The sequence below is a fragment of the Dendrobates tinctorius genome, unplaced genomic scaffold (assembly GCF_039654945.1).
Source record: "Dendrobates tinctorius isolate UK_male_01 unplaced genomic scaffold, ASM3965494v1 ptg000196l, whole genome shotgun sequence".
NCBI lineage: Eukaryota > Metazoa > Chordata > Amphibia > Anura > Dendrobatidae > Dendrobates > Dendrobates tinctorius.
The window spans coordinates 11,308,638-11,430,533 of NW_027361863.1; the positions used below are offsets into that span (position 1 = coordinate 11,308,638).

General features: G+C 43.5%; 1 protein-coding gene across 2 annotated transcripts; it reads left to right on the top strand.

Moving 5' to 3' along the window:
• Nucleotides 1-21,538: 21,538 nt before the first annotated feature.
• Nucleotides 21,539-120,076, top strand: LOC141056181 (prominin-1-A-like). 2 transcript variants are annotated; one of them, XM_073552885.1, is made up of 25 exons: nucleotides 21,539-21,745; nucleotides 38,936-39,483; nucleotides 47,177-47,232; nucleotides 53,055-53,260; nucleotides 54,385-54,505; nucleotides 55,422-55,485; nucleotides 56,668-56,757; nucleotides 68,650-68,843; nucleotides 88,574-88,648; nucleotides 96,773-96,836; nucleotides 99,853-100,012; nucleotides 101,095-101,247; nucleotides 103,054-103,177; nucleotides 109,603-109,679; nucleotides 111,306-111,390; nucleotides 112,140-112,286; nucleotides 113,376-113,447; nucleotides 114,160-114,249; nucleotides 114,415-114,468; nucleotides 115,455-115,535; nucleotides 116,084-116,152; nucleotides 116,330-116,419; nucleotides 116,627-116,739; nucleotides 117,393-117,416; nucleotides 119,577-120,076. In XM_073552885.1, exons 2-25 carry the CDS (start codon nucleotides 39,354-39,356, stop codon nucleotides 119,626-119,628), a joined length of 2,391 nt encoding a protein of 796 aa, XP_073408986.1. In that variant the 5' UTR covers nucleotides 21,539-21,745; nucleotides 38,936-39,353; the 3' UTR covers nucleotides 119,629-120,076. The 2 variants fall into 2 exon arrangements, with proteins under 2 accessions (XP_073408986.1, XP_073408987.1); XM_073552886.1 differs by lacking the exon at nucleotides 21,539-21,745 and adding an exon at nucleotides 22,143-22,498.
• The last annotated feature ends 1,820 nt before the right edge of the window (nucleotides 120,077-121,896 follow it).

The following is a 121,896-nucleotide window of genomic DNA, read 5'->3' on the forward strand; positions in this document are numbered from 1 at the left end:
GTTCACGGGTGGGCAACTCTGCTGAGTAGCAGACAGTGCTTACATAAACAGGCGAAATAGCTAGGTTTACGGGTGGGCTCCTCTGCTGAGCAGTAGACACAGGTACTAGGCCAAAAGTATTGACTGGGCTAAATGGAGTTAAAAAATGGTTCTTACATAAACAGGCGGCACAGCTTGGTTCATGGGTGGGCTCCTCTGCTGAGTAGCAGACACAGTTACTAGGCCCAAAGTATTAACTGGGCTAAATGCAGTCAAAAACTGGTTCTTTCATAAACAGGCGGCATAGCTAGGTTCACGGGTGGGCTCCTCTACTGAGTAGCAGACAGTGCTACAAGGTCCAAAAGGATTTTCTGGACAAGATGCAGTAAAAACTTACCGTCGGACTTCCCACCATAAATTATGCCAACTGCCGATCAGGCGGTGTTATTCCCACGACCCTCCGAACAGCGTCCATGAAGGCAAAGTGTTTCATTTACAGGGGCAGTATGGTTGCAAAGCTGAACCTTAAAGGAATGTCCAGAAGGGCACCACCACAAGGAGTGGAGCCTGCGGCTTAATTGGACTCCACATGGGCAGCCTCAACCATGCTAGCCACGGAAAGGATGGACAGATTGCAAGCTTTCTCGATTCTGTGGGTGGTGTTGCATGGCCGTTTTTTAGTTGTGCAAGCGATTTGTCAGCTTAATTCCGTTAACGAATGAGACTCCGGCATGCCCCCGTTGTCCGCGTCCAGCTTACTAGAGGGACACGCGAGGCTCTGGCACGCGAGATCGAGCAATAACAGGTCTGTCATGCACTTACATGTCCGGGGCTGCACGCGCGCTACACTGAAAGGACCAGCGTGTGTCGCTTACAGGTGCAGATAACCCGCTGAACCCCGTTAGTGATGGGGATCTGGGATTACAATTCTTCCCCGCGAACGAAGATTTCCCAGTAAGTGCAGGTCAACCGGAATTAGGCCTAACCGGCATTCCAGAAAGAATGTGCAAAAATTAAGTGTCCAAACCACAGGTGCTGTAGTTTGCTTAACAGATGGGCTCCTCTGCTGAGTAGCACACAGTTCTTACATAAACATGCGGCATAGCTTGGTTCACGGGTGGGCAACTCTGCTGAGTAGCAGACAGTGCTTACAAAAACAGGTGGCACAGCTTGGTTCACGGGTGGGCTCCTCTGCTGAGTAGCAGACACAGTTACTAGGCCCAAAGTATTAACTGGGCTAAATGCAGTCAAAAACTGGTTCTTTCATAAACAGGCGGCATAGTTATATATATAGCGGTATAAAAATATTAGAAACACACACGGTGCAGCTCCTTGACAGGTGTACTACACTGCTGGCTACCAGACACCGCTACTATGCCATGAAACTGTCTATTAACATTGAAAACCATTATTAATGTGAAAATAAAGTTACGCTTTTGGTGAACGAACCGTTCTTGAACGAAACCTCGAACAGCCGAATTTTAAGCAAAGTGTTCGAGTTCGACGAACGGCTCGAACACCGCCCAAAACAGCTCGAATTTGAACTTGGCGAACAGTTCGACTTGAACACCGCTCATCTCTAATCAGGAGGCAGACTCAGATGGTCTCAGGCCCAGTATGGATTCAACAAGATTGTAGAAAGTTGAGAAAGGGTACAGTATCACCGGATAACAGGTATATAGCATAGCTTAAACATTAAAAATCTCTGTGTATATTTCCGGAGTCCAACAAAGACACTCACAGCCTCAGTCTGGATTAGACAAGAATCTAAAAAGTAGAAAAAGGGTAATGTATTCGAAGTATACGCCATTCATATATATTCATATATATTCAAGTATACGTATTCACCAGTATACACTGTTGGGGTATTTTTAAATCTTCATATATATTTCAGTCTCAGTAAGACAGTCCAGACTCTCCGTAAGAGGAAACGAGATGGATACAAGTACAGACGGCAAGTCGAGTGATTGCAGAAATTTTGGAATTACTAATCACGGGAAAAACTCCTGGGAAAATTCTCAGAGGCGATGCTGACCCTCAATTACTTTGTCTGTGGAGACAGCGAAAACAGTTCTTTGTGAAGAAAGGGTTGCTGTATCGCAGTACCGTGGATCCCATCACCGTTACTCATCTCCATCAAATTGTGATCACAGGGAGAGATGTAGACATGGTCCTCACTGCCTATCATGATCTGTCAGGTAACTTTGGAGTGCAAAAGACACAAGCCACAGGCCGTAGGCGATTGTATTGGATTGGCATGAGAGGACACATTTAAAAATGTGGGCAGGAATGTCACACGTCTGTTAGTAGGAAAACTGTGAAAGCTGATGATAAACCACCACTGCATCTCATTGTGAGTCGACGTCCATAACAAATGGAAGCCATTGATCATCTGAAGATAGAGCCCAGCAGGACAGGGCATAGCTACGTCTTAACCATCATCTATCAGTTCACCAAATTTGTAGTGGCAGTCCCAGTGAAGGATTTAACAGCCCAGACTATACAGCGGTGGAGCAGGGAGAGGTAAGTTATTGCAAGTGCTGGGGCCCTGAGCAAGCAGGGGGCGCCCACTCATGGGCGGCGGTACTGGCACATGACCCCTCATAGTACGCCGGTGTGTCTGACGGTGGGTGTACACCCCCACCGTCAGAGACACTTGATTGTACTATGAGGGAACCTGTGCCAGTGCCGTCGCCCAAGAGTGGGCCCACCCACCTGACCAGGGCAACGGCACTCGCTCGGGTGCATGCGCCAGGTGGTGACCCCGGCCCTGGGGGAGGAGGCAGCCCAGTTTGGGAGGTTGAAAAAATGGCATATGTTGATGTTGGACATTCAGCAGCTGCAAATGGAGGAATTGGAGAAGTCCGAGGAAGAGGAGGACAAAAGCGAGCCATTTTTCTGGCAACCTATGTGTCAGCAGGGGAAGGTGGGACAAAATCCTTTGAAACCCATGCATGGTTGATTTTAATGAAGGTTAGATCATCAACATTTTGGGTCGACATTTTGGGTCCTTTTTACTTTTTTGATCCAGCAGCACTGAAGACTCTTTCGGATAGCACACTAGCAGCAGGGCAAGCGAGCTCCTGTAAGGCATATTGTGCCAATTCAGGCCAGGTGTCCAGTTTACAGGCCCAATAGTCAAGGCAATGACCTGTGAGGGAGAACATTGATATGGGAGGAGAAGTAGTTTGTAACCATAGTTGACAACTGCTGTCTCCTGTCACTTTCAACCGATACAGTATTACCAGTCGTGTGAGCGGTACTTGAAAAATCAGTCCACAACATGGTCATGAAACCCCTGTCTCCAACGCCACTTCGGATGTGTGCACCAAGAACACCTCTTCCATGTTGCCCCCTACGGCTCGTGTGAGAACCATCACCGCTGCTGTGTGCTGGGAATGCCTCAAACAAACGGTTTACCAGAGTTGATTCTTTGTTAGCCAATATTAGCTCTAGGTTCTCCTGTGGCATGATATTTTGGAATTTGCCTTTATAGCGTGGATCCAGGATGCTGGCCAACCAGTAGTCGTCATCGTTCATCATTTTGGCAATGCGGGGGTCCCTTTTTAGGATGTGCAAGGCATAATCACACATGTGGGCCAATGTTCCAGGTGTCAATGATGCTCTGCGAGTGCTGGGTGGAGGAGCACTTTCTGGCAAATCCACATCCCTCCAGTCACGCACAAACCCTGTACCTGACCTTGCCACACCAACATTTTCTCTTGCCCCTTGAGAAGCATTCTCCTTCCCTAAATGATCATCCCCATCATCCTCCTCCTCCTCTTCCTCTTCTTCCTCCACCTCGTCCAGGAGAGTTCCCTGAGCAGACAATGGCTGACTGTCATCAAGGCTTCCCTCCTCCTCTTCCTCTTCCTCCTCGGCTGCAGACGCCTGCTCCTTAATGTGCGTCAAAGTTTGCATGAGCAGACGCATAAGTGGGATGTTCATGCTTATGATGGCGTCGTCTGCGCTTACCAGCCGTGTGCATTCCTCAAAACACTGATGGACTTTACAGAGGTCTTTCAGCTTCGACCACTGCACACCTCACAACTCCATGTCTGCCCTCAAACTGCCTGCCCGTGTATACTCCCACAAATGCATTATAGCCTGCCTCTGTTAGCACAGCCTCTCAACCATGTGCAGGGTGGAGTTCCACCTTGTTGCAATGTCAATAATTAGGCGGTGCTTGGAAAGGGAGAGCAATCGCTGCAGCTTCTGCATAAGACTGGAGTGTACAGGCGACCGGCGGATGTGCGAGCACAGTCTTCGCACCTTATGGACCAGGGCTGTTAACTCCGGATAATTATTGAGGAAGCACTGCACCACCAGGTTCAAGGTGTGAGCCAGGCAAGGTTTGTGTCAGAGTTTTGAAAGGGCTATGGCTGCCACAAAATTGCGGCCGTTATCACTAACTACCTTGCCTGCCTCAAGATGTAGACTGCCCAACCATGACTCAGTTTGTCGCTGCAAGTAGTCAGCCAGTACCTCCGCAGTGTATCTGCTGTCGCCCAAACACATCATCTTCAACACAGCCTGCTGACGTTTACCACTAGCTGTTCGATAGTGGGACACCTTGTGTGCAACACTGGCAGCTGCGGATGGAGTGCTCGTGCGACTGCGCTCTGTGGACGAGCTTTCGCTTCTGGAGGAGGAGGGTCGAACGCCTACAGCCAACTGTTTCCTATACCATGGGCTAGGCAGCACTGTCCCACCGCCGCTGTCCCCTGTGGACCCTGCATCCACCACATTAACCCAATGCTCAGTAATGGACACGTAACGGCCCTGGCCATGCCTACTGGACCATGCATCTGTTGTGAGGTGCACCTTTCCACTCACTGATTGCTTGAGTGCAAGGCAATGCGGTCTTTCACATGCAGGTGGAGGGCTGGGATGGCTTTTCGAGAAAAGTAGTGCCGACTGGGTAGGTCATAGCGTGGTACTGCATAGGCCATGAGCTCGCGGAAAGCTTCGCTTTCAACCAACCGGTAGGGCATCATCTCTAACGAGATTAGTTTGGTAATGTGGGCGTTCAAACACAGTGTACGCGGATGAGAGGATGAGTACTTTCTTGTCCTACTCAGAGTCTCTGGTAGGGTGAGCTGGACTTGAGAGCTGCATATGGTGGAACTAGCAGTGGACATGGCGGACTGAGAGAGGGTTGGTGATGGTGTTAGTGGTGTTGCTGATTACCTAGATTCAGTCTTTCGTAGCAATAACATTGTGATTCCATGTTGGCCTTGCGACGACACCTCAACATTTGCTGCTGGTGGTGTGCTAACCGTTGGGGGAAGCGATGTAGCGTTGCTGACTACCTTCATTCAGAGCAGGTGCACATGTGGTACGTGAGGTTTGGTAGTCCGTCCACGCTTGCAAGTGCATGGTGGTTATATGTCTAAGCATGCAACTGGTATTCAAATTTCTCAGATTTTTCCCTTAGCTAAAGGTCTTTGCGCACTTCTTACAGATAACCTTTGCGTGATCATTAGGATTTTGTTCAAAGAAGTGCCACACTGCACTCTTCCTGCTATGGAAGACATATTGAGGCCTTGCATGCTGTGCTAATTTGACCGTCTGGCCAAGCTGTCTTGCAACTCTTTAGGTTTTTGTAACCCGTTTTTGGACTGCTTCGGGCCTGCCAGATATCAGCTGTTGCGATGTTGATGCCTGCTGCGGATCCTCCTCCCCCTCTTCTGAGCTATTAGCAGTGGCACCCTCTTCCCCCAATGGATGCCAATCTGGGTCAACAACTGGGTCATCCATCACCTCCTCTTCAATTTCATGTGCACCTTCCTCTTTGTCACCGTGTAAGGTGGTATAGTATGCGGGAAGGGGCACCTGAGTTTCATCAGGGTCAGATTCTGGCTCAGTACACTGCGAGGACAATGTAGTGCTCTGAGTGAATGTACCAGCAGAAAAATCTAGCAGTGGCTGTGCATCAGTGCACTCCATGTCAGATTCATCTTGGACTGGGGAATTCACGATTTGACTTGATAACCCAGGCATGGTATGTGAAAAGAGCTCCATGGAGTAATCTGTAGTGTGGCCTGCCGCATCCTTCACTTTTGGTAGGGGTGAAGGACACAAGGAAAGGTGTTGTTCCTGACCAGAAGCCTCAACTGACGACTCAGTGCTTTTATTTTATGAAACTTCAGAAGAGGAGGCGATAGAGCTGGAGGCTGTGTCAGCAATGTAAGCCAAAACTTGTTCCTGAAGCTCCGGCTTTAAAAGCGGTTTATCTACTCCCAGAAAAGGGAGCCTTCGAGGCCTTGTGGAGCCAGATGATGACGCAGGCTCAACACCTCCTGCCTTAGGTGCTATTGTGCTTTTGCCGCTAACAACAGATGCACCACCACGACCACCACCATCAGTACCAGCTGGCAATCCCCGCCTACGTTCACGGCCTCTTCCACCATACTTCCTTATTTTTGGGAAAATGTACCCAAAATACTACCAGCTATATGGTACTGTAAAACAAGGTACAAGGTGTATATAGTATTGGGGAGAATTTGAATCTCCCTAGAGATTTTAGGAGGCTGAACTATTATCTCAGGCCCAATATAGATTACACCTCAATTTAACAGGCTGAAATTGGCTGGTGTATGACAAAGTACAAGGTGTATATAGTATTGGGGAGAATTTGAATCTCCATAGAGATTTTAGGAGGCTGACAATGATGCTCTCAGTCCAAGTATAGCAGCAGGCAGCCTTATAAGCAGGACTGCTGCACACAAAAGTGTGGAAAAATGAACGTTTGGTAACTGTGCAGAAAAGAGGAAGAAAAGTATTTTTGCTTTTAAAAAAGCAGTTTGCACAGCAGTGTGCAAACAGCAATGCAGCTATCAGGGAGCCTTATAAGGCAGCCTAATAACCAACAGAGCTGATGCACAAAAATAGAGCCTCCCCTGTCACTGCACACAAACTGTACAGTGAAAATCGCTACCAGCAGAAGCAGTTTTTTGGTTCTTCTTCCCTGCCTAACGCTCTCCCTACAGAATCATCAGCAGCAGCTGTCCCTATGCTAAGATCGGCATAAGTAAGATGGCGGTCGGTGTGCACGCCCTTTTATAGCCCCTGTGACGCCACACAAAGCAAGCCAATCACTTGCATGTGTGGCGCCCCTGAGGCTCAGTCGCCACAGAGGTACTGCACCTCTTCCTGAGGTGTAGTATCCTACCATCCAGGTAAGTTGGGGGCTCCTGACCACGCTCCAACACTCGCATCCCACACAACACAGTAGTTCAGCAAAGCCACATTGCGGCTCCCTGCTTGGAGTGTAGCAGAGCACCTTTGGTGGCTCCCTGCTTGGAACACGAAATGTGCTAGGAGGCGGGTGGAGTTAGAATACATAAAAGAGCGGGAGGGTTTAGGATTAGAGGTCAGTCAGTCAGTCAGCAGTCAGTCAGTCGGAGAGTGAGGAGTGAAGATTGTTGTGAGTTCATTTTCCCCTCCACCACTGAGGCCCGATGAACTCCCTCTTCTGGTAAAGAAAGGTAGTGAGCCTGATTATCAAGCACCTGAGACTAATGTGGAGTTACTGACTGGATATAAGGCCGCCGACGCCCTTCTGCCCTGCGGGTGATTTCGCTGAGGGATCCTTGGAGACCAGTCTGAATTCCTGCTCTTCTAAAGCGAAGTTTTCTGCTCAGCTTTTTGCATTTGTGCTTTGACTTTGTTTTTGCTTTGTTTTTCTGGATTTCTGCCATTCCCTGCTGGGGTGAGCTGAATTCCTTTAGCTCTGTCTTCAGAAAATACCTGAGTGCTGATATAGTTTTTGAAGCCTAGCTGCTTCAGGGTCTTTTTCCATTTCAGCCTGTTGGCTTATGTCTTTGATAGGGTTTTGGCAGATTGCAGACAGCAACCTTCCTTTCCTGTCCTGTTTAGTTAGCTTGGGCCCCATTGTTTGCTCAGCCTATCTTTCTATCTTTGTGAGTGTTTTTTCATCTTGCTTCACCGTCATTATATGTTGGGGGGCTGCCTTTTACTTTGGGGTCTGCTCTGGGGCAGTTTAGATTTCCTTTTCTGTCTTTAGGCTATTTATCTCTCCGGCTGTGATCGAGGGGTCTAGGGCTCCGTAGGAACCCCCCACGGCTACTGCTAGTTGTGTTGATAGGTTCAGGGGTCTGCAATCTGATAGTTGCCAACTTCTCTGGTTTTCTGGACGTAGCTTCTATTTTTGTGTCTGCCTCCTACGGTGACTCTATCATAACAGAAGATCCCTGGGAGAGGGATGGAGGAAAGAGGTGCTGCAGCAGATCTCAGTGACCTGGGTCTGCTGGCATGAGAAAGGAAAGAAGGAGAAAGACATTGAACCGAAACCTGATCTTCCATAAGAAGGAGAGACTAGTACGGAACATAGGAGTAAAAGGGAACAGAGGACGTGGATTAGCAGAGAACCCTGCCTAGAAGTTCTAAGCGCAAGGCCGGGGCCCGGTCCCAGAGGTTGTATGGATACTGAAGGTCCTGCAGAAGACACAGGAGGAGTAGTGGGCTGTAAATGCACTACTCCCATCTAAGACTTGGGGGCACAACAGCAACATTGATAGTGAGCCGGGACTCAGGAGTAAGGAGTCCCCAAAGCAGGCTACAGCTGTCTGTCGTACAAGTAAGAGTTCTTGGGAACATCTGTCAGGAGGCACTCCAGTGTAACTCAGTACTGGGAGTACTTCACACTTAAAGGCGCTATAAGAGGAGACGTTCAGAAAGGCACATGTTGGCGGAGTGTTGGAAGGGAGCATTCCATCTGGCCTGGAGGTTGATTGAGTCCCTGACCCGGAGGACACAGCACAGAGGCAGGCACCTGTGTGTACTACAGACTGTGAGTAAAGCTTTGGAACTACAAGCCCTGGTGTCCTCCATTCATTCTTGCGCCAACGCACCCAGCACCGCTACATCTGGGTACCAGCTTCTACACCACTTGTGCCTCTCCTCTCCCCCTACATCTACACTGCCCATGGGCTACAGCTCCACCTGTGGGGAGCTTCACCATCTTGGCTGCAACACACCACCAGCCCCAGAGGATCTGCATGCAGCGTCAGCCTAACATCTCACTTGCCGAACACCACAGGTGGCGTCACGAACTATTCATTTACATTCCATCATTTCCAATCCCCCCTTTTTACATTGGACGCCCAGGGCCACGGACCGGGTCACCGCTGCTGTGACACATCCCGCTGACACCGGCCCGGTACCGAGTACCCCACAGCCCTGGGAGGGCGACCCACATGCCCTTCTCAAAGATGGTGGTGACCGCTGCCCATGTCATCGCGTTGCCCACAGTGTGCGTCCTCCATCATTGGCTGAAAAATGGCGCTGGAAGCATCATTTGAGACAAGAAAGAAAAGACACCACTGCATGAAAGCGCACACTGAACCCATATAGTAATACTTAGAAAATATTTATTGATGAAAAAAAGAGTTACACATTAAAATCATGATAAAAACATGACAGGCATCCCATAATTACATGACAATAGAATATGACACATTAAAAACACATAGAATATAATTGTCAATAATGGTCTGATCCAACTATAACAATATATCAATAAACCTCCCTATTGCTAGGCTCATGAGGACCATAAGGCCCTAACACTGTACAATGATTAAATAGAGTATGTAGCCCTCCATGTTAACTGGTAAGAGTATATAGGCCATGATAAGCCACAGAGACAACTCGCCAAAATGAATACAACACCCTATAATAATGGGCAGTACCAAGGTTATACCAAAAACCAGACCACATCCACGTCACACCAGGAGGTTGAAAGCTGTAATAAGGAGCAGACAAATGGGTGCCCAGCCCAGGACCATTACCCCATGCGTATCGCCGCAACCCGTGCGGCTTCGTCAGGGGAAGTGAACTGACCACGGTCAAGGGTGCTTTAAATACCTTGCTGGAGTCCAAGTGGGTGTAAATGCGCACCGGAAAAAATCCCCTCCATTCGAAAACCACAGTGACAACACAAAGATCGGCGTCCCGGTTACATGACAAAAACATGGCCACCACGCATGCACCGTATAATCCATATTAGCCGTAAAAGGTGGCTCCACTGCACCTGCGTCCAGTGGAATGCAAAAACATGGCCACCATGCATGCGCCGTATATTCATATTAGCCAGAAAGGCTGGCTCCAATGTGCCAGCGTCCAGTGGAACGCATAAGGCCATGCTTATGAAACGCTAGACCAACATGCATGCGTCCGATGGGACGCAAGCCAATCTATATGGGGCGCATTAAAGCAATCTGTTTCTTAGTGTTTGCATATATATCAAACAATCGAGTAAAGCACGCGCCGCTCCCGGGAGCACAATACATATATAACGGACAAACATGAACACAATACAAACATACATATATACAAGAAGGAGGGAACACCAGACATAACACTAAATAGAGATGAAATAGTCATGATATGTTTAATAATTAGAACAGGGGCTATTGATAACCCTAATAGCATATAGTGATCTGTCTTAATTACTGATAACCGATAATCAAAAATCTATAAATGGATATCAAAACTTCAGAAGGCTGGGCACCCATTTGTCTGCTCCTTATTACAGCTTTCAACCTCCTGGTGTGACGTGGATGTGGTCTGGTTTTTGGTATAACCTTGGTACTGCCCATTATTATAGGGTGTTGTATTCATTTTGGCGAGTTGTCTCTGTGGCTTATCATGGCCTATATACTCTTACCAGTTAACATGGAGGGCTACATACTCTATTTAGTCATTGTACAGTGTTAGGGCCTTATGGTCCTCATGAGCCTAGCAATAGGGAGGTTTATTGATATATTGTTATAGTTGGATCAGACCATTATTGACAATTATATTCTATGTGTTTTTCATGTGTCATATTCTATTGTCATGTAATTATGGGATGCCTGTCATGTTTTTATCATGATTTTAATGTGTAACTCTTTTGTATCAATAAATATTTTCTAAGTATTACTATATGGGTTCAGTGTGCGCTTTCATGCAGTGGTGTCGTTTCTTTCTTGTCTTGATCATTATATCCACTTCTGCGGCACCTGACCTTATATATAAAATGTTATTTGGCACAGTCAGTGCGCCCTATCTTGTTAATTGGAAGCATCATTTGAAACGAGACTTTGGCTCTCTGGTCGCCGACCTCATGGCCGACCTCACGCTATGGTCGGGTTTCGTTTCATGAAACCCGACTTTAGCGAAAGTTGGCGACTTAGGAATTTGACCGACCAGTTTTGCTCAACTCTACACAGCGCGCATTTTTCAAAAATACTTCTGACCAATGACATGTTAGTGATTAATATTTCTGGCCCCTCTGCCATAGGGAGGGCACCGGCGCAACAAGTATCCTCTGTTGCTAGCTTCCGGTTTCTGCTAATGTTGTGCCTGTGCTTCTGCAGTGTTCTGTCAGTGCTCCGCTTACACTGTTTGTCTCCGCAGACTGTCAGCTACCAGTTAATCAGCTATCCAGGACGATGTCCGTACTGTCTATGCCAGTTCCATCTCGTCCCTCTACTCAGCCATCCATACCACTGGACAACGCCAGTACCACCTGTGCCAGCTCCTACCCGTACACCCGGAATCCGCCGGTCAGCACCTCGACATCTGGTGCTTATCTGTCTGTCCCACTGGGACAGCTGCCACGTGTCCGGGGTCTAACTGGAGGTAGCACGCGTGTTCTCTGGGCATCCCATTCTGACCCTGTTCGAGTGGACTTACTACGGGTGTCTGGAGCTCACGTAGTCACGCCCCCTTCGGAGCCCCCCCCCGGACTGTGGTTCCGAGGTTCCACAAAAACATCAATAAGAGACTAATGTGAGCTTCACCACCTGTGCCTCTGCTTCCATTCGTTACATAGCATTCACCAAGAAAAGATTTTCCACCATCAGGAGCAAAACATGCAGTGAGATGAAAAGAATCTGTATAATTAATCATATGCTAAATAGCTGAAAGTCAGATTTATGTACGAGATAACCAAGATGATTGTCTATAAAATGATGGTAGTCTCATGTTCCAAGAAGTAGTGAACAGTGAGATATAGAGCCTGAAAGTCAAAGGTTCAAGACATTGTTACCCTTTTGCTTGTCAGGGTATGTATGTATAAAGGCCAGTGGGGGACCAGGCCAAGGAGCATAGGAGATGGTGGTAATTGCTTCTTTTTTTGAAACCCACCCTAAGGCCTGTTTCACACTTGCTTTTTTTTGCAGCGCGTTTTTCCCGCAAAAAAACGCATTGAAAAACGCATACAAAAGCATACAACTGCTGCGTTTTTTTCAAGCATTTTTATGAGCATGCATGAAAAAAACGCAGCGTTTTTAGGCGTTTGTATGCGTTTTTAGTGCGTTTTTACCGCGTTTGCGTTTTTTTCCAACATTAGGTGGCCCCTCACACTAACCCAAACCATGACTTTACTAACCCTAACCCTGACCCTAACCCTGACCCTAACCCTAACCCTAACCCTAACCCTAACCCTTAACCAAACCATACTTAACCCTAACCCAAACCCTAACTAACCTTAACCCTAACCCTAACCCTGACCCTAACCCTAACCCTAACCCTAACCCTGACCCTAACCCTTAACCAAACCATACTTAACCCTAACCCTGACCCTAACCCTTAACCAAACCATACTTAACCCTAACCCTGACCCTAACCCTGACCCTAACCCTAACCCTGACCCTAACCCTAACCCTTAACCAAACCATACTTAACCCTAACCCTGACCCTAACCCTTATCCAAACCATACTTAACCTTAACCCTAACCCTAACCCTGACCCTAACCCTAACCCTGACCCTAACCCTTAACCAAACCATACTTAACCCTGACCCTGACCCTAACCCTTAACCAAACCATACTTAACCCTAACCCAAACCCTAACTAACCTTAACCCTAACCCTGACCCTAACCCTAACCCTAACCCTGACCCTAACCCTTAACCAAACCATACTTAACCCTAACCCTGACCCTAACCCTTACCCTAACCCTTAACCAAACCATACTTAACCCTAACCCTGACCCTAACCCTGACCCTAACCCTAACCCTGACCCTAACCCTAACCCTAACCCTGACCCTAACCCTTAACCAAACCATACTTAACCCTAACCCTGACCCTAACCCTGACCCTAACCCTAACCCTAACCCTGACCCTAACCCTTAACCAAACCATACTTAACCCTAACCCTGACCCTAACCCTAACCTAACCCTAACCCTGACCCTAACCCTAACCCTAAACCCCCTTAACTAACCCTAACTTTACCCAAACCCCTAAATTCCATTGTCTAAACTAATGGTAAAAAAAAAAACGCATGTGCAAAAAAACGCATACATAAGCATGCCAATGCGCACATATGCTCACCATAGACTTATAATGGGTGTCTTGCTGTAAAAAAACGCATTGCGCGCATGCGTTTTTTTGAGGCAAATCGGACGCACAAAAAATGCAACAAGTTGCATTTTGTGCGCCCGAGCGCATACCGCAAAAAAACGCATGCGCGGTAAAACGCGTACAAACGCATGTGTATGCGCACATAAGCGCATCCCATGCAAAGTATAGGAAAAAAAACGCATGCGCTATTTAGCGCTAAATTACCGCGAAAAAAACGCAAATGTGAAACCAGCCTAAGCCTTTTGTAAAAAAAAAAAAAAAAAACATATATAATGTTAGGTGTCAAGTTTCACTCACTGCACATGGGGAATTTCAAGCCATGTCCTCTGCGGTCTCCCATTCCTCTCCCGCCAGAGAGGAGGCTGCTCAGCAGAGACGTCAGTCCCAGCGCCTTCCCCAGCCTAAAGCTAGGCGTCTGGTTGCTTCTCCTGGCTCTGCTATTGTAACATGCGTGAGTCAACAGCAAGTAGACTCTCCTGGGACTAAGTCCTGCTTTTTCCCTACTGAGCATGCTCGTGGGGCGACCTCTCATTGGAGGTCGGAGGTCACATGCGCAGGTCCCGTTCCTGCTTGGATTGGTCCTCTACTGGGAAGGTCCCGAAAGAACGCCACTATAAAAGAGCCGCATGGCCGCTTGGCCATGCCCTAGTATAGACTCTTATGCTAAAGGTGTGTATGATGACGGATGCATGTATCTGGTGACTGACTCATTGGAAACCCCTACCCTTGGCTGTGCCTGCTGTTAGGGTCTAGTGGTTACAGTCAGCGCCTGTCAGTGGCTAGACTTTAGGCCAGAGTGCTCCAGGTCAGCACCTCACGTAGCGCCATATTGCGCCATCCAGTGCAAGGCACATAAGTGCCGCATCTATGGCGGCGCCGAGTGCTGGTGAGTCTAGAGGGACTCCGACCCTGTGTCTTGGGGAAGAGTCCTGTGACTTTACACCAGCGCTCACTTTGCCGAGCTCTGTGAGCTTAACAGGCTTCGGTGATTATATTCGGCGGTAGTGCGGCTCTGTGAGGCAACAGAGTCCGCCTCGTACACACCGGGTGACGTTAACCCGCATGTGTTCGCTTATTACACCGCCATATAGTATCTGCCATTACCTAGCTGCAGTTTACCATCTCTGCACGGAGAACCCCGGGCTGTGAACGCACCTTATAACATCTTTTATTTGGTGCGTTCCGCAAGCCCCTAACATATTATTTGATAGACAATACTTTTACATTTTATCCTCTTTAAATCTTATTCCATTTAATAAAAATAGAGTGATACCTATTCACAGAATGCGGCTCAGTGTGATACGGTGAGGCGCGCAGCGGCTTATGGCCATTATTAGCGCTTTGTCCCCTTACTGTGTGACTGTTGGATACGTATCATTATTGGGGTGACATTGCTGGACGCCTTTTGTATACGGTGTAATATATCTCGTGTGTCTATAATTACCGCTGCGTACATGACATGCAGGAACTCGGTGGAACAATGGAAGGTGCTTTGCCTTGTTTTCGGACATGTGTGGACTGAGTTTCATGAGACCGTCGTAAATTGATGATGAAGAAAAATGGGTTTCATCTAATGGAATGGTCCGACCTGTAACTCAGTACTGGGCCAACACTGGGAAGTGGTGCCGAAGTGGTGACGTGTTTCTATTATATGTTTCCTCTGATTGTTCCACTCCTGATTTTGGCTTATAAATACTGATGTGAAATACTGAACGTGTGAACGTGGCCTTAAAGCGACTCTCCATCTCTTATTATCATGCGCTTTTAGATACATTTTCTATGGGTTATTCTCTTAAATCCTTGATTTTGCATTAAGTTTTTCTTCCAAGAGCCATTACTTCTTTATTTATTTGAGGGCTTGTATTTTGTGCATTGATTTGCAGATTTTGGTCCTACTTCAGGTTACATACAATGTTTTGTTCTTTTTGTTTTGCATTTGTTGTGATAAGTGCACTGACTGAAAAATGGTAATTTTGCTTCAATTCCATTCTCTGTACCATATGATTGATATATATTGATTGATTTGATTTTTCCTGATGTGACAATACCAACTATGCTTCTTTTATTGCATTTCCTTATGTTTACTTTCAAGCATTTGTTTTTTTCTTATATTTTTAAAACTTTAACTTTTTTACTTGTTAGTTTAATCTCCGCCAGGTGATTTAAAAAAAAAAAAAAAAAAAGTTTTAAAACTTTTTAACATTCCTTTCTTAATCACCCAGGTGGCTTTTTTTTTAGAAAACAAAAACTTTTTTTTTTTACATTTTAATTATTTTAATCGTCTTATGGGACTTTTTAAAAAATATTTTCAAAAAAACTGCTGTTAACATTCTATTTTTTTAATCCACTCTTTTTAAATATTTTTTAAAACTTTTTTTATTGTACTTATTATTTTAATCCCTTTATGGGATGTTTTTGAAAAAATAAAAAAATGTCCCCAGGGGGATTAAAATAAAAAGTAATAAGGAAGTGGAGCAATCAGAGAGAAGTATAAGGGTGTGTGCAGACGCTGCGGAATCCGCTGCGGATTAATCCACACGGATTTTGCAAAAACCGCAGATAAACCGCAGGTCAAAAGACCTGCGGATTATCTGCGGTTTGGTCCTGCGGATTCACCATCTCCACAATGGTGGAGATAGGATTCCGCAGAAAGAATTGACATGTCACTTCTTTCTGCGGTTTCAAAACCGCAGCAAATCCGCGCGGATTTTTCCGCAACGTCTACACAGCGTTTTTTTTTTACCATTCATTTGAATGGTACTGTACACCGCAGCTAAAACTGCTGCGGGTCCGCAGCGGCCAAAAACGCTGCGGAAACGCAGCGGAATCCGCAGCGTGTGCACATACCCTAATAGAAACACGTCACAACTTCTGGATTTATCACCCACTCCTGGTTTTGGCTTACAAATACTGATGTAAAATACTGAGCAAATACTGAACGTGTGACTGTGGCCAAAAGAGCAGAAGGGGCTAACGCATCTGGGCCCGCATTCGACTTATCTATACTGTAAGAAAAATCATATAAAAGTAAGAAAATACAACCAGAAACTAAGCAACAAATATCACCAAGGTGAGAACTGCATAAACCTGAAGCCTGGAAAGTAATTTGACTTTATGGAGCTAAAGTACACATCCTTGGATAATTATATACAGGGGTGAAGCGCAAAACACGCGAGATGAAAAGAAAGCATAAAAAGCAGAAACTTCCGGCAGATGCAAGAAAAGTGACGTACAACAAAGCCTAAAGGAATATTACTCATCTCCATCTTGTAATAAAAAGTTCTATAATTTCCTGATATACTTTCTATAGCAATTTCTCAGTTGTTAGGATCCCTGCTTGCTGTCGTTGTACCGTCCTGATCATGTGCTGGATTACACAGGTGCGTTGCAAGCTGGGAACGGACGAGCCGTGCAGCGACATCTCGTCACCTGGACACTTTTTAGAAGTAAAATAATGAAGGTTCCTGTTCAGGTGACAGCAAGCAGAGATCTTGAAAATGTGAGCAACGAATGCAAGAAAGTTTACTGGAAAACTTTAGAACATTAAATAAGCATCATTTGCTGAAACTGGAATACCCTTTTAATCATCATAAAATTAACTTTTTTGCAACCTTGGGGTCAGTGAACCCCTGTTGTGCCTCCTTGAAATAAATAACATTATCATTTGCATTGTCAATAGGGTGTAAGTCCAAACAGTAACATGAGATCTGATTGGACAGAGTGGCCGGATTTGTTGTTTTTCGTTCTCCTCTTTACGATATATTTACGTAAATTGACCTTCGTGAAGTATTTCCCATTGTCATTTTTTGCCTTCCTACACAATGGCGTGAATCCATAGTCACACACCTCAGAGTGTTTGCTGTGTCTGCCATGTGATGATCCTGGACCATTGCTGACTCCATGTTTCCAGCTGTACAACTCTCCCGACCCATTGATATGTTTACAGTGAATGTTTCCCCAACGCAGAGTAATCGGCAAGAATCCCATAAAGGTGAGTTCTAGTTAAACAACTCCCTTCCATATGTGCGGTAAACTGTACCCTAATCCTAAATCCGTACAAATTATAATCCAATTTATTTATATTCTAATCCTGATCTATATTGCAGCACCTCTCCTCCCCCAAACTAGGGTAAAGATATGGTCTCAGTGCCTTCATCTTCTTTAGTGCAAAAAACAACCTAATATGTCTACGAATTTCACAGATTCCCCTTCTCTGTAACTTGCCATCCACGCCTTTTCAGTAGGTGGCTCCTCTTCATTACATTACATTCCACCAGCACTATAGGTGTTGTAACTACTTTTCCTCTCACTTTTCATCATGCATTGCTCCTACTATTGTCCAATGGCTTGCCTGCCTTGCCGCACATTTATTATGCCTTTATGCTGTTTCACAGGAAGAGCAGGAACAGAGAGACAAAGACCTGCCCCACTTCCTGTACAGAAGCAAAGACCTGCCCCACTTCCTGTACAGAAGCAAAGACCTGCCCCACTTCCTGTACAGAAGCAAAGACCTGCCCCACTTCCTGTACAGAAGCAAAGACCTGCCCCACTTCCTGTAGAGAGACAGAGACCCGCCCCCACTTCCTGTAGAGAGAGAGAGACCCGCCCCCACTTCCTGTAGAGAGACTGAGACCCGCCCCCACTGCCTGTAGAGAGAGAGAGACATGCCCCACTTCCTGTAGAGAGACTGAGACCTGCCCCCACTTCCTGTAGAGAGACAGAGACCTGCTGTTATGATTGAGTGACCATAGGAGGCAGACACAAAAATAGAAGCTACGTCCAGAAAACCAGAGGAGCTGGCAACTATCCGATTGCAGACCCCTGAACCTATCAACACAACTAGCAGTAGCCATGGGGGGTTCCTATGGTGCCCTAGACCCCTCGAACACAGCCGGAGAATTACATAGCCTAAAGATAGAAAGGGAAATCTAAACTGCCCCAGAGCAGACCCCAAAGCAAAAGGCAGCCCCCAACATATAATGACGGTGAAGCAAGATGAAAAAACACTGACACAGATAGAAAGATAGGCTGAGCAAACGTTGGGGCCCAATCTAATCTAAACAGGAAAGGAAAGGAAAGCTGCTGTCTGCAATCGGCAAAAAACCCTATCAAAAACATAGGCCAGCAAGCTGAAATGGAAAAAGACCCTGAAGCAACTAAGCTTCAAAACTAAATCAGCACTCTGGTATTTTCAGGAGACAGAGCTAAGGAGTTCAGCTCACCCCAGCAGGGGATGGCTGAAATCCAGAAAAAACAAAGCAAGGCAAAAATGCAAAGAGCAAGGAAGAAAACTTAGCTTTAGCAGAGCAGGAATTCAGACTGGACTCCAAGGATACCACAGAGAAATCACCCACAGGGAGAATGGGCGTATGCAGCCTTATATCCAGTCTGTGACTCCACTCAGCCAGTCATCATCATTAACTCAGGTGTCTGATAATCAGACTCACTACCTCTCGTTACAAGAAGAGGGAGTTCCTCGGGCCTCAGTGATGCAGGGGAAAATGAACTCACAACAACCCGCCCCCACTTCCTGTAGAGAGAGAGAGACATGCCCCACTTCCTGTAGAGAGACTGAGACCCGCCCCCACTTCCTGTAGAGAGAGAGAGACATGCCCCACTTCCTGTAGAGAGACAGAGACCCGCCCCCACTTCCTGTAGAGAGAGAGAGACATGCCCCACTTCCTGTAGAGAGACTGAGACCCGCCCCCACTTCCTGTAGAGAGAGAGAGACATGCCCCACTTCCTGTAGAGAGACAGAGACCCGCCCCCACTTCCTGTAGAGAGACAAAGACCCACCCCCACTTCCTGTAGAGAGACAAAGACCCGCCCCCACTTCCTGTAGAGACAGAGACCCGCCCCCACTTTCTGTAGAGAGACAAAGACCCACCCCCACTTTCTGTAGAGAGAAATAGACCCATCCCCACATCCTGTAGAGAGACAGAGACCCGCCCCCACTTCCTGTAGAGAGACAGAGACCCGCCCACATTTACTGTAGTTCCTCTCGGATATTACACATGACAACAGATACCAGAAAGGAGGCTAGATAGAAGGGAGAATTTGTGGACAGCACTTTGGAGTGATCCTTGTGATGAAACATTTTACGTATGTAAAATAATTTGGAGTTAATTCGCTTTTGCATTGGACGTCAGATGACAATTTAAAGTAAATATATCAAGTCTAGTAAATCCTTATGTAGGTTCCTGTAATGGTGGTTGTAGACAGCCTGAAAGGATCAGTAAAACATGATTTTCTTCCAGAAACAGCGCCACATGTATACATGGGTTGTCCTTGGTATTGCAGCTCAGCTTCAATGAAGTCAACGGCTGTTGAGTCGCAGTAGCGGACACAACTTGTAGACAAGTGTGGCGCTTATTTTGGAAGAAAGCAACCATGTTCCAAAATGTCACACAACCGCTTTACTTCTATGACTGAGAAGCAAATAGAAATGGTTGATTATTAACAGTATTCTGTAGTCCATTGTACAGGCCATTAAGTCTAGGAATGTCGAGACCCTCTCTCCGATCAGGAGGTGACGGATCATTCTGGTGATGGATCACTATCAGAATACAGTAGGAGGCGCATGGATGACATTTTTCTAATCTCGTCTACAAGGGACTTTTACTTTCAGGCTGGAAATTTTCCTTTTTTTGCAGATTTCATGTACATTTTTCCTGCGTAGAAGAGAAAAGAAGTAAGAAAACTAAGATATGATTAAGAAGCTTATTCATAGAGGATTTGAAGCGATTTTTCATGTGTATTTTGGAGCAGAATTTGTTCCAAAATCAATGTAAAAAAAACTCCATGTGAACATACCGTAAAGCCATGTGCAGACAGATTTTTTTGATGAGGTTTTTTTTTAGCGGATTCTCTCTAAAAAAAGCCACTACAAATAAGCAAAAGAAAATAAAGCCGAAAGGTTTTTCCAATTCATTTCAAACGTTACTTTACCTTTCTGTTCAAATGAGAAGTTTTTGGGCAATTTTTTTTATACACTTCACACTCAACTAAAACTTTTTACCGGAGCAGCCCTGGGCTGTTATGTGGTTTTTGTGTTTTACTGTATCCCTGCGCAATCAATTTATCTTGCAGAGAAACAGCTGTCTCATCTGCAAAATCAAATTACTGATCATAATGGAAACAGCTGTTTCCCTGCAAGATGATCCGACAGACTGCGGCGAGACCGGATTGCTGCGATTACAAGCCATAGCATGACTGCTGCGTGTGAATTCAGTGTTCAGGTTTTGAAAAATACCCTGTGTTGGAAAGAAAAAAAAAAAATAAAATAAATCTGGCACTGTCAAATCGAAAGGATGCAAAAACTTTTTTCAAAACAATTCAAAAACTTTTCAAAAGCCACTTCAGGAAATTAAAAACTCCTCCAAAAATTTCCAGGCGGGAAAACTAATTGGACCCGATCCGTCAAGACCTAGGGCTTTTCACTGCGGTCTTGATAAGGGGGCGTGCTGGAGTCAGACGCCCCTAATTTTTGAAGAGTTGAACTCCTCTTTCTGAATCGGGAGTGTCTGGCGAGTGGAACATATTTTTCCGAGCACGCCGAAGACACTCGGTTAGCACCTAAGCATGCTCGGTAACACCTTATCACCCCCGCACATTCGCTCAACACTAGTGGACTGGAGTGAGATTTCTGGCATATGGAACTCTCCAGCTCGCCATGAAGTGGACGAACGGTGGCGTCACGTACTTGCTTGTCATGAAAACGGCAAAAGTCGCGACTCCAAGTTGCGCCTAACTTTTGCAACTTTTCAAAGTTTTTACGCCAGAATTAGGCCATGAAAGCTTTGCTCAATCAGGTTCATTGTTTTTGACATAATCAAAAAAAACCTCTGTGAGGACACAGCCCAATGCTGCACCATGCCTGCCCGCATTTTGGGCTCTCTAGCACCAGTGCTACCATTGCCTTCCCTGTAAGTATATCACAATCTGCAGCTGGTGAGCAGCGAAGCTTTATCACACAGGCACAATACACAGTGCCCTATTATTTGCTATGCCGCCACTTCACATAGAAAAACCACATATGGAAATCCTGACTCAAAACAAAAGGCTGAGGAAACCATCCAAGCTGCTAAGCTGCCAGCGCTCATTAACCGCCTGCGAGCTGGAATGGTCACATTATAACAAAGGTGGTAGTGGAGGGGACTTGGCCAAAGTTTTACTACACTCTGGAATTGGAAATTAAGTTCTGTCACATCCCAAAAAGTCAAGTCCTGCCCAGCATGGGAGGGGGCTGCAGCAGGGCAGATACACTAATGAGGGAGCAGAGAGGCTTCCTCCTCACTAGACCTGTGCAGCTGAGTCACATTACACCCTGTTTACTTCTGCCCAAGGCACAACCTTCTCACCATGTATAACCCACGTTCCCACACCCGAAAAGCAAGGTAGGAGCCCAGTGCACAGCCCTGGATTGTCTTCCATTGTTCTTCTCTTTTGTGTGTTTTTTTTTTTGTTGCTTTATCTTCATTGTGTTGTTGTTTGTTCCTTTTTTTTAATGTTTTTTTTACTTCTTAAAAATCTCCAGACAATAGAGCCGGGAAGCGCTGCGGAGCCTCTAGTCAACTCCTTGGAGTTTCCGTAGCTTAGGGATGTAAAATGCACGCTGCTCCTTTTTCCTTCTACTACTTGCGGAATAATAAATCCTAGATAGATAATGAAACATCAAGCTGGGAAATTTAAAAAAAATCAGTTTAAAAAAATTATTTTTAGAATTTAAAAAAGGCCTTTTATCGTTTGCCATCTGTTGCAGCCATGCGCCGTATGCCGAAAACGGACAAAAAAAATATTTCTCTTTCAGAAAGATGATTAAATTATTTTATATGGGTGGATATAAGTTCTACACAGCTTCTCATACCCATAAAACGTCGGCCGTATGTGTCGCGTACATGGTCTCCTAAATGAGGCATCCTCCTGCATTGTTGCATCTGACACTTGGCTTAGGCCTACGTTCACACAATCAGTTTTTGATGTGGCAGATTTTCTACAGCCATTAAGGAAAATGCGCAGCGTTTAAAAAAAAAAAAAAAAAAAAGTGGGAACGTGGCTTAAGAGAAAAATATCTTTACCATTTCCAGTATAATGTTATATTATTGTACATCTCTGGATACTTCTTTGCTTGGAAACATCGTATCGTACAGGTGAGATCTGAGATTGTTGTTGTGCAATGATATGAGACTTTTTGATCAGACCCTTAAGGCCATGTTCACACAGTCAGTATTTGTAACTCAAAGCCGGGAGTGGGTGATAAATACAGAAGTGACGTTTTTCTATTATACGTTTCCTCTGATTGTTCCTCTCTTGATTCTTAATACTGATGTGACATACTGACCGTGTTCAGGCCTCATTCACACGTCTGATTTTCACGCACACCTGCTTTGTGTGTTTTTCATGGATAGTGCTAGTAGCTATTATAGTCTATGGGGTCATTCTTATGTCTGTGCCTTACCTTGGACCGAGTGGTCCATGCAGAATCACAGTCGTAAAAAAAAAACGGACACAAGTGTCACATCAGAATCAGTAATGCAAGTCTACGGGTGCGTGAAAAAAAAAGATAAAAAAATCGATCCGCACTCGGATATCATCTGAATGTGGTCCGATTTTCAGAGACTGTCGCATAGGAGAAGGTTTTAACCTCGACGCCCGAGAACCTGACAAGTTCTGTACAAACACTGATCAAAATAATTGGTCCGTTTTTCTCGTACCCGAAAGAAGGTGCCGTCTGAATGAGGCCTTACATCCAGATTTTGGTGTAGATTTGCCGCACACTACACCCCATGCGTTGAAATTGGGGTGAAACTTACAATGACTAAACGTCAAGTTGCGGATTTTCACCGTTCCCAGGAATGACCGCTCCCCGATCATTGGCTTCTTTACGTGGGCCATTGTGCAGCGGATTTTCGGCACACAACTCCGAGCAGAACACAAACTGTTGCTGCGCTGTTTTCTTCCCTGTTGGGTTCACGTGACCATTTTCGATCTGAGTCCTGTCCATAAAGAAAACTGACCGCACCCTGACCAATGTTATTCAATAGGGTGGATCAGATGCCGTCCCATTGTTTCTTTTTCTTTTTATTCCATGGACCAAATGTCCACACGAATAAAATTGGAGCAAGCGCTACTCTCGCCGATTCAAGTCTATGGGTGCGCCCAAAAAATAGGATGCCTTAGGGTGTGTGCAGACGCTGCGGAATCCGCTGCGGATTAATCTGCACAGATTTTGCAAAAACCGCAGATAAACCGCAGGTCAAAAGACCTGCGGATTATCTGCGGTTTTGCCTGCGGTTTGGTCCTGCGGATTCACCATCTCCACAATGGTGGAGATAGGAACCCGCTGCGGATTCCGCAGAAAGAATTGACATGTCACTTCTTTCTGCAGTTTCAAAACCGCAGCAAATCCGCGTGGATTTTTCCGCAACGTCTACACAGCGTGTTTTTTTTTTCCATTCATTTGGATGGTACTGTACACCGCAGCTAAAACTGCTGCGGGTCCGCAGCGGCCAAAAACGCTGCGGAAACGCAGCGGAATCCGCATCGTGTGCACATACCCTTACAGATCGACCATATAGCATCCCGACTTACTTTTTTGCGGATACGTTGTAATTCTTTAACATGCAAAACTGTATTTGGTCTTGTAAGTTTCAATAGCTGCTGATCACTGATGAGCGAGCGTGCTCAGATAAGATGTTTTCGAGGACGCCAAAAAATACTCGATTAGGACACGAGCGTGCTCGCTCATCACTACTGCAGGTGTATAAAAAGAGATGGCACACTGATGAGGATTCAGATTACAAATGGCTTTCTTTTTCTAGATGAAATATTTTTTATTTTTTTCATATGATCTTAGCCTTAGGGCGCAGTCAGACGGCCATTTAGATTGGACCAAGATCGGCACGGACTGGCCGGCAGCTTTCCCAACTCGTGTGACCGCTGCATAGAAATGCCAGACGCTGCCACTCTCGGGTTGGTAGAGCCGCCAGTCTGACTGCACCATTAACCTTGGCGATTTTTCTCATTTGGTCAGTGTTTAATTATTTTGCCGGCGTCGTCAGTTTGGTCAGCGTCAGTTTTTACTATCGGTTTGGTCAAAGTTTCATCAAGTTTTTCTTAGATACAAAGACCAAAAGCAACCCACTGATGGAGGTTTCTCCTATCAAGCAGTCCATGAAATTGGACAGCACATGGATGACATGAGTGCTATTTTTTTTCTTTTTTCCTTGGATCGCTATTTTGTGTAGTCCAAGATGTGTGAACAGCTGCACAAACTAGACTAAGTACGAGTTTTTTTTGTAAAAAAGATCAGCGTTCTGACATCTGAATGAGCCCTCCTACGAAGACTGATGGTCTGACTGTTTACACAAGCCTTCAATCGCCCCACAAAAGAGCAAAATATTTGCTTAAAAATAATTGTTCTCAGAAGCACAATGTCGTCGATAAACAGGTGATGTGCTGCCGAGAAATGTGACCATCTGCCTGTCTGACCACATCTCGGCTTATGTGTAGCCAATCGCGGTCTTTTAATAGCTGTGGTCAGTGTGCCGAAATTTGACCTAAGGGCTCATGCGGACATACTGTACGTGGATCTTGGGATCTTGGTCTGGTAAAGGACCGCAATGCTCTGACTGGTCCTTGCAGTCCTTTACCTGACAGATATACATATGTCTGTGTTTTGTTTCTTTAAATTGGGGCAAAATAAAGTAAAACTTTAAACTTTTTTTTTTTTTCTCCAAGAAACAGAATGGATGAAGTTATATTGTGACCATGAACTTTAGATTATTATTTGTTACGATGTTACTTCCTCTTTATATTGTACAGTCACAGTTTTGGGATGAGGGAAAGGCGGAGTAGAGTAACTCCTTGAAGTTAGGCCATCCATATCTGATGGGGGGGGGGGGACACATGGTGCTGCTGGCGATCATATTGGTGGGTAACTGGAAGTTCTCAGATGCGGTTGGAACACATGAGCGCCATCATTTCTATAGCGGCCGTGGCTGGGTATTGCAGATCAAATGCAAATAAGGGGTGAACATGCTGTTTTCCGGCAGCATCTAAGAACTACCCATAATAGAGGGGGTAACAAGTGTCATAGCCCCTCCGATCAGAAATGATGACCCATCCAAAAGTAGGAGTTGGGAGTTTATTGGTCCCTAGGCATTTTGTATGCATTCGTTCACATGGGTGTATTAAAAATTGTTCAGAGTTTCATCTATAAAGCTTGAACGATTTTTTTTTTTTTACCTTTTTGTTATCTGTGTACAATCCATATTTTTTTTTTTTTTATTGCAGCCGCTATTTACCATTTACAGTTTCCTATGTTACAGAATGGCAATGTATCTGTAAAATGCGGATATTATACTGTGTCTCTGCTGATGGCATCCGGTTTTTTTCTTCTTTTTTCCTAGATATGTAGATTTGGTCAGTGTGTGTGTGTTTAAAAAAAAACAAAAACCTGCTAATCTGCACTTCCACATTGAATAACATTGGTCCGTTTATTCCACAGACCGAACTCGGTCTGAAAATACGGTCATTTGAATGAGCCCTAAATTTGTGTTACGTGGCATTAAAAATATATATAAAATTAAAAAACAAACAAACAAAGAAACACCATGATTACATTCCCTGCAGTAAATAAATGGCATAGTGCATGAAAATATAGGGTACTTGTTTTTTGTTAAGAAAAAATGCGAAGTCCATGCCACCTCGTCACGGTGACCATAACTGGGCCAGTCCTAACTCTAATGATTAAAAATAAATAGTATAGTCGACAGTATACACGACTTGTTAAATTATTATTTTTATTTTTTTTTTAAATTTTCAGAATTTGTGCAATATTTCTCTTTTTGTGCATAGGAACACATCTATTCTGATCTGTTATGTTCTCTCCATCCCAACATGGATTCTTCTAGGAGAAGACTTGTCACCACCCCAACTAGGTTATTTCTGGAGTTGATTACTTCTTGATTTATTGCCCGCCGACCCATGTCATGTGGGGGCCTCACTATTTCCTGCTTGCATACCCTGGGATCTGCTCCATGAGAAGTTCTTATTTTTTGCTTTCAGTGGCTAAAAATGTGTCCCGGTTATGTGATGGACGCACAGCCGCGCGGCTCATTACACAGCAACAAACCGTGCAGTTCAAATTGATTGACAGCGAGCGGAGATATTGAGAAGTGCGAGCGACGTATACAATTATTCGAGAGAATTTCTATATAGTGTTTCATCCAAACAATAAACTTTCTTTGCTGAAACCGAAGTACTTGTACTACTTGTCCACCCATCCCGGGTCTATAGTTTCCCTGTGTTGTTTGGCCCTTTGTTCTGGTAACTGATGTCTGAAGTTTCTGTGGTTTCACGTCATTGCCCTGCAGCTTTCTGTAGGAAATAACAGGATGGAGAACAAGCCGAGGGGGACTGTAAGGTGAAAGCGAGTGAGAAATGTACAATCCCTGTGTGTAATAGTGTTTGTTCACACGACATGTATTTTTATTTTTTTACCATTGCATTTTGCCTTAATTTTGAGAAAAAATTGATGTAAATGACATCTTAAAATCATTGACGGGTGGTCCCACTCGTCTTTACGTCATTGCTGAGGTTCACTGGTGATTGTGGACATTTCCTTATACACTGCTCACTTTAAGGGGTTTTTCCTCTTTGGCATCACTGTCTTGTTGCATGGCCCAGTTTTGGACAATCTTTATCTCTTGGATAAATGGCCTCATACTTGACTCTAGAATACTATGCTATACAGAGAAGTTCATGGTCAGCTCGATGACTGCAGGATGCCCAAACTTCACCCCCTTCGCCACCGTGCTTGCCAATTGGTGTGGAGAATTTGTGTTGATATGTGCAGGGCATTATGGCCAAACATCTCCTCTTTGGCATTGCCAAAGGACTATATTCCAGAAGACTTGTGGCTTGTTCAAATACAACTTTGTAAACTTTAGCCCTGCTGCCATGTTCTTTTTAAACTGAGGCTTTCTTCTGGCAACCTTTCCAAACATCTCATATTTTTTAGTCATTTTACAATTGTACTGAGGCCTTTAGCATCTGAGCTGTAGCTCTTGGGTTTTATTTTCATTTTCTGAACCTTAGGTTGAAATGGCTGCAAAGCTAACTGTCCTGAGTATAGCCACTTGTGAGTAATCTTTTTCACTGTAGGATAATGGACTTCATAATGTTTGGAAAAGGCCTTATATTTAGAGATAAGCTAATCGATTTGCAGGGTCCAGGTCCAGCTGCCACATCAGTATTCCATGACCACCGGAGAGGAGCCCTGCTATCCTCTCTTGATTAGGCGGTCTGGCAAGATGACGTGTGCATCTTGCTGTAACGATGACATTACAAATAGTACCTTCTTAAAACTGATGTGATGGAAGCAGTAAAAATGGTAACTTTAGGGTTGCTCAGATCAAATAGTAATGGCTAAATGACTGGGCTAGAGTGCCTCCAAAATGGGCGGTCTTGTCAAGTGTCCCAGTATGTATTTGTGGTGCCCCTAAGGCTCAGTCGCCACAGAGGTACTGCACCTTCTCCTAAGGTGTAGTGCCCCACCATCTGGGTAAGGAGGGGAGCTCCTTTCCACACTCCAACACTTGCACCCCACACAACAGGGTAGTTCTGCACAACCACATTGCGGCTCCTTGCTCAGAGGGTAGCGGAGCACCTTTGGTGGTTCCCTGCTTGGAACACTGGACGTGCTGGGAGGTGGGTGGAGTTAAGATACATAAAAGAGTGGGACAGTGTAGGATGACAGTCAGTCTGACAGAAGGTCAGTCGGGTAGGAAGTCACTCAGACAGGAGTGAGGATCCCTGGAAGAAGGGATGGAGGATTGAGTGCTGCAGCTGCCTCAGTGATCTGAGCCAGTTGGCACGGGAAAGGAAAAGGAGAAAGACGTAGAACTGAAATCTAAGCTTCCATAGGAAAGAAAGACAAGTACGGAATGAAAGAGTAGAGAGAACAGAGAGGACGTGGGTTAGAAGAGGAACCCTGCCTATAGGTTCTCAGCGCACGGCCAGGGCCCGTCCCCGAAGTTGTATGGACACTTATGGTTCTGCAGCAGACACCGGTGTGGTAGTTGGCTGTAAATGCACTACTCCCATCTAAGATTTGGGGCACAACAGCAATTGGATAGAGAGCCGGGATTCAGGAGAAGGGAGTCCCCGAAGCAGGCAACAGCTGTCTGCCGTACAAGTAGAGTTCTTGGGAACATCAGTCAGGAGGCACTCCAGTGTAACTCAGTACTAGGAGATCTTCACACTTTAAGGCGCTATAGAGGAGTCGTTCAGAAAGGTACATGTTGGCGGAGTGATGGAGGGGAGAATCCTAACTTGCCCGGAGGTTGATTGAGTCTCTGACCCGGAGGGCACGCCCCGGAGGCAGGCACCTGTGTGTGTACAACGGACTGTGAGTAAAGCTTTGGAACTACAAGCCCCGGTGTCCTCCATTCATTTGTGCGCTAACACATTCAGCACTGCTACAGCTGGGTACCATTCTCCACACCGCCTGCACCTCTCCTCTTCCATTGCATCCACGCTGACCTGGGGCTACAGCTTCACCTGTGGGAAGCTACACCACCAGCCCAGAGGATCTGCATGCAGCGTCGGCCTAAAATCCTACTTGCCGAACACCACAGGTGGCGTCACGAACTATTCCATTAACTTTATTCCACCATTTACATTCCCCCATTGATTTGGGCGCCCAGGGCCACGGACCAGGTCACCGCTGCTGTGACACATCCCGCTGACACCGGCCCGGTACCAAGTGCCCCACAGCCCTGGGAGGGCGACCCATATTAATACCTTCTAAAAGAGGTCCATGGAAGTCAAACTGGTGAACCAGCAACAGGGTCACTGGCACCCAAGACTTTATTAATGAACGTCTGATCCTTGGAGAGCCCACCTTCCATCTAACATTTTGGTTCCAGATAGCACAACACTGCCTTAGATGTAGGAAAGTCTGTCTCAACAGGTCAGAGATGTTTTGATAGGGACAAGTGATGGGAGAATGTGCTCAGATGACCTCTCAGCCAAGCATGCTTGGGTGTTATCAAGCAGCTGGCCGTGATCGTACATTATGTTCGAGTCCCGGCAGCTGCATGATTTGCGGCTGTTAGACAGCCTGAACACGAGGGGATTGCCTGTTTGCAAATCATGCAGCTGCAGAGACTCGAACATAATGTACAAGCACGCCCAGGTGCTCGGATAACATAGGAGCATGCTCGGATAAAACGTTATCCCTGCATGTTCGCTCATCAGTAATAGGGACCTATACAACATTAGGCTTTTTTTTATCATGATCAAGTAAGTATCAATCTAATTTATCGTAATTATTTCATTAGAATTATTTTGTACATCAGGGACTTTTGTGTTGCTTTTTTTTCTATTACCTGGTGAATCTTCCTTATTCCTCAAGTGTTGTTTAGTTGCTTAGCAAAATGTGTTGCCTTATCTTTTGAATTCTGCTTACCACTTCTAATTTACTGCTGTTAACTAATTTGTAAAATCTTGCGGAAACATTAGGTGCAGTTTTCTTAGGTCCAGCTGAGGTTAGAGAATCCACCATTGAACTGACTGGTAAGTCCCGGATAAACATTACTTACATGTGAGCTCTTTTATGTCTCCGTTCACAATGGAGGTGTGCTTAACCACCTGAGCCTAAAACTACATGAGATGTCCAGTCGTGCAAGAATTCCTGCACAGTTCTCAAATTAAGGGGTTATACTCACATGCGAGAAACTGGGACGAGTCTCGCATGTGGAGCGCCCGCTAGGGCTGTGGGGGTACTCGGCACCGGGCCCGTTGCTCTCAATGGGAGTTGTCACAGTCTGTAGTACACACAGGTGCCTGCCTCCATGCCGTGTCCTCCGGGTCAGGAACTCGGTCGACCTCCAGACAAGATAGGATGCCCCCTTCCAACACTCCACCAACATGTGTCTTTCTGAACATCACCTCTATAGCGCCCTTAAGTGTGAAGTACTCCTAGTACTGAGTTACACTGGAGTGCCTCCTGACAGATGTTCCCAAGAACTCTACTTGTACGGCAGACAGCTGTAGCCTGCTTCGGGGACTCCTTACTCCTGACTCAGTCCCGGCTCACTATCCAAATTGCTGTTGTGTCCCCAAGTCTTAGATGGGAGTAGTGCATTTACAGCCCACTACTCCACCGGTGTCTGCTGTAGAACCATTAGTGTCAATACAACCTCGGGGACCGGGCCCCGGCCTTGCGCTTAGAACTTCTAGGCAGGGTTCTTCCTCTATCCCACATCCTCTGTTCCCTTTTACTCCTACGTTCCGTACTAGTCTTTCCTTCTTATGGAAGATCAGGTTTCTGTTCAATATCTTTCGCCTTCTTTCCTTTCCCGTGCCAGCAGACCCAGGTCACTGAGATCTGCTGCTGCAGCACCTCCTTCCTCCATCCCTCTCCCAGGGATCTTCTCTCCTCACTCACTGACCTCAAACTCACTGACTGACTAAAATTCTAAACCTTCCCACTCTTTTATGTATTCTAACTCCACCCGCCTCCCAGCACGTTTAGTGTTCCAAGCAGGGAGCCACCAAAGGTACTCTGCTACACTCCAAGCAGGGAGCCGCAATGTGGCTTTGCTAAACTACTGTGTTGTGTGGGATACGAGTGTTGGAGCGTGATTAGGAGCCTCCACTTACCTGGATGGTGAGGCACCACACCTCAGGAGGGGGTGCAGTACCTCTGTGGCAACTGAGCCCACAGGGGCGCCACACAGGTCAATACCCGGCACTGCCGCTGGCACTTACATCGGAGCGTTCGGCTGCATGTAATTCTATGCAGCTGAACACACCGATACTAGTGCCGGCAGAAGTGCCGGGTATTGACGTGTGAGACTCGTCCGAGTTTCTTGCATGTGAGTATGAGCCCTAAGGCTGGATCCAGACTAGTGTATGGCATCTGATGCGAGATGCTAATGGAAACGTGTAACACTTTGCTTTGGTTGACCCTTTTGGTTTTGATATCGTGGTGCACCAGGTGTCCTCTCGCGTTCCTCTTGTTGTTCTTGGCCATCTATTTTGGTTGTGTTCGGGATGAACTTAAGAAACAGTACAAAGTTTCTGCAGTCTTGTAGGTGCTGTTGGTGGATCATCTCTGCCCTCTTACTAGTTCCTCTCCCGCTGGTCTCTAGCAGGAAGCTCTGCCGCTCTCCAACTCAAGCAGCCACACACCGGCACGCTGGAGGAGCAGAAACTGCACTGTCTTGGACTTTTTTGTTCCTTTCTAGAACTGTTTCCTCAAACACTGCTTTATCTGTAGGCTATATATAAATTCCAAACAAGATTTCTGGACCGATCTGACTTTGACTTCATCTCTTGGTGATCTGCCATGAAAAGGTACAAAGTTTCTAGAAGGTCAGTGCAAAATAATATGCTCATGAGGCAGGTATGGACACACCATGGTGCAGCCACACGGGTCCATTTGTACCTCCAAAGCAGGTTGAATTGTGCATTATCAGGAGCTATTGGATTGCAGATGGCCCATGTAGTCATCTAAGTTTTGACACCTAGGACAGAACAGTTCAATGTCTTTTTCTTTCTCCTTCATGACTGTTAGGGCTCATACCCATATGTGAGGAAAAAAAAAAAAAGGTCCAATTTCCAGACCATAAAAACGGACGAGTGTCATGCGATTTCTAAACGGAACATCCGTATGCCATGCGATTTTTAACATGAGCTTTTACATACAGCAGTTCTCTATCCTTTATACATCGTTTTAAAACAAAATATTCTACAACACACACACATACATACGTACATACATAATATTTCAGGGAGATAGAGAGAGAGAGAGAGATATATTTATATATATATATATCCGGTAATTCATCTTCTGTAAAATCACTGCAGGAGCCAACAGGATAGAAGACCTAGATTACATACAGTAAATAGATGCAGAATAGTTATATAGATGTCAGTGACCTTGCTCTTCACACTTGCCCTGTAGCGGTGGCAAGTGGGGTAATTGTTTTGGGGGTTGATGTCTTTGTGACATCATGCCCCGAGGTTATTAATGGAGAAGCGTCAATAAAACGCCCCTATTACTAACCCCATATAGTAAAAATGTAAATAAAACAGACACCCATTAAAAAATCCTTTATTTGAAATAAACACAGACTCCTTTTATTATTATTAATTAAACCATACATACAAACACACCTAATCCATGCAACACCCTCTATCTGTAATAAAAATAACAAACCAACAATATACCATACCTGTCCGTCGGTGTACCCCACGCAGTAATCCATATTTGGGGGAATATACAGTTTGCAACCAGGACTGTGCTAGGATGTGACCGCCTCAGCTGCAAACTACTGGTGAATGAATGAGATGCTGCCAGCGTAGACTCAGTGATTAGCGATGAAATCAATGAGTCTGCGCTCCCTCACAGCCTGAACTGCGATGACCTCTTGAGCATGGGAAAATGCCAGTTGATTTTCCCACGCTCCAGAGTTCAGGGCGGGTCAGGCTGTGAGGGAGTGCAGCATCAGTGACATCACCGCTATTCATTGAAGCTGTTCTCCCAGCCTGGCTAAACTGCTGTGACCTCAGGACCGTGTTAAAATGCCATGTGCTTTTTTTTAATGTGATGATAAAATAAACGTCAAGTTTTAAGAATCCTATTTTCTGTGGTCACTGGAGACAACTTTTCTCGTACGTTGAATGTTATTCTATGGGGCCGCGCACATGTCGAATTATTTTCCCAGACCCAGTCTGTCCGAGGGAAAAAAAACCGGCTGCGTGCACAGGTTTGATCCGATATTCAGATTGCACTTGTTAATGAGTCCGTGGGAAAAATCGGACTGCACTCGGATGACATTGGACCGAACAAAATTAAGTACATGAAGTTTTTTTTTTTTTTTTTTTTTTTTTTTCTTTTTAGTCTCCCCATCTTCTCATCTGAGAGATTCAGGTCAGTGTGATTGGCATAATTGAACCGATCTCTCTGGGATGAGAGATTTTACGCACGTGTGACCCAAGCCTTAATGTGCCCAACTGAACGGACATTTGGCCAACAGCTCACCTCGACCACCTTTTTTGTTTTTGAGAAAGCTTGGGTCAAAAAGCGACCAAGATGGTCCGTCCTATAGGCATCAGATTATCCAAGTAGACACGTGTGAAAAACAGGATGCGGGGCTAATAAAAAATTCTATAAGTTGTCGGACACGTACGCTGTAAGGAGGACGGATCGGTGATCAAGCGTTTGGGCAGCAGCTAGCGTGATCTGTGCGGCCCCCTTTGTGTTCGCCATTTATATTGTGAAATCTGGTCACGGATCCTCTGCAGATTTGGTAACAGGTAATACTATGAATAATGGAGGTACCGCCCCCATTTACCGCCCAGCGGATGATTTATTATAAGCAATTTATAAATAAGTGAAAGTGATCTGTAAAACATGAGTCTCATTGAAACGATCAAGGAAGTAAAACACAACCGAGCACAAATGTCGCATTGTGCGGCCCTACAGCCATCCGCACATGTGTTATATTCTGTCTGCTGTTCCCATTCTCTCCTGTGTCAGGTGCTCGGGGCACTGGTAGGGGGCCGAAGGTGGCGGGTAGTTAGAGATACTTTGGTTTAGGTGACCAAAGACGACACTTCCTTCAGAGCAGGAAACTAACACCGTGGAGTTTTTCTTTGTTTACTCTGATTTTTTTTTTTATTGTGAATATTTTTAGAGGAATTTCCCCTTTTTTCTATTATGTAAATTCAGTAGAAAAGTTTCCTTGTATAATAAGAAGCCATATAGATGAGCAAACCCGGACTAATAAAAGCTGTTTAATGGACGGTCTAGACCAGAACTTTATGCACAGAGAAAGATTTCCTGCTGGCCATGGGGCAGTGCGCTCCGGATGATTGACAGGTCAGGCCTGTAGCCTGGCAACAGAGGTTGGCCCCAACTGTCTGCACTCTGATGCAGCTAGCAAAGGCCGCTTTGCCTCTGCAGCACGGACTGGTGCGCGGAGTCTGGCTTTCGGCAGGTGCGCGGAGTCTGGCTTTCGGCAGGTGCGCGGAGTCTGGCTTTCGGCAGGTGCGCGGAGTCTGGCTTTCGGCAGGTGCGCGGAGACTGGGATTGGAAGCAAATACAGTGCTTTAGAGCTGCACTGGCAAGCTCTATAGCAGAGTTTGTAAGGGCTGCGCTCCTTACATAGGAGACCCGTCACTACTCATACACTTCAGAACCACAACAAAGTAATTGAGGGCGGAGAGTATTTTTAATAGCCAGTAAATTACAGAATTGCTACTCTTACAAGCAATTTGACTCACTGAATAAGATGAGAAAACCGCCCCTTTAAGGTCACGTGGAGCGGCTGATAGTCCAATTAGCAGTTGCTGCGGGTTTTGAGCAGGATTTTTTTTGGGGGAGAACCACCTGTCTCGCAAACAATACCCAGCATGCATTGAGCTTTAGTTACATTTTGAGGGTCAGAGTAGAGTAGCACAACACTTAGGGCTCATACTCACTTGCGAGAGACTCGCACAATCCTCGCACGAGTCTCTCGCATGTAAATCTGACACTGCAGCCGGCACTGGGACCGGAGCATAGAAAGACATGTAGCTGCACACTCCGGTCCCAGTGCCGGCGGCAGTGTCGGGTTTTCATGCGAGAGACTCGCAAGTGAGTATGAGCCCTTATAATTAGAGTTGAGCAAATATCTTCAGTTCCCCGCTTATTCGGCAAGCTATAGCGCTTCCTGAATAAGCTGGAGCGGGAAGATGGCTTCCTGGATCAAGCCGGCTGAACTGATCGCCGCGGCAGCTGCATATGTTGCGGCTGTGTGTGTCGGGCTCCCCATGCATGTGCTGTGACTGTGTGTTAGCACCACGCCGGAGTCCTGCTCTGACAGGCAGAGTCTCCGGCGTGTCTCTTCAGTCACCCGTGCTGCGGTCAGTTCTTCCCTTCCCCATGCTCTGCAAGCTTCCAGCCGGTCCTCTGGCCATGTCCTTAGGGCACGCGCGCATGCACTCCCGTTCTCTTAAAGGGTCAGCGCGTGAACTTGCGTGTAAATAGCTGTGGGACATTATGTATATATTGCTTCCTCCCCATTGGGGAGGTGCCTGAGCAACCTTCCTGTTTTGCAGTCTAAAAAGTTGTGTAAGGTTGCATACCAGTCTCTGCTGCACTCTGGTGCAGACCCTGCCTGCTGCACTCTGATGTGAACTCTGTCAGCCGCTCCCTCCAGTCTGTTCTCTGGGTCCAGCTGCTGCACATCTGTTGGTCTGTCCTGGAGTGGTACCTGGCGTTCGAGAGTCAAGTCTAACTTCACCATCAGAGGCTCTAGTGAACAGCCAGGTTCTCCGCGGTCTGTGGCATAGTGGTTCCACTAACCACATCCGTGACACATGCAGCTGCAGCGGCTGTCAGCTGTTCAGCCGGCGCAATCCAGGAAGCCAGGTTCCCGCTGCAGCTTACTTGGTAAGCGCTAGAGCTTGCTGAATAAGCGGGAACCGAAGATATTCACTCACCTCTACTTATGATGTATCCATCATATCTGTCATAGCGTCTGTAACAATGATTTAACAAAAAGTTTGGCATTGGAATACAAGGGTTGTCCACTACTGAGATGACAGCCTATCCTTATGATTGGTCATCAATATCAATTAGTAAGGGGTCCGACACCCCCACTGATCAACTGCAGCTGTGGTGGCCGCCATCTGTACAGTGCCAGATCGACACAGCTCCGCACACAGTGTTGTGGCCGTTCTCAGGTACTGCAGCTCAGATCACACGTCAATGGAGTTGAGTTGCAGTGCCCAAGTAATTTCCATGAAGATCCAAAACAAAAACAATTATCGTTTATCACATATCTTTATTATTTCCAGTGACTAACGCCATGTGTGCAATTTGCACGGATTACGGTGCTTAAAGGAAATGTGATGTTTCACTTACTGGGCAGCTTGCTGTAGTTTTGATAAAATAGTGATTTTATTTGTTGCAGCTCTCTGAATACTGAGTTGTGTATAAGTTATCCCACCCACACCACTGATTGATCTATGTACACTGTGCATAGGCTGAAAGTGCCAATCATTGCTGGGGGGCTGGGTTATAAAGAGCTCAAGGTTTACTAGTCCGCTAGTGATGATTATCTGCTCATCAAAACTGCAGCAAGCAGCCCAATAAGCGACATTATTGCTGCAATCACAAGGTGAAGGAGCACGGTACTGTTAGTACTGTGCAAAATAGGTGCAGATAGGATTGTCAGTCCGGTGTGTCTGGATGTCGGCATCCGCTTGCGCCGAATAATACCATGTCCCTTTTGCCTTTCCACAAGCATCCTGGCGGCACGTGGCCTATCCGACTGAGAATCCCGGACACTTGCAGCAATCCTTCCTACTTAGTCTACTTGGAGTTGTGCCCAGCTCCTTAAGGCTTTTTTCAACTATTTTTCTTCCCCGTATTCTGTACATATTTAACCCTATGAGCCGCTTTCTGGTTTTCTGCTCTCATCGCTGGAATCTGGGTCTCTGTCCCTACATTATGCTGGTGACCAAAACTTAGTGACTAATTCCCCTTTAAGGATTTCCTGATTTTGTGCTCTTGTTTAGTCGAAACCCGACGTCTTCCTTATGTTCGTGTGTAGATAGCAGGATTGCTATTGTAGAACACAAACCTCGCAGTACCTGATACCGGCAGGTATCGGCATTCGGACGTGTTCCTGGAAGCCGTCAGCTTGGCACGCCGCCGTGCTCGCCTTCGTCTGCTTAAAAACTAGTGCCAACTTTTTAACCAGCAGCCACGTTCTTGGCCCCGGAATGTGAGAGCCATCCTTGTACGTATCAGATTAGACAAGTCTATATCGCTATTCGTACAAGTAGCTGAGCTGTAGTTTTGGAAAGTGCAGCAAAAGTTGTAACCTGTGAGTAATAAGTGCAGAAGACTCTGCCCCAAGAATACTGATATATCTCCAGGAATGTCATGTAAAGGGTGCTCTTTAAAGGAACCTGTCCTGCCCCAAATGCTGTAAATCTCAAAGTTAGTAGCGTTTCCATACTGTATGGTCGCCTCAATAAAAGTGCAGCTACCAGGAGAAAATGATCTGTATTCTTCCCAGGAGCCGCCGGCTTTCAGTCAGACGTGTGCCCGGCTCTTCTACAGTCACCGCTTGTTACACAGTAAGCAGCGGCTGTCCTGTCACTTTCTCAGCTCACTAATATACTGCACGGAGTCCTGTCAATCAAAGGGCTAAAGCGTGCTGCTTACCACTCTGTGGCGCAGTGACTGCGGAGCAGTCATCTATTGGCCAAAAGATTTTGGACCAGAAAAAGTGGAAAGGATGGCAGGAACTGCAAAACGAAGTGTTTGATTCCTGAGGAAAAGAGACTGAAGGAGACACCAGGTCAGGCTGACAGTTGTTGTTATGAAACTTCTTGCCCCATTATTAATAATATCAGAATTATGGACTGTAGACATGGATCACTTATAATCCTAATGATGGTTTTCCAATGCATCCTGAAAAAAATACTCCGTCCGTGAATTTTTTTTTTTTGAATACTCAATGTAAATGAAGTTTATTTCTATATTTTTGATCGAAGCTTGTTTTCGACAGATAATATCCTTGTGCAAAGGGATCCAAAGGGTACGTGCACCTAAGACTTATCTGTGGAATTTCTGCTGAGTAATTCGCAGATGCAAGGTTTGCACTACAATTTTGTGGATTTTGTAGCTGGATTACTGTGGATTTTATTAATGTTTACATTTCAAAGGTTTTAATCCATAGTGATAGTCCGCAGCTAAAATTGACACGTTGCAGATGTCTGATCTGCAGATCTCCTCCGCAGTGTAGGGGTTTGAGATTTCGAAAGAATACACAGCTGGAGAATCCAAAAAGAACACCTGTGATGTATCAGATTTAATTTTTTTTTTTATACTTTATAAAAAAAAAAGAGTAATACTTCATGTTTTATATTTAAAAAAAAAAAAAACCCTTGCCATTTTCAAACTGGCCACACATACATTAACAGCAATAGTTTACTCAAATCTTATCTTTTGTAATGAGGCATCTAATGAGCATCTGCCAACCTAATTGTACTGCAAGGGAAGGAGGTGAGCTGTGATATCACCTATTATGAATAGTGGATCCTGTGTTATCATTATCAATTGTCATAATCCTGTCTGTGAAGATAATGAAACACCTGAAAAGGCTTTTTTTTTTTTTTTATATAATACAGATTGTGATATGGAAAAAAAAATGTATTAATCACAAACCTGATTAGATAATTTTCGGCGGATACATATTCTACAAATAGTCTTCAGAATGCAAATGTGATGTTGCTGCTGAATCTAAGGTCCCAGCAGACCCTGCATGGAGGCCTCTGGCTGTGAGTGTGGAATGCAGGGGCGTGGTGGGGGGTGATAAAATATGGTTTATCTGTTACATTCTTTAAATTATCTACACTTTGCAGATAATAGAGGGGTGAGAGTCTTCTATTCCTGATCCTGCAGCACTGACCAGGAAAAACAAGCAGAAGAGAGATATATTACATTATATCATATTTATATTTTTTTAATAAATATTTTTCACCCCTCAACCCATATTTATTTTTTCTTGCAGGAAATCCTAGTGTTCTTGTGTAAAGAAACCCCACCTGCCCGAGGAATTGAAAACTTCTTGCAATTTGTGGAATTATTTATTTGCATAATTCCTTCAAATAGTTTTAAAACTTTTTTTTTTTTTTTTTTTCCTGTGGATTCCTAATTGGAAGTTGACTTTTTTTTTTTTTCTCACATGTCATAATATGTTCCAGGAAACCTGAAAGGACTTGTTTTTTTTTTTTTGTTTTTTTTCTGGAACCAGCAGTGGTAAGACTCTGACCTCAGAGAAAAAGCCATCTCTAAACAAAAACGGGTTTGGTGACTCTGTAAAACACGTGCCCTCTAGGATCTTATAATTTAGGATCCTTGCCCTTTAAGGAGGAATTTTTTTGTTGTTGCAATTTTTGGCTACCTTAGCCTAACTCCGGAATAGAAAAATGGAGTATGGGAACCTGACAAACCCAGTGTACAGTCCTGAGGCTGCCCCCGAAGAAGGAGCAATGAAAGTCTTTAGCAGCATGGTCCATTCATATCTGGATCTGGTTCAGCGAAACGACTTCCCGCCTGGTAAGTATATTGGGAAGGGAAAATGTGCAGTGAAATTCCTAAAATTCCCCAAAATCCATTTTAAGTGTTTGTCCCACCTTTATAAATGGATATTATCGGATAATGAATGTATAAAAAAGCATTTTTGCAATTTACCGCTTATTAAAATCTTCAGCCGTTCTTGAGATATTAACAGTTTTTCTTCAGTTTACAGCTGGTTACCTTGGAGACCGACAACAGAACATGTGCAGTGCTTACAAGCTCTTTTCTATTGCGCTTGTAAGCACTGTTTTGAAGCTGGTCAGCATCACAAGTGGGGATTTTTACTGGGTTACTTGCAAGCTACGTCTATTTGGCAATGAGCTGTAAACAAGTGTTAATATCTCAAAAACAGCTGTAAATTTTAAGAAGCCGCAAAAAAATGCTTGTATTTTCAAGCTCTATCCAGCAGTATCCATTGGTAAAGAATGGAATAACCCCTAGAACCCTTTTTTTTAATTTCCAAAAAATCTTTTAAATCCACATTTATGGGACTTGCAAATTTTTGGATTATCAGATTATAGGAATTATGGACCCTATAAATAACCATTTCTTATCTAATGGTATTTTCACATTTCTTGAACTCCGAAAACTCTGACACCCAACTAGGTAATTCTCTGATATGATGTGGGGGCCCTTAAGAATGTGGGCCCTCTTTCTCTATCTTCCCTTTGCTTCCACATTTCAGTGTTGTATCCTCACTTCTTTCTTTTCTTTCTCCTTTCTCTCTGCTACAAAAAAATAAGTGCCAATACTGAGTTTTGTGAAGAGCTGCTAGATGGCAAATAAAGCCCCCCATTTCCTACTAAGTTTGGAACCCATTGTGTACAAACGTTGACCCTTTGACTACTTTAGACCACCACAGAATGTAAAATTATAACACACCCCTCAACCAGTTCTGCCACTAGGAATTTCGGGGCCCCCTTGAAACTCCACCCAGGCTCCACCCTCCACCCTTCGAACTGTCCACAGTCCCACCGCTCTCTCTTGGAAAAACTCCACTTCTCACCAATCAAACATTAATAGTTCCCATCTCCAGATCAATCACACATATAGCCAGCAGCTCTTGTTTTGGCCAAAATATTTTATAAATCTGCCACCACGACAAGGTAGACTCCTTTGGCCGAGCTCTACTCTACTCTAACCTATTAAACATTTGGTAAAATATCCAATACAATTTAGGTATATTTTTTACTTCTTTTTAAATTTTTTTTAAAATGACTATTAATATCACATACAAGGAACAAATACCACCGCACCATGTCCAGACAACATATTACCACCACATAGTGACCTATAATACCACATACAAGGAACAAATGCAGCCACACCATGACCAGACCACATATTACCAGCACAGTGACTGATTACTACAATACTGATCATTAATTAAAAAAAAACACATAAATACTATCACCATAAGTGCCATTATACACAGGAGATCTGTACTTAGTATGCAGTGTCTGTGTACAGGTAATACAGTGATCACTGGTGACATTGTACAAAGGCACTCAGTATATAGTGTATACTGTCAGTGCACAGGTAGCACACTGACTCACCAGTGACGTCTCTAGGTGAAGTCCTTCATCTTCGCTTTTCATCTTTCATCCAGCACAGACCGCCATCACTTCTTCCAGCCAGGGCTCGTCTCTGCAGGAAATAACACCGTTATCTAGAGGTCCACTTGCAGAACACATTACTTAATTTTATCCCAACTTCTACAATACACCAGATGAAGAAAAAAGGCGACAGTGTTACTCTGCATAGTAACAGGATCTTCCCCCACTTAAAGCAGTATTCTCAAAAAAAAAAAAAAAAAAAAATACATCACAGTAATAATATCCCTTAATTGGCCCCTATGGTAATATCCCCCATCCTGGCGCTCGTGTGTCTCATTCCTGGCTTCAGCCATATTTTCTCTCATCCTGCCCTCATGAGTATCCATTGTGCCCCATATGATTTCCCCATCCTGCCCCCTCCTGTGTCTCACTGTCACATTCTGCCTCCTCCCGTGTCTTGCATTCTGCCTCCATGTCAATGCAACCCTCTTCTCCCACTCGTGACACACTGATAGCCACACCGCAGAAGAAATGCTAGCACAGGCTTCCAGTATCCGTTGTTTCTGATGCTGCACATCTCGTATCTTCACAGCATAGACAATTGCCTTCAGATGACCCCAAAGATAAGTCTAAGGGGTCAGATCAGGAGACCTTGGTGGCCATTCAGCTGGCCCACGACGACCAATCCACTTTCCTGGAAACTGTCCATGTAGGAATGCTCGGACCTGACAGCCATAATTGGTGGTATATGGGGTACAAAGATACTGGGGCCATTCTTCATCAATGGAGACCTCAATGCCACTGGATATCTGAAATTGCTCCATGATGATGTGTTGGCCTTTTTATGCACTGAAGATGGCACGTTCCCTGAGTTTTTCCAGCAAGATGGTGCACCACCACATTATGGGTGTCAGGTCCGAGCATTGCTACAAGGCATCTGACCCCCTTAGACTAGCATTTCTTCTGCGGTGTTGCTATCAGTGTGTCATGAGTGGGAGAAGAGCGCTGCATTGGCAATCCAACACAATGGGCAGCACTTTGAACTCATTTTATAAGTGGTCATAAACTTGTAAATAACTCATGAAAGAATAAAGTTATGTTAAAACTGAGCACACCATTGTTTTTCTTGTGAAATTCTCAATAAGTTTGATGTGTCACATGACCCACTTCCCATTGGAAAAAATAAAGTTGGATCCAAAATGGCCGCCATGGTCACCACCCATCTTGAAAAGTTTCCCCCTCCCATATACTAATGTGCCACAAACAGGAAGTTGATATCACCAACCATTCCCATTTTATTTAGGTGTATCTATATAAATGGCCCACCCTGTAGGTTTCTGGCAGCGACTTTCTCTGCTCACCTCTTTGAAGGCACATGAATAAGTCTGCCAACAGTTATCTAATATATTATATGGGGACATAAACTGATGCGGACACCTCTCTGCATTTCTTCAGGGAAAACTAAAAGATTGGGCATGAAAATTCCACATGTCCAATCTTCTTATTCAAAACTCGTCCTGGAGAGAGAGTGTGAGGCCCCATACACCGATGGTCAGCTAGTCGGGCAGAAATTGACGAGTCCAGTTGCCTTTTACCCGTATGTGTTCGGGGTCTTTAGACTGTTTATACAATGAGACACGTGAGAAATGACTGCTACAGATAACACACAGGCTGATGTCTGCTATTCAATGGCTGACATATTCCCTGGGTTATAAATGAGCCTTGAAAGCAAACACTGACACAAAGCTGCTATACACAGGTGTTATATGCCACATGGACCGGTACAAAAGCCGTGCAAACACCCACTGACTGATAGGACCAACAATGCACCCTGAAATAACAGTTATAGGTTCTGTTCTTATGGGAAAAAAAACATCATGAATCTTCACTTATCAGTGATGAAGTTAAATCCGGCCATGGCGGGTGTAAGACATAATATTAATATTATAATAAAAAAATAAAATGTGGCAGGGTTTTTGACCGATATTCCTCCTCTTGCTTCTTCCTCCTTCTCCAACACTTCCTTTTTTTTTTTTTTTGTCCTCCTCTTCATCATCCTCTTCATCATCCTTCTTTCTCTTTGATATTTTCCTATTTGTCATTAATAGTGATGAGCGAGTGTGCTCGGATACCAAACAAACAATCCGTGCATGTGTTGCGGCCTTTGAACAGCTGCAAGACTTGTAGCTGCGGGGACTCGAACATATTATTTGAGCACGCTGAAGTGCTCAATTGGCATCATCACTCGCTCATCACTTTTCTACCTCCTGTTTCTCTTTTTGTTCTCATCCACCTAGTCTTCGTTATCCTCCTCCATTTCTTTTCACTCTTCTTTCAGCTTTGTTGTCAGCCTCCTCTCTCTCTCCTTTGTCGTCACCCTCCTCGCGCTCCTCTCTTCTTTGTAGTCGCTTTCCTCTCTCTCTTCTTTGTCGTCGGCCTCCTTGCTCTCTCCTCTCTCTCCTTTGTCATTGGCCTCCTCTCTCTCCTCTCTCTTCTTTGTCATTGGCCTCCTCTCCTCTCTCTTCTTTGTCATTGGCCTCCTCTCCTCTCTCTTCTTTGTCATTGGCCTCCTCTCCTCTCTCTTCTTTGTCGTGTGACTCCTTGCTCTCTCTCTTCTTTGTCGTCGGCCTCCTTGCTCTCTCCTCTTGGGTCGCCCTCCCAGGGCTGTGGGGTACTCTGTACCGGGCCGGTGTCAGGGGGATGTGTCACAGCAGCGGTGACCCGGTCCGTGGCCCTGGGCGCCCAAACAATAGGGAGATGTAGTTAATGGTAGAATAGTTTGTGACGCCACCCGTGGTGTTTGGCAAATATGGTGTTAGGCCAACGCTGCATACAGATCCACTGGGACTGATGGTGTGTGCAGCTTAGATGGTAAAGCTCCCCACAGGTGGCGCTGTAGTCCCAGGGCAGTGTAGATGTAGCTGGCACGGGGATGTAGCAGTGCCGAAAGCGTAGGGAACAGACAAGACACAGCGATTGTAGTTTCTGTACCTTTACTGAGTAGATGCAGTCCAGAGTCCTGATCACAGATGGTATTGGAGCAGGTTAGCCTGGAAGCAGATCAGGATTCTCTCTCAGCAGAAGGGCTGTGCAGTCTCCTTCCTAGCGCTTTGTAGTGTGAAGCACTCCAGTACTTAGTTACTCTGAAATGCCTCCCTTCAGATGTTCCTAGAACTTTACTTGTATGTCAGACAGCTGTAGCCTCTATCGGGGACTCCTCTCCTGAGTCCTGGCTCTATATTCAATTGCTGTTGTGTCCCAAGTCTTAGATCGGAGTAGGGCTTTTACAGCCCTCTACTCCTCTGGTATCTGTGGCAGGACCGTTAGCATCCGTACCACCGCGGAGACCAGGCTCCAGTGTTTGCGCTCTAGCGGTGAGGGATCTCTCCTCCCGGAGCTCAACCTCCACCCCGCTCCACACATCTGCACACGTGGACCTCCTCACACTATCTGACTACTCCTTTCTCCTGACCCTCAGATAGCACTCTGCTCCTCAATCCTCGTTCAGAGTTCCCCCTGGTGGCCCGGAGTGGAACTGTGTTGCATGCATTAGGTTAACTGCTGGAGAGACCCATCACTGCTTCCAAGCCTGGCATTACCCTCCCCTGGAGGAAGGCAAAGCCAGTGTGGCGACCACATTCTCTCTTCTTTGTCGTCGGCCTCCTTGCTCTCTCCCCTCTCTTCTTTGTCGTCGGCCTCCTTGCTCTCTCAGGACTCTCTCTTCTTTGTCGTCGGCCTCCTTGCTCTCTCCTCTCTCTTCTTTGTTGTCAGCCTCCTTGCTCTCTCCTCTCTCTTCTTTGTTGTCGGCCTCCTCGCTCTCCTCTCTCCTTTCTTTGTTGTCGGCCTCCTCGCTCTCCTCTCTCCTTTCTTTGTTGTCGGCCTCCTCGCTCTCCTCTCTCCTTTCTTTGTTGTCGGCCTCCTTGCTCTCCTCTCTCCTTTCTTTGTTGTCAGCCTCCTCGCTCTCCTCTCTCCTTTCTTTGTTGTCAGCCTCCTCGCTCTCCTCTCTCCTTTCTTTGTTGTCAGCCTCCTCGCTCTCCTCTCTCCTCTCTTTGTTGTCAGCCTCCTCGCTCTCCTCTCTCCTTTCTTTGTTGTCAGCCTCCTCGCTCTCCTCTCTCCTTTCTTTGTTGTCAGCCTCCTCGCTCTCCTCTCTCCTTTCTTTGTTGTCGGCCTCCTCGCTCTCCTCTCTCCTTTCTTTGTTGTCGGCCTCCTTGCTCTCCTCTCTCCTTTCTTTGTTGTCGGCCTCCTCGCTCTCCTCTCTCCTTTCTTTGTTGTCGGCCTCCTCGCTCTCCTCTCTCTTCTTTGTTGTCGGCCTCCTTGCTCTCTCCTCTCTCTTCTTTGTTGTCGGCCTCCTTGCTCTCTCCTCTCTCTTCTTTGTTGTCGGCCTCCTTGCTCTCTCCTCTCTCTTCTTTGTTGTCGGCCTCCTTGCTCTCTCCTCTCTCTTCTTTGTTGTCGGCCTCCTCGCTCTCCTCTCTCCCTTTCTTTGTTGTCGGCCTCCTCGCTCTCCTCTCTCCCTTTCTTTGTTGTCGGCCTCCTCGCTCTCCTCTCTCCCTTTCTTTGTTGTCGGCCTCCTCGCTCTCCCCTCTCCTTTTCTTTGTTGTCGGCCTCCTCGCTCTCCCCTCTCCTTTTCTTTGTTGTCGGCCTCCTCGCTCTCCCCTCTCCTTTTCTTTGTTGTCGGCCTCCTCGCTCTCCCCTCTCCTTTTCTTTGTTGTCGGCCTCCTCGCTCTCCTCTCTCCTTTTCTTTGTTGTCGGCCTCCTCGCTCTCCTCTCTCCTTTTCTTTGTTGTCGGCCTCCTCGCTCTCCTCTCTCTTCTTTGTCGTTGACCTCCCACTTAGTCTGTGGATGAGACTTGTAAAATGTCGTTTACTTGTCCTCTGCTGATAATTCGTCATGTGGATTTCTTCTAGTGAGAACAGTTACCAACATTTGTGTTATTAATTTAAGGCCGCCTTGGTCTCGCCGCCGTCTCTGCCTCAACACCACCCAGATGTGCCTACTTGTCAGGTTTTGCAACCCCACCATTTTTTTTTGGCGTGGCCTGGCACAAATTTGCCCTGATTTGATTTTGCAAAGTCTTCTTGATTGTCACCCAGTTTTCGCAGAGAAAAATACAGATACAAAAAAAAAGTTTCAACAATTTGACCGAAGGACAAGACTTTATAATCGGTGCTCACCTGCTAGAAATATGGTGACATATCAGTGTTTGAAAACCTGAAGTTCCACATATCTAAAGAATTCTGCATATAATGAAAAACCAGGAACTCGGTCACGGTTTTTTGTTTATTACAGGCCTGATAAATCATTAACGCTTAGAAGAACATCTGGCAGAGTTATAGAAGCTGGCACCACTGATCTGCTTTCTGCAGGGCCTAAAGGGGGCGGGAAGGCAACTTTAGAGATTAGTTTGGAGCCAAGATTATTTACCGGTATGTGTCTCCACGGTGACAGACTACAAACAAACCCGGCGTAGTCAGATCCCGCAGTCGTAGGTCCATCCACTTGTCCTGCACTTCTTCCTAATGTACTAATTGTCATAAGTGAGAAGTAGAGAACAGAAGACGTATCGCTGCCTCAGACTGCACAGGATCAGACTGCACAGGATCAGTTTTGTAATCATGGACACACCTAAGCCTGCATAGGAGCTGTAAACCCAAAACGGGTGAGGATTTTTAATAAAAAAAAAAAATTGTCACTGATTTGTCCAACTTTGAAATAAAATCTACAAGGAGCATGGATGCCTAAATAATCTGCTGTCACCCTTGTGGATCCAGTGCAGGCTTTTTTTTTTTTTCCAGGACTGGAAGCAATGACATCCTGTTCTGTTTTTTATTCTTTTCTTTTTTTTTTTTTTTTTTTTAAAGCTTGGTTTGAGACTGAACATTCTCATTAATTAGAATAGGAATTGCAAGTTCCAATGGGCCTCTTGGTTGTTAAAGATGGGGGCTGGAGTTATCTTTTCTATGAGGGATCTGGCACAGCATGGTAGCTTGGGTCAAAAATGTAAGATGCAGCACAGATGTGAGTGGAGCTTTTCTCTATCTCTGTGATTAGAACAATGGAATCCACTGTGATCCTTACACGGTTGTCTTTTTTTTTTTTTTTTTCAATCTTGTTTGCAGCTTTTCTTGAACAAGCAATTAAAAAAGGGGAGCTTACTTCTGAGGAAATTAAGGAGGTAAGTGCTCGTCTTTTAATTGTGCCTTAATATATTGCTGATTCTAATCGTCTGAAGTGCACTATGCCTTTCAGGTGACTTTTCACATCAGCACTGAGTTGTGTAGCTGGGAATCCAGCACTGGATGAGATACACAGATTGTTGATCTGGAGAAGGAAATACACGATCAGGAAAAGAATTGGGATCATGAAAGAAGCTGTGGGGACTTTTTTTTCACTTAAATACATGTATTAGGGGCTTAAGCTTTATTTTTTGCAATTTGGGTTTCATTAAAAATGTTGCACTATTTGGCTTTTTTCAGGCCCTTTGCTTCACCGCACATTTTAACTTTTGATGCAGTTTTTGTCCATAAATTAACTATGAAGAGCTCAAAAATGGGTTAATTGAATGATGAATGATTTAATCTGAATGCGCTCACTGGCAGATTCTCGCTTAACTCATTCTGCAGCCAACAATAGACAGTGCATCACAGAGACTACACAAGGAGAGTGAGAAAATATATTTAATGAAACCCTATTGTGAAAATAACTTTTAGCCCCCAAATACTCGCATTTAAGTAAAAAAAAGTTGTCCATCTTTGGTGTGCGTGTGTGTGAGTTGTGTGTTTTTTGTTTTTTTTTTGTTTTTTTTTAAATCTCTTCCCCTAGAACTTTTTTATTGTTTGGAACTGTAAAAATTGGACGGGAATGCTCAATCTTGGGAGGGGTTTGGGGTAAACTTTGAGCCTCTTTAGCTCCAGGACCTACCAAATTTGGAACTGTTGGCAACTTTGCTAAGGGAAGCGGAGGCAAATGGAAATGTCACTAAAGTAGATGGCGGACTACAGCTCCCAGCATGCAGATAGGTGATATACCTGTCTAGTGTTCGAAAAAGTTGCAGAAGTTCCCATCCCATCAGTCGCTTCCTTTGCAGCAGAATCACCGGCTGCACCCCCGGCTTCCCGCAGTCCACACAATGCCCTGATGCACGCGGAAGAGGAAATCTGCATCTTCTGCCATTGTTGCTCACAGGATGGACCCCTGCACCTCTAACAATAGCCGTAACTTCTGTTCGCTGCAAAAGACCTAAAACACACTGCATACTGGGAAATGCACTTAGAAATGAATAGGAAGAGTTTTCCACGTCATTCATTTTTTTTTTTTTCAGGGAAAAAAATAAATAAAAACTAATACTGCAATTCCTTAAACCACCTATTGACAAAAGGGGCGCTGTTTTTCAATTTCTGTTTTTTAAAATTCTGACATACCCACTTTGCACACTGGATAGAGTATTCTTTCATTTTCCATATTTACCAAAGGTGTTTTTTTTTTTTTTTTCTGGAAAAGTCCCAAATTATTTATTGACTTTTTTTTTATTTTTACTAAGGTCTGTTTCACACTTCCGATTGTCTCCATCAGTCAAGATCCGCCGTTTTGCAAAAAAAACGGATCCGCCATTTTTCTTGGCGGATCTGTTTTTTCCCCCATAGACTTGCATTACCGGCGGATCTTGATGGGTGGGCATCCGTTGAATCCGTTTTTTTGCGGATCCGCCAAGATTTTGGCGTCCGCTGACAAGACTGGACGGACAATGCAACGTTTTTCTGGCTGGCCGGTTCCGCACTTTACACTGCGCATGTCCAGCAGAATCGCCTTTGCAGTAAATTGAACCCTAAGGCTGAGTGCACACGTACTTTTTCACCCTGCGGTTTTTTCCGCGCAGAATTGAAGAAATCCGCAGGTCAAATGACCTGCATTTTTCCTGCGGATTTCTTCCATTTTTAAAACTGATGTGTGAAACAGGCCTAAGCTGTATAAACACATTGACGGATGATAAAGCCATTACATTGATGATCCATTCTTCAGACTTCATTGCTGTTGTGTGGACATTAATCTGAACTTTTTTTTTTTTCTTCCCACCGTCGGGTTGATAACTTTACGATAAGTATGAAGGGTCAAGTGTGGTGATTGGGTCGCCCTCCCAGGGCTGTGGGGTACTCGGTACCGGGCCGGTGTCAGGGGGAGAATGTGTCACAGCGGTGGCGGTGACCCGGTCCGTGGCCCTGGGCGCCCAATATCAATGGTGGTGGTTTTGGTGGTTAATGGAATAGTTTGTGACGCCACCCATGGTGTTTGGCAAGTAAGATGTTAAGCCAACGCTGCTTGCAGATCCACTGGGACTGATGGTGTGATGCAGCAAAGATGGTGTAGCTCCCCACAGGGGAAGCTGTAGTCCCAGGGCAGTGTAGGCGCTATGGATGAGGGTAGGTGCAGGATGGTGTGGATGCTTGTACCCAGATGTAGCGGTGCTGAAGGTGTTGGCGGCGGATGGAATGGAGGACACCAGAGCTTGCAGTTTCAAAGCTTTACTCGCAGTTCGTGGTACACACTGGTGCCTGCCTCCGTGCCGTGTCCTCCGGGGTAGAGACTCAATCAACCTCCTGGGCAAGTCAGGGCTCTCCTCTCCAACACTCCGCCAACATGTGCCTTACCTGAACGACTCCTCCAATGCGCCTTGTGGTGTGAAGCACTCCAGTACTTAGTTACCCTGGAATACCTCCTGTCAGATGTTCCTAGAACTCTACTTGTATGACAGACAGCTGTAGCCTGCTCGGGGATGCTCCTGGATCCCGGCTCTCTATCCGCGTTGCTGTTGTGTCCCAAATCTTGGATGGGAGTAGTGCATTTACAGCCAACTACTCCACCGGTGTCTGCTGCAGAACCATAAGTGTCCATACAACCTCGGGGACCGGGCCCCGGCCTTGCGCTGAGAACCTATAGGCAGGGTTCCTCTTCCAACCCACTTCTCTCTGTTCTCTACTCCTTCGTTCCGTACTTGTCTCTCCTTCGTATGGATGCTTAGGTTACAGTTCTACGTCTCTCCTTCTCCTCGGACCGGTCCTCAGACTCTCCTGACTGACTGTCCTTCTCCTCCTCTGGAACTCACCCCAGACTGACCCCTAAGGGACTGAACCCTCTCAGGGACTGAACTGAACTGTAATTCTAAACCTTCCCAACCTTTTATATGAATCTAAACTCCACCCACCTCCCAGCACATTCAGTGTTCCATGCATGGAACCACCAAAGGTGCTCCTAATATATAGGAGGAGGCGCACCGTGGTTGTGCAGAACTACCCTGAGTGTGTGTGGGGTGCGGGTGTTGGTGCGTGGAAAGGAATTCCCAACTTACCTGGATGGTGGGGCACTACACCTTAGGAGAAGGTGCAGTACCTCTGTGGCGACTGAGCCTCAGGGGCGCCACATGATGCCATCATAAACTATTTCTATTGCCGTCTTCTATAGAAGTGTGTAATTGCTGAGACGCGTAAGCCAGGTGACCTTCTTCAGGACAGAATTCATTTGTGGAGAGTCTGATGCATACCGTATGTATCAATTATGATGCTTTGTGAAACTCTGCTGTTAAACCAAACTCACTGACAGATTCTCCGTTAACTCATTCTGCAGCCAGCCCCAATCCCAAAAATGATTCTTGGCCCCCAAATGCAAAGTAAGAGAATAAATTGTCCCCAAAGATGGAAAATCCCTTTTTTAAAGGGCTTCTCTGTTACTGACATAGATTGACAATCATTGGGAAAGTCCATGCATGCTTGATGGTGGGTCGTCTGGTGTTTGGGATCCCTGCCGATCAGCTCTATGAAGGAGCCAGACTCGTCCATACAAGGGACTGCACCTGTTTCTGTAGCTCAACTCGCCAGGGACAAACTGTAATACCCGGTACAATGCCTAGATGAGCCGTCGTGCCAATGTAAACTGTGGAGGTGGCATATCGCCTGAACGATGGCGTCACCATGAAGCAGAATGAAGACTGCTCCACTCAAACTCCATCTTTTTGTGGTCCTGCTATTTGGGGTCTTCTCTTCATGGGCAGGCGGGTGCCAGAGGTCTGACCCCCTAACCAGTCTAACATTCATCCATTAGAGGTATCTCACCTGACCTACATCATCCCAATCATCGGACTCATGCGCCGTGCTCCGCTGTACCTGTCAAACCAAGATAAAGCTGCTGAGCATGACTATTTAGGAAAGAGGCTCCGCCTCCATGACTCCTTAGGGAATATTTGGCATGTATCGTTCATAGCGTTTTTGGACATTTTTTTTTTTTCTTTTTCCTATGAGTGTAGTTAGAAACATTATCCCCTGCACTATAAAGCAGTTTTGGCTGTTTAGTGGGGTGCAAAGTGATGACCAGTTCCCCTTATTTTAAAAGGACTTCAAAAAGTCTGAGCTGCAATCTGATTGGTCACTCTGGGGAAATTCCCTCTTTTTTTTTTTTTCCCCCATTTGCAAGTTCCATACTATTCTTTTGGGAGAGATTCATGAAATCTGGTGCTGAGTGGTAAATGATTTAGCAGTGTTCCTGGCTTACGGGTGCAGTAGTGGGTGTTTATTCTACGTGTCCGCTCACCCTTTCTCTGACTGCTTTCCTTTGTGTACGTCTTTGTCTCTGTTACTCGTAGGTGTAGACCTTCTTTCATATTTGCTTTTGGTTTTGTAAATATTTTACCCTGGATTGGGTTCAGCGATCGTCACGTGGCTGGAATCGTCTGATAAGAGCGGGCGTTTTCCATTCTGTAACACATATTCTGGATTCTAGGTCCATAGCGCTGTTCTGTGGTCCTGACCGGTGCCGCAGTCATTGACTGAAGTGGCGGGATGCACCCCTGACCACCGCCCCAATCTACTCCTGTGGCTTGCCGACAGTGACCCCTTTTTTTTTTTTTTTTTCTATCCAGGCAATCCATGGGGTCCAAGTGATCATAAATAATTCCTCCTAGCTAACATTTATCCGTGGATGGGTGGATGATTGGAACCGAATACACCTTTAAAAGGGACCTTTTCAGCTTTTCAATGGATCTGGTCTTTTGTCCGCCCAGACATTGTCTCTCCTGTTTTCCTAATACACAAAATAAGTTATCCATAATATCAGATATTCAAATAGAAGTGGAGGGTCCCCATTAAATATTTAAAAAAAAAAAAAATATTTTATTAATAAAAAAAAAAAAAAAAGAAAAAAGTTTGGCATACCAAACTTAAAACGCATCCCAGATGGCCCTCCTTAATTATCAATGGGGCCGCCCTGCTCTACTATTTGCCCAATTGATGATCATTTTATTCTATTTGAATATCAAAATGGACATGTGAACAGAGACTAACAGTCAGTTTATTAAATACTTTATTTTTTTTTTTTCTCAATGAAATTTGGAACATTCTTAGAACTCGTTTGTTCCTCTGTTACACCTCCTAGAAACAAGTTGACCATACAGGGTTACCATTTTCTGGGGGGTGAGGTGTCCCTACACTCTTCCAGCACTATCCACTCCATGCTGACTCTTTAGTGGGATGCAAAGGGGATAAAAGTGCCCAGTTGTCAAATTTTCTATGTCACCGAAGAGTAAGATTGCTTGAATCTGCCGCCTCTCCGGCTCTGCTGATCCAGTGGTGCCTTGTACTTGTATCTATTATTACCGTGTTCCCCTGCAGCCAATTGTTGCCTTCCATGGTCCTGTTCTGTCCGTGAAAAATGTGACCGCTGAGGCCAGTGATCGGTACCAGTGGTCACAATAATGGAGAACACCACTTTATCTGTGCGGGACTGTTGGATTCCACTGGATCAGCAGAGTCGGAGAGGCGGGGATTCAGTGAAATCATTTTTTTTTTTTTTTTTTTTTCCCTGCTCATTAGCGATTTTGTTAAAATCCCTCTCCAAACCCCATATACTTTTGTACATTTTGTCGTCCTGATTATTTTCCCCGTGTTTGTATAGACCTCCTATAATAAATGGATATCTGTTGGCCTTGATATTAACGATGCGCTTTTTATTTAGGTGCTGACGTATGAGGTCGGCTACCTCGTGGCTCTGGCCATCGGCGTGGTCTTCATCGTACTGATGACTCTGGTCGGCCTTTTTTTCGCTTGCTGTCGCTGCTGCGGAAATTGCGGCGGAAAAATGTATCAGAAGCAGACGAAGAATATCAACTGCAGGAGGCGATTTCAGTATATCTTCCTGTTCTGCGTCACTCTCGTCATCCTGTGAGTATCCAACCGTCCCCATACCTACAAACATGGATGTTTTATAAGCTGATCCCGTCTGGTAGCCATCGTACTTCTTATGTAACATAAATGTGACTGGCCATCCTATAATACTATATGTCCCTGCAGCACGTATCTGGCCAGCCGCAACTTTCCGCACGTGATGTCGGCAACTTGCTGAAAGTTTCTGAAGCCAGATCTTCACCTTTTTAAAAATGCCGATCCTCTGGTGATCAACTGATCGCCCCGTGTTCAGCTAGGCATTTCTTCTACAGCGGCCACTGCTGGGGAAATGTAGTATTACATGGTAGAGATTCTGATAAATGTTCATCCAAGAGAAACAAGTCAAGGCTTAGGTTGAACAGAATGAGCCTGAGATCCTGCATGACATCCATGTGTTGTAAAAGGGTCTTGGAGGGATCGTGCCTTAAAATTTACAAGAAGCTGCTCTGATAGCAATACTGGCAATACTATAAGGCTGTGTGCACACGCTGCGGATTTTGCTGCGGTTCCGCAGCGGTTTTGGCCGCTGCGGACCCGCAGCAGTTTCTGCTGCGGTGTACAGTACAATGATTCCCTATGGGAATCAAAAACCGCAGTGCAGACGGTGCGGAATTTTCCGCGCGGATTATCTGCGGTTTTCAATCCGCAGAAAGAATTGACATGTCAATTCTTTCTGCGGATTCTCCTGCGGTTTGCCATCTCCTCCATTGAGGAGATGAAAAACCGCAGAGCAATCCGCAGGTAAAACCGCAGGTCTTTTGACCTGCGGTTTCACCTGCGGATTGTACAAAATCCGCGCGGATGAATCCGCACCTTTTCCGCAGCGTGTGCACACAGCCTAAGGAGCCATTCTCCTGTGTGTCCATCACATGACCAAGAAGGATTCTTTTACTCCGAAAGTCAACATTAAGGGTTTCTATTCAATGACCACAAGCTGAGATCTGTGAGAAGTGATCCGGGAGGTATATTGGGATATTGTGTCACTCTTTACTACATAATGAATAACCTTTTATTTACTGAAACTAGTCGTTTTCCGTACATCGATACCACCATAAAACTGTTTGAGCACTGTAACTTCAGAACTGGTGACGACTTCTCCGCGTTTTCCATTTCCTCCTCAGGGCTGGCGACATTTGTGCCTTTTATAGCAACAGTAAGATAAACCACGCAGTCAGCAACGGCTTCAAGTCTTTAACCGATACGGTGGATAACCTGAAGACCTATGTGAACTCGGTGCCCCAGGTACAGTACCCAGTGCCAAGGCGGCACAACAGTGTGACCGTCTGGAGAGCCTCCGTTATGGAAGTCCACCATCTGCTGAGACCATGGAGGGATTTACACGGATCCCAGAGAACAAGGCTTTTATGGCTGGTTACCAGCAGAATGGCGGAGAAAGCTGTAAAGATTTATAGGGGATGGTAACGACCGGAAACTACAGCATCAAAGCAAACCACAGTGTGAAATAAGGGAACTGGAAAACTATGGACATAATGTAGAAATGTGTTCATTGATGCCCAGACACTAAAGGCCCCTATACACCTTAGATTTAAAGGGGTTCTCAGGGGGTGGGGGCGTTATTGTCAATAAATTCCTAAATACTTTTAATTCACAAATCTGATTCACTTTTAGTCCTCCATATAGTATAATGCACTCCCCATAGACCTCCATATAGTATAATGCACTCCCCATAGACCTCCATATAGTATAATGCACTCCCCATAGACCTCCATATAGTATAATGCACTCCCCATAGACCTCCATATAGTATAATGCACTCCCCATAGACCTCCATATAGTATAATGCACTCCCCCTAGACCTCCATATAGTATAATGTATCTATGATGCTGCTACAGTTAAATAAGCAATACGCGGGGGGCCGAGCCAGTGCTGGCATTGAGCGACCCCTGGCTCACAGGCCTCATAGCGGCCACTTGCTGGGGGCCCCTGGGCAAATGCCTAGTTTGCCTCCCCCTAATGTCAGCTCTGACCCCATGATGAGACATTTTAAGCCTAGCCCACAATACCTGCAGAAATCTCCTAAAAAACGCTCACTTTGGGGACCTGTTATTTACAGTTGAAGTTTGTCTGGAGGAACAATCTTACACAAAAGAGAGAGCATTCCTGGATACATTTTTTTTTTTTTTTTTTGTCTTTCAGGATGTTGACCTTATTATCAATTCAAGCAAGATTCCCATTAACAAGGCCAACAGCAGCATCACTGGTAAGTCCACGTGTGCCACCGGTCAGGTCACTGCTGCTTCTTAACCAACATGCAGGACCCTTAACAGAAGGTTTTCAGCTTAGAAATCCTGTGCAATAAGTTAGCAGTGCACTATGGAGCAGGAGGAGGGGATATATAGCAAATGGGAGACATATGAAAAACTTATATTTTCTTTATTTGAAATCCGGCTCATTGCGTGGTTAGGAGTCCAGTGGGCGGTATTAACAGTGATTGAAAACCATCCATGTAAAATCAGAATAATTTATGGATAGAACCGCCCACTGGACTCCTCAGTCTGAAATTAATAAAATGCACATTCGTATTAAATCTTTTCCTACAAAACTATATATCAATCTATTCCGCACCTCCTGCTCTAACATGGCGCTGATCACACTGCTTGTTCAATGTGGTAGGTTACTGGTTCACCAGGGTCTGTCAGGACAACGTGACTGTTCAAACCAAACACAGGCGCGTGTGTTAACCCCTCGCATGGTGGAGCAGTTCAGTGCATCTTCTCACCTACTTTGTTTTCCATCGATCTCTGCAGACCTGGATCGAACACAAGTGGGAAGATACAATGAACTGCTCGCCCACACCAGGGGTTCACAGAGCGCCTGTGCTTGGTTTGAACAGTCATTTTATACTGACAGATTACATTTAATGCATTAAGTAACAGATCGACCGTACAATAATAATTTCCAGCTGCTTGTAAACCACAAGGTATCTTCGTTACAAATCTTCGTGCTGTGCAGATATTTTCAGCATTTCTTTGCTTAATGCCACTTCCAAATCTCAGAACCCACAAAACAAATTTAACTTTCTAATAAGTTTATCTGGAAGGAACTTGGAGAACCTGCAGGTAACCCCAAAACATGGGGAGAAAGTACAAACTGCACACCGATGTTGTCTGAATGACGGATCCCAGGGCTGCAAGGAAACTCTCTTAACCACCGAGCCACCATAATCCCCCATTACAAGACCATGCATCCGTCTGCTGTAGACATACGACATGAGCCACGTTACTACTTATACAGATATATTTACTGTTCTAGGAAAGTTTCTCTAAATACGATGTAAGCTAAGAAGCCCAAATACATCAATGTACTGATGACCGAGAGCTGGAAAGTGTCGTATCAGGCTACAAGTTATCGGGTGACTTTTTTTTTTCAATTGTGTCTTTAGGGATTGGAGCAGTTCTTGGAGGGGCGATTAAAAGTAGCATCGAAATACAAGCAAATGACACCCTGAATACGATTCAATCAACGGTGAATGGTAAGAGATCAGCCGTTCACTGAGGATACCTGCGGAATGTTACTGCGACTTTCTGTTAGGGCACGTTATACAGCTGTTGTTTGTAGGCTCATTCCACACCCCACTGCAGCTCATCTCCCAAAGTATCGGACATGTTGAAGTCCTACATGCCCAGTGCTTTCCTCCCTCTCCGCACGACATTGTAGAAAGACGGATCAGATTTGTTGGCGTTTACTAACATGTTGATGTCCAACATGCTTTGTCTTCTATCTCCTGACAGACCGTATATAAAATTTCCAACATTCAATCCTTTTTTTTTTTTTTTTCTTCTCTCTGACATACTAACCGATGGCATGCCCAATCCTTCTCCCCGACATTCTAACCTCCAGCATGCCCAATCCTTCTCCCCAACATACTAATGGGACGGGAATGTGTCACAGCAGCGGTGACCCGGTCCGTGGCCCTGGGCGCCCAATATCAATGGCGGTGATGTTAATGGTGTTAAAGTTTATTAGAATAGTTTGTGATGCCACCTGTGGTGTTTGGCAAGTAAGATGTTGAGCCAACGGATCCGCTGGAACTGATGGTGTGGTGCAGCAAAGATGGTATAGCTCCCCACAGGTGGAGCTGTAGTCCCAGGGCAGTGTAGGTGCAATGGATGAGGAGAGGTGCAGAATGGTATGGAGGCTGGTACCCAGGTGTAGCGGTGCGGGAATAACTGGAGGACACCAGAGTATGTGGTTCCAAAGCTTTACTCACTGTTTGCAGTTCACACAACTGCCTGCCTCCGTACTGTGTTCTCCAGGTCAGGGCTCCAGCCAACCTCCAGGCAGGATAGGATTATCCCTTCCACACTCCGCCAACATGTACCTTACTGAACAACTCCTCCAATGCGCCTTTAGGTGCGAAGCACTCCAGTACTTAGTTACCCTGGAATGCCTCTCTCTAGGTGTTCCTAGTCTTTACTTGTATGACAGACAGCTGTAGCCTGCTTCGGGGACTCCTCACTGCGTCCCGGCTCTCTATTCAGTTGCTGTTGTGTCCCAAGTCTATGATGGGAGTAAGGCGTTAGCGGCTCACTACTCCTCCAGTGTCTGTTGTCGGACACAAAGATCCAATCAACCTCGGGGACCGGGCCACGGCCTTTGCGCTCTCTGGACTGGAAGGGTTCTCTATCTTTCTTCAACCAGCTTCCCACCGTCCTTCTATTCTCCTTCGTTCCGATCTGTTCTATCTCACTTATGGAAGGTTAGGTTATCAATCTTATCAGTCTCTTTCTCTGGTCTTTCTCGTGCCAGCCGCCCAGATCACTGGGACCTGCTGCAGCACGTCCTTCAGACACCCATCTTCTCTCGTCTCTCTCCTCTAACCAACTACTCACAACTTTCACTCTTCCCACTCTTTTATATCATCTCACTCCACCTCCCAGCACATCTCGTGTTACGAAGCAGGGTTCCACGAGGGGTGCTCTGCTAACCCCCAGCCTGAAGCTGTTAGGTGGCCCCACTGAACTATCCTGTGTGTGGAATGCAGGTGTGGAGTGTGGTCAGGAGTTCCCACCTTACCTGGATGGTGGAGCATTACACCTTAGGAGAAGGTGCAGTACCTCTGTGGCGATTGAAGCCTCAGGGGCGCCACACTAACCTCCAGCATGCCCAATCCTTCTCTCCGACATTCTAACCTCCAGCACGCCCAATCCTTCTCCCCAACATACGAACCTCCAGCATGCCCAATCCTTCTCCCCAAAATACTAACCTCCAGCATGCCCAATCCTTCTCCCCAACATACTAACCTCCAGCATGCCCAATCCTTCTCCCCGACATACTAACCTCCAGCATGCCCAATCCTTCTCCCTGACATACTAACCTCCAGCACGCCCAATCCTTCTCCCCGACATACTAACCTCCAGCATGCCCAATCCTTCTCCCCAACATACTAACCTCCAGCATGCCCAATCCTTCTCTCCGACATACTAACCTCCAGCATGCCCAATCCTTCTCTCCGACATACTAACCTCCAGCATGCCCAATCCTTCTCCCCGACATACTAACCTCCAGCACGCCCAATCCTTCTCCCCGACATACTAACCTCCAGCATGCCCAATCCTTCTCCCCGACATACTAACCTCCAGCATGCCCAATCCTTCTCCCCGACATACTAACCTCCAGCATGCCCAATCCTTCTCCCTGACATACTAACCTCCAGCATGCCCAATCCTTCTCCCCGACATACTAACCTCCAGCACGCCCAATCCTTCTCCCCGACATACTAACCTCCAGCATGCCCAATCCTTCTCTCCGACATACTAACCTCCAGCACGCCCAATCCTTCTCCCCGACATACTAACCTCCAGCACGCCCAATCCTTCTCCCCGACATACTAACCTCCAGCATGCCCAATCCTTCTCCCAGACATACTAACCTCCAGCATGCCCAATCCTTCTCCCCGACATACTAACCTCCAGCATGCCCAATCCTTCTCCCCGACATACTAACCTCCAGCATGCCCAATCCTTCTCCCTGACATACTAACCTCCAGCATGCCCAATCCTTCTCCCCGACATTCTAACCTCCAGCATGCCCAATCCTTCTCCCCGACATACTAACCTCCAGCATGCCCAATCCTTCTCCCCGACATACTAACCTCCAGCATGCCCAATCCTTCTCCCCAACAATCTAACCTCCAGCATGCCCAATCCTTCTCCCCGACATACTAACCTCCAGCATGCCCAATCCTTCTCCCTGACATACTAACCTCCAGCATGCCCAATCCTTCTCCCCGACATTCTAACCTCCAGCATGCCCAATCCTTCTCCCCGACATACTAACCTCCAGCATGCCCAATCCTTCTCCCTGACATACTAACCTCCAGCATGCCCAATCCTTCTCCCCAACATTCTAACCTCCAGCATGCCCAATCCTTCTCCCCGACATACTAACCTTCAGCATGCCCAATCCTTCTCTCCGACATACTAACCTCCAGCATGCCCAATCCTTCTCCCTGACATACTAACCTCCAGCACGCCCAATCCTTCTCTCCGACATACTAACCTCCAGCATGCCCAATCCTTCTCCCCAACATTCTAACCTCCAGCATGCCCAATCCTTCTCTCCGACATACTAACCTCCAGCATGCCCAATCCTTCTCCCCAACATTCTAACCTCCAGCATGCCCAATCCTTCTCCCCAACATTCTAACCTCCAGCATGCCCAATCCTTCTCCCCGACATACTAACCTCCAGCATGCCCAATCCTTCTCCCCGACATACTAACCTCCAGCATGCCCAATCCTTCTCTCCGACATACTAACCTCCAGCATGCCCAATCCTTCTCCCCGACATACTAACCTCCAGCATGCCCAATCCTTCTCCCTGACATAGTAACCACCAGCATGCCCAATCCTTCTCCCCGACATACTAACCTCCAGCATGCCCAATCCTTCTCCCCGACATACTAACCTCCAGCATGCCCAATCCTTCTCCCCGACATACTAACCTCCAGCATGCCCAATCCTTCTCTCCGACATACTAACCTCCAGCATGCCCAATCCTTCTCCCTGACATAGTAACCACCAGCATGCGGTACGCAAAAAAAAAAATATCGGATCCCATACGGATTAACGGTAACGCATCCTAATTTTCCAAATATGTTGCAATTTATTAATTGGTCTTGTAAATGCTAAGAATTCAACATTGTTTTGGATTTTATTGTTTTATTTCTAGATGAAACTTTTTTTTTTTTTTTTTAACATGTTCGTATGAACCCAGTCTGATGGCTCATTTGAGTCGGCCATGCAAATCAATCCGATCACTGACTACAATGCGCAGACTCCCGACCGGAGCATGGCGGCTTCATGTATTTCTATTAGGCTGTCACGCTCTGGTCCGGAAGGACGCGGCCGGTCCGTACATTGTGGTCCGAGATCCTAAGACATCTGCATGAGCACTTAAACTAATTGGTAGGCTCCGATAAACTTCATAGATGTGATTTGTGAATTGAAAATCCTGCTCTTGGCCCCAAACTTAAGAGACCCCGATGCCCTAAAGGTATCCATTAATATTTTGTGACGTCGGGTTTATTTTTTTGCTTCTCTTCCTTGGGTAATTTGCCGGCCGAGCATTCAATAAAACCATAATCGTCACCAATTAACTAAACACCGGTGGATGAATCCCAGCTTTCTGTCTTGTATCATGTCCGGAGGTTGTAGGAGGAGGGAGCAAACGTGAATAGTGAAAAACCCTTTGTTCTATTTATGACCTGTCAATCAGACGGTTGCGTAAAGTGTGAATGGCCGTGTCACACACGTCAGTTATAGCCCGGATGTGTTCACCCCGTGGACACCGTGTATTTTTAGCACTTAATTGGTGGCACCATAGAGCTATAAAGAAATTAAAATACCGCACTAAGGTTGGAGGCAAAACTTGGCACCGCGTTCCGGGGATATACACTGGGAAGAAGTAGTGATGTGGTTTCTACAGAATTAGATCACTTCTATATTAAGGTGCGGTTACAATGATGTTTTCCTGCTTCTGCAATCAAAATATCCAGCTTTACATTACAAATTTGATGGTCCGAAACTGCAAGTCCGTCCAGGGCCGGTTTTGGACAAAGTGGGGCCCTAAATGCTGACATATTCCACCATCACTTGTGCTGTAGTTACATGCGCTGAGTCCAGGCCGTTAAATGAGCGCAATCGACAATATTGAAGTTGTTCAGTGCTTGTATCCCGGCCTCTTTCCACCGGCTCAGGAACAATGACAGGGACAGAACGCTCACTAATAGATCCATCTGTCCCCATACAGTGTCATGTTATCAGCAGCAGATCTGCAGCTTACACCGGGTAGTGTGCTGCCGAGAACAACTAATTGATTATGCCGGAAGAAAAAGTCAGTCACCCGATGAATGAGCAGAATTTTCATCATTGGTTGGGCGATTGCTGACATGTTTACACCTTTCAACACTTGTCCGAGCTGCCGTGTGTGTGCTCACATATACACAGAGCACACGCATACAGACAGGCGTATACACAGAGCACACGCATACAGACACACATATACACAGAGCACACGCATACAGACACACATATACACAGAGCACACGCATACAGACAGGCATATACACAGAGCACACGCATACAGACAGGCGTATACACAGAGCACACGCATACAGACAGGCGTATACACAGAGCACACGCATACAGACAGGCGTATACACAGAGCACACGCATACAGACAGGCGTATACACAGAGCACACGCATACAGACAGGCGTATACACAGAGCACACGCATACAGACAGGCGTATACACAGAGCACACGCATACAGACAGGCGTATACACAGAGCACACGCATACAGACAGGCGTATACACAGAGCACACGCATACAGACAGGCGTATACACAGAGCACACGCATACAGACAGGCGTATACACAGAGCACACGCATACAGACAGGCGTATACACAGAGCACACGCATACAGACACACGTATACACAGAGCACACGCATACAGACACACGTATACACAGAGCACACGCATACAGACACACATATACACAGAGCACACGCATACAGACAGGCGTATACACAGAGCACACGCATACAGACAGGCGTATACACAGAGCACACGCATACAGACAGGCGTATACACAGAGCACACGCATACAGACAGGCGTATACACAGAGCACACGCATACAGACAGGCGTATACACAGAGCACACGCATACAGACACACATATACACAGAGCACACGCATACAGACACACATATACACAGAGCACACGCATACAGGCAGGCGTATACACAGAGCACACGCATACAGACAGGCGTATACACAGAGCACACGCATACAGACACACGTATACACAGAGCACACGCATACAGACAGGCGTATACACAGAGCACACGCATACAGACAGGCGTATACACAGAGCACACGCATACAGACAGGCGTATAGACAGAGCACACGCATACAGACAGGCGTATAGACAGAGCACACGCATACAGACAGGCGTATAGACAGAGCACACGCATACAGACAGGCGTATAGACAGAGCACACGCATACAGACAGGCGTATAGACAGAGCACACGCATACAGACAGGCGTATAGACAGAGCACACGCATACAGACAGGCGTATAGACAGAGCACACGCATACAGACAGGCGTATAGACAGAGCACACGCATACAGACAGGCGTATAGACAGAGCACACGCATACAGACAGGCGTATAGACAGAGCACACGCATACAGACAGGCGTATAGACAGAGCACACGCATACAGACAGGCGTATACACAGAGCACACGCATACAGACAGGCGTATACACAGAGCACACGCATACAGACAGGCGTATACACAGAGCACACGCATACAGACAGGCGTATACACAGAGCACACGCATACAGACAGGCGTATACACAGAGCACACGCATACAGACAGGCGTATACACAGAGCACACGCATACAGACAGGCGTATACACAGAGCACACGCATACAGACAGGCGTATACACAGAGCGCACGCATACAGACAGGCGTATACACAGAGCGCACGCATACAGACAGGCGTATACACAGAGCGCACGCATACAGACAGGCGTATACACAGAGCGCACGCATACAGACAGGCGTATACACAGAGCGCACGCGTACAGACAGGCGTATACACAGAGCGCACGCGTACAGACAGGCGTATACACAGAGCGCACGCGTACAGACAGGCGTATACACAGAGCGCACGCGTACAGACAGGCGTATACACAGAGCGCACGCGTACAGACAGGCGTATACACAGAGCGCACGCGTACAGACAGGCGTATACACAGAGCGCACGCGTACAGACAGGCGTATACACAGAGCGCACGCGTACAGACAGGCGTATACACAGAGCGCACGCGTACAGACACACACACTATAGAGGATTTGCCAGGTTCCTCTTCAGTTCTTCTAGACTTTTGCATTGTATGGGACCTGTAGTGACTTCACTGTCACATCTTGACAGAGATGTCACCAAAAGTCCTGTAAAGCGCTGTGGAATATGATGGCAAAATATGAGTAAACACAATCAATGCTGGGGGGCCCTAACAGAGTGGTGGCCCGGAGCAATTGCTTCCTCCCTTCCCTAATGCCGCTTATCTGCCCTGGATTCTTTCTTTTCTTTCTTCTTTTCTTTCTTCTTTTCTTTCTTCTTTTCTTTCTTCTTTTCTTTCTTCTTTTCTTTCTTCTTTTCTTTCTTCTTTTCTTTCTTCTTTTCTTTCTTCTTTTCTTTCTTCTTTTCTTTCTTCTTTTCTTTCTTCTTTTCTTTCTTCTTTTCTTTCTTCTTTTCTTTCTTCTTTTCTTTCTTCTTTTCTTTCTTCTTTTCTTTTCTTTTCTTTCTTCTTTTCTTTCTTCTTTTCTTTTCTTTTCTTTTCTTTTCTTTCTTTTCTTTTCTTTCTTTTCTTTCTTCTTTTCTTTCTTTTCTTTTCTTTCTTTTCTTTCTTCTTTTCTTTCTTCTTTTCTTTCTTTCTTTTCTCTTGTGTTGCGAGTGTCTGCTTCTTGAATAGTATTTGACTTCTGAAAATTAAGCCTTGAGCAAATGTTCATATCAAAGAATCTAGCATAGTGCAGATAGTTACAGTAACGTGTAGCTGAGATTACGGAAATGATTCTGTCGGTTGATTATTTGCACAATAGATTGATTTCAGTTGCAATCGGGCTGATCCAGTCCTGTAATAACGTCCTGTACCATCCTTAACTAAATAACTCCGGCTTAGCTTATGTATTGTATCTATATACTGAATACTGCAAATATACGAGAACAAAGGTATTAATCTGTACGGTAGAAGAGTGATTCAGTGCTTGTTGCTGGAAGGATTCTTTACAGTAAAAGTGGTTAAAATTGGAAATGTCCGATTCAGAAAAATCGAGCCGGATCAATATAGCGGCCTCCTGATCCTCCACCAATGGCAGACATCATGGGTAAGTAGGTATTTGGTATAGTTGGGCACCATATATGTGTTCTTCACCCAATGATATATGTTGGTATTCCAGAGATCTGGCATCAGTTTGCCTTTTCCTATTGACAAAAAACATGAAAGTTCATCTAGGCATGTATGTTTATGGTATTTGTCGAGGAGGGAAATTAGCTGCTTTTGTTATAAATTTTATAAGACGAACAAAAAAAAAAGATTGGACATATTGATATCCAATATGCACAATCACCCTTTTTTTTTTTTTTTTTTTTTTTTTTTTTCCTTTTCTTTTTTCGTTTCCTTTACCCAATATCTGCCAGAACAAAAAAAGCTGGAACAAATAGAAAATTGGTGGAATGTGGGCAGCATTCCTTTGTGTATGAAGACCCTAACCCCAAGGCCGTTCCTAAATGAATAATGCAATGTAAGGGTACTGGGTTGGAAGACCTCTGCTAGAGACCATGGTGGAAGAAAATGAACGGAGCCTTCAAAGGTTGATTCTGGTTGCACGTCCATTGTATCAATGGGTTAAATAGAAAAAAAAAAAAAAAAAAGTTTCTGTTATCAGGAAGTAAGATTGGGAAAAAATATTTGCAGTCATGTGTAGAGAGGCGTTCTCATTCCCGGAACATAGACCGAAAACAGAGTAATGTGTCAGGCTTGGTAGAGCCGGTCAGACTGGAGAAATCGCCGTCTCGTTATACAGCAGGAAATTTGCTTGTTTGATCAAGATAAACCACAATACAACAAGGGAGATCGGGTTTATGTCCCTCCGGTGACTTGCAGATCGCTACATCATGAACCTATGTTCATTTCTTGTGGTTTTGGGAATAACCCTTTATGTGTATCCCCTAACCAGTGTGGGGATAGCTAAGGGCGGCCAGTGACATTACATAGTAACATAGTCAACAAGGCCGAAAACAGACATTTGTCCATCCAGTTCAGCCTATATTCCGTCAGAATAAATCCCCAGATCTACGTCCTTCTAAAGAACCCAATAACTGTAAGATACAATATTGTTACGCTCCAGGAAGACATCCAGGCCTCTCTTGAACCCCTCGACTGAGTTCACCATCACCACCTCCTCAGGCAGGGAATTCCACATTCCCACTGCCCTAATAGTAAAGATTCCTCTTCTATGTTGGAGGAAAAACCTTTTCTCCTCCAGACGCAGAGAATGCCCCCTTGTGACCGTCACCTTCCTTGGTGTAAACAGATCCTCGGAGAGATATTTGTATTGTCCCCTTATATACTTATACATGGTTATTAGATCGCCCCTCAGTCGTCTTTTTTTCTAGACTAAATAATCCTAATTTTGCTAATCTCTCTGGGTATTGTAGTTCCCCCATCCCCTTTATTAATTTTGTTGCCCTCCTTTGTACCCGCTCTAGTTCCATTATATCCTTCCTGAGCACCGGTGCCCAAAACTGTACACAGTACTCCATGTGCGGTCTAACCAGAGATTTGTACAGAGGCAGTATAATGCTCTCATCATGTGTATCCAGACCTCTTTTAATGCACCCCATGATCCTGTTTGCCTTGGCAGCCGCTGCCCGGCACTGGCTGCTCCAGGTAAGTTTATCATTAACTAGGATCCCCAAGTCCTTCTCCATGTCAGATTTACCCAGTGGTTTCCCGTTCAGTGTGTAATGGTGATACTGATTCCTTCTTCCCATGTGTATAACCTTACATTTATCATTGTTAAACTGCATCTGCCACCTTTCTGCCCAAGTTTCCAACTTATCCAGATCCATCTGTAGCAGAATACTATCTTCTCTTGTATTGACTGCTTTACATAGTTTTGTATCATCTGCAAATATCGATATTTTACTGTGTAAACCTTCTACCAGATTGTTAATAAATATGTTGAAGAGAAGAGGTCCCAACACCGACCCCTGCGGTCCCCACTGGTCACAGCGACCCAGTTAGAGAATATACCATTTATAACCACCCTCTGCTTTCTATCACTAAGCCAGTTACTTACCCATTTACACACATTTTCCCCCAGACCCAGCATTCTCATTTTGTGTACCAACCTCTTGTGTGGCACGGTATCAAACGCTTTGGAAAAATCAAGATATACCACATCCAATGACTCACCTTGGTCCAGTCTATAGCTTACCTCTTCATAAAAACTGATTAGATTGGTGTGACAGGAGCGATTCCTCATAAACCCATGCTGATATGGCGTTACACAGTTATTCTCATTGAGATAATCCAGAATAACATCCCTCAGAAACCCTTCACATACTTTACCAACAATAGAGGTTAGACTTACTGGCCTATAATTTCCAGGGTCACTTTTAGAGCCCTTTTTGAATATTGGTACATTTGATTCTTGGGGTCCACTGGTCAGCTACATACAAAGATAAGTGACCCCAATACACAAATTTACTTTTGCTTCTGTGTAATAGTAATTTAGCTTGTTAAATGGATGATTCACAATTTGCAGAAGAAGGTTTCAAGTGTAATAATGCTGCTCATTAGCACTTCTTCACAGGGGTGGCCTACCGGAGGATTCTCCTGTTCCCCTGTGAAGTCTGTCCGTGCCTACCCCTATTCAATAGGAGATATCATGCTGATTGTTAGGGGTCTGACTGATGGCACCCCCAACGATCCCAAGATCAAGGAACTGGACTCTGCAGACAACCCATAAATGGATTCATTGTCAGTGGGAATGATGGCGCTTGACTTTCTCCGAAAGGACCATAGACGATGTCCACTCAGGACAGGGCTGCAGATCCTCGTTCTCTGGGTCCCAGAGCCCTGATCTTGCGCTATATGGAGGTCCTGGATGTTGACATCCATCTCTAAGAAAGTTACTCCTTATCCAGGGGATTGGTGAAATCTTCTGATTTGGGCAATATCTCTTCAATATAATTGGGTAGAGACTGGCACAGACAAGAGGGTCTCTGTACAAAAACAACGGAAGGCCCACCTAGTTTCCAACCAAAGATGTACACAGAGAACGGGGGGCTTCCATCGGAAAGAAAAAATATGGTTCCTCTAAGGTTTTGCTTGGCGTCACCATTTAAGAACATGAAGTCCTGGTGCCCCAACACCATTTTATGGCTTTGCATTTGCCACTTTCTTACTTGCTGGTGGCATTTGTATGGTCCAAACTACTTTTACAGGTTCTCCCCAACTATTAAAAAGGTGACTAAACCCTCCTCGAGTTGCCCCCTCTCTACAGGGTTTCTTCCCTTACGGCTCTCCAAAAATTTCTGTATCGGTCAGCCACTATGTTTAGTGATTGCGAGCCATCGGTGGGAAACTATTTTTTGGCTTTATCACTTTTTTTTTTATTTCTTCTGCTATTTGCTCATCTCCCAAATTATTTTTAATTCTAGAATAAGTTTTTTGTTTTTTTTTCTTTAGCTTTCCAAGGCATCTGGTAACAGCCTGAAGTACTGGGTACTTGCAAGAATGATTGTCCCATTCGCAACCCTTGAGGTCACTGCGCAAGTTTAGGAGCTGTATGTCGGTGTTGTCACACTTTTTTGGTTGCCCCCCCTACCCCCTCGAATAATGCAGGGGGAAAGAATCCCAATCGGTGATCACAAACCTACAAGACTTCATGAATTAATGTCAATCATCCCAAAAATTCTCCTGGACCAGGTTTCCCGTAATGAAATATGGAGATTTACTCGGGTATCGCACATCGATGCTGAAGAATACTCTTTGTATAAAGGCTTTCAGGACTTCTAAGAGGAGGAAATGACCCCTCTATTGTTGGGAACGTGGAATCATTCAAAACTATCACTAGGGGACAAACTTAATTTTATGACCTGTCCTAAATGTAATAAATGTAAAGTCTTTTTAGCTAAAAGAAAGTTGGATGAACATAAGACGCTATATAAAATTTACCTTGAATTGAAAGCCGTTGTGTTTTATTGGAGCACTATGCGGTATTTTATGTACTTTGTTTAATATTTTCACTTTTTTTTTTTCTTCCCCATAGACTTAAATTCCATCGCAATAGCCTTGAGACAAGTCAACGATTCCTTCAACGCTTTACTGGACGCCCAACATCAGCTGGTCCACAATCTCACCACGATTAGAGATAACATTAACCAGACGCTGAACAACTGCGGCACCTCCTGCGCCTCTGCCCCTTCAGTCAGCGAGCTGGACATGGACGCCAACTTCCAGAGTGTAAGTTCTGTTTCACCACATCATAAAGTAAGACCCGATGGGCGCTCAATACCGGACTCTTATTCTCTCATCGCTGTTAATAAGCAAAAAGTTAAGAATTTGTTTTAAAAAGAAAAAAGTTGTTACTTGCAAGCGGTGTTATGACTACTGCAATAAATGCAACGCTTTACATGAGTCTTTTACACTTTATACATTGTGTCCTCTCTTTTTATAAAGTGTTTCCTTGTTGACCATTTCTACTAGGCGATGGCATAAGTTACTTTAAAGGGATTGTCCTTGTGGAAAAGCTCATTAAAGGGGCCGATATTGACTGTTCGGATTCCAGTAGCTGGCACTAGAGTTCAAGTCTTCTTCCTCTCTGAAGAGGCAACTTGCAATATATGCCGCATTCACCTCCATTACTATATATACCGCATTCACCTCCATTACTATATATACCGCATTCATCTATTATATACCGCATTCACCTCCATTACTATATATCCCGCATTCACCTATTATATACCGCATTCACCTCCATTACTATATATACCGCATTTACCTATTATATACCGCATTCACCTCCATTACTATATATACCGCATACACCTCCATTACTATATATCCCGCATTCACCTATTATATACCGCATTCACCTCCATTACTATATATACCGCATTCATCTATTATATACCGCATTCACCTCCATTACTATATATCCCGCATTCACCTATTATATACCGCATTCACCTCCATTACTATATATACCGCATTCACCTCCATTACTATATATCCCGCATTCACCTATTATATACCGCATTCACCTCCATTACTATATATACCGCATTCATCTATTATATACCGCATTCACCTCCATTACTATATATCCCGCATTCACCTATTATATACCGCATTCACCTCCATTACTATATATACCGCATTCACCTCCATTACTATATATACCGCATTTACCTATTATATACCGCATTCACCTCCATTACTATATATACCGCATTCCCCTCCATTACTATATATCCCACATTCACCTATTATATACCGCATTCACCTCCATTACTATATATACCGCATTCACCTATTATATACCGCATTCACCTCCATTACTATATATCCCGCATTCACCTATTATATACCGCATTCACCTCCATTACTATATATACCGCATTCACCTCCATTACTATATATCCCGCATTCACCTATTATATACCGCATTCACCTCCATTACTATATATACCGCATTCACCTATTATATACCGCATTCACCTCCATTACTATATATCCCGCATTCACCTATTATATACCGCATTCACCTCCATTACTATATATACCGCATTCACCTATTATATACCGCATTCACCTCCATTACTATATATCCCGCATTCACCTATTATATACCGCATTCACCTCCATTACTATATATACCGCATTCACCTATTATATACCGCATTCACCTCCATTACTATATATCCCGCATTCACCTATTATATACCGCATTCACCTCCATTACTATATATACCGCATTCACCTATTATATACCGCATTCACCTCCATTACTATATATCCCGCATTCACCCATTATATACCGCATTCACCTCCATTACTATATATACTGCATTCACCTATTATATACCGCATTCACCTCCATTACTATATATACCGCATTCACCTATTATATACCGCATTCACCTCCATTACTATATATCCCACATTCACCTATTATATACCGCATTCACCTCCATTACTATATATACCGCATTCACCTCCATTACTATATATACCGCATTCATCTATTATATACCGCATTCACCTCCATTACTATATATCCCGCATTCACCTATTATATACCGCATTCACCTCCATTACTATATATACCGCATTTACCTATTATATACCGCATTCACCTCCATTACTATATATACCGCATACACCTCCATTACTATATATCCCGCATTCACCTATTATATACCGCATTCACCTCCATTACTATATATACCGCATTCATCTATTATATACCGCATTCACCTCCATTACTATATATCCCGCATTCACCTATTATATACCGCATTCACCTCCATTACTATATATACCGCATTCACCTCCATTACTATATATACCGCATTCACCTATTATATACCGCATTCACCTCCATTACTATATATACCGCATTCATCTATTATATACCGCATTCACCTCCATTACTATATATCCCGCATTCACCTATTATATACCGCATTCACCTCCATTACTATATATACCGCATTCACCTCCATTACTATATATACCGCATTTACCTATTATATACCGCATTCACCTCCATTACTATATATACCGCATTCCCCTCCATTACTATATATCCCACATTCACCTATTATATACCGCATTCACCTCCATTACTATATATACCGCATTCACCTATTATATACCGCATTCACCTCCATTACTATATATCCCGCATTCACCTATTATATACCGCATTCACCTCCATTACTATATATACCGCATTCACCTCCATTACTATATATCCCGCATTCACCTATTATATACCGCATTCACCTCCATTACTATATATACCGCATTCACCTATTATATACCGCATTCACCTCCATTACTATATATCCCGCATTCACCTATTATATACCGCATTCACCTCCATTACTATATATACCGCATTCACCTATTATATACCGCATTCACCTCCATTACTATATATCCCGCATTCACCTATTATATACCGCATTCACCTCCATTACTATATATACCGCATTTACCTATTATATACCGCATTCACCTCCATTACTATATATCCCGCATTCACCTATTATATACCGCATTCACCTCCATTACTATATATACCGCATTCACCTATTATATACCGCATTCACCTCCATTACTATATATCCCGCATTCACCCATTATATACCGCATTCACCTCCATTACTATATATACTGCATTCACCTATTATATACCGCATTCACCTCCATTACTATATATACCGCATTCACCTATTATATACCGCATTCACCTCCATTACTATATATCCCACATTCACCTATTATATACCGCATTCACCTATTATATACCGCATTCACCTCCATTACTATATATACCGCATTCACCTATTATATACCGCATTCACCTCCATTACTATATATACCGCATTCACCTATTATATACCGCATTCACCTCCATTACTATATATACCGCATTCCCCTATTATATACCGCATTCACCTCCATTACTATATATACCGCATTCACCTATTATATACCGCATTCACCTCCATTACTATATATACCGCATTCACCTCCATTACTATATATACCGCATTCACCTATTATATACCGCATTCACCTCCATTACTATATATACCGCATTCACCTCCATTACTATATATACTGCATTCACCTATTATATACCGCATTCACCTCCATTACTATATATCCCGCATTACCCTATTATATACCGCATTCACCTCCATTACTATATATACCGCATTCACCCATTATATACCGCATTCACCTCCATTACTATATATACCGCATTCACCTCCATTACTATATATACCACATTCACCTATTATATACCGCATTCACCTCCATTACTATATATACCGCATTTACCTATTATACCGCATTCACCTCCATTACTATATATACCGCATTCACCTCCATTACTATATATACCGCATTCCCCTATTATATACCGCATTCACCTCCATTACTATATATCCCACATTACCCTATTATATACCGCATTCACCTCCATTACTATATATACTGCATTCACCCATTATATACCGCATTCACCTCCATTACTATATATACCGCATTCACCTCCATTACTATATATACCGCATTCACCTCCATTACTATATATACCACATTCACCCATTATATACCGCATTCACCTCCATTACTATATATACCGCATTCACCTATTATATACCGCATTCACCTCCATTACTATATATACCGCATTCACCTCCATTACTATATATACCGCATTCACCTATTATATACCGCATTCACCTCCATTACTATATATCCCGCATTCACCTATTATATACCGCATTCACCTCCATTACTATATATACTGCATTCACCCATTATATACTGCATTCACCTCCATTACTATATATACCGCATTCACCTCCATTACTATATATACCGCATTCCCCTATTATATACCGCATTCACCTCCATTACTATATATACCGCATTCACCTATTATATACCGCATTCACCTCCATTACTATATATACCGCATTCACCTATTATATACCGCATTCACCTCCATTACTATATATACCGCATTCACCTCCATTACTATATATACTGCATTCACCTATTATATACCGCATTCACCTCCATTACTATATATCCCGCATTCACCTATTATATACCGCATTCACCTCCATTACTATATATACCGCATTCACCCATTATATACCGCATTCACCTCCATTACTATATATACCGCATTCACCTCCATTACTATATATACCGCATTCACCGATTATATACCGCATTCACCTCCATTACTATATATACCGCATTCACCTCCATTACTATATATACCGCATTCACCTCCATTACTATATATACCGCATTCACCTCCATTACTATATATACCGCATTCACCTCCATTACTATATATACCGCATTCCCCTATTATATACCGCATTCACCTCCATTACTATATATACCGCATTCACCTCCATTACTATATATACCGCATTCACCTATTATATACCGCATTCACCTCCATTACTATATATACCGCATTCACCTCCATTACTATATATCTCGCATTCACCTATTATATACCGCATTCCCCTATTATATACCGCATTCACCTCCATTACTATATATACCGCATTCCCCTATTATATACCGCATTCACCTCCATTACTATATATACCGCATTCACCTATTATATACCGCATTCACCTCCATTACTATATATACCGCATTCACCTATTATATACCGCATTCACCTCCATTACTATATATACCGCATTCACCTCCATTACTATATATACCGCATTCACCCATTATATACCGCATTCACCTCCATTACTATATATCCCGCATTCACCTATTATATACCGCATTCACCTCCATTACTATATATACCGCATTCACCTATTATATACCGCATTCACCTCCATTACTATATATACCGCATTCACCTATTATATACCGCATTCACCTCCATTACTATATATACCGCATTCACCCATTATATACCGCATTCACCTCCATTACTATATATACCGCATTCACCCATTATATACCGCATTCACCTCCATTACTATATATACAGCATTCACCCATTATATACCGCATTCACCTCCATTACTATATATACCGCATTCCCCTATTATATACCGCATTCACCTCCATTACTATATATACTGCATTCACCTATTATATACCGCATTCACCTCCATTACTATATATCCCGCATTCACCTATTATATACCGCATTCACCTCCATTACTATATATACCGCATTCACCCATTATATACCGCATTCACCTCCATTACTATATATACTGCATTCACCTATTATATACCGCATTCACCTCCATTACTATATATACCGCATTCCCCTATTATATACCGCATTCACCTCCATTACTATATATACCGCATTCACCTATTATATACCGCATTCACCTCCATTACTATATATACCGCATTCACCTATTATATACCGCATTCACCTCCATTACTATATATACCGCATTCACCTCCATTACTATATATCTCGCATTCACCTATTATATACCGCATTCCCCTATTATATACCGCATTCACCTCCATTACTATATATCCCGCATTCACCTCCATTACTATATATACCGCATTCCCCTATTATATACTGCATTCACCTATTATATACCGCATTCACCTCCATTACTATATATACCGCATTCACCTATTATATACCGCATTCACCTCCATTACTATATATCCCGCATTCACCTCCATTACTATATATACCGCATTCCCCTATTATATACCGCATTCACCTCCATTACTATATATACCGCATTCCCCTATTATATACCGCATTCACCTCCATTACTATATATACCGCATTCACCTATTATATACCGCATTCACCTCCATTACTATATATACCGCATTCACCTCCATTACTATATATCTCGCATTCACCTATTATATACCGCATTCCCCTATTATATACCGCATTCACCTCCATTACTATATATCCCGCATTCACCTCCATTACTATATATACCGCATTCCCCTATTATATACTGCATTCACCTATTATATACCGCATTCACCTCCATTACTATATATACCGCATTCACCTATTATATACCGCATTCACCTCCATTACTATATATACCGCATTCACCTCCATTACTATATATCTCGCATTCACCTATTATATACCGCATTCCCCTATTATATACCGCATTCACCTCCATTACTATATATCCCGCATTCACCTCCATTACTATATATACCGCATTCCCCTATTATATACCGCATTCACCTCCATTACTATATATACCGCATTCCCCTCCATTACTATATATACCGCATTCACCTATTATATACCGCATTCACCTCCATTACTATATATACCGCATTCACCTATTATATACCGCATTCACCTCCATTACTATATATACCGCATTCACCTCCATTACTATATATCTCGCATTCACCTATTATATACCGCATTCACCTCCATTACTATATATACTGCATTCACCCATTATATACCGCATTCACCTCCATTACTATATATACCGCATTCACCTCCATTACTATATATCTGGCATTCACCTATTATATACCGCATTCACCTCCATTACTATATATACCGCATTCACCTATTATATACCGCATTCACCTCCATTACTATATATACCGCATTCACCCATTATATACCGCATTCACCTCCATTACTATATATACCGCATTCCCCTATTATATACCGCATTCACCTCCATTACTATATATACTGCATTCCCCTATTATATACCGCATTCACCTCCATTACTATATATACCGCATTCACCTATTATATACCGCATTCACCTCCATTACTATATATCCCACATTCACCTATTATATACCGCATTCACCTCCATTACTATATATACCGCATTCACCCATTATATACCGCATTCACCTCCATTACTATATATACCGCATTCCCCTATTATATACCGCATTCACCTCCATTACTATATATACTGCATTCACCTATTATATACTGCATTCACCTCCATTACTATATATACCGCATTCACCTCCATTACTATATATACCGCATTCACCTATTATATACCGCATTCACCTCCATTACTATATATACCGCATTCACCTATTATATACCGCATTCACCTCCATTACTATATATACCGCATTCACCTCCATTACTATATATACCGCATTCACCTCCATTACTATATATCTCGCATTCACCTATTATATACCGCATTCCCCTATTATATACCGCATTCACCTCCATTACTATATATACTGCATTCACCCATTATATACCGCATTCACCTCCATTACTATATATACCGCATTCCCCTATTATATACTGCATTCACCTCCATTACAATATATCCCACATTCACCTCCATTACTATATATCTCGCATTCACCTATTATATACCGCATTCCCCTATTATATACCGCATTCCCCTCCATTACTATATATACCGCATTCACCTATTATATACCGCATTCACCTCCATTACTATATATACCGCATTCACCTCCATTACTATATATCTCGCATTCCCCTATTATATACCGCATTCCCCTATTATATACCGCATTCCCCTCCATTACTATATATACCGCATTCACCTATTATATACCGCATTCACCTCCATTACTATATATACTGCATTCACCCATTATATACCGCATTCACCTCCATTACTATATATACCGCATTCCCCTATTATATACCGCATTCACCTCCATTACTATATATACCGCATTCACCCATTATATACCGCATTCACCTCCATTACTATATATACCGCATTCACCTCCATTACTATATATCTCGCATTCACCTATTATATACCGCATTCCCCTATTATATACCGCATTCACCTCCATTACTATATATACTGCATTCACCCATTATATACCGCATTCACCTCCATTACAATATATACCGCATTCACCTCCATTACTATATATCTCGCATTCACCTATTATATACCGCATTCCCCTATTATATACTGCATTCACCTCCATTACAATATATCCCACATTCACCTCCATTACTATATATCTCGCATTCACCTATTATATACCGCATTCCCCTATTATATACCGCATTCCCCTCCATTACTATATATACCGCATTCACCTATTATATACCGCATTCACCTCCATTACTATATATACCGCATTCACCTCCATTACTATATATCTCGCATTCACCTATTATATACCGCATTCCCCTATTATATACCGCATTCACCTCCATTACTATATATACTGCATTCACCCATTATATACCGCATTCACCTCCATTACTATATATACCGCATTCCCCTATTATATACTGCATTCACCTCCATTACAATATATACCGCATTCACCTCCATTACTATATATCTCGCATTCACCTATTATATACCGCATTCCCCTATTATATACCGCATTCCCCTCCATTACTATATATACCGCATTCACCTATTATATACCGCATTCACCTCCATTACTATATATACCGCATTCACCTATTATATACCGCATTCACCTCCATTACTATATATACCGCATTCACCTCCATTACTATATATACCGCATTCACGTCCATTACTATATATCTCGCATTCACCTATTATATACCGCATTCCCCTATTATATACCGCATTCACCTCCATTACTATATATACTGCATTCACCCATTATATACCGCATTCACCTCCATTACTATATATCCCGCATTCCCCTATTATATCCCGCATTCACCTCCATTACAATATATCCCACATTCACCTCCATTACTATATATACCACATTCACCTCCATTACTATATATCCCGCATTCCCCTATTATATACCGCATTCCCCTCCATTACTATATATACCGCATTCACCTATTATATACCGCATTCACCTCCATTACTATATATACCGCATTCACCTATTATATACCGCATTCACCTCCATTACTATATATACCGCATTCCCCTATTATATACCGCATTCACCTCCATTACTATATATCCCGCATTCACCTATTATATACCGCATTCACCTCCATTACAATATATCCCACATTCACCTATTATATACCGCATTCACCTCCATTACTATATATACTGCATTCACCTATTATATACCGCATTCACCTCCATTACAACATATACTGCATTCCCCTATTATATACCGCATTCACCTCCATTACTATATATACCGCATTCCCCTATTATATACCGCATTCACCTCCATTACTATATATACCGCATTCACCTCCATTACTATATATACCGCATTCACCTATTATATACCGCATTCACCTCCATTACTATATATACCGCATTCCCCTATTATATACCGCATTCACCTCCATTACTATATATACCACATTCCCCTATTATATACCGCATTCACCTCCATTACTATATATACCACATTCCCCTATTATATACCGCATTCACCTCCATTACTATATATACTGCATTCACCTATTATATACCGCATTCACCTCCATTACTATATATACCGCATTCACCTATTATATACCGCATTCACCTCCATTACTATATATCCCGCATTCACCTATTATATACCGCATTCACCTCCATTACTATATATACCGCATTTACCTATTATATACTGCATTCACCTCCATTACTATATATACCGCATTCACCTATTATATACCGCATTCGCCTCCATTACTATATATACCGCATTCACCTATTATATACCGCATTCACCTCCATTAATATATATACCGCATTCACCTATTATATACCGCATTCACCTCCATTAATATATATACCGCATTCACCTATTATATACCGCATTCACCTCCATTAATATATATAACGCATTCACCTATTATATACCGCATTCACCTCCATTACTATATATACCGCATTCCCCTATTATATACCATTTTCACCTCCATTACTATATATACCGCATTCACCTCCATTACTATATATACCGCATTCACCCATTATATACCGCATTCACCTCCATTACAATATATCCCACATTCACCTATTATATACCACTTTCACCTCCATTACTATATATACCGCATTCACCTATTATATACCGCATTCACCTCCATTACTATATATACCGCATTCACCTCCATTACTATATATACCGCATTCACCTCCATTACTATATATACCGCATTCACCTATTATTATATACCGCATTCACCTCCATTACTATATATACCGCATTCACCTATTATATACCGCATTCACCTGCATTACTATATATACTGCATTCACCTATTATATACCGCATTCACCTCCATTACTATATATACCGCATTCACCTATTATATACCGCATTCACCTCCATTACTATATATACCGCATTCACCTCCATTACTATATATACTGCATTCACCTATTATTATATACCGCATTCACCTCCATTACTATATATACCGCTTTCACCTATTATATACCGCATTCACCTGCATTACTATATATACTGCATTCACCTATTATATACCGCATTCACCTCCATTACAATATATACTGCATTCCCCTATTATATACCGCATTCACCTCCATTACAATATATACCGCATTCACCCATTATATACCGCATTCACCTCCATTACTATATATACCGCATTCACCTCCATTACTATATATACCGCATTCCCCTATTATATACCGCATTCACCTCCATTACTATATATACCGCATTCACCTTTTATATACCGCACTCACCTCCATTACAATATATACCGCATTCACCTATTATATACCGCATTCACCTCCATTACAATATATACCGCATTCACCCATTATATACCGCATTCACCTCCATTACTATATATACCGCATTCACCTCCATTACTATATATACCGCATTCCCCTATTATATACCGCATTCACCTCCATTACTATATATACCGCATTCACCTATTATATACCGCATTCACCTCCATTACTATATATACTGCATTCACCTATTATATACCGCATTCACCTCCATTACTATATATACCGCATTCACCTATTATATACCGCATTCACCTCCATTACTATATATACCGCATTCCCCTATTATATACCGCATTCACCTCCATTACTATATATACCGCATTCCCCTATTATATACCGCATTCACCTCCATTACTATATATACTGCATTCACCTATTATATACCGCATTCACCTCCATTACTATATATACCGCATTCACCTATTATATACCGCATTCACCTCCATTACTATATATACTGCATTCACCTATTATATACCGCATTCACCTCCATTACTATATATACCGCATTCACCTATTATATACCGCATTCACCTCCATTACTATATATACCGCATTCCCCTATTATATACCGCATTCACCTCCATTACTATATATACCGCATTCCCCTATTATATACCGCATTCACCTCCATTACTATATATACCGCATTCACCTATTATATACCGCATTCACCTCCATTACTATATATACCGCATTTACCTATTATATACTGTATTCACCTCCATTACTATATATACCGCATTCCCCTATTATATACCGCATTCACCTCCATTACTATATATACCGCATTCACCTATTATATACCGCATTCACCTCCATTACTATATATACCGCATTCCCCTATTATATACCGCATTCACCTCCATTACTATATATACCGCATTCCCCTATTATATACCGCATTCACCTCCATTACAATATATCCCACATTGACCTATTATATACCACTTTCACCTCCATTACTATATATACCGCATTCACCTATTATATACCGCATTCACCTCCATTACTATATATACTGCATTCACCCATTATATACCGCATTCGCCTCCATTACTATATATACCGCATTCACCTATTATATACCGCATTCACCTCCATTACTATATATACCGCATTCCCCTATTATATACCGCATTCACCTCCATTACAATATATCCCACATTGACCTATTATATACCACTTTCACCTCCATTACTATATATACCGCATTCACCTATTATATACCGCATTCACCTCCATTACTATATATACCGCATTCACCTCCATTACTATATATACCGCATTCACCTATTATATACCGCATTCACCTCCATTACTATATATCCCGCATTCACCTATTATATACCGCATTCACCTCCATTACTATATATACCGCATTCACCTATTATATACCGCATTCACCTCCATTACTATATATACCGCATTCACCTCCATTACTATATATACTGCATTCCCCTATAATATACCGCATTCACCTCCATTACAATATATCCCACATTCACCTATTATATACCGCATTCACCTCCATTACTATATATTCCGCATTCACCTCCATTACTATATATACCGCATTCACCCATTATATACCGCATTCACCTCCATTACTATATATACCGCATTCCCCTATTATATACCGCATTCACCTCCATTACTATATATACTGCATTCACCTATTATATACCGCATTCACCTCCATTACTATATATACTGCATTCACCTATTATATACCGCATTCACCTCCATTACTATATATACCGCATTCACCCATTATATACCGCATTCACCTCCATTACTATATATACCGCATTCCCCTATTATATTCCGCATTCACCTCCATTACTATATATACTGCATTCACCTATTATTATATACCGCATTCACCTCCATTACTATATATCCCACATTCACCTATTATATACCGCATTCACCTCCATTACTATATATACTGCATTCACCTATTATATACCGCATTCACCTCCATTACAATATATACTGCATTCCCCTATTATATACCGCATTCACCTCCATTACAATATATACCGCATTCACCCATTATATACCGCATTCACCTCCATTACTATATATACCGCATTCACCTCCATTACTATATATACCGCATTCCCCTATTATATACCGCATTCACCTCCATTACTATATATACCGCATTCACCTATTATATACTGCACTCACCTCCATTACAATATATACCGCATTCACCTATTATATACCGCATTCACCTCCATTACTATATATACCGCATTCACCTATTATATACCGCATTCACCTCCATTACTATATATACTGCATTCACCTATTATATACCGCATTCACCTCCATTACTATATATACCGCATTCACCTATTATATACCGCATTCACCTCCATTACTATATATACCGCATTCCCCTATTATATACCGCATTCACCTCCATTACTATATATACCGCATTCCCCTATTATATACCGCATTCACCTCCATTACTATATATACTGCATTCACCTATTATATACCGCATTCACCTCCATTACTATATATACCGCATTCACCTATTATATACCGCATTCACCTCCATTACTATATATACCGCATTCCCCTATTATATACCGCATTCACCTCCATTAATATATATACCGCATTCACCTATTATATACCGCATTCACCTCCATTACTATATATACCGCATTCCCCTATTATATACCATTTTCACCTCCATTACTATATATACTGCATTCCCCTATAATATACCGCATTCACCTCCATTACAATATATCCCACATTCACCTATTATATACCACTTTCACCTCCATTACTATATATACCGCATTCACCTCCATTACTATATATACCGCATTCACCTCCATTACTATATATACCGCATTCACCTATTATATACCGCATTCACCTCCATTACTATATATACCGCATTCACCTATTATATACCGCATTCACCTCCATTACTATATATACCGCATTCACCTATTATATACCGCATTCACCTCCATTACTATATATCCCGCATTCACCTATATACCGCATTCACCTCCGTTACTATATATACTGCATTCACCTATTATATACCGCATTCACCTCCATTACTATATATCCCACATTCACCTATTATATACCGCATTCACCTCCATTGCTATATATACCGCATTCACCTATTATATACCACTTTCACCTCCATTACTATATATACCGCATTCACCTATTATATACCGCATTCACCTCCATTACTATATATACCGCATTCACCTCCATTACTATATATACCGCATTCACCTATTATATACCGCATTCACCTCCATTACTATATATACCGCATTCACCTATTATATACCGCATTCACCTCCATTACTATATATACCGCATTCACCTATTATATACCACTTTCACCTCCATTACTATATATACCGCATTCACCTATTATATACCGCATTCACCTCCATTACTATATATACCGCATTCACCTCCATTACTATATATACCGCATTCACCTATTATATACCGCATTCACCTCCATTACTATATATACCGCATTCACCTATTATATACCGCATTCACCTCCATTACTATATATACCGCATTCACCTATTATATACCGCATTCACCTCCATTACTATATATACCGCATTCACCTCCATTACTATATATCCCACATTCACCTATTATATACCGCATTCACCTCCATTACTATATATCCCACATTCACCTATTATATACCGCATTCACCTCCATTACTATATATACCGCATTCACCTATTATATACCGCATTCACCTCCATTACTATATATCCCACATTCACCTATTATATACCGCATTCACCTCCATTACTATATATACCACATTCACCTATTATATACCGCATTCACCTCCATTACTATATATCCCACATTCACCTATTATATACCGCATTCACCTCCATTACTATATATACTGCATTCACCCATTATATACCGCATTCACCTCCATTACTATATATACTGCATTCACCTATTATATACCGCATTCACCTATTATATACCGCATTCCCCTCCATTACTATATATACCGCATTCACCTATTATATACCGCATTCACCTCCATTACTAAATATCCCGCATTCACCTATTATATACCGCATTCACCTCCATTACTATATATACTGCATTCACCTATTATATACCGCATTCACCTCCATTACTATATATCCCTCATTCACCTATTATATACCGCATTCACCTCCATTGCTATATATACCGCATTTACCTATTATATACCGCATTCACCTCCATTACTATATATACCGCATTCACCTATTATATACCGCATTCACCTCCATTACTATATATACCGCATTCACCTATTATATACCGCATTCACCTCCATTACTATATATACCGCATTCACCTATTATATACCGCATTCACCTCCATTACTATATATACTGCATTCACCTATTATATACCGCATTCACCTCCATTACTATATATCCCACATTCACCTATTATATACCGCATTCACCTCCATTACTATATATACCGCATTTACCTATTATATACCGCATTCACCTCCATTACTATATATACCGCATTCACCTCCATTACTATATATACTGCATTCACCTATTATATACCGCATTCACCTCCATTACTATATATACCGCATTCCCCTATTATATACCGCATTCACCTCCATTACTATATATACTGCATTCACCTATTATATACCGCATTCACCTCCATTACTATATATACCGCATTCACCTATTATATACCGCATTCACCTCCATTACTATATATCCCACATTCACCTATTATATACCGCATTCACCTCCATTACAATATATACTGCATTCACCTATTATATACCGCATTCACCTCCATTACTATATATACCGCATTCACCTCCATTACTATATATCCCACATTCACCTATTATATACCGCACTCACTTCCATTACAATATATACCGCATTCACCTATTATATACCGCATTCACCTCCATTACTATATATCCCGCATTCACCTATTATATACCGCATTCCCCTCCGTTACTATATATACCGCATTCACCTATTATATACCGCATTCACCTATTATATACCGCATTCACCTCCGTTACTATATATACCGCATTCTTCTATTATATACCGCATTCACCTATTATATACCGCATTCCCCTATTATATACCGCATTCACCTCCGTTACTATATATACCGCATTCACCTATTATATACCGCACTCACCTCCATTACAATATATACCGCATTCCCCTATTATATACCGCATTCACCTCCATTACTATATATCCCGCATTCACCTATTATATACCGCATTCCCCTCCGTTACTATATATACCGCATTCACCTATTATATACCGCATTCACCTATTATATACCGCATTCACCTCCGTTACTATATATACCGCATTCACCTATTATATACCGCATTCACCTATTATATACCGCATTCCCCTATTATATACCGCATTCACCTCCGTTACTATATGTACCGTATTCACCTATTATATACCGCATTCACCTATTATATACCGCATTCCCCTCCATTACTATATATACCGCATTCACCTCCATTACAATATATACCGCATTCCCCTATTATATACCGCATTCACCTCCATTACTATATATCCCGCATTCACGTATTATATACCGCATTCCCCTCCGTTACTATATATACCGCATTCACCTATTATATACCGCATTCACCTATTATATACCGCTTTCCCCTTCATTACTATATATACCGCATTCACCTCCATTACAATATATACCGCATTCACCTATTATATACCGCATTCACCTCCATTACTATATATCCCGCATTCCCCTATTATATACCGCTTTCACCTCCATTACTATATATACCGCATTCCCCTATTATATACCGCATTCCCCTCCGTTACTATATATACCGCATTCCCCTATTATATACCGCTTTCACCTCCATTACTATATATACCGCATTCCCCTATTATATACCGCTTTCACCTCCATTACTATATATACCGCATTCACCTATTATATACCGCATTCACCTCCATTACTATATATACCGCATTCACCTATTATATACCGCATTCCCCTATTATATACCGCATTCACCTCCATTACTATATATACCGCATTCCCCTATTATATACCGCATTCCCCTATTATATATCGCATTCCCCTCCGTTACTATATATACCGCATTCCCCTATTATATACCACTTTCACCTCCATTACTATATATACCGCATTCCCTTATTATATACCGCATTCCCCTCCATTACTATATATACCGCATTCACCTATTATATACCACTTTCACCTCTATTACTATATATACCACATTCACCCATTATACCCGCATTCACCTCCATTACTATATATACCGCATTCCCTTATTATATACCGCATTCCCCTATTATATACCACTTTCACCTCCATTACTATATATACCACATTCACCCATTATATACCGCATTCACCTCCATTACTATATATCCCACATTCCCCTATTATATACCGCATTCACCTCCATTACTATATATACCGCATTCCCCCATTATATACCGCACTCACCTCCATTACTATATATACCGCATTCCCCTATTATATACCGCATTCACCTCCATTACAATATATACCGCATTCCCCTATTATATACCGCATTCACCTCCATTACTCTATATCCCACATTCCCCTATTATATACCGCATTCCCCTCCGTTACAATATATACCGCATTCCCCTATTATATACCGCATTCCCCTCCATTACTATATATACCGCATTCCCCTATTATATACCACTTTCACCTCCATTACTATATATACCGCATTCACCTATTATATACCGCATTCCCCTCCATTACTATATATACCGCATTCACCTATTATATACCGCATTCACCTATTATATACCGCATTCCCCTCCATTACAATATATACCGCATTCCCCTATTATATACCGCATTCACCTCCATTACTATATATCCCACATTCCCCTATTATATACCGCATTCCCCTCCATTACAATATATACCGCATTCCCCTCCATTACTATATATACCGCATTCCCCTATTATATACCGCACTCACCTCCATTACTATATATACCGCATTCCCCTATTATATACCACACTCACCTCCATTACTATATATACCACATTCCCCTATTATATACCGCATTCACCTCCTTTACTATATATCCCGCACTCACCTCCATTACTATATATACCGCATTCCCCTATTATATACCGCACTCGCCTCCATTACTATATATACCGCATTCCCCTATTATATACCGCACTCGCCTCCATTACTATATATACCACATTCCCCTATTATATACCGCATTCCCCTCCATTACAATATATACCGCATTCCCCTCCATTACTATATATACCGCATTCCCCTATTATATACCGCACTCACCTCCATTACTATATATACCGCATTCCCCTATTATATACCGCACTCACCTCCATTACTATATATACCACATTCCCCTATTATATACCGCATTCACCTCCTTTACTATATATCCCGCATTCACCTCCATTACTATATATACCGCATTCCCCTATTATATACTGCATTCACCTCCTTTACTATATATACCGCACTCACCTCCATTACTATATATACTGCATTCCCCTATTATATACCGCATTCACCTCCTTTACTATATATACCACATTCCCCTATTATATACCGCATTCACCTCCATTACTATATATACCGCATTCCCCTATTATATACCGCATTCACCTCCATTACTATATATCCCACATTCACCTCCATTACTATATATACCGCATTCCCCTATTATATACCGCATTCACCTCCTTTACTATATATACCGCACTCACCTCCTTTACTATATATACCGCATTCCCCTATTATATACCGCATTCACCTCCTTTACTATATATACCGCATTCCCCTATTATATACCGCATTCACCTCCTTTACTATATATACCGCACTCACCTCCATTACTATATATACTGCATTCCCCTATTATATACCGCATTCACCTCCTTTACTATATATACCACATTCCCCTATTATATACCGCATTCACCTCCATTACTATATATACCGCATTCCCCTATTATATACCGCATTCACCTCCATTACTATATATCCCACATTCACCTCCATTACTATATATACCGCATTCCCCTATTATATACCGCATTCACCTCCTTTACTATATATACCGCACTCACCTCCTTTACTATATATACCGCATTCCCCTATTATATACCGCATTCACCTCCTTTACTATATATACCGCATTCCCCTATTATATACCGCATTCACCTCCTTTACTATATATACCGCATTCCCCTATTATATACCGCATTCACCTCCTTTACTATATATACCGCACTCACCTCCTTTACTATATATACCGCATTCCCCTATTATATACCGCATTCACCTCCTTTACTATATATACCGCATTCCCCTATTATATACCGCATTCACCTCCTTTACTATATATCCCGCATTCACCTCCATTACTATATATACCGCATTCCCCTATTATATACCGCATTCACCTCCATTACTATATATCCCACATTCACCTCCGTTACTATTGACTTTTGCAGCTTTCGGGTCGCCTGCATACCCTTTTACCTTTCAGTTTCTAGATTTGGGTTTCCCACTATTGATTTCCAACTCTTTTTTTTCTAACTCCACATTTGCAGATACCGAGTTTTACCAGCCAGCTGAATGACATTGATGACTTTTTAAACTCGGGAGTTGAAGACACGATCCAGAAGGTGAACTTGATCTTGCCATAACTGCCTGAAAAACAAACACATAATAATATTATTATTCCAGTGTTATGGTGAGAGATACTATATAATTGTATCCTCTGATCAGACCTGGATCTGACTGTAAGGCCGGGGTCACACTACCGTAGAATACGTCCGAGTGCTACGCGAGAAAACCTCCCACAGCACTCGGCCCAGTGTTAATCTATGGAGCAGATTGGACATGTGTGTAAAATCACTGCATGCTGTGATCGGCACCAAGACTCTGCTGAGACTCACCAATGCAATGGGTGTGAGGAAAAAAAAAAATCGCACAGTACTCGCACCATGGGACTGCTGTTCAATTTTTTTTTATTTATTTTTTAAACGCACCGATGTCCTTTGAAAAGCCAGGAATTCATCTGCCGCATACAGTAATATTACAGAGTGACAGGTAAGACTAGAATCAATAGAATAGATATCAGTGACTGTGTATATATATATATCTACAGTAGAGACCAAACGTTTGGACACACCTTCTCATTCAAAGAGTTTTCTTTATTTTCATGACTCTGAAAATTGTAGATTCATTCTGAAGGCATCAAAACTATGAACCAACACATGTGGAATTATATAATTAACAAAAAAGTGTGAAACAACTGAAAATATGTCTTATATTCTAGGTTCTTCAAAGTAGCCACCTTTTGCTTTGATTACTGCTTTGCACACTCTTGGCATTCTCTTGATGAGCTTCAAGAGGTAGTCACCAGAAATGGTCTTCCAACAGTCTTGAAGGAGTTCCCAGAGATGCTTAGCACTTGTTGGCCCTTTTGCTTTCACTCTGCGGTCCAGCTCACCCCAAACCATCTCGATTGGGTTCAGGTCTGGTGACTGTGGAGGCCAGGTCATCTGGCGTAGCACCCCATCACTCTCCTTCTTGGTCGAATAGCCCTTACACAGCCTGGAGGTGTGTTTGGGGTCATTGTCCTGTTGAAAAATAAATGATGGTCCAACTAAACGCAAACCGGATGGAATAGCATGCCGCTGCAAGATGCTGTGGTAGCCATGCTGGTTCAGTATGCCTGAATAAATCCCCAACAGTGTCACCAGCAAAGCCCCCCCGCACCATCACACCTCCTCCTCCATGCTTCACGGTGGGAACCAGGCATGTACAGTCCATCCGTTCACCTTTTCTGCGTTGCACAAAGACGGTGGTTGGAACCAGGGATCTCAAATTTGGACTCATCAGACCAAAGCACAGATTTCCACTGGTCTAATGTCCATTCCTTGTGTTCTTTAGCCCAAACAAATCTCTTCTGCTTGTTGCCTGTCCTTAGCAGTGGTTTCCTAGCAGCTATTTTACCATGAAGGCCTGCTGCACAAAGTCTCCTCTTAACAGTTGTTGTAGAGATGTGTCTGCTGCTAGAACTCTGTGTGGCATTGACCTTGTCTCTAATCTGAGCTGCTGTTAACCTGCGATTTCTGAGGCTGGTGACTCGGATGAACTTATCCTCCGCAGCAGAGGTGACTCTTGGTATTGCTTTCCTGGGGCGGTCCTCATGTGAGCCAGTTTCTTTGTAGCACTTGATGGTTTTTGCCACTGCACTTGGGGACACTTCTGCATAACACAACTGATGGTCCCAACCCCATTTATAAGGCAAGAAATTCCACTTATTAAACCTGACAGGGCACACCTGTGAAGTGAAAACCATTTCCGGTGACTACCTCTTCATAGTTTTGATGCCTTCAGAGTGAATCTACAATTTTCATAGTCATGAAAATAAAGAAAACTCTGTGAATGAGAAGGTGTGTCCAAACTTTGTCTGTACTGTATATACATTATATATATATATATATATATATATATATATATATATATATATATTATACACACACACACACAATCTATTCCAACCTGTCAGTGTGATTTTACTGTACGCGGCAGAAGAATTGTTGGCTTTTATTCTATTATCTCTTTTTCACTCTTTCTCGTGTTTTGCAGAATATTTCGTTAGAAAACGATGTGTAAATGACTTAGGAGAATTTCTCTATGTAAAAGCTCATGTTAAAATCACATTGCAGTCTGATGGCAATCGCACTGCATTCGGGTGTAAATAGGGTGCTATGTGTGAAAAATCGGATTGTACTCGCATGACACTCATGCAACTCTCGGCAGTTTATTTTTTTTAACCACTTCCTGCAGCTGGAGCCTCTCCCCACTGCTCGGTCCCTTCAGTCATCCAGACATCAAAAAGATCACGAAAAACCCTGTGTTCTCTGCAAGTCTTCCGCAAGGCTGTTCCTAATGGAAAATCCTGCCGACTGTGGCCAACTCTTTCCTTGTCTACATTTATCATATAACTTTTCCGTTAATTGACTGTATTGGGGCTGAGTGCAGAATTTGGGGCAGGACCTTCCTGCCTAGAACAGGTTCTGGGAGTCTCTGATTTACTTCTCTTGAGTTCCTGGTGTCGCAGTATCAAGAATAACACACATGATTTATGACACATGTTCTAGTGGAAGTATGGGAGGAATGGTGATTTGTACTCACTGTTGTGATTTAAAAAAAACCCAAACTTAAAGGTGTTGTCCTTTTGGGTACACTTTTTTTCTTTTTCCCTCAAATGCATGTAATGGAGGCAAAAAAAACAACAAATGTTTGCAATTTAGTCTAATGAAAGTTTTTGCATCGTTTTGCTTTTCTTGCAACCTCTGAGTTACAATGTTTATTGTTGGCTGCAGAATGAGTTAACTGAGGGTCCATCAGTGAGCTCATTCTGATAAGAGAGTATCGAGTCTTTTTCTGGGCTCCTCTCAGCTGATTTATGACCACAGACTACATCAAAGTTGAATGTTCAGAAAAGCAACGTCTGGGAGAAGCCAAACTGTAATTTGCACCCCAAAGTTTAAAAAAAAAAAAAAAAAAATCTCATAGAATCGTAGAGTTGGAAGGGACCTCCTGGGCCATCTGGTCCAACCCCCTGCTCAAAGCAGGATTCTCTAAATCATCCCAGTCAGATGTCTGTCCAGCCTCTGTTTGAAGACTTCCATTGAAGGAGAACTCACCACTTCTCGTGGCAGCCTGTTCCACTCATTGATCACTCTAACTGTCAAAAAGTTTTTTCTAATATCTAATCTGTGTCTCTTCCCATTCAGTTTCATCCCATTGCTTCTAGTCTTTCCTTGTGCAAATGAGAATAAAGTTGATCCTTCTACAATGTGACAGCCCTTTAGATATTTGTAGACAGCTATTAAGTCTCCTCTCAGTCTTCTCTTTTGCAAACTAAACATTCCCAAATCCTGCAACCTTTCCTCATAAGACAGGGTTTGCAGACCGGTCACCATTCTGGTCGCTCTTTTCTGAACTTGCTCCAGTTTGTTGATGTCTTTTTTAAAATGTGGTGCCCAAAACTGGACACAATATTCCAGATGAGGTCTGACCAAAGAGGAGTAGAGGGAAATAATGACTTCACGTGATCTAGACTGTATGCTTCTGTTAATACATCCTAGAATTGCATTTGCCTTTTTTGCTGCTGCATCACACTGTTGACTCATATTCAGTCTGTGATCTATTAGTATACCCAAGTCTTTTTCACATGTGCTGTCACTTAGCCCTATTCCTCCCATTCTGTATATGCTTTTTTCATTTTTATTGCCCAGATGTAGTACTTTGCATTTCTCCCTGTTAAAAACCATTCTGTTAGTTGCTGCCCACTTCTCCAGTTTATTTAAATCTTTTTGAATCCTCTCTCTCTCTTCTCTAGTATTAGCTATCCCTCCTAGCTTTGTGTCATCAGCAAATTTAATCAGTTTACCCTCAATTCCTTCATCTAAATCGTTGATAAAGATGTTGAACAATACAGGGCCCAGGACAGAGCCCTGTGGTACCCCACTTGAGACATTCTTCCAACTGGATGTGCAGCCATTTACGACCACTCTTTGGGTCCGATCACTAAGCCAGCTATGAATCCACCTAACAGTTGCCTTGTCCATTCCATACTTAGTCATTTTTTCAATAAGGATTGTATGAGAGACTTTGTCAAATGCTTTGCTGAAGTCAAGATATACTATATCTACAGCATTTCCTTGATCCACCCAATCAGTGATTCCATCATAGAAGGAAATTAAGTTAGTCTGACATGACTTATTAGTTACAAACCCATGCTGACTCTGTTTAATCACTTCATTCTTATCCAGGTATTGACATACATGTTGTTTAATAATTTGTTCAAAGATCTTTCCTGGTATAGAAGTCAGACTCACCGGCCTATAGTTGCCTGGGTCCACCTTCTTCCCCTTTTTGAAGATAGGAACAACATTTGCTCTTCTCCAGTCTTCTGGCACTTCTCCTGTTCTCCAAGAATTTTCAAAGATTATGGAGAGGGGTTCAAAAATTTCTTCTGCTATCTCCTTCAGTACTCTGGGGTGTAATTCATCTGGACCTGGAGACTTGAATTCATTTAGGTTAGCTAAGTGTTTCTCCCCAGTAATGGATAACCCCTTAAATGACTCCTCCTAGCAAACTCTATTTAAAGCAATGTTCTGTCTTGCAATCCTCTTATTGCCAAAAACCCTTCTAATATGTTGGGATTGTCCAGTCTCCCCCTGCCAGGATCTCAGTGATTGGCTATAATTAGTGTTGAGCATTCCGATACCGCAAGTATCGGGTATCGGCCGATACTTGCTGTATCGGAATTCCGATACCGACTTCCGATATTTTTTCAATATCGGAATTCGGCATCGGAATCGGAAGTTCAGTTGATTGACGGCCTGACGTCATCATGATGCGCGGTGTGTGCGCATCATGATGCGCCGTCATTTCGGGCCTTCCGGGGGTCTCTGCTGGCCTGCCGGGGGGCTGTGCCGGCCTGCCGGGGGGCTGTGTGGACTGCCCGGGGTCTGTACCGGCCTGCCGGGGGGCTGTGCCGGCCTGCCGGTGGTCTGTGCACCCTGTGGGGGTCTGTGCCGGCCTGCCGGGGGGCTGTGCTGATGTCCGGGGGTCTGTGCAAGCATCGTCCGATGGGACTACAAGTCCCATCGGGCGATGCCTGCTACCATGACAGTGATTGACACATTAGCCAATGATGGGACAGTAGTAGTCCCATCATCCGGCTAATGTGTTAAATGTTAAAAAAAAAAAAATACTACATACATACTACATGCATGCTACATACATACTACATGCTACATACATACTACATATATACTACATACATACTACATACATGCTACATACATACTGCATGCTACATACATACTACATACATACTACATACATACTACATGCATGCTACATGCATGCTACATACATACTACATATATACTACATGCATGCTACATACATACTACATGCTACATACATACTACATATATACTACATACATACTACATACATGCTACATACATACTGCATGCTACATGCATGCTACATACATACTACATGCATGCTACATACATACTACATGCATGCTACATACATACTACATGCATGCTACATACATACTACATGCATGCTACATACATACTACATGCATGCTACATGCTACATACATGCTACATACATACTACATACATACTACATACATGCTACATACATACTACATGCATGCTACATACATACTACATGCATGCTACATACATACTACATGCATGCTACATACATACTACATGCATGCTACATGCATGCTACATACATACTACATGCTACATACATACCACATACATACTACATACATACTACATATATACTACATGCATGCTACATACATACTACATGCTACATACATACCACATACATACTACATACATACTACATGCTACATACATACTACATATATACTACATGCATGCTACATACATACTACATGCTACATACATACTACATACATACTACATGCTACATACATACCACATACATACTACATACATACTACATACATACTACATGCTACATACATACTACATATATACTACATGCATGCTACATACATACTACATGCTACATACATACCACATACATACTACATACATGCTACATATATACTACATGCATGCTACATACATACTACATATATACTACATGCATGCTACATACATACTACATGTTACATGCATGCTACATACATACTACATACATACTACATGCTACATACATACCACATATATACTACATACATACAATACATTCATACAATACATACATAGACATACAGTACATATAACATAGAGTAACATACTTACCAATACTTGTCACATTGTTCCCCGAAGCCATTGTCTTTTCCGGAATAAATATTAACATAACAAACCACAAAAATACTCACCCACGATCCGAAGCAGTCCACGAGTGTGTCCCACGACGATCTTGGGTAGAGAACTGCAGCATCAGATGATGCTGCCGTTCTCTACGGGCTGCAGGAATCCAATGACGGAAGGTAGGTATCCTTCCGCACTGTATTCCTCCGCCACTTAAAAAAAAAAAAGTCCCTAGTCTCACTTTATGCCATTGCTGCGTGGGAAATTCCCACACAGCAATGGCATAAAGTGAGACTAGGGACTTTTTTTATTTTAAGTGGCGGAGGAATACAGTGCGGAAGGATACCTACCTTCCGTCATTGGATTCCTGCAGCCCGTAGAGAACGGCAGCATCATCTGATGCTGCCGTTCTCTACCCAAGATCGTCGTGGGACACACTCGTGGACTGCTTCGGATCGTGGGTGAGTATTTTTGTGGTTTGTTATGTTAATATTTATTCCGGAAAAGACAATGGCTTCGGGGAACAATGTGACAAGTATTGGTAAGTATGTTACTCTGTTATATGTACTGTATGTCTATGTATGTATTGTATGAATGTATTGTATGTATGTAGTATATGTGGTATGTATGTAGCATGTAGTATGTATGTAGTATGCATGTAGCATGCAGTATGTATGTAGCATGCATGTAGTATATATGTAGTATGTATGTAGCATGTAGTATGTATGTAGTATTTTTTTTTTTTTTTTTTACATTTAACACATTAGCCGGATGATGGGACTACTACTGTCCCATCATTGGCTAATGTGTCAATCACTGTCATGGTAGCAGGCATCGCCCGATGGGACTTGTAGTCCCATCGGACGATGCCTGCACAGCCCCCCGGCAGGCCGGCACAGCCCCCCGGCAGGCCGGCACAGCCCCCCGGCAGGCCGGCACAGCCCCCCGGCAGGCCGGCACAGCCCCCCGGAGCCTGCACAGACCCCCTGGCAGGCCGGCACAGCCCCCCGAAAGGCCCGTACAGACCCCAGAGAGGCTGTACAAGGGCAGGAAAGGGTTTTTCTTATTCCGATACCGGAAGTCCCATAGACTTGAATGGGACTTCCGGTATCGGAATCGGCGATACCGATACTTTTTTTAAAGATCGGCCGATACCATCCGATACGATACTTTGAAGTATCGGACGGTATCGCTCAACTCTAGCTATAATGTGTGAAGAAACCAGCCAGGAAGTGTTTAATTTCCCTGCAGCACCTCCGCAGATGAAATGAAGTATTACACCATGCCCATTCACATGAGGTCCTCCAGAGACTAAAAAGCGCTGCCTGTATCTGATCAGTTCTCTGACCAAGTGATGAGGACCCTGACAAAGGAACCCCCCCGCCCACGATTAACTAAGAATTCCCAAATTGGGGGGGGGGGGAAGTATCGAAATGGATTTTTTAATCTAGAAGGCTCCGTTTACAAGTGATGTTTAAGCCGCAGAAAGCTGTTTGTATTCTGTTAGGAGGTCGCGGTGTTGTCTAAATGTTGCCCCTTTTCTCTTCGGAGGCTCAGGTGATTGCTTTGTCCCTCCTCCATGCTTTACCCTGCAGCTCTTCTTGCTTGCTTCTTGACTGGCTGCATAATCTAAGTGCATAAATCAGTGCAAGAAGAAATTACTGCTACTAAATGGAGAATAGACTAATAACTATATGTTAAAGTGCAAGAAACTAAACCAATACTTAGGAGACAATTGTAGAGTAATTACTGTAGACGCCGCCTCCTATTAACCAAACCTAGTAAGGTCGGTGGAATTGGCTTTTGTAGACTGGACAACCCCTTGAACGCCCCTGTAATATAACATATGGTGCAGTGTGCATCTGTTTATATACTGATTGCTATTAATTTGCTTTTCAGGTTCGTCAGACACTTGAGGACATTCCCCAGACTGTACAAAACAACACCAAGACTTCTGTGACAAGTAAGAGCGTCCAGCGCCAAAGGTCTCCCTCTGTTATGTCAGATTTCTGACCTTGGATTCAATCATGCGTCCAAGGTCAGATCCCCTGCCTTGATGAGGGCTCCGGCGGTGAGCCCGCATCAAAACCGGGACATGTGCCCGCAATAGGCGCGGGTGGAATCGTGATCCACCCGCGCCTATTATCTAGTCAAACGCTGAGAGCGGCATTTAACCAGCGCTTCCTGCCGCCGGGCCGGAAATAGGCGCATCACCGACCCCCGTCATATGATCTGGGGGGGGTCAGAGATGCGTTGGCATAACAACCAGAGGTCTCCTAGAGAACCTCTATGGTTGGTGATGAGGCATTGCTATGAGTGCCACCCGGTGGTTGGCGCTCATAGCAATGCTGTAATTCGGCTACATAAAAGCGATCTGCTCATCACCTATATGTAGCAGAGCCGATCGAGTAGTGGAGGCTATTGAAGCATGACAAAATTAAAAAAAAAAAAAAAAAAAAAAAAAAAAAAAAAAATTCAAATCACCCCCCCTTTCGGCCCATTCAAAATAAATAAAACAATAGAAAAAAAATCCCACATACACATATTAGGTATCGCCGCGTTCAGAATCGCCCGATCTATCAATAATAAAAAGGATTAACCCAATCGCTAAACGGCGTAGTGAGAAGAAAAATCAATTTTTTGGTCGCCGCAACATTGAACTAAAATGCAATAATTGGCGATCAAATGAACGTATCTGCTCGAAAGTGGTATCATTAAAAACGTCAGCCCGGCACGCAGAAAATAAGCCCTCACCCGACCCCAGATCACGAAAATTGGAGCCGCTACAGGTATCGGAAAATGGCACATTTTTTTTTTCTTTAGCCAACTTTGGAATTTTTGTTCACCACTTGGATAAAAAAAAAACCTAGACATGTCTGGTGTCTGTGAACTCGTAATGACCTGCAGAATCATAATGGCAGGTCAGTTATAGCATTTAGTGAACCTAGTAAAAAAGCCAAACAAAAAACATGTGTGGGATTGCACTTTTTTTGTGATTTCACCGCACTTAGAATTTTTTTCCCGTATTCGAGTACACGACATGGTAAAACCTATGGTGTCGTTCAAAAGTACAACTCGTCCCGCAAAGAATAAGCCCTCACATGGCCATATTGATGGAAAATAAAAAAAGTTATAGCTCTGGGAAGAAGGGGAGCGAAAAACAAAAACGCAAAACCGAAAAAAGCTCCTGTCATTAAGGGGTTAAGGCACAAAAAGTGGGGTGTTTTTAACTTTGGGTACTCATCATTTTTTTCTTTACAATTTGGATTAATCAAAAATGTTTTTGCAGTTTGCCTTGTATAGCCTCTAGGTCGCACTGACTATTGCAGGCTGCAGATTGAGTTAACTGAGAATCCGTCAGTGAGCTCATCTTGATGTGGGAGCTTATAAGTAATTTATTTGTCTTCGGTGACTTATAACCCCGGAGTCAAAACGACACATCATTTTTTTAATGTCGTCCAATTGCAAAAAAAAAAAAATTTGAGCTCTAAAAACATACAAAAAGGTCCCAAAGGAGGACAACATATTTTAACTATATTTATATAGCCGCCACTAGAGGGAGCTCACTCGATACATATTTATATAGCCGCCACTAGAGGGAGCTCACTCCATACATATTTATATAGCCGCCACTAGAGGGAGCTCACTCCATACATATTTATATAGCCGCCACTAGAGGGAGCTCACTCCATACATATTTATACAGCCGCCACTAGAGGGAGCTCACTCCATACATATTTATACAGCCGCCACTAGAGGGAGCTCACTCCATACATGTTTATACAGCCGCCACTAGAGGGAGCTCACTCCATACATGTTTATACAGCCGCCACTAGAGGGAGCGCACTCCATGCAGATTTATACAGCCGCCACTAGAAGGAGCTCACTCCATACATGTTTATACAGCCGCCACTAGAGGGAGCTCACTCCATACAGATTTATAAAGCCACCACTAGAGGGAGCTCACTCCATACACATTTATACAGCCGCTACTAGAGGGAGCTTAATCCATACATATTTATACAGCTGCCACTAGAAAGAGCTCACTCCATACATATTTATACAGCCACCACTAGAGGGAGCTCACTACTCCATACATGTTTATACAGCCACCACTAGAGGGAGCTCACTCCATACATATTTATACAGCCACCACTAGAGGGAGCACAGTCCAGACATATATTTATACAGCCACCACTAGAGGGAGCTCACTCCATACATGTTTATACAGCCACCACTAGAGGGAGCTCACTCCATACATGTTTATACAGCCACCACTAGAGTAAGCTCACTACTCCATAAATGTTTATACAGTCGCCACTAGAGGGAGCTCACTCCATACATATTTATACAGCCACCACTAGAGGGAGCACAGTCCATACATATTTATACAGCCACCACTAGAGGGAGCTCACTACTCCATGCATGTTTATACAGCCACCACTAGAGGGAGCTCACTCCATACCACTAGAGGAAGCTCACTACTCCATAAATGTTTATACAGTCGCCACTAGAAGGAGCTCACTCCATACATATTTATACAGCTGCCACTAGAGGGAGCTCATGCCATACATATTAATACAGCCGCCACTAGAGGGAGCTCACTACTCCATAAATTTTTATACAGCTCCAAGGAGGAGCATAATAATGCCTGTATAAGGCAGCAATCCCCCGCAGTGGCAGCTGCAGGCTAGTATGGCCTAACTGTAAATTCTAAGTCTGCATGAAAAAAGGACAGAAAAAGATACAGCCCTACCAACACCAGGTCAGATTACCAAAGCACTAGCAGGATGCAGTAGCCCCCCTATGATAAAGGCAGGGGGAGCACAGGTGCAAAATACTGCGCCAACTGACTCATGGAGGGGTGTCTGTGTAGTATTAATATGTGCACCCCCTGTTGTTGATGAGATCCAGCACACCTGAGTAAAAATTTGCAGGACTTCTGTATGATGCTTAAATTTTACCCTCCTATTTTGCAGAGGTGCAAGATGAACTGGTGAAAATACAGCAGAAAATCCAGGATGCCCGCAGCAGCATCTCCATAGTGGATACTCTGGATCAAACCAATTCTTTTTTTGATTCAGTAACCAACAATTCTAAGAAGTACGAGTCGGACGTGAAGAAGTACGAGTACTACAGGTGGGGAGTGACTCAGTCATTCAGCAGATGGTGCAGATTATTTCTGACCTTGTTCCTGGGTGGAATTATGTAGTGTGGGAGGAGGTGAGCTGTGACATCACCTATTGTAAATGTTGGATCCTGTGTTATCTACTGTATATAGAGGTGTTATCCGTCATTGTACAGGAGGAGGAGGAGGTGAGCTGTGACACCACATATTGTGAATGGTGGATCCTGTGTTATCTACTGTGTGAGCTGTGACACCACATATTGTGAATGGTGGATCCTGTGTTATCTACTGTATATATAGGTGTTATCAGTCATTGTACAGGAGAAGGAGGTGAGCTGTGACATCTATTGTGAATGGTGGATCCTGTCATCTACTGTATATATAGGTGTTATCAGTCATTGTACAGGAGGAGGAGGAGGAGGTGAGCTGTGACATCTATTGTGAATGGTGGATCCTGTCATCTACTGTATATAGAGGTGTTACCCATCATTTAATTCTGTCTAATCATGAAATTGCTGAAAAGTCTTGAGTACAGAGTTTCCACTAATTCTGGAATAAAACTTCTTGAAATTTCGCAATATTTTTGTACAGCTTGAAATTTCTCAGAAATGTAGCCCACTTTTGTTTTTCTGAAAGTCCTGACCAGCTCTGCAAACATTTTTTACACAGCTGGTACAAGACCAAGTCCGTTCGACAAATTCTCCATAGCGTACACCACAAATGTGCGCTGGCTCCCGTCTGGAGGAACGTTCCTGCCCGGGGTGCTCGCCTCTTATCGAGTCCAGCGCTCCCTCCGTTATATTATGACTGACGGGCAGCACAGAATGACAAAACCTTCAGAAAGCGCTGATTTCCTGGGGAGTCCTGCGGCGCTGTCAGATTTGCCGTCTCTTCCCGTTGTGTTTTGAGGTCTCCCATATTGTTTGGGTTTTTTTTGTGGCGAAGTAATATGTCTGCAATACAGGCATGAATTACTGGTAGATGGAGCTTGGTAGCCGTAATGTCAGCCATCACCCCCGACACCGATATCGTACGCAAATATATTCTCATCGGTTTTGGAAAGCTCTAACCCGCCGCTGTCTGATCCCTACAGGTGGATTGTTGGGGTCTGTCTCTCCTGCATCATCCTCCTGGTCATTGTGTGTAATCTGTTCGGGTTGCTGCTCGCGCCGTGTGGTCATAAGGCGAATGTGGATCCCACGGATCGGGGCTGCGCCTCTAATTCTGGGGGAGACTTTCTTATGGCGTGAGTAGACATGGAAATCGCTTCTTAATACCTAGCTGCTGTAGATGAACTTGGTCTTTATGTAAGGTGCCGGGGCGAGGGAGTCGTGGGCGAGCTGCTGCTCCCGCCTGTTCTGGCACCCTACCGTCAAAACATGTCCCCATCCCGATGTGCTGCTGTATGTGGGGTGCATCACACTTACATGTGGCCCCTAGGCCTCCACTGGCTCTAGGATTCCATCTTCCAGAACCTGCACAGCAAACATTCCAGGGGACACGGAATTCATTAAAAGTCAAACGTTTTTCTTGGCAGCTTACAGTCATTGTATTCAGGCGTATAGGATAGGGCTCAAGGGGTTACAGTCTTTCCCACAGGTACCAGACATAATTTCAGCCCTAGTTCTTGGTAGGGGTAGAGCATCCCTCTTGATAACTCCTCTAGCACTAGGAATTCTTCTCCTCCATAAGCCGTGCACCCGGAATCCATCACTTCCTGCCTCTTAGGGTCTGAGTCCATCTTTCCCTGTAGCTACGCAGGCTTAATGTGCCGAGGGCCCCAACGTCCATCTGAAGTTCCCAGGTCGACAGACTGATTCGCACGGAAGGGTTCAATGGCAATCCACTGCCCTGAGTAAGAGTTTCACGCTGTCCCTAGCGGCCTGTTGCATATGACCACTGCTGTCGCTTCACCACACTTTGTCTAACTGAACTTGACACTTGCTGAACATGGCACCAACTCTAGCTACAACTCCCTAGTCTGGTCTGGTGGTTACATTTAAGCCTGTTTAGGCTAAAACTGCAGACCCAGGGGGCTTTACTTTCAGATAACATGCATTACTATAAAATACATTTAACCACGTGGGGTGTCAGAGAGTAGAAAACCACTCCTACATATAGAATGGTGAGAAAGAGGTTTGTCTACTGCTCTTCCTGTTCTTGCTCTTTTTGCTCTTGCACTTTTTGCTCCTCTTTTTACTTTTTGCTCCTCTTTTTACTTTTTGCTCCTCTTTTTACTTTTTGCTCCTCTTTTTACTTTTTGCTCCTCTCTTTTTTTTACTTTTTGCTCCTCTCTTTTTACTTTTTGCTCCTCTCTTTTTACTTTTTGCTCCTCTTTTTTTACTTTTTGCTCCTCTTTTTTTACTTTTTGCTCCTCTTTTTTTACTTTTTGCTCTTCTTTTTTTACTTTTTGCTCTTCTTTTTTTACTTTTTGCTCTTCTTTTTACTTCTTGCTCCTTTTTTACTTCTGGCTCTTCTGGCTCCTCTTACTCTTTTTCTTCTACTTAAAGGTTTATATTCTCATATAGGTATGGTTGCATAGAGCCTGGAAAAACAAGCACTTTTCCAATTTTCTGGTTATTAAAATTTTCAGCCTTTAAGTTATTAACATTTTACAGTCGTTGCCTAGGAGACCGACCACCTCTGCGGTCTAGCTTGTAAGCACTGTTCTGACGAGAGGTCGCCCATTCCAATGATCCTGGCCAGCTTCAAACAGCACTTACAAGCTCAGTAGAGAAATATACTGTAAGCGCTGTGTGCGCATTTTTTGCTGTCTGCAGCAGTGGTCTGGCTCCAATTAAACAGAAGTGGAGTGGTAATAGCTTAAGAACGCCTAAAAATTTTAAAAGGCAGAAAATTACAACATTGCTTGTATTTGAAGAGGGGAATAACCCTCCAGGATTTAGCACAAGTTTTGGACTGCAAGTTATTCAATAAAGTAGTGAGGGTTTTTTAAGCTCCCCATAGGCAAAATGTTCCTGAATCTACCACTAGGTGGCAGTATAGGCCAGATCCAGTTTTGATCTATTCAGTATGTGATGCTTCCTTGCAGCGGAGCCGGATTCAGCTTTATATTTGCTTGGCTGCTCATGTTGGTGACCGGAGTGCTGTTTGCTGTTGGAGGAAATGCCTACACATCTTTGTGCAAGCCCTGGAGAAATCAACAGCTTTATCAGGTGCTGTATTTAATGGTGGTATGGCAGTATTGTATAGTATTTAGTAGCAGTACGGCTGTATTGTATAGCATATGGCGGTGGTATGGCTGTATTATATAGCATATGGCGGTGGTATGGCTGTATTATATAGCATTTGACGGTGGTATGGCTGTATTATATAGCATTTGGCCGTGGTATGGCTGTATTATATAGCATATGGCGGTGGTACGGCTGTATTATATAGCATTTGGCGGTGGTATGGCTGTATTATATAGCATATGACGGTGGTATGGCTGTATTATATAACATTTGGCGGTGGTATGGCTGTATTATATAGCATATGGCGGTGGTATGGCTGTATTATATAGCATTTGGAACTGGTATGGCTGTATTATATTACATTGGCCGGTGGTATGGCTGTATTATATAGCATATGGCGGCAGGGCTGTGGAGTCGGTAAGCCAAACCTGCGACTCCGACTCCGACTCCTCAATTTCCCTTACTCCGACTCCAACTCCGACTCCACGACTCCGACTCCCACACATATTGCTTATATTTAAGTGAAAAATTTATTGTAGTACAACGTGAACCTCAGACATTTAATCATTTTTATGATCCAATAATCAAGATATTTAGATAGAACAGAATATATATTTGTGTACTACCCGGTTTTCATTCTTTTTGGTACAGATACGATATGGATAGACAGATATGGATAAATGGATAGATAGAGCAGATTTCTAATCTGCTTTTGCTATTGAAAACATTATCTATGAGCTCAAAAACCTTTCAGGTGATGCAGTTTTTAAAAAGATGATCAGCTTTTGCAGCTGAAAAACATATCCTCAAAAAACACAGGAAAAACGCTGTGTGTGAATGGAGCCTTAGATCAGGAATATAACAGCCATTTATAGGACATTTCATAACTTTCCCAAACTCCTATGAAAAAATATTCAGCACATCCTGCATTGAATTACTGTACCCAATTTATTATATATTTTAGGAGTCGGAGTCGGTCCATTTTATACCGACTCCAACTCCGACTCCGACTCCACCAAAATGAGCACCGACTCCGACTCCACGACTCCGACTCCACAGCCCTGTATGGCGGTGGTATGGCTGTATTATATAGCATTTGGAAGTGGTATGGCTGTATTACATTGGCCGCTGGTACAGCCGTATTATATAGCATATGGCGGTGGTATGGCTGTATTATATAGCATTTGGCGGTGGTATGGCTGTATTATATAGCATATGGCGGTGGTATGGCTGTATTATATAGCATTTGGCGGTGGTATGGCTGTATTATATAGCATTTGGCGGTGGTATGGCTGTATTATATAGCATTTGGCAGTGGTATGGCTGTATTATATAGCATATGGCGGTGGTATGGCTGTATTATATAGCATTTGGCGGTGGTATGGCTGTATTATATAGCATTTGGAAGTGGTATGGCTGTATTATATAGCATATGGCGGTGGTATGGCTGTATTATATAGCATTTGGCGGTGGTATGGATGCATTATATTACATTGGCCGGTGGTATGGCTGTATTATATAGTATTGGCCGGTGGTATGGCTGTATTATATAGCATTTGGCGGTGGTATGGCTGTATTATATAGCATTTGGCGGTGGTATGGCTGTATTATATAGCATTTGGAAGTGGTATGGCTGTATTATATAGCATATGGCGGTGGTATGGCTGTATTATATAGCATTTGGCGGTGGTATGGATGCATTATATTACATTGGCCGGTGGTATGGCTGTATTATATAGTATTGGCCGGTGGTATGGCTGTATTATATAACATTTGGCGGTGGTATGGCTGTATTATATAGCATTTGGCGGTGGTATGGCTGTATTATATAGCATTTGGAAGTGGTATGGCTGTATTACATTGGCCGCTGGTACAGCCGTATTATATAGCATATGGCGGTGGTATGGCTGTATTATATAGCATTTGGCGGTGGTATGGCTGTATTATATAGCATATGGCGGTGGTATGGCTGTATTATATAGCATTTGGCGGTGGTATGGCTGTATTATATAGCATTTGGCGGTGGTATGGCTGTATTATATAGCATTTGGCAGTGGTATGGCTGTATTATATAGCATATGGCGGTGGTATGGCTGTATTATATAGCATTTGGCGGTGGTATGGCTGTATTATATAGCATTTGGAAGTGGTATGGCTGTATTATATAGCATATGGCGGTGGTATGGCTGTATTATATAGCATTTGGCGGTGGTATGGATGCATTATATTACATTGGCCGGTGGTATGGCTGTATTATATAGTATTGGCCGGTGGTATGGCTGTATTATATAGCATTTGGCGGTGGTATGGCTGTATTATATAGCATTTGGCGGTGGTATGGCTGTATTATATAGCATTTGGAAGTGGTATGGCTGTATTATATAGCATATGGCGGTGGTATGGCTGTATTATATAGCATTTGGCGGTGGTATGGATGCATTATATTACATTGGCCGGTGGTATGGCTGTATTATATAGTATTGGCCGGTGGTATGGCTGTATTATATAACATTTGGCGGTGGTATGGCTGTATTATATAGCATTTGGCGGTGGTATGGCTGTATTATATAGCATTTGGAAGTGGTATGGCTGTATTATATAGCATTTGGCGGTGGTATGGCTGTATTATATAGCATTGGCCGGTGGTATGGATGTATTATATAGCATTGGCCGGTGGTATGGCTGTATTATATAGCATTGGCCGGTGGTATGGATGTATTATATAGCATTGGCCGGTGGTATGGCTGTATTATATAGCATTTGGCAGTGGTATGGCTGCATTATATAGCATTTGGCGGTGGTATGACTGTATTATATAGCATTTGGCGGTGGTATGACTGTATTATATAGCATTTGGCGGTGGTATGGCTGTATTATATAGCATTTGCCAATGGTATGGCTGTATTATATAGCATTTGGCGGGGGTATGGCTGTATTATATAGCATTGGCTGGTGGTATGGCTGCATTATATAGCATTTGGCGGTGGTATGACTGTATTATATAGCATTTGGCGGTGGTATGGCTGTATTATATAGCATTTGCCAATGGTATGGCTGTATTATATAGCATTTGGCGGGGGTATGGCTGTATTATATAGCATTGGCTGGTGCTATGGATGTATTATATTACATTGGCCGGTGGTATGGATGTATTATATAGCATTTGGCGGTGGTATGGCTGTATTATATAGCATTTGGCGGTGGTATGGCTGTATTATATAGCATTGGCCGGTTCTATGTATGTATTATATTGCATTGGCCGGTGGTATGGCTGTATTATATAGCATTTAGCAATGGTATGGCTGTATTATATAGCATTTGCTGGTGGTACAGCCGTATTATATAGCATTGGCCGGTGCTATGGCTGTATTATATAGCATTTGGCGGTGGTATGGCTGTATTATATAGCATTGGCCGGTGGTATGGATGTATTATATAGCATTTGGCAATGGTATAGCTGTATTATATAGTATTGGCCGGTGGTATGGCTGTATTATATAGCATTTGACAATGGTATGGCTGCATTATATAGTATTGGCCGGTGGTATGGCTGTATTATATAGCATTTGGCAGTGGTATGGCTGTATTATATAGCATTTGGCCGTGGTATGGCTGTATTATATAGCATTTGCTGGTGGTATGGATGTATTATATTGCATTGGCCGGTGGTATGGCTGTATTATATTACATTGGCCGGTGGTATGGATGTATTATATTGCATTGGCCGGTGGTATGGATGTATTATATAGCATTTGGCAATGGTATGGCTGTATTATATAGCATTTGCTGGTGGTATGGCTGTATTATATTACATTGGCCGGTGGTATGGATGTATTATATTGCATTGGCCGGTGGTATGGATGTATTATATAGCATTTGGCAATGGTATGGCTGTATTATATAGCATTTGCTGGTGGTACAGCCGTATTATATAGCATTTGGCCGTGGTATGGCTGTATTATATAGCATTTGCTGGTGGTACAGCTGTATTATATAGCATTTGGCCGTGGTATGGATGTATTATATTGCATTGGCCGGTGGTATGGATGTATTATATAGCATTTGGCAATGGTATGGCTGTATTATATTACATTGGCCGGTTCTATGTATGTATTATATTGCATTGGCCGGTGGTATGGCTGTATTATATAGCATTTGGCAATGGTATGGCTGTATTATATAGCATTTGCTGGTGGTACAGCCGTATTATATAGCATTGGCCGGTGGTATGGCTGTATTATATAGCATTTGGCGGTGGTATGGCTGTATTATATAGTATTGGCCGGTGGTATGGATGTATTATATAGCATTGGCCGGTGGTATGGCTGTATTATATAGCATTTGCCAATGGTATGGCTGTATTATATAGCATTTGGCGGGGGTATGGCTGTATTATATAGCATTGGCTGGTGCTATGGATGTATTGTATTACATTGGCCGGTGGTATGGATGTATTGTATAGCATTTGGCGGTGGTATGGCTGTATTATATAGCATTTGGCGGTGGTATGGCTGTATTATATAGCATTGGCCGGTGGTATAGCTGTATTTTATAGCATTGGCCGGTTCTATGTATGTATTATATTGCATTGGCCGGTGGTATGGCTGTATAATATAGCATTTGGCAATGGTATGGCTGTATTATATAGCATTTGCTGGTGGTACAGCCGTATTATATAGCATTGGCCGGTGGTATGGCTGTATTATATAGCATTGGCCGGTGGTATGGATGTATTATATAGCATTTGGCAATGGTATAGCTGTATTATATAGTATTGGCCGGTGGTATGGCTGTATTATGTAGCATTTGGCGGTGGTATGGCTGTATTATATAGCATATGGCGGTGGTATGGCTGTATTATATAGCATTTGCTGGTGGTATGGCTGTATTATATAGCATTTGGCGGTGGTATGGCTGTATTATATAGCATTTGACAATGGTATGGCTGTATTATATAGTATTGGCCGGTGGTATGGCTGTATTATATAGCATTTGGCAGTGGTATGGCTGTATTATATAGCATTTGGCAGTGGTATGGCTGTATTATATAGCATTTGGCCGTGGTATGGCTGTATTATATAGCATTTGCTGGTGGCATGGATGTATTATATTGCATTGGCCGGTGGTATGGCTGTATTATATAGCATTTGGCAATGGTATGGCTGTATTATATTACATTGGCCGGTGGTATGGATGTATTATATTGCATTGGCCGGTTGTATGGATGTATTATATAGCATTTGGCAATGGTATGGCTGTATTATATAGCATTTGCTGGTGGTACAGCCGTATTATATAGCATTTGGCCGTGGTATGGCTGTATTATATAGCATTTGGCAGTGGTATGGCTGTATTATATAGCATTTGGCCGTGGTATGGCTGTATTATATAGCATTTGCTGGTGGTATGGATGTATTATATTGCATTGGCCGGTGGTATGGCTGTATTATATAGCATTTGGCCGTGGTATGGCTGTATTATATAGCATTTGGCGGTGGTATGGCTGTGTTATATAGCATTTGGCGGTGGTATGGCTGTATTATATAGCATTTGGCGGTGGTATGGCTGTATTATATAGCATTGGCTGGTGGTATGGCTGTATTATATAGCATTTGGCGGTGGTATGGCTGTGTTATATAGCATTTGGCGGTGGTATGGCTGTATTATATAGCATTTGGCGGTGGTATGGCTGTATTATATTACATTGGCCGGTGGTATGGATGTATGATATAGCATTTGGCGGTGGTATGGCTGTGTTATATAGCATTTGGCGGTGGTATGGATGTATTATATAGCATTTGGCGGTGGTATGGCTGTATTATATAGCATTTGGCCGTGGTATGGCTGTATTATATAGCATTTGGCTGTGGTATGGCTGTGTTATATAGCATTTGGCGGTGGTATGGATGTATTATATAGCATTTGGCGGTGGTATGGCTGTGTTATATAGCATTTGGCGGTGGTATGGCTGTGTTATATAGCATTTGGCGGTGGTATGGATGTATTATATAGCATTTGGCGGTGGTATGGCTGTTATATAGCATTTGGCGGTGGTATGGCTGTGTTATATAGCATTTGGCGGTGGTATGGATGTATTATATAGCATTTGGCGGTGGTATGGCTGTATTACATAGCATTTGGCGGTGGTATGGCTGTATTACATAGCATTTGGCGGTGGTATGGCTGTATTATATAGCATTGGCCGGTGGCATGAATGTATTATATTACATTGGCCGGTGGTATGGCTGTATTATATAGCATTGGCCGGTGGCATGAATGTATTATATTACATTGGCCGGTGGTATGGCTGTGTTATATTGCATATGGCAGTGGTATGGCTGTATTATAGAGCATCAAGCTATTTTGCTCCTTTTTATTAGATCGGCCATATTTCTCTTTATTTCCAGGTAATTGATGAAAACGTTAATCTAAGCACGTTACTGAACACGGACCTCAATAACCTGAACCTGACGACTCTGTATCGGTATGTACACAGAAAGCACATTGCCCCACTACACCTAATTTTCTGTTCTTGAACTGACTGCATTGCCCACTGTTACACCTGGAATTCTGCACGGATGGTTTTTGTGACTTGCTCCATTTAGGTAATCCTAGTTGCCTGCTGCCACCAACAGGGGGCGCTCACTGCATACAAATCTTATACAGCTGTAAGGAAGTGAAATGTGATGTTTTCTTGTTTCCTTCCTCAGAGTATTCCCTCCTATGTTACTGTGTATATATTGTTGTATTCTAATGGTTCTGATTAATGTTTGCGGTACTGCTACAAAGAAATATGTATTATCGCCAGTCTCTAATGGTATTGCCACATGTATGTGTTACCATTGTGTATTGTATAATATTATGTGTCTGTTGTCTATGTATTGTTAGTGCATCCTTCTTGGGACAATAGAGGAGGGCGTTCTTAGTACATAGTTCCCCCCATAGACCGGGTAGATGTAATTATGTTGTGGGCCACTAGATGGGGGCATACTATTGGGGCCTAATAGGATGTTCATAGAGGGTTAATTGTAGGAGGGGCTGCTGGGAGTTAAGGTTAGTGCTGAAGAGCAGTTTAGGGAGATGGTGCCAGGACGCCCAAGAGTCCACATGGGCTATAGGCCCGGACAGCTCGGCAGCTACGTAACGTTAAGTCGTTATTGCCCACGTTACCCACGGCCACTGCGGGTCTTAGCAGTGGGCTAGAACAGGAAAAGGAAGATGTGGCGTCTTACCGCCTTGGCTAGTGCTTTTAGGGCAGAAGTTGGCTGGACTAAGGAGATAAAGGGAGTTGGGAGTTTTGACGAGATCGGTAGAGACGGGCTGGATGCTTCACCAGGGGCCACCAAACGTAGTGACTGATGAATTCATGTCTGGGGCGAAACGGGCTGAAGGAAATGTCATTATAGCGAGGTCAGGCCAGGAAGGAACTGGGGAGCAGTCTACTACGGTCCGGTCCGGGCGTGTACTGCACAGAAGTGACAACAAGCAAGGGAAAGATGAGGACCAAGCAAATGTTATGATGTACCAACTGTGGATGTAACGTGCAAAACCCTAAGTAAAGAAAGTGTTAAAGTTGTCTCGGACTGTGGCTCCATTGATGGGGGTTGTCTGGAAGAGGGACCGTTATGGCCTGGGAAGTGCTCGGTTGAAGCTGAATCTGGAGATGCAGGTATGCTGAGGAGAAGAATATTTTTTTCATGTAGGGGAAGGACTGGGCACAGCTGCTACAGTAATACAAGTCACGACTACAGTCCTGTCCCTCCCTTACACAGCCACCACTAGAGGGAGGTCACTGCAAACACAGTGAGAACTGAACTGGAAGCTGCATACACGAGTATGTAGTGAGCTCCACCTAGTGGTGGTAATATAAACTTGTCTACAGTGAGCTCCCTCTAGTGGTGGTTGAATAAATGTGTATGCAGAGAGTTGCCCATAGTTACAGATTCCGGAGAAAACAATTTATCAGAGGGATTTTCCAATCATCTATTTTTTTTTTTAAATTGTCTTAGATTGGAAACGTTGACCTTACTCTTATTAATACAGGATTTTCCCCTTTAGCTGTATTCCTTTCTTTTCAGTGGTTTCAATCTCTTCTGCTCGTGTCTTGCAGAGACTGTCGGAATGATAATTCTCTATGGAATACGCTACATCTGAACTCTATGTACAATCTGGACAGCTATCTGAATATCAGCGAGGTGAGTAAGGCTATCTTCATTAACTGCACAATGGTGCAGTCATGTAGATTAAAGAGGACCTCTCACTTGTCGTAAATGTCATAGTTTAATTTTTTTCCTTTGGTGTGAACGCCGCTGTTGTCCTGAATCCGGCAACGTTTTTCTTTTGTTTCTACGCCTCTCCAGTCCAGAGATATGATCCTCTCTTCTCGGTATAGAATTCTACTCTTGTTGCCAAGTGGGTGTGTTCTTCAAAGAAGACGCCCACACAGGAGAGGACACACGCCCTTTTGGATAACAAGACGAGAATAATACACAGAGAAGAACAGGCCATATCTCTGGAATGGAGAATCGCAGGAACAAAAGAAAACCATCGCCGGATTCATGAGAACAGCGGCATTCGGATTAGGTAGAAAATTCCATTTTTGAGGCAAGTGACGGGTTCCTTTTTAAAATGCCGTTGTAGATAGAATGATGAGCATTTATGGGTTGCTTTCCTTTGGACGAACCCTTTTTGTCACTGGGTTCTTCACGGTGGGACCGCTCTTCGGATGTCGCCTCCTTCTGTCCTTGCCCTGAGAATGTTGAGTAGATTTTGTATCTCGCAGATACTGACCCCACTGTGTATGATCTCATAATCCTGGCTTTACCTGGCACATTACCCACCGTGGAGCTGTCGTTCTGCACAATTGGCACTTTCCTAATCAATCACTAATTACTTGGTGCACCTGAACATGTCCCTGAGATCCTATGATCTGTCCTCTCCCCAGTACACGGGTGACGTGAACTCCACCCTAGAGAACACCGACATTAAGATAGACAACATCACTTTCCTGAGCAGCAGCCAGAAAGACAAAGTGTCCGCTGTCTCCACGTCCGGAATAGACAAGTACGACTTCTCCGACTTTAACCAGCAGGTACGGAAACGCCATCCTGGAGCAGCTGATGAAGAGTCTGCAGGGCGGCTGTACGGGGTGGTCCCAGCTCATGCACTTATCCAGGGGATATACTATAGATGTATGATACATGCACATCCCCACTAATGGGGCGCGCAGCCATCTCTGCTAATAAGGCTGTGTGCACAGGTTTTGGAGGCAAGTTCTCTAGTGGAAACTTCTTCTCTGGGGAATTTTTAGCAATAAGTTTTTTTTGGGGGGGGATTTCTGAAAAGTTTTGAAAATTTCTTTTTTTCCTTTTCTATAGTGTTGTGTTTTTTTTTTGCTTTTTTTTTTTAAGCTGTCTTTTCTGAATTGGCACCGAGCTTGGGTCTTGATGAGGGTCGCGCTGGAGTCAGACGCTCCTGATTCGTGAGCAGGTGCACGCCACACCAGAAGACTCACTCCAGTCACTAGAGAAATTAGGTTTTTCAAGCGTTTTTTTTTTTTTTACGACCTTTTTGAAGTAGACCTGCTCCTTGCAAACCTCCATGTGCACATAGCCTTAAAGGGGTTGTCTTGGCAGAGATATTTGATAGGTCATCAACTGCCTTTGCCCAGTTAATAATATATCGGTGGGGGTCCGGCACTTGCCGCTCCCTCCCATCACCTGTTTTCTGTCACTACGGTGGCCGGATGTAAACACTTTGGTTCTGCTCCGAGTGCTGAGACCGCTACCGAGGTACTGCAGCACAACTCCCATCCTCTGCAGGGCGCTGCAGAACAGCTTTTACTACTGAGGCCACCGCACATAGTTACCATTCAGTGTTTACATCCACCTTCACGGGCGCAAAAAATATCTGATTAGTGGGGGGGGGGGGGCATTGGGTGTCGGACCGCTACTGACCTGCTGTTGATGACCTATCCACTTGATGGCTAATCAGATAACTATCCCAGACACCCCTTCAGAGGACCCAGACACCTAGAAAACCCCTATGTAATGTACATTTCTAGGGGAAGCCCCCATTTTAACTTTGTCAGGGGGGGGATTCAGTTCTGTAATGGAGCCGTGGAGGGGCGCAGGACACACCGGCGGGGCTCAGCGCTATTATTATGTCGTTCTAATTGCAGTCGTCCAAGAACATCACGAAGGTGAATCTCAATTTATTTGCAAACAAGCTGGAAGACGCGGCCAACAGCGCGGTAAGTGTTTTTTTTTGTTGTTGTTGTTGTTGTTGTTTTTTGTTATGAAGCCCTAGAGAATCTCGTCGGAATTTTCATACAATGGTAAAATATTGCAGGACGCGTTTCGACCCACAGCCCGAAATGCCCGGGCTCCATTCCTTCTTGTTAACCCCTTGAAACCTGCAGCACATAGAGGAAGCGATCAGACTGTCGCAGCTTCAATCGCCCTAATGGGACTAATAATCGTTTCGCAGCTTTCACGGGAATTGCTGGAAGTTGCAGTACCCGACATAACCCACCGAGTGGCGCTGTTTCTGTGAGGGGACAATAAAGCACAGTCTAAGGGCGTGTGCGCACGCTGAGCGTCTGGTGCCGTTTCAATAGCAGTGAAATAAATGCGACTTCTGCTTTAGTCTCGTGCATGCACGGCTTCGTTTTTTCCTCGTAGTTTCCAATCTGCGGCGTGTCAATCCTTTCAGCGGTTTTGCAGCTTATTTCACTCGTTGCAATAAAAACGGGGAGAAAAACGCATAAAAAATGTCAGCTATCGTACGCAGCGTTTTTTTCCCACTTAGAGATGTGTTTTTGGGGCAGAAATTTCAGGGGATCGGGGCATTAATTACACGACCCCTGCAGCTCCGCAGCGGATCTCTGAGGGTCTCGCACCCCTGGGTGAAAAGAGTTTAAGGCGCTGATTTTATTTTTGTGCTTTTTTTTTTTTTTTCTACAGCCAAGTGGAAGTAAGAAGGAGCTTCAGGACGAGGCCGTCGCTCTCCGGAGCCTCCAACATTCAATCGACGCCGTGATGGTCCCGCAGATTGTGAGTCATTCACGGGTCGTGACATCTTGTATTGGACGTCCTGTAATGAGTGTGAAGACCGGAACACAATGTAGCAAACTAATTCCACTAAATAAGATCTGACCCGTAGGATTACTAAATCTCCTATAGGGCATTTTCTAAACCTGACTTTTTCTACCCTTACAGAACACACTTACTACGAGTATAGATAACTTACAGAAGAAAGCAAAAGCCTTACCGGTGAGCTACTGTAACAACTCCTCAAATGGGCTAAGCTGGGGGTGGGGGGGCGCTGTTGCATTAGTATCTATGGAATATGTTTCACCGTTAGTGGTGTAAAATAGTACTGCAGGGTCAGGCAGCCAGAACCACACAAGGGGGAAAATATTGCCTATAGATATTTTTATAAGGTACAATGTATTAGTATATGATGTATGTCCCACACTATGAGTGGACAGGGAGTACTCACCTTGTTGTTTGAGGTAGATACTGGGACACTTGGGGTTAAAAGAAAATGTCCATTCGGTTTATTATGTACAGCATTAACCGCTCCTCTGGAACTTAGTCACATGCAGCCGCCAGTACAATGTCCATGCAACAATCAGCTTTACAGCGTCTCCACAGTCCCTCACTGACCCCGGTCAGCATACCACGGACCCCTGTCCATTTTCTGTTGGTGTCGGCCACACAGGTTCCCGGATGCCTCTTATCCTTAGAGGTATCCCATAACCACCTCACTGACCGCGGTCAGTATCACTCACGATTGTCAGACCGTCCACTCCGGCGGTATCTCACAGGCCTCCTTCCTCTGGCGCAGACTAGCCAGCACTGCCACATGTGCCAAACACACAGGCTCCATTAGGTAGCCTGTAACCACACCCACAGGTGAGGTAACATCACATGGGCTGGTCACATGGTCATGACGTCACCACAGGTCCTCAAACTCCTGCAGGGAAAAGGGGTACAGTGAGCGCCCTCACTCAGAGGTGAGGTATATGGGTAGCCAGACCCTCCCATCTCTCATAGCTACCCGCAACCCGGACCCAGGTGCACTATACGACATCTTTAGTGCTCTTGTGCACTAGAGACAAAATACTCCAGGCCGCATTGCAGGGAACATCCATCCCTGTGACATATACCTCCCATTAACAATGCGACCACCAGTCTATCTATCTATATATATGATTTTAAATGAGTATTATTTATATACATTTTTCCTTTTGTAGGCCTCCTTAAATTCAACAATTAAGAGCATTGATGCATCCCAGACCTTTGTGGACACCCAGGTGGTTGCCATTGTAAAGAATGTAAGTTCTGTGATCGAAATATATCCATATATATTATCTATGCAGGTTATAACTGTGCAGCCACAGATTCTGCACCCGCCAATGTAACCTGGCATTAGGACTTTTATGGCATCGTGTGCTTGGTTGGCATACACACTGGCAATGTATTGGGCAATAAAATAACTTCCCCACCACCTGCACCAGCTGGACTTCTGTCATATGCACAGGTCTGATAGATGTGTGGGTATCTCCAGGGTAGAGGCGCTCTTTAGAGTGGTCTTTCCCTATATTAGACCCTATGGTCATGAGAACGTGTGGTCCATAATTCAACAATGGAGCCATCAGTATTACATTTCCCCTGCAGACACAACATGGACAGCCTAAACGGTTTATTCCCAAAGCAAGTTACTTCCAGATCTCTGGGGGTCTGATCATAGATGCCCACGATCGAGCTCCACTCCCTTCTTTCTTGCTCCATGGCATTGCTGGAGAAAGCCAAGCTTTCCTGTACACCTGAAGTTATAAATTGTTCATTTTGAATTTTTTTTTCTCTCCTTTTATAAATGCAGGAGACCATGAACTATCTAAACACCATCGTGGGATACTTTACGTCATACGTTGATTGGGCGAAGACCATGGTGAGCGTGGGTCGCTTATCAGAATTTCCACCTCATTTAAAGTTTTTATAATGTTGCAAAAATTAAAAAAAAAAAAAGAAAAAAAAACTTTGCAAAAAATGGAAAAATTAATTATTTTTCTTATATAAATCCAGCCGCTTATTCCTTCTGATTCACCGTATGCTCTTACTTTATTAGCTGACCCAGAATTTGGCTCGGTGTGGACCCCTGGCCGGCGCCCTGAACTCTGCGGAGGTCGTTGGGTGCCAGTATCTGGTGGACTCGCTGGTAAGAATACTGAAATGTGTACCTGCGATTGCCCCTGTAATGATCAGTCTCTGTAGTGGGAAATCTCGCAGTTTTGGTCTGATCGAGTGTGAATTGTACCCTTTATACGCGGCTTGCTTGGGTTCACTTGGCAAACCGTCAAGGTTTCAGGTTATTTTTGCAGCGCTCGCTGACTGTCTTCTTCTTTTTTTTTTTTTTTTTTCCTAGAATGCCTTCTGGTTCAGCCTGGGCTGGTGCACGATTTTCTTCCTTCCCAGCATTATCACAGCAGTGAAACTGGCGAAACACTACCGGAGGATGAAATCCTCAGATATCTACGAGTAAGGAATCGCCACCTGTTGACGCATGGTTCCAAAAGTATATGTGCCCTATATCACTAATACAACAATTAGGACAGGAACAGACGACTCCTGGCAGAAGCTCCGGGCCAATTGGCCATTGAGCTGAGCAGCGTTTCGCCCGCCTGCTGCTTCATCTGGCCCTGTCCTTACTTTAGTTTAGGCAATAGTCTTAATTTTTTTTTTTTTTTATCCTCCTGCTATCTGTATTTTAGCAAAGAAAGAAGGCAAAATTAAGTTTGTCTTACTTCTGCATCAACGTCCACGCTCCAGGTATCTTTCACCCATCCTAGTATTTAGAATAGGACACAGTGGCGACACACAGACCCGTCGCCTCTCGCTTCCCGATGCAGAAATCACAGGCGGTGCTGTATACACAAAATTAAAACTTTTTTTTTTTTTTTGGATGCCCCTTCCATTTTGAATCTGACAGCGATCAAATATAGCAGTGTCTTCCATGTTGGGATAAGTGCCGGCAATCCTTTATCTTCTCCCTTACATGCAAAGATGCAGACGTGTCTTTTGGGGGAGTTGGGGCGATGGCCGGCAGCTAGATCTTATATCGCATTTATATAGTCCTTTGTGTTGTTTTTTTTTTTTTTTTTTTGGTAATATTATTTGTCTTGTTTTCACAGAAACCCCAACAATCACATGGAGATGTAAGTGCTACGCACAAGTTCTGTACGATTTCTATCATTTCAGGGTGGACTTGCTTATATTGACCATAATATTTTAAAATATGAAGCCCCCCGATCTGTCTCACAATTTAACCTTTGTTATGAGTGGGCAGCAACTAACAGAATGGTTTTTAACAGGGAAAAATGCAAAGTACTACATCTGGGCAATAAAAATGAAAAAAGCATATACAGAATGGGAGGAATAGGGCTAAGTGACAGCACATGTTAAAAAGACTTGGGTATACTAATAGATCACAGACTGAATATGAGTCAACAGTGTGATGCAGCAGCAAAAAAGGCAAATGCAATTCTAGGATGTATTAACAGAAGCATACAGTCTAGATCACGTGAAGTCATTATTTCCCTCTACTCCTCTTTGGTCAGACCTCATCTGGAATATTGTGTCCAGTTTTGGGCACCACATTTTAAAAAAGACATCAACAAACTGGAGCAAGTTCAGAAAAGAGCAACCAGAATGGTGACCGGTCTGCAAACCCTGTCTTATGAGGAAAGGTTGCAGGATTTGGGAATGTTTAGTTTGCAAAAGAGAAGACTGAGAGGAGACTTAATAGCTGTCTACAAATATCTCAAGGGCTGTCACATTGTAGAAGGATCAACTTTATTCTCATTTGCACAAGGAAAGACTAGAAGCAATGGGATGAAACTGAATGGGAGGAGACACAGATTAGATATTAGAAAAAACTTTTTGACAGAGTGATCAATGAGTGGAACAGGCTGCCACGAGAAGTGGTGAGTTCTCCTTCAATGGAAGACTTCAAACAGAGGCTGGACAGAAATCTGACTGGGATGATTTAGTGAATCCTGCTTTGAGCAGGGGGTTGGACCAGATGGCCCAGGAGGTCCCTTCCAACTCTACGATTCTATGACCATAAACAATGGGGGACATAACGGCGCGCGCTGCGGCGGTGAGGAATATCCTCTGGAGGTTTGATTGCAGAAGATGCAACTTCCTGTCTCGCCACTAGGGGGCAGTCTACAGATGTCGTTATTCCTCACTGTCCTGCCTCTGGGGACGAGGAGGGATAATTACACGGTACTGTTTATTCCTGACGACTTGGTGGAGACGTAAATTTTCCAGCATTTTGATGGTGACCCTTCGGTTACAAACATATAAAAAAAAAATTAAAAAGGGTTTTTTATTCTTTTGTCACATGCAAATAACTGACGGATGACTGCATAACACGGGGTCAACGTGGGCAGATTTCCTCCTGCTGACACTTAATGCCACCACTATGGGGCATGATAAGTTACAATAGAAATGGATCCAAGGGAGGGGGTAACGTTTCTCCTTGTGGAGAGTGACATGCCGAGGTGAGGAGACTTTTAAGCAGCAATGATTCTCTGGGAACTATACAAATTGTCTGTTCAGAGAGGAAGAGGACTAGAACTCTAGTGCCATACAGTGTGGCAAGGCTTGTTGAAGGGTCAATATTGACTTTTAGGATCGCTGCTTCCAATAGGAGGCGCTAAAGTCGTTATCTTCCTCCACAAGGAGACAGGTTACTATAGAAATGGATAAAAGCCATTTGGGAAATTCCCCCCATATTCAGGCAGTGACGGCCTCCAATCTGAATCCCCCCGTTGTTCTGTGTTGTTAGATTATATGTAGTCAGCAGTTTGGACGCGGGCCCGGGGCAGGCGGAGCGCGATTACTTATTATATCCCGAGGCCTGATTTCTGGACTCTCGTCAGCACTTCCAGCGTTTCGCCCGTGTAACGCTCAACTAAAAACTTTTTTTTTTTTTTTTTTTTAAAGGGGAAGTTGAACTTAAGAGCCGGGAACTCATTGATCCGCAAATCACAAACTGTGCGGCTCCAAACAATGATGTTTGGAAAAATAGGTTGGCGCAACTTTCAGGACAGGAATGTTTAGGGGCAAGTTAAAGGGGCGCTCTAGATAGAACTAAACTACTGTGTGGACTTAAATGGCACCAATGAGATGTGCCGATCGTGCACCGCTCCCTTATACCTTGCACAGTTTTGCCAAGAATGTTTCTTTACGATTATCCTTAAAGGGGTTAGCCACTTTGGGAAACCCAATTGCAAAAATTGATTTTCTTTTTTTAGTTTTTATTGAGAAACTTGCCATAATAATAATTACATATGTATTTCTCCTTGCAGGGCATCCACATCCCAGCAGTTCCTAATTCCTCGCGCGACTGCAAAATCCTGATGGCTCTCGCCCCCATTGGTGATGAACAAGACACTACCGTGCACTGTGAACCATAACACCCGCCCTCCCAGAGACTCCCTGTGCTTTCCTTTCCGAGAGGGCGTATTTATTGATGAATTCTATGTTGATTTTCCAACCCTTTTTACTTTTGACTGAAGAATTACATTGTGGGTGAGAAGAACCCACGGACGAGAAAAAAATCCTGATTTGTGCGGTGGAGGGTCCTCCTGTATAGCTGTGCGGTGCCGCTCCGGCCACCAATGACTGTAAACTCTACCGAAAGGAGGTCCTGGCGCCACCGACCTGTGAAACTGATTTTTTTTTTGTTTTTATACAAGATGTAAAATATTTTCTTTATTTTTGGTCTGTTTTTTTTTTAATTGTAAAAATGTGATTTAAGTTATTTGCAAAAGTGTTCTCGGATAAAGTGCATCTTTTGCATAGAAAAGTTGTCGTGTGATTATTTTTACTGCACCATAACCCATGAATAATGCGTCTGTGGCATCAGAACTGTAAGCCCTGTGAAGTTTACTACAACTCTTCCTTGTTACCTGTTTTTGGAAATCCGCTCTTCTCTCCCTCTTCTGACTACAAATTCTGTCCGAGCGTTAATTGTGAAACGCATGGAATGTAACCGATGGAGGATGACGCCGGGGGCACGGTACTATCAGAGTCTTATTGTCTTCTAGTAATAACAGGCTGATTGTGACGCGGCTGCTTCCCCGTCCGTGAGGTCTCATGTGATCCTCATCCACAGATCAGATTTCATTAGTGAAAACCATCAAAACTGTAACTGGCGGCTGAATACGAAGACACAGAGGGTAAGAGCGAGCAGGAGGACGAAGTGACCAAATTGGTAGGAGGAACGTGCGGGCGTAGGTTAGGGGCCAACGCCTCAAAATTCTTAGCAAACCTTCATAACAACTGATCCAAGCACAGATCGCTAATGCACGGACTGACCACGGCTTCCAGACCCGAGCATGGCGACGTCCGCCTGTCTCGTTTTGCAGTCCGATCTCGATCCGATTTGCACAGACGTATTCATGAGCACTTAGCAGTACTAAACTCGTATCACCCCCTCCCTCCATAATTGCACAGATTCAATAACTGCACAAATATGCAATTGCTGTTTTTGTTTTTGAAATGGCAGAAAACATCGCTCAGGAGGAATGTTCAGTTTAGACGAAAGTTTAATTTTTATTCATTGCAAACAAGGTAAAAAAAAAGACTGATTTCCATCATTGTAGATCATAGTTAGCAAGGCCGAAAACACATTTGTCCACCCAGTTCAGCCTATATTCCGTCAGAATAAATCCCCAGATCTACATCGTTCTAAAGATCCTAATAACTGTAAGATACAATATTGTTACGCTCCAGGAAGACATCCAAGCCTCTCTTGAACCGCTTGACAGAGTTCGCCATCACCACCTCCTCAGGATAGAGCAGTGAGAATCTGGAATTCCTAACAGTAAAGAATCCTCTTTTATGTTGGTGGAAAAACCTTCTCTCCTCCAGACGCAGAGAATGCCCCCTTGTGACGTCACCTTCCTTGGTATAAACAGATCCTCGGAGAGATATTTGTATTGTCCCCTTATATACCTTATACATGGTTATTAGATCGCCCCTCAGTCATCTTTTTTCTAGACTAAATAATCCTAATTTTGCTAATCTCTCTGGGTATTGTAGTTCTCCCCCCTTCCCCTTTATTAATTTTCTTGCCCTCCTTTGTACCCGCTCTAGTTCCATTATATCCTTCCTGAGCACCGGTCCCCAAAACTGTACACAGTACTCCATGTGCGGTCTAACCAGATTTGTACAGAGGCAGTATAATGCTCTCATCATGTGTATCCAGACCTCTTTTTATGCACCCCATGATCCTGTTTGCCATGGCAGCCGCTGCCTGGCACTGGCTGCTCCAGGTAAGTTTATCATTAACTAGGATCCCCAAGTCCTTGTCCATGTCAGATTTACCCAGTGGTTTCCTGTTCAGTGTGTAATGGTGATATTGATTCCTTCTTCCCATGTGTATAACCTTACATTTATCATTGTTAAATCGCATCTGCCACCTTTCGGCCCAAGTTCCCAACTTATCCAGATCCATCTGTAGCAGAATACTATCTTCTCTTGTATTGACTGCTTTACATAGTTTTGTATCCTCTGCAAATATGGATATTTTTCCCGTCTCTCATGATGGCACACATGAGAGAGGGGATCCGCCCAGTCAGGACAGGAACCCTACTGAAGATAAAAGGGGTGGTACCTCTCCCT

Bases quoted from the DNA above. Each gene is read 5' to 3' on its own strand.
- LOC141056181 (XM_073552885.1), top strand. From the start codon at position 39,354: ATGGAGTATGGGAACCTGACAAACCCAGTGTACAGTCCTGAGGCTGCC. The intron at 54,506-55,421 runs GTACAGTACCCA...TTTGTCTTTCAG, and splicing joins ATGTGAACTCGGTGCCCCAG to GATGTTGACCTTATTATCAA. The intron at 113,448-114,159 runs GTAAGTGTTTTT...TTTTTTCTACAG, and splicing joins AAGACGCGGCCAACAGCGCG to CCAAGTGGAAGTAAGAAGGA.